This window comes from Martes martes (genome assembly GCF_963455335.1).
Source record: "Martes martes genome assembly, chromosome: 12".
Classification (NCBI taxonomy): Eukaryota; Metazoa; Chordata; class Mammalia; order Carnivora; family Mustelidae; genus Martes; species Martes martes.
The window spans coordinates 92,813,347-92,950,392 of NC_137900.1; the positions used below are offsets into that span (position 1 = coordinate 92,813,347).

Consider the following 137,046-nt stretch of genomic DNA (forward strand, 5'->3'; position numbering starts at 1 on the left):
CTCCCCCCAGCTCACCTCCTGAGCTCAGGGTCAGAGACCCCATTTTCAATGAGGCTCTGAGCAGCCACCAGCTTCCCTGGCACAGGGCTGGGACCTGGCCCCGCTGTGGGTTTGAACCCAGCTCGATCTGACCCAAAGGCTGTGCTTGCACAGGGGCATGGGGAGGTGGCCTCTGAGCCCAGGCTTGGAGGTGAGGCTGGCATGGATGGGGGCCATGTGAGAGCCAGTGGCTGCAGGGGGCTCTGAGGGGCAAAGGCTTGGTGGGCTCCCTGGGGGAGGAAGGTCCTACAGAGGCTGGAGTGGGGCAAGGGGTGACCACTGGAGAGGGCATCTGGACCAGATCATGCAGGACTCTGGATGTTGGGCAAGGAGTCTGGGGTCACTGCAGGAAGGGGACACGGGATACAAGCAGGGCAGTCCTATCAGAGGCATTGAGTTCTAGTTTGGGAAGGAGCTTGGTGGGCATGTCCCTACTCAAGCATGGAACCCCAAAACCAAGTAGGAATGAGCAGGCTGTCTGTTTACTCCTGTGTAATGGGGGCTATGGCGGTCATCTGCCTCCTTCCGGGGTGGGGCAGGCTGCTTGGGGGGCCCAGACCTAGCTGCGTCCTGAAGTAGCCGCCCAGGTGGAGCTCCAGCCATAATCTTGCCTAGTCCTTACCCCAGGGCCTCAGATGAACTGTCCGACAGCCCGCAGGTGCTAGGACACACTCTTAATCCCGTGTTCTCTCAGCTGTCACCCCGTACAGTCATTCAATATTTACAGAGTACCCCCGGGTTTCAGGTACCAGGGAAAACCAGGCCCGCCACGGTCTGTCCCGTCTTGGAGTTTACCAACTGGGCAAGGGGTGGAGGTGGGCAGACCTTGTCAATGGCACAGGGGTGAGGAGGGTTCGTGGGAAAGCTGAAAGGCACTCTGGAGTGGTGCACAAATCAAGGCAGGCTTCCTGGAGGGGACGTCAGGCGTGAGTCCCCAGAAGTCAGCGGGGTAACGGGACGAGCAGACCTGACTGGTGGGCAGTGTGAGTAGAGGACCAGGCCCTGCGGCTGAGCGATGGTGTGGGACTGTCACATGTGGGGAGGAGGCAGTTGGCCATAAGGGACAGGGAGCTTAAGTGTCAGGGGCTTGCGCTGCACACATTTTGTATTTGTGATTTTGTGTCTTCCTTAAAGAAGTACCTTTGCAATTTAGAAAACTTTGAAGCCCCCAAAACAGATGGGTCCTGTCAACAGTGGTGCCTGGGGCTCAGATCTGATCCCGTCAGACTGCTGGGACTGTCTCTGCCCCCCCCCCCCATTTGCAGGCTAAGGCCCCGTCCCCCTGCACCCCTCCCAACCCCCACCCCTCTCCTTACCTCTTCCCACCCATGCAGCAGCTCTGGCTCCAAGCTCTCAGCTCTGTTTTGGAAAGTAGTTTGGACCCTGGTTTGGTTCCAAGAGTTGGGTCCTGTCACTCCCTCAACTCAGGTCTGAGGGCTGTGCCCTGTGGCGGGGACCAGGGTCAACCTTATCCTTGGGGGTTTGGGCCAAGACTGAGGAGGGAAATCAGCGGGGCCCGGGAGAGGCTGGGCTGGGAGTGAGGCAGGGGCTCCCTTCCCTGCAAGCCTGCTGCTGCCCCCTGGGCCTCAGGGCCACCTCCCCACCCCCAACCCAGAGGCCTTCTGCGGTCTCCACGCCAAGGGGCCTCTTCCTGGCCCAGGGTGGAAGTTCCTTGAGGGCAAGTCCTGCTTTTTCAACAACAACTCACCTCACAGGGCAGGTCCTGATGCTCTGGGACGGGGCTCACCCCTGGGACACACAGGCTGTGGGTCTGCCCTTGCCCTGCTTCCCCGGGAAGTGCCCCCAGAGCCTCTCCCTGACTCGTCCTCGCCAGCCCAAGCAGTCTCCTCTGCTCTCTCGGTCTGCTTGGTCTGCTCACACTCCGGCAGTCTGTCCTTGCTCGCTCTGGCGGTCTGTCCTTGCTCACCGGCCAGACCACAGGCTACAGCAGGAGGCTTTGGGCAGAACCCTAGCTTTGCCGGGGTGGCTAAGTGGGGGGGGGGTGCCTCTTCTTCCCAGTGTGGCCAGAGCGTATCCCCCGCACCCTCCGTGACAAAGGAGCAGGTGCCCCCAGAGGAGTGAACACTGGGCCACCACAGCCTGACCCCACGCCCACCCCACATCTGTCCTGCCAGGCAGACACAACCAAGGGGGGTTGGGCTCGGAAGTCCCTCTGGGGCCGCTGCCCTGGTGAGGCCGCCCACCCAGGCCCTCTAATCCTGGGCCTGCACCACAGCTTCGGAGCCCCATCGGCGGCCTCACGGGGCCAAGGCTGACCCTGGCTTCGGCAGCGCCCGAAGACACCTGCGTTCCGGGCTCGGGGCCCAAGAGGCCACCCGGAGGCCAGCTGATGGGCTCACAGGAACAGAATCCCGTCTGTGGCAGCGGTCAGCTTTAGTCCAGGTTTTTTGCACAACTGGACCCTCTCTCCACCCCCACAAGCTGACTGTGTTTGAAACCCAGGCCACCCGGATTCCTGGTGGCTGGCCACACCGATCCGCAGATGTGCAGGTGAAAACACCCTGGGTAGAGCTCAGCACACTCCAGCTTTTTTTTTTTTTTTTTTAAGATTTATTCATTTTAGGGAGGGAGCGTTCGTGTGTGTGCGTGTGCACATGACTGGGGGGAGGGGCAGAGGGAGAGAAAGAGTCTCACGCAGACTCCCTGCTGAGTGCAGAGCCCCAGGTAGTGGGGGCGGGGCTCCATCCCAGGACCTGAGATCATGACCTGAGCCAAAACCGGGAGTCCGCCACCCAACCGACTGAGCCACCCAGGTGCCCCCATGCCACCTTTGTTAAAAGCTGCCCAAGCCCTCTTACAAAAGATGTGGCTGGTGCCAGGGAGTGTGGCCCACCGTGTGGTACGGGCTAGGATTGACACCAGAGAGCCAGGCCTGTCCCACTGCCAAGGCGCCCTTCACGGCCCAGCGCAGGCTTGGGTCCATGTGGGTGGAGGACAGCACAGGACCCAGGAACCCCAGCAGCCAGAGAAGAGGGTTCTGGGCTGCCTTTCACACCAGGGGCTCAGAAGTGCAAATTTTTTTTCTTTTAAGATTTTATTTATTTATTTGACAGAGAGATAGAGAGAGCACAAGTAGGCAGAGCAGCAGGCAGAGGGAGAGGGAGAAGCAGGCTCTCCGCTGAGCGGGAAGCCTGATGTGGGCTCGATCCCAGGACTCTGGGATCATGACCTGAGCCGAAGGCAGTCGTTTAACCGACTAAGCCCCCCAGGCACGCCTAGAAGTGCAACTTTAAGGGCAATAGGCAGTGGAAGGCGGGCAGAGGTGGGCGCGGAGTTTTTACTCTCAGGCACGGAGGAGGGCTGACTCCAGAGCCTGCCCCAAAAGGCACGTCCGCTGGGTAGGGCCACCGGGCCCCGTCCGCTTCATCTCTGCCTCCCTTCTTCCTGGCTGTGTGAGCTTTGTGTTCTCATGTGGGCGCAGCCCTTTACAGTTTACAAAGGTCTTTCTGTCTCCATTTTCTGCTGAGACGGAGGTAGGCAGGGCTGGACCGGTCTCACCTGGAGCCCGAGAAGGGAGGCACTGGGGCGCGCCGGCTGCGGGGTGTGGGGACCCCATCGATGGCAGCCCCGGCTCTGCCGTCAGCTCCTCAGCCAGCGGGTGGCCTTGTCCAGCGTGGAAAAGCGGATCAGCTTCAGGCTGGGCGGCTGCGGCTTCCTGTCGTCCCAGAGGTACTCAGGGGACAGCACTTTGGAGGGCTTGTGTGACAGGAAACGGCGGTTCAGGTGGCTCTCCTCCTGCCAGGCGGCCATGATGCCATTGGCCTTGTCCGCCAGGATGGCCATGTGGCAGCCCCTGGTAAACTCGTACACGCTGGCCACCCGCCCACCGAAGACCGCCCCACCGTAATAGAAGTCCCCTTCGCCGTCTGCCACGAAGGCGGTGGAAATATGCCTGCGCTCGTAGGGGAACTGCTGGCGGGGCACAGCGTAGTAGCCGGGGTGAATGGCGGCCACCAGGTCCCCCAGGGTCTCGGGGCCCCACGGGTTCCGGAACACCATGTCCACATCGAGGCAGAAGATGTAATCCACCTCCCGGTGCGCCCTCTCGGCTATGTGCCGGCTGATTCGCTCCATCCGGCGCGTGGAGATCTCCTCCCAGCGGGCATGCCTCTGGATGGGGATGGTGCTGAGGAGGCGGCCGGGGCCCAGCGGGACCGGAGGGATGGCTGCGGGGTCGTCGGTGAAGATGTAGTACCGTACCCGATAGCCCTGCATGAAGAAGCGCTCGGCCGACTCCAGGAAGTGCTGCACGAAGCCGGTGTACCTGGTGGGAATGACGTCATTGGCCCCCGCTGGCCCCACCCCGCCCTGTGCTGGCCCTGTACTGCGTGGGGCAGGGCAGTGGGGGCTGGGCTCACCCCAGGCTGGGGTCCACCTCCCAGCTCCTCCCCTGGAGATGCCACTCAGGTCTGAAACCTCGGGGTCCTCTATCCCACCACCACAGTCACAGCAGGGACCTCTTCCTTCGTAGGAAGGATGCTTAACCGGGACTCTCCGATTCGCACACCCAGCTGACTTCCCGTGAGCACTTAACTAGGTGTCGGGCCGTGTTTGAAGGGATGCTTAGCTCCTTGGAGCCTCACAAACTCCCTTAAGGCAGGCACCACGATCCCCATTTCGAAGTTTATTGTTGTTTTTTTTTAAAGTAATCTCTACACTCAATGTGGGGCTTGAACTCACGACCCCAAGATCGACAATTGTTCGTTCTACTGACTGAGCCAGCCCGGGGCCCCCCAATAATCTGCATTTTAGAGGCAGAGACACCGAGGCTCAGAGAGAGAAAAGTGACCACTTGGCGGGTTAAGTGGCTGCGTCAGGGTGGGGTGAGTGGTGCTGGGGGCTTGGGGCCTCGCCCCCCCCAGGTCGAAGCTGATGGGACCTGACCCCAGGCGGGCCACCTGTCAGCTGGCCAGCACTTGAGGTATTGGGGCCCCGTCGTGGTTTCTCCCTCAGGAAACCGAAAATGAGACGCAGGGGTAGGTTGCCTGGTGGTGGCTAAAGGCAAGGCCAGGCGGGGTGAGGGGGAGGAGAGGAAACCAGGAGGTATCCAGAGAGTACCGGGGCCCAGAGTAGGCAGAGGGGAGAGGGACCTGAGGGCGGGGCTTGACCTGCCTGCGGCCTGATCATGGACCCCCAGTTATGTGAGGTGGTCTTAGGTGTTTCCAGTCCTTCATGCCTGCCTCGACTGTTCTGGGGAAGCGGAGAGGGGTGAGGAGGCCCATGGGGTGTCCTCACAAAGGCTCCCTGCTGCCCCCTCACCTGGGCCGCCTGCCTGCTTCCGTGCCAGGGCCAGACCCCCTCCTCCGGGAAGCCCTCCCCTCATCACCCTCTACTCTCTACCTTCCCACGTGCACAGTGCCTGGCTCAGGGCTTCCCTGGTGTCCAGGCGGGGACCCGTGTCCGGGTCCTGTTCCTTCCCAGGCCGTAAGCTCCTAGGGCCCAGTGACAACCCCTGACCCAGCCCACTACTCACTTCCCTACGGCAAACACCGTGACCCCGATGGTCAGGTTCAGAGGCTGGTAGATGTGGTGCAGCAGCTCGGGGTTGAAGGTTCCCTCGGACACGATGGGTGCCAACCAGGGTGTAAGCGTCAGCAGCTCCGCAGGCCTGGCAGCAGGGGAGGCGGTGGGGGCTGGGGCCCTTCCCTTGGGAGAGCCGCAGCCTCATCCTGGTCCTGCCTCCGATGCTTCATCCCTGTCTCTGGGCCCCAGATCCTCCTATGGGAAGTGGGGATAATGGCTCCTCCCCGGCGTGCTCGAGAGGACCAGGAGTGAACGCACATCCGGTGTGTAAGGGACCCTGGCACTTCAGGTACCTGCTAAGTGCCCAATCCACACGGGGTAGCAAGGAACCCCAGACTGAGCACCTACTACGCAGTGCTGCCTTTGTTTTGTTTTTTTTTTTAAGTAGGCTCATGCCCAGCGTGGAGCCCCACGTGGGGCTTGAACTCACCACCCTGAGATCAAGAGTTGGACACTCAAATGAACTGAGCCGCTCGGGCGCCCGGAGCTATGCCTTTTGCAAACACCATCTCATCTAGTTCTCCGTCCAATTGGCTATGAAGCGGGTATTCTTACCCACTTGTACAGAAAAGGCTCCGGGCAGTCTACCCAAGGTCAACAGCTAGTGATAGAACAGGACCAGAACCCAGGTCCCAGACTACCTGGACCCCAAGGCCACCTGACACCCCCACCACCCCAGCTTATAAGTCGGAGCTCTATACCTGCACCCCCCACCCCCGCCAGGCCCCCCTTCCTCCCCCAATCTCTCCATTCTGCACCCAGGCCCCACCCAACACCCACCTCTGCTCCAGCAGCTTGGGCTGAGGGTACAGTGACCTGTAACCGAGAAGGGCCAGTGGTGAGGGGAGGTGGCCCCCAGCCCCCCGGGGCCACAAAAGGGGAAATGGCAGTCTGCTTACCGGGTCACGGGCTGGAACGGCTTCTCCCCCTTATACTGCAGTTGCATGTTGCTGGGGGCAGAGGTGAGAACTGTTAGTGCCAGGGCTGGGGACAGAGCTACTCAGACAGGGAAGGACAGACTGGAGAAGCAGCAACCCCCCCACTCCCCCCTTCACGGGGCAGGCTCCGTTCTAGCTCCCAGGCAGACTTCCTGGAACCTTCCCCACTGCTCTGCCCCCACGCTGGGACTGGGCTCCTACAGAAGCAGTCCCTCCGGGGTCGCTGAGTGGCAGGGTGGTGCTCGGTACCCAGTGTCCTCTGTCTGCAAAGCTGAGGCTCTTTCAAACATATCGCTCTGTAGGGGCCTGGCAGTGGGAAGAGGTTCTGAGAAGCTGCAAAGAGCCAGTGACCTGAGTTTCTGGCGCTTTCTTGCCGGGGACCTGGGCTGAGTCGCCGGAGCCCACGGGATGGTCACTTGCAGGGTCCAGTTACACAGACACCAATCAAGGCGTTGCTTCCACGGTATTTGGTGGGTGTGATTACCGTCTACACCAGCCGGCCTTGGGTAAAGAGGATCCTGCAGGGCCTGGGTGGGCTTGACCCAGGTGGAAAGGCCCGAAGAGCAGAGCTGAGGTTTCCGTGAAGACATTCCGACAGCCTCGGCACCTGCCCGAGCCCCAGCCTGCCCTTCCCGGTGCCTGCTCCCCGGATTCCAGGCTGGCTCAGCTCCATCAGTCGATCTACCTTTCCTTCTCCTTCCTCCATTCTGTGTCTGTCATGGAACCCTGGCTCAGGCCCCCACTCTTCCTCATCTGTAAAATGGGTAACCATCCTTCACCCTCCGAGCTGCCTGAGGACCAAGGGACGCGCCCATGCCCAGCACTGAGCGAGCGCTTGTGAAGGCAGCTTGTCCCCTTCTTGGCAGGCAGGCTGTGTGGCCGGTCTCCACTAGCTCCAGCCGAGGGCAGCCTCAGGGGAGAAGTAAGAAGGAGGGTCCTGCGGGTTGCACAGAGCCCCTGGTCCTGCCCCCAGCCCGCTGGAAGGACCTGGGGCCAGACTTTGGACTCCTCGGGCTTGAAAGTCCTCCCAATAATGTCCTTCCCCAGGGGGTGGAAGTGAGGCCCAGAGAAGGCGGAGGCCTGCCCGAGGCCACCCGGGGAGGGCAGCAGCTGCAGAAGAGGCCTGAGGTCAGCTGTCAGGTCGGACCACCTGAGCACACCGTGCCTGCCCCTCCCTGAGGAATTTTCAGTGTGGCATCTTTAATGGGATAGCTTAAGCCTCCTTAAGTTTTCCTACCAATTTTTAGTCCACAGGAGAGAAAGAGAGGGTAGGGTTAGAGCGAGAGAGAGAGAGTCTCAAGCAGATTCCCTGCTGAACTTGGGGCCCGACGTGAGGCTTGATCTCATGACCCTAAGATCGTGACTTGAGCTGGAACCAAGAGTCAGACGATCTGATCCATTGAGCCATCCAGGTGTCCCCATTTTAACCGGTTTGAAGTACACAGTTGAGGGTGCTGAAGCACACGGACACTGTTGTGCAGCTGTCCTCTCCATTCCTCTCCAGAGCATTCTCATCTTCCCAAACTGAAACTCTGTCCCCAGGAAACACTGGCTCCCCTCGGCCTCTCCTGGTAACCATTATTCTACTTCTGCTTCTACGAATTTGATTCTTCTAGAGATCTCATAGAAGTGGGATCCTGCAATATGTGCTCGTCCTTCCGTGATCAGTTTAAACTCTTGAATCAACAATTTTTAAGAGTCAGTCCGTCCCATTGGTTGTCTGCCCTAGTTTCCACCCCAACAAGCGCTCAGGTCCCCGCTCAGAAAGTGAGGGCAGCGGCGAAGGCAGGAAGTGAGGAGGGAGAGGACAGTGGGCTCCCGCCTCCCCCCGAGCCCAGCTATGCTCCAGCCTCACTGGAGAGCTTGACAGTCATCAGCTGAAGCCACAGATGAGCTGGAGCCAAAAAACAAGAACGAAAACCAAAAAACAAAACCCCAAAGCAAAACAAAACAAAAGCCAACGTCACACGTTCGCACCCGTAGGCAGGAAAACTAAAAGTGAAGAAATCCACATGAAAAGACAGAAAGGGAACCATTTACACTCGCAAAAATTCTCCAACTTCGATCTGTTAAAAAAGAGCTAAGTAGGCCCAAACGATAGACAAACTGGTAAGAAAAAGAATGTAGTGAATACTTTGGGCCCAAGGTAGTGCTAGAGCCCCCTACAAGCCGGGAGAGAAGGCATATGGCAGGGGGCGTCAGGGAAGAGGGAACTCAGTTCGTGGGAAGGGCTGGGGGAAATGAGATCCTCTGCAGAAATCAAGGAAATGAGATCGAAACTCAGGAGATAGCATCCTCCCACCCCGTGTCTCGAATGAGCAAGGTGTTCTGGTTTTTGCGTTTCGGAACACCCACTGCTTCCTCCGGGCCAGGCCAGCTTCTTCAGTGACTATACTCTGTGTTCACAACGGCGACCCATGCCTCGTGGCTCACGAGCAGTCCGTGATCCAGCTCTGAAACCTGCTTTTTGCTATCGTGGAGATCCCCCTTGAACGCATTTTGTCACTCTTAACTGTCAAAAAGTCAGCTTTGGTGTGCGGCGGGAGTCTGGTCCCGCGCTCACTTGTTCTTGGATCCACACCGAGCACAACATTTAGCAAAAAGGTCAAGTCCTAAGAGCACTGTTTTCTGATCACCTGCTATGTGGCGTGTGCTACAGCAGATGGCTTACAGCTGTCATCGTGCTCCGTGCTCCAGGTGGCCCTGGAGGGGACCGCCATCATCCCGTTCTTCAGATGAAGCAAGTGAGGCTCAGAGCACTGTGGCATGCTCAAGGTCAAAGCACAGAGGGGGCGCTGCAGGGACACGGGAGGACTGACCTGCGAATTTTACTCCACAGCCCAGAAATTACCCAGCACGTATCAAACTGATGAGAATCATGAGCTTAGGACCTCATAACCTGCAAAGTGACCCAAAAACTTTCCCAGTGGCCCCGCTCCAGGCAACCCACAGGGCCCCAATTCTCCCCGCCCCGTACTTACAAGATCTCTGGGCAGGGGAGGTAATAGGGGACATAGGAAAAGGGCAGCCAATTCTCCACATACACCCTGGGAAGGAAAAACACCTGTTGACTGTCATGAGGCTGAAAACCCACTTGGTGCACGTTGATGGGAGGGAAGGCCCCCAGCGGGGTGCATCTGGGGATCCCCCACCACTCTTTGGGTCTGGCTGACCTCAGAGGTCAAAGCCTCCTGGTCTCCTGCAATGTGGCCATTATCCACCCGTGCGGTCTTCGTTCCAGGGACGGGAATGTTCTTGATGCCAGGCCCTACGCACGAGGGAGTGAAGGGAGTGATGGTGGCCGTGTTGGGAGGGCTTCACAGAGGGAACACACGGGGTGAATTGTGGTGTGTGCACAGGAGTTCTTAGAAGAATGGTCCGAGCAGAGGAAAGAGCGAGTGCAGAGGCCCTTGAGGCCATTGCTAATCAACATCCAGAAAGCAAAACTAGTTTGGTCTTACTGGGATTGCGGTTGGGGGACTGGAGTTCCAAGAGAGGTTGGGCGGGACCTAGGAATCCATAAAGGGGTCAAGATTTGGGTGTTGAGATGCCAAGAAATGGAGGAGTTTGGGGTGAAGGGAGGGCTCCATGGGATATGCTCACCACAGAAAGCAGAGGGCAGTGCCCAACAGCAGGCAGAATCCCAGGCCCAGGGCCAGTCTGCGGCAGCGCATTGCTGGGTCAAGCTTTTGAACCTGGGCACTAGGAGAGACTGAGGGGGCTTGGAGTCAGTCCACCTCTCCCAGGGCTGTTGGGCTCTGAGCCTGTATCTCCAGGATCCAAGGAACACCTGCAAAGGAACGCTCTGATAATCAGGGGATAGGGGCTCCCTCCTTGCTGCCCTGCCTTCCCCTGGGTGGCCCGAGCTATGACAGCTCCGGTAGGCGGACAGAGGGACAGTGGCTCCGTGCTCAGCTGAATCCTGCAGCTGTGCCTCGGAGAGGCCAAGCGTCCCCCCTGTCTGGGCTCTCAGGTCTTCCCCCCACCCCCGCCCTCCGCGGGGAGCAGAGGGCGGCCTGCCTGCCCTCGGACTCGGGCAGCAGCGCAGGGCGGGGCGCCTGGGCGGGGCTTGGAGGACTCCAGGGGGGTAACGCGGGGACACCGGAAATCGAGCCCTGCGCCGGCCCCGTGGGGACACACCAGGCCCGGGCGGGGGCTGCGCCCAGAGGGGCGGCCGTGCTGCCCTTGCGGTGGAGTAGGGATGGGGTGCGGGGGTGGGGGGCAGCCGCGTCTTCCTCCGGAAGGGCCGTGCCTGGGCTCTCCAGGGGACGGCGGGAACGCGCTTCCACTCTCCCGGGCTCGGTAACCTCGGGCAAGTCACTCTCCTCTCCCTCCACCCCAGCCTCGGTGTCCTCCTCGGCCAAACGTGTCCGCACCCGGCGGCCTGGGGCCGGACGCGCAGCGCACTTCGCCCGCCACTGCCCCGCGACGCGGGACGGGGGGAGCGCGACTGTCCCCGCCGGCTGGAGACTCACCCCTTGCGACCGGACGGGGTTTAGGACGGACGGAGGGGCGCACCCCGGCCCGGAAACCAGGAACTCAGCTCGCCAGGGCCCCGGCGATACCCGGCGGCCGCGCCGCGCCTGCAGCCGCGCCCGGGGCTGACCCTGAGGCAGGGCGGGCGGCTGGGCGCGCCGTCTCCGGCCCGGGAATGGGGGGCGGGGCCCGCGAGAGGAAAGGAGGCGTATTCCCCGCCCACCAGCCTGCGCGCCCCGCCCCCGCCCCGCCCACCCGCGTACGCGGCCGCGCGTCCCAGCCCCTGTCCACCTGCCGCTCGCGCCCCGCCCGCCGGCCACGGTACCCGCCCCCGGGGTCCTAGCGCGCGGCGGGCCGCTGCCTCTCCCAGGAGGCCAAGCCCCGCAGCGAGAAGAGCGGGTCCGGGCACTCAGGGCGAGGGTGGGGACCTGAAAAATCAGAAAAACTTTCTTGTTTTTAGAAGAATGTCGAAACAATCCCAGGAAGGAAAGGCCAGCAGAACGCGCTTTAGCTCAGGGCCTCCCAGATCTCCCTGAGCCGCCCCTCCTCCCAGAAGAGGGGTTGCCACACTTTCCTCCTACGGCTTGTTGGGGTAGCATTGACACCCCAGTTCACACCAGCGATTCCCGATTCCTGGCGCGGGGGGACCCTCTTACATCGAGGCAGAGGCCTTTGCTGGGTGCTGTTGAGGGAGAGGGCATACAGAGGGACAAGGAGGCGCCCAAACGGCTCGGATACAGAGAAACCGCCTGCGAAAGAAATAAGGACAATCAGGCTCCAAGAGGTTACAGGTCGTTCAGGGTCACAGTGACGCAGCTTGAAACTGTAGACCCAGGTCTTCTTGGCTCCTGGGCACAGCCTCTCACATCCTGCGGGGGTGTCACTGTGTCCTTGGGGTTTCCCTTGAGGACCACAGGGTCCTATAAGGCAGGGCTTGTGTCCCCAGAGGATGCGGGGCCCGGCACAGGCCTGGGGGCGCTGGTGAGTGCCAGCTGAAAGGTCCTGCTTCCATTTTCAGCAGCAAACACGGGTTCCCTGGGACCCAGTCTGGGGCTGAATCTATTTTTTTCTTAAGCAAGCTCTACCCTGAATGTGGGGCTTGAACTCAAGACCCTGAGATCAAGAATCACATGCTTTATCCACTCTTGACTGCTTTTTGCTGACTCTGGTTACAATTGTATAACCAGGGCACGTAGCCCGGAGATTTTCCAGCGGCCTCCAGGCTGAGGCTCAGGAATCACCACAGGGACCTGTCGGGACTGGAAGGGTCTACGCCACTGGGAAGCCAGGAGCAAGCTGGCTTGCAAACAATGATTCCTCCCTGGGAATAAAGAGGTGACCCAGACAAGGCTCACCCAGCCCTGTGGCCCTGGCTGACGGGCCAGCCCTCTGCCAGCCGGCCACGGCCCTTTCCTGACCCAACCAGCGCTGTCCGATGGCCCTACCCCACTCCCCCCCATCTCCCAGGAGGAGACCAATCCACCCCAAGACTAGGAACTGGGAGGGGAGAGGAAGATGGACCCAGCACAGGGCATGCATTTGGATGGCTTGCTAGAGTGTAGGTGGCTAAGCTAGGATCCAGGCGGAGACCTGAAGCGCTCAAGGGAGCCCAGAGGAGAACCCAAAAGAACAAGAGCCAAAGGGAGGACAGTGTAGGGGCAGAGCGAGCGGTGGGCGGAACTGGTGCCCTGGTTTGCAGTCAGCTGATTCCTCCCAACTCGCTCTGCCCCTATATATGTAATTAGAGAAAGCTTTTATTAAGTATTCCTTGAATATCTTTTTAGGATGAGGAGGGCCATGGGGGCTGCAGTCGCCCTTCCTGACGGTGGGTGGGACTGTCAGGCGGTGCTGGGTTCACTGTCAGGCACCAGGTGCCTGCAGACGGCGGGGAGCGTACGGGGCCCCGAGTCCACGCACGAATGCATCCACACACGGACAGAGACACAGTGGTTTTTCCTCTGTGACATAGTGACCCCTTACGTGGATTCATTTGTCTATTGAGTCAAGAAAATGTAAGGGTCTGCTAGAGGTCAGGAACTGTTCTGGGGGCTTGGGCTTATAGCAATGACGTGACATCGTTCCTGCTCGCATGGAGCTGACCGGAGCAGGGGTTAAATGGGGAATTCTGGTCCCAGGTGTGCGGTCTTGCTGCTGGGATCTGCCTTCTTGTCCAGCAGCTTAGGACCAATCCAAGGGAGGCGTGTGGTGGAGGGGTTATGTCCGTGCTACCCTCGATAATCACGTGTCTACTTCCACCCCTCACCTGTCCTCTGATTTCTCATCTGTAAAATGAGCTTGTCTCCTTCAAAAAAACAGAGGAAAAAACCAGAGGAAAGACCTAGACACATGTAGCGCTGGGCTGGGGCCCATGGCCTTGTCCTCCTTGTCTGAGAGCCCTGCAAGAGATAGCACGAGGGTGCAGAGGCAGGGAGGGGAGGGGGCCTGGGGTCCCTACAGATCCCACCGCTTAGTGGTCCGTGAGCTCACTTGGAGGAGAGGCTACGGTTTTGAATTAAAATAGAAACATAAGAGAGCACTCTTCACAGGAAGGGTCAGGGGTCTCGTGGGCTGCGTGCGTATGGGTTTGTCTGTGCATGGGTGCGCACGTGCATGGGGCCCGATGGGAAGGGGTTCCAGACCCGGCACCGGCCAGGCTGTGTCTGGTGTGCATCGGGGGAGGGGACCGAGATATGCCAGGGCCTGGCCATCCCTGCTCAGGGTAAGGCGAACCAGCCCAAACGGAGGGCTGCCGGGAAGGAGGAGCCTTGTGCCCACCGGGCCTGCGAGCCCAGGCTGGTCCTTCCTTCCCTGGATGGATGTGGGCAGCTCCGTTTCCCGCTCAGAGCCTGGAGGACCCACGGTCCCCACGTGAGACCTTCTTGTGCCAAGGAATGCCTTGTGCCCTCGGGCTCCCAGCTCCCGGGAGCGCAGCTGGGGACGACCCCACCCTCGTAGCCCCCAACCACCGTGGGTGCTGGGGTCCTGGCACGCTGTCGCGTCCACATCTTCGTCCTTGTTCTCTGCATAGGAGATGCACAGAGGGCAGGAGAGGGGGCCGTGGGTGGAGAGCCCGGCGTGGCAAGTGGCGCACACACTCAAGGTGCCGGGGGTTCCTCCTCCCGAGGAAGCCGGGGCAGGACTCCAGGCTGAGCCCCAGGGGGATCTGGGGCATGGTGGACGCCCGGCCCCTCCCCAGCTGAGCAACGTCGTGGATCCCCCGAGCCCTCTCTGTCCCTTGTTTAGGACCTTAGTGCACACAGGGCAGCCGCTCCGTCAAGGCAGGATCGAAGGTCAAGTCCAAAGACAGCAAGCGGCCAAGACCCAGAGCAGTGGGGTTGTCGGTGGAGACAAGAGGGTGTGGTGGCCAATGCCTTAGAGGGGCTCGGCCTCGGGGCACCTGGTGTGACGCGGCTCTGCCGTCCCACGGAGGCCCGTGTGCCGCCCGGCCTCGTGCACCTGCCGCTGGGGGAGCGCCTGCCCCCTCCTCTCTGCGGAGGGCTCTCTCCTGCAGCAGCCGTGCCTCCTCCCGGCCAGCCGGAGGCTGCCAGCCACGCAGCCTGGGAGCCTGGACATCCTGACGACCCCCTGCCCTGGGGACAGAGCGGTGCGGGTGGGACGTGGTCTCCCAGTGGGCCTGAGGTCAAGGCCCCCACGGCGCTCCCTCCCCTCCTTTGGGCTCATTGTGCCATGTCCACCCTCGGGCTCCCTGGGCCCAGCTCCTCCTCTGCGGGCAGAGCCCCCTCGGCCCAGGCTCCACACGCTGGGACCGGGAGCAGGTCGTCTGGACCTTCTGGCCTCGCGCTTCCCTGCCTGTGCTACGGGCACCCGCTGGCCTCCCAGGCTGGTCCGAGGACACCCAGAGCAGGGAGGTGCGGGGCACTGCACGGGAGATGCCTCGGGACCCCCGAGCGAGCGCACAGGCCTCACACAGCGTGCCGGGCTTGTGGGGGGCCCAGCGCCGGAGGCGGGCATCCTGCCACGGGGCACGGGGAGTCCTGGCGAAGGCGGCCGTGGCGGGGGAGGCCCCTGAAGTGTCCCAGAAGAGGCAGGAGACAAGGAAGACGACAGGACAGAGCTTCCCAAGGAGGACGACGGAAGGCTCAGAGGACCTCCGAGGCCCTTAGGAAAACTCGTAGGCCCTGGGGATGTTGGCTGCGATGCTGTCCCTGGGGCCGAACAGTTGTGTCCCAAACCCCCAGTCAACACTGCCTGAGGCAGTCTTTGTTGCATCGAGGAGTCAGGGCCGGTGGGGCAGGAGGACTCCCAGGGGGTCAAGTCGAGGCTATCCCGACTTTGCCTCCCTTTTCAGGACTTGATGTGTCTCGAGGCCGTGCGAAGCCTCGTTCTCTCCATTCTTGGTGCAGCCGGGCCCGTGTTCCGGAGCAGATCCCCGGTGCCCACCCCGCCGCTCAGCCTGAGGCCTGTCCCCCGTCAGCTCCCACGGTGACCGTGAGTGCCACGGGGACGGGGACCACGTGGTTGGGGGTGCTCCCGGATGAAGCCGCGTGCTCAGTTCCCAGCTGGGGGCCCAGATCCTCTGCTGGGGGAGGGAGGAGGGGAGGGAGTCAGGTTGGGGGAGAGGGAGGAAAGGAGGGAGGGAAAGCAGAGGGCAGGACAGAGGGACGGCGGGACGGAAGGACGGGAGGACGGAGGGAGGGAGGCCGTGGAAGCACAGAAGTGCGGCCCATCGGTCAGGAGTCCTTGGCTGGAGGGAGGTCCGAGGCCGTCCCAGCCCAGACCCTGGATGGTGGCTCCGGCCACGTGCGTCTGTCCTCCCCGTCCTGCCCTTCCTTCTCCTGGGCCGTCTGTCATCCTGGATCCTGTCCACCTCCTCCTCCAACCATTCTGAATGTTCCCAGGAACAGGGGGGCAGGAGGGCGTCTCAGGAGGGGCTTCCCGCATCCCGTGGCCCGGACGACACTGGGACAGTAGCTCCAGGACATGCTGTCCTGGGGACTGGGACCGAGGATGGCGTCCATGCGCTTGGGCATGAGCGCTGTTCCATTCCCAGCTGTCCCCACGGTCTCTCCCTGCTCTCTCCCTTCCGGCGTGAGCTACGGTGCTAGAGTTTCCGGGCTGAGTCCCAGGTCGAGCACTGCTAGGTGCTGGGTGCCCCTGTGGCCTGGGCTGGGTGCTGCCCACGGTTGTCCCAGACAGGGGTGCCCATCCCCCTTCTCTCCGGGGGACCTGCACCGGGCCTCCGTGTCCTCCTGTTCTCCCCAGGGCTGCTGGTCCCCAGGCCAGACACCTGCCGGTCTGAGGGGGACCCACGCTGCCTCCAGAGGGTTTCCTTGGCTAGAGGCCTTCCCCGGGAGCTCCCGCATCGCTGACGCATGCTCCCGCGTGCCTATCCGCCTACCCGACCTGCCTGCTTTCGGTCGATGTCGTTGGGGGACCCGGTGACTTGGAGCCTGGTTGGGACCCGAGGCCGGGGAGAGCTTTCTCTGGCCTTGGGTTGTGAGCGATGCGTTGGCCGCGTGTGGGGCGTCTTCCAGCTCTCTGCCTTGCCCCGGTGGGTGTGCGGGCCCCGGGAGGAAGCAGCCGTGTGGCGTCTGGGGCCAGGCTGTGGTGTCCCCGCGGGAACAGGGGTCTCGGCCCCGACATTGGGCCCCTGTCCACTCAAGGGGCCTCCATGATCCCGTCTCCTCTGGCATCCATCCGGGGTTCGGTATGGCAGGAGGGAAGTTCTATGTCCAAGACACCCAGGACCAAACCCCGTCCCCTTTGCAAAGAGGTGGGCAGACACCAGGACACCTGCTGGGTGATTCCCCTCCCGGAAACGTCCAGAACAGGTGAAGGAAGCAAGAGAGAAAGCAGCTGAGGCGTGGCGAGGGGCCGGGCTGGGGGAGCCATGGGCAGGGAGGGCTTGGGCTCAGGGTCCCCTTTGGGGAAGGAGATGTTCCCCAGCGATGTTCTGGGCTGTGGGGGGAGGGCACGGGGGATGGACTGAGTGCTCAGCACGAGATCCACAGAAAACGATGCATTTTACTTAAAAGAGGTAGGAGAGAGAGCGTAGAGGACATGGAAAGCGACTATGACAGTGACACTGTAGCAGAGGGAAAGAACACAGGGGGAGGAGATGAACCATGGTGGCGGGGCGTCGGGGTCGGGGCATGGACCTGAGGGGAAGCGACCAGGGAGCTCTCCCCGCAGAGCGGGGGCTGTGGATGGGGCTCTGGGAGCCCCGCAGGAGCAGGTGTAGGGGCAGGGGTGGGGCCGGGGGCGGGCCAGGAGCACGGCCCCATGCAGGAGCGGGGACAGGGGCAGGAGCGGGAGCCAGGGGAGGGACAGGGTCGGCAGGAGCAGCCGGTGCAGGATGCAGGGCTGGAGCTGGGTCAGGGACAGGGAGAGGAGTGCAGGCAGGGGCAGGGGAAAGGGCAGGAGCAAGGGGCAGGAGCTGGGTGTAGGGCAGGAACAGGGGCCCAGGGAGGGACAGGCGAAGACCTAGGGGCCCTGGGAGGGGCAAGGGAGGGGCAGTGGTCTTCCTCGCAGAGGCAGGGGAAGGAGCAGGAGCAGGGGGAGGGGCTGGGTCTGGGGCAGGAACAGGGGCCCAGGAAGGGACAGGCGAAGACCTAGGGGCCCTGGGAGGGGCAAGGGAAGGGCCAGTGGTCCTTGGAGGGGCAGGGGAAGGGGCTGGGGAAGAGGCAGGGGCAGGAGGAGGGTCTGGGTCTGGAGCAGGAACAGGGACCCAGGGAGGAGCAGGGGAAGGGGCAGTGGTCCTGGCAGGAGAAGGGGCAGGAGCAGGAATAGGGGCAGAGGCAACGGCACGGGCAAGGGCAGGATCCAGGGTAGGGACTGGACCTGGGGCAGGAACAGGGGCACAAGCAGGGGCAGGGGAAGGGGTACTGGCAGGGGCAGAGGCAGGGGCAGGGCAAGGGGCAGGGGCAGCGGCAGGGTTTGGAGCTGGGTCAGGTGCGGTGGCGCTGGCCAGTGCAGGATCCAGGGCAGGAGCTGAGCCTGTGGCAGGAGGAGGGGCCCAGGCAGGGGCAGGATCCGGAGAGGAGCGGGAGCAGGAGCAGGGCCTGGGGCGGGCGCAGGCACCAGCTCTTCCTGGGCAGCGTCAGGCTCTCCGTGGCCCGGTTCCTGGTCGCCTGCCGGCTGCCGGTCCCCGGCTGAGGTGGCGGCAGGCACCGTCCCCCAATGCCCAGCTCCTGCTGACTTCGGGGCCGGCCCGAGCTCTTTGGATGGAGCAGCTGTGAGAGGAGAGAAGGTCACCCGCGGGCCTGCCTCTGCGTGTGCCTTGGCGCAGATGGGACCCAGCCCGGGGCCTCCCCGAGAAGCCGCAGCCGGGAAGGAAGCCTCAGCAGGACGGCTCCCCGAGTGCGGTGCACCCGTTGGGTGCTCTGAGCCCGGTCCTTGCTCCTGGCCCCACACCAGCCTGTGGGGCTCCTCCCCGTGGGGCCCAGCACCGACCCATCCCCACACACCCCCAGGCCCCAGCCCTGGCCTTCTCAGCTTCAGGCTCGGCTTCCGCAGGTGGCCTGGGAGGTTCGGAAGCCTTTCCTGGGACTGCGGACTCCTGGGTCAGAGAGGAGGTCATGTCCGCCTGCCTCTTCTCTGCATCCGTGGCCTTCTGGGAAGACAGGGACCGGTCACCGGCCCGGAGGCATCACAGCCTCACCCGCCCGACCCCACTGTCCTCTTGCCCAGTCCCCCTGCTGCTCCCACATCAGACAAAGGACCTGTGTGTGCACAGCCCTGCACCGGGGACCGGGACCCACACCTGCAGGGCTCTCGGGATCAACCCTGGCCAGGAGCTCGCATCTCCCACGCCCCATCCCACCCAGCCAGCCTTGACCTTGAACAGGACCTGCCCACAGGGTGACCCCTCACCCACCTGCTCCTGCTCGAGAAGGCCCCACCCCGCGTGAGCCCTCCTTCCATGCACATGCATGCACACACATGCTCCCAAGCACGCGCGCGCGCGCACACACACACACCGGCACACACTCGCACACGCACGCACACAAACACAGGGGATTAGGGGACCCGGAGCTGCACCTGTCGATGAGAGCGTGTGGGGCTGGGTGGCCGGCTCTGGCCTCCCGGTGTCACCTTTCTCTCCTTTAGGCCGAATGGCCAGAGGCATCGGGGAGCCCTGAAACGACCTCCCGAGCGAGGGGAAGTGTTGGCCGGGCGTGTAGTCCTCTGTCTCCAGCGTCCCGTGTTGGGGATGCAACATGCGAACATGTTGTTGGCTGGACGATGTCCAAAGCAATGAGCTGCGCAGGGGGGCGTCCCTGGAATGTGGGGGCCTGGTGACACGGGATCCAATTCTGTTGGGCTCAGTGGTCAGGGAAGTGAGGTCACCACTCCTGGGGACCCCATCCCCGACTTCCTCTTCCCGGCAGAGCCCCCGAGTGCCCCCTCCCCCAGCTGCTCGGTGCTCACCCTTCACCCCATGCCCCATGTCCATACAGTGACACCCACACAGCCCACCCACAGCCCCCGCTAGGCCTGGTGCAACCATTGTCCTCGCTTTGAGGACAGAGTTGGCTTTGGTCCAGGTTCCTGCTTCTGCCCGGGACTGTGACCCCGGACAGACCCTGTGCCTCCCAGGGCCTCCCCAGGCTCTCTCTCTGCGCAGTGGGGTTTTCTGGCTTCTACTTCTCGGGACGCCATCCGGGGAAGGACTCTACACACGTTCCGTCCCTGCTATCACAGGACGCTGGTGCACACACTTGGCAATGCAAGGGGGAGCGGGGGCTGGGCGGGGTATGCAACACAGCTCAGAGGGGCCTGGGTCTGCTCTGGAGTCCAGGCAAAGCCACTCCCGTGCTGCCCGTGTCCCGGACCCAATGGGGAAGGCTGCCATTTACTTTCTGACCTTGTCCCCTGGCGACACAGACTTCCAGGGGCTCCCATTAGCTGTAGGCCCCTGTCCCAGGGACTCACGTGCGCCCATGTGCTGGGCCGTCCCCACAGTAGTTCCCGGGCATTCCCGAGTCCTGCGCACACATCCCTGTGGAGTCCCTCCCCCCAGGCTGGATGGCCCGTGTGACTGCGCTCTCAGGAAGAGAATGGGGCAAAACGATGGGATGTCATTTCCAAAGTGATGGAGGGGAAGTCTGGGACTTCTCCTGGTTCCCTCTCACGGGTTCCTTCTCTGTGTGTCTCTGGGTCTCTGTTCTCTGTCTGTCCTTGTGTCTCTCTTTGATCCAGGGCTTTGGAGACACACGTCCATACGGTTGAGCCGCCCTGGGAGACCCCAGTCCGGAGAACCTACCGAGGGTCCAGGATGACCGGCAGGCAAGTCCTGCCACCCGCATTCTGAACCGCTTCCTGCCAGCACCCCGCAAACAGTGCTGGAGACAGAGCCCGCCCCAGTTGGGCCCGAGTGGGGACTGCAGTCCTGGCCTCTGGGGGGACCAGGAGGCAGGAGCTCCCCGCCGAGCTGAGTCGGGATTCTGGCTCTCGGATGGTGAGCAGGTGCCTGGGAGGCCCGTGGGTCCCACGGCACAGACAGCCGGGAGTCCCTCCCTGCAGGCTGGGGTCTGGCCCCGGCCCCTCCGTCCGGAGCGCTGTCCAGCTCTCTCCCAGCTCCTCTCGGCCAAATCCTCTGTGCCCCGCGGCTGCGCAGCTTGGCCCCGCCCCGCAGCACAGTGCTCGCAGACACGGGCAGGACCGGTCCTCCCGCCCTGCTCCCAGCATCACGCTCACCCTGCAGGCTGTGAGACCCCCGCCAGGGGCTCCCGCCCGCCCCCCTCCACCCTGCCTCACGTCCCCGCAGCCCCCGCCCCTCCCTTTCACCTGGATTTGCTCTGGCGCTTTGGTCCATTCCCCCCCTCTGGGCTGGGACCTCCTGGAGCACAGGGACCCTCCTGGGGACCTTCCAGCCTCGCCCCCAGGCCTCGCACAGCCCCTGCCAGGGTGAGTGTGAGGGGCACGGTAGCTGACTGCGTCCACGAGAGGGTGTCAGAGCCCCTCCTGCCTCTGAGCAGATCACGTGGTGGACGTGGAGGCTCCTAACCCCGAGGAGCCTGTTGGGGGAGATGCAGGGGACACCCAGCATGACCCCTGGGTGTCCCCTCCCTGCTCTGGTGGCTTCCCTGAGCACAGTGGGCACAGCCTGACCCCTGGTGGTCAGCACCAGCATGGCAGCCCCAGCAGGAAAACCAGAAAACAACACACACACACACACACACACTGTCTCCCTCTCTCTCTCTCTCTCTCTCTCTCTCTCTCTCTGCCCAGCTGGGGAGCAGAAGCGGAGTGCATACGGGGAAGGTGACAAGGGGTCAGAAGAAAGAGGTTGGAGGCAGCCGGGCCATGGGCCCGGGGCCCTCAGGACCTGGCGACATGCTCAGCCCCCAGAATATGAGGAGAGGAGTCTTGCCAAGCTGATGGCCGGGGGGTCTGCAAAATGGCCATGGGGCCGATGGGCTGGGGCATCCCGAGCCCAGGTCAGGAGCTGGAGGCACTGGGTTCTGTTTCCACCCGCCTTTGCATCCAAAATTAGGAGGACCCCTAGGGTGCGGGCGGCCAGAGGCCAGGCAGCCTCAGTGTGTCCTTGTCAGTCAGGGAGGGTTGCGTGGGTGACCCCCAGGCGAGTGTCACCAGCACTCACGTGTGTTCAGCTGGGCTCTCGAGGGATGGCCGCGGGCGCGTCGGAGGTGCTGTGCACGGTCCACACAGCCTGCGGCCCCCTCCTTTGCCCTGGGCCCCTGGGGGAGCCAATGGCTCTGCTCGGTCCAGATCACCTGAGCCCCTCTGGGCGAGGGCACGGGCGTCCCCGGCCCCTGCATTCCTTGTCTCGCCCCACTCTCTGGGTGGGACAGGGGGCACCCAAGGACCCAGAGCCACGCTACAGGCACACCCTTGTCGAGTGCGACAGAGGCCCTCCCAGGAGCACACACACGGGCAAGGGCACAGAACACCTTCAGTGCAGACTCACCACCTGCCAAGGGCGCCTTTCCTGTGCTGCTGCAGGGGCTCGGGCCCAGAGAATGCTGAGCAGGGGTCCGGCCTTCCAAGGCGCACAGTGTGTCCTCGGAAGGAGGCCTGAAGGCAAGTAGAGGCCGTGCGCGGCGTGCAGACGAGTCCTGACTCAGCTCCCGGCAGCGGTGCGGCCTGGGAGGGCCGGCTCCCCGTGGCCGGACGTGATTTTATTTTACGTTATTTTTCTTTCTTTCTTTTGAAAAAGCATTTAACTATTTAATTTAGAAGCATTTATTTCTTTAATTTAATGACATGGGGGAAGGGGCAGAGGGAGAAGCCGATTCCCGTCTGTGCAGGGAGCCCGATGTGGGGCAGGATCCCGGGACTCTGAGATCAAGACCTGACTTGATCAAGACGCTTCACTGACTGACCCACCCTGGCACCGCACCAGACTTGATTTTATTTTTTCTTTCTTTCTTTATTTAATATTTTCTTTCTCTATTTGACAGAGAGCGAGGAATCACAAGTAGACAGTGAGGCAGGCAGAGAGAAAGGGGGAAGCAGGCTCACCCCTGAGCAGACAGCCCGATGCGGGGCTCGATTCCAGGACCCTGAGTTCATCACCTGAGCCGAAGGCAGAGGCTTAACCCACTGAGCCACCCAGGCACGCCCAGACTTGATTTTAAAGAGAAACCCAAATTCCAGAGTTTTAGGTGCAATCCTCAGTTTTGGATAAGAAATTCACAGGAGTCAAAATGTTACATGAGATTGTGCCCACGTGGTTATAGTCTCTGTCGTCCGGCGTCCTGGGGCTGGCACCCCAACCTCCCGTGAGGATGTCAAGCGTGAAGCCTTGTGACCCGCTCGGGCTGACCCCAGGGAAGAGGGTCGGTGAGCTCTGCCTGCAGTCAGCCGAGATCTAGAACCGCGTCCCGCCCTAGGACTTGCCCCGGCGCGGGACTCGAGCCGGCCGGGGAAGCAGCTCTAGAGGCCGAGCCGGGTCCCCACAGACGAGAGCCGCTCCGGCTCCATCCTGCGGACGGCCCAGGGGGAAAGCGAGCGCCGCCATCCCTTGCCCAGGACAGCCTGCGGCACACCCGTTCCCGCCGCCAGCGCCGAACCCGGGTCAGAGCCCCAGAGCGGGAGGCCGGTCTCCAGCGGGCTCGACGCGGCTCCGGAAGGCCGGGGGCGGTTCCCTTCGCAGAGGCACAGGGACGGGCAGTCGGGCTGGTGACCTTCTCTCCTCCTGCTGCCTTGGCACCGTCTCGGGGTGCAGAACTGGCCGCTGGCCCAGGGCTGGCAAACACTCCCGGGCAGATGCGGCGGCAGAAGCAGCGAGACCCCCAAGTCCACTGCAGAGCCCGAGACATGTCCGCCTTCTTCCCAGAAGGGGCTGCGTGCGCAGTGACCCCCAAAGGCCGGAGGAGCCCAGGGACTGAAGAAAAGGACACGAGTCCCGTGGACAAGAAGTGGTTTATTCCAGGGACCTGAGGACAGAAGGACGTCTTGGGCACCAGCAGACACAGTCCATCTCCACAAGCCCGTGTCCGGTGACGCCTGTTCTCAGAGCCCCGGGAGGAGGATGTGGGCGGGCAGGTGTGTGTCACCACCTATCACCAGGGCAGACGGAGGACCTTGCGGCCAGAGGCTGTCCTTAAGGGTGTGGCTCCCGGGGGGGCGGCTGTGTTCAGGCGGCGGCAGTGGATCGCGTCCATCCCCTCGGGCATTAGCGCTGTTCCGTTCCCCGCTGTCCCCACCACCGCTGGGCTGAGCACTCCTGACCATACATGTGTGAAGAAACGCGCCGGTTTCCGGGCTGAGTCCCAGGATGAGCACTGCTAGGTGCTGGGTGCCCCTGCGGCCTGGGATGGGCGCTGCCCACTGTTTTCCCAGACAGGGGTGCCCATCACCCTTCTCTCCGGGGGACCCGCACTGAACCTCCGTGTCGCCCTGTTCTCCCCAGGGCTGCTGGTGCCCTAGGCCAGACACCTGCCGGTCTGAGGGGGACCCGTGCTGCCTCCATACCAGCCTCTGGGGCTCCTCCCTGTGGGGTCCAGCACCGACTCATCCCCACACACCCCAGGCACCCAGCCCCGGCCTTCTCACCCTCGGGCTCGGCTTCCGTGGGCTCCGGGCCTGGACCGCTGTCCAACACATGACCACTGGGGACAGTGGCCTCGGAGGTGTAGGAGGCCTTCCCAGGCAGTCCCCCGGTCCTGCTCGGAGGAGCCCTGAGTGCTGAGTCCCTCTGTCAGGGAAGAAGTCATGTCCGCCAGCCTCCTCTTGTCCTCTGTGGCTATCTGCAAAGATAGGGACCGGTCGCCGGCCCAGAGGCATCACAGCCAGGCCTGGCTGTCCCCACTGTCCTCCTGCCCAGTCCCCCTGCTGCTCCCACATCAGACACAGACCGTTGGAGCCCAGCCCTACACCAAGGACAGTGACCCACAGCTGCAGGGCTCTCAGGATAAACCCCAGGCAGAAGTGCGTAGCCCCCACACTTCGTCCCACCCAGCCAGCCTTGACCTTGAACGTGACCCTCCCAACAGGCATCTGAGCACTCATCCACCTGCTCCTGCTCCGGAAGGCCCCACCCCACGTGAGCCCTCCTTCCATACACGTGCATGCACACGCACACTCACACGCACACACAGACTCACACTCACGGGGGTGGGGTAGCCGGGGCTACTCAGGACGGTCAAAGCGTGTGGGGTTGGGTGACCGGCTCTGGCCTCCTGGGGTCACCGTTCGGTCCTTCCTGCCAATGCCCAGAGGCGTCGGGCAGTCCTGAAACGACCTCCGAGCGGTGGGAAGTGTCTGCCGGGTGCGCTGTCCTCTGCCTCCAGCGTTCCGAGTTGGGGATGCAACAAGCAAGCATCTTGTTTGTTGGACGATGTCCAAAGCAATGAGCTCGGAGGGGGCTGTTCCTGGTATGTGAGTGCCTGGTGACGCGGGTTCCAATTCTGCTGGGCTCTGTGGTCAGGGAAGTGAGGTCATCACTCCTGGGGACCCCTTCCCCAACTTCCTCCTCCCAGCAGAGCCCCCGAGGACCCCCTCCCCCAGCTGCTCGGTGCTCACCCTCCACCCCATGCCCCGTCCATACAGTGGCACCCACAAAGCCCTCCCACAGCCCCCAAAGACCTGGGTAAAGCCACTGGCCCTGCTGTGAGAACAGAGCTGGGTTCAGTCCGGGTTCCTGCTTCTGTCCGGGACTGTGACCCCGGACAGACCCTGTGCCTCCCAGGGCCTCCCCAGGCTCTCTCTCTCTGCGCAGTGGGGTTTTCTGGCTTCTACTTCTCGGGACGCCATCCGGGGAAGGACTCTACACACGTTCCGTCCCTGCTATCACAGGACGCTGGTGCACACACTTGGCAATGCAGGGGGGAGCGGGGGCTGGGCGGGGTATGCAACACAGCTCAGAGGGGCCTGGGTCTGCTCTGGGGTCCAGGCAAAGCCACTCCCGTGCTGCCCGTGTCCCAGACCCAATGGGGAAGGCTGCCATTTACTTTCTGACCTTGTCCCCTGGCGACACAGACTTCCAGGGGCTCCCATTAGCTATAGGCTCCAGTCCCAGGGCCTCGTGTGTGCCCATGTGCTGGGCCGTCCCCACAGTGGTTCCGGGGCATTCCCGAGTCCTGCGCACACATCCCTGTGGAGTCCCTCCCCCCAGGCTGGATGGCCCATGTGACTGCGCTCTCAGGAAGAGAATGGGGCAAAACGATGGGATGTCATTTCCAAAGTGATGGAAGGAAGTCTGGGACTTCTCCTGGTTCCCTCTCACGGGTTCCTTCTCTCTCTGTGTCTATGTGTCTCTGTTCTCTGTCTGTCCTGGCAACATGCTCAGCCCCCAGAATATGAGGAGGGGAGTCTTGCCAAGCTGATGGCCAGGGGGTCTGCAAAATGGCCATGGGGCTGATGGGCTGGGGCATCCCGAGCCCAGGTCAGGAGCTGGAGGGGCTGGGTTCTGTTTCCACCCGCCTTTGCGTCAAAAATTAGGAGGACCCCTAGGGTGCGGGCGGCCAGAGGCCAGGCAGCTTCAGTGTGTCCCTGTCAGTCGGGGAGTGTTGCGTGGGCGACCCCAAGGCGAGTGTCGCCAGGACTCAAGTGTGTTTAGCTGGTTTCTCGAGGGACGGCCGCGGGCACGTTGGAGGTGCTGTGCGCGGTCCACACAGCCTGCAGCCCCCTCCTTTGCCCCGGGCCCCTGGGGGAGCCGATGACACTGCGTGATGCCTCCAGACTGGCTACCGGTCTCTGCCTTTGCAGAAGTCCTTGGATACGATTGGGAGGAGGCTGGCGGACACCGGATCCTTCTCCCGGATGCAGGGAGCGTGCACACAGGGCTCTCCAGGAGCAGGTGCTAGGCACTGCCTGGAAAGACCCGTGTCACTGCTCAGGCCACTGTCCCTACTGGTAGTAGGTTGGACAGCAGTCCCGAACCTGGAACCTGTGGACGCCGAGCCCGAGGGTGGGAAGGCCGGGGCTGCGGGCCCGTGGGTTTGTGGGGATGGGTCGGTGCTGGGACCCCCAGGAGGAGCTTGCACAGCTGGGGTGGGACCCGGAGCAAGGACTGGGTTAGAGCACCCAGCAGGTGGACTGCGGTCAGGGAGATGTCCCGGTGAGGGTTCCTTCCTGGCTGTGGCTTCTCTGGGAGGCCCCAGGCTGGGTCCTGTCCGAGCAAAGGCACACGCAGAGGCAGGCCCGCGGGTGACATTTCTCCTCTCGCCGCTGCTCCCTCTGAGGAGCCGAGGCCAGCTCCACGTCCAACAGCAGCTCTGGACGGAGGGAGATGCCTCCGAAGGCCACTAGGAGCAGGTTCAGGAGCAGAAAACAGTGCAGCTTCCGTGGGGCTCTGAAAGGGACCGGTCGCCGGCCCGGAGGTATCGCAGCCCTGCCCCGCCGTCCCCGCTGTCCCCGCTGTCCTTCACCCAGTCCCCGCACTGCTCCCAGATCAGGACCCTGCACCTGGGATGCAGGGATGTACACCTACAGGGCTCGGGATAAATCCTGGGGAGAAGGAGGAGAACCCTGCACCCCGTCCCACACAGTTAGCCTTGACCTGGGCTCTGAACATGACCCACCCAGCAGGCATCTGACCACTCAGCATCCTGCTCCTGCTCCTGCTTGGGATGAGCCCCCTGCTGGCCCCCCCCCTCCTGACCCCTCTTAAACACACACACACACGCCCACACACGGGCAGGGGAACTGCGGATCACAGCAGCGTCTGGCGGGACAGGCTGGCTCTGGGCCTCCCTGTCTTACCTTTGGGTCCCTCCAGGCAAACGGCCAGAGTAGCCAGGTGAGACCTGACCCACAGTCTGAAGTGTAGGAAATGGCTCTCACCGCTGGCTTCCCTGAGACCACATCCTACGGACATCAGGATAAAGCAGGACAACAGACTTTTCATCGGAGCATCTCAAGCCCAGTGAACTGGGTAGGGGCTGTCTCTAGAATGTGGGTGCGCGTGGCAGCCCCTTGGGTATCTTGGGGACCCCTGGCCATCAGCCTGGCATGTCTCCCACCCCCATACTATGGCCCTGGGTATGTTCCCATGAGACAATGCCCACACCCGACAGCCCAGCTGCCTCCAACCTCGTCCCTCTTTCCCCCTTGTCACCTCCGGGGTCCACTCTCCTTTGACCCCACCCGTGGAGTTAGTCTGTGTGTGTGGACACGGGCCCGCGCGTGCACGCAGAGCCTTGTGTGCACCTGTGCCCACACGGAGATGCCCAGAGGAACGGGCCCCACATGGGAACGGCGGGCAGGGTCCCCCGGGATCTCAGGGGCGCGCTTTCCAAGGAAACCCCTCGGGAAGGGGCAGCCCGGGCCTGGCGAGCCGGAACCCTCCCTGTTCCTCCAGCCTCTGCTCACCTGTCGGGTGCGGGCCAGTCCCCGCCGCTCCTGCCCTCAGCCTGCCGCTGTCCCAGGAGGGGCTGGACGGGGAACTTCACGAGCGGGCTCCGCGGGACTGGAGGCTCCCACCTCCGGGGCGGGCGCGGCGCAGGACCGTTTGGGGTGGGCAGGGCGCCCGCGCCAACGGCCGTCGGTGGCAGGTGGATCCTCGCAGGCGCGCGCACGGACCCGCAGACGGCGCATGCGCGGGACCCCAGCTCGCCCAGGGCGTGCGCGGCAGAGGGGCTCCTGCGGGCCTGGGTCCGTGTGTCCCCGTCTCCACTGCCTGCTCGGGGACCGTCCCCTCCTCTTAGGCGGGGGGCTAAGAGAAGGGGACGGTGACTGAGTGGACGTGGAGACCGGAGCACCAGAGAGAAATGAGACATACCCCCACCCTGCTGTCCTGACCCCATGTTCCTCTGCAGTGTTCCTCTCAGTGCAGGGCGGGGTCGGGGAGGGGGGGGAGCTGGAGGGGACCCGTCTGCGCAGGGAGGAGGCCAGGCCGCCTTTTCCTCATCTTCATCCCCTCCCCCTGTCTTCCTGGCAGCAGCCCCCTCTCCCGAAGGTCCAGCACTCCAAACACCATCTCCCCGCCTTAATCCCCAACACGCCCTCCTGAGGTGGGAGTCCCTGACCCCATTTTCAAAGCAGAAACCTGGGGTCTCAAACGTTACCACGGGAGCTTGCCGGGCACGGGGCTGTGGCAGGGCCCTGCTGTGGGTTTGAACCCAGATCAATCTGACCCAAAGCCTGAGTTTACAGAGGAGCCGGAGGAAGTAGCCTCTGAGCCCAGCCTTGGAGGTGAGGCCATGTGGGAGGGGGGCCGTGGGGAGGGGCGGCGGGGGCTCTGAGCGGCACATTCCTGACGGGCTCCCTGGGGGGAATGCCCTGCGGAGGCTGGCGTGGGGTGAGGGGTGCCCACTGGGGAGGGCATCTGGACCCGATCACGCAGGGCTCTCTGGATGTTGGGCAAGGAGTCGGGGTCACTGCGGGTGTGGGGTTCAAGGGACATAATCCGGGCAGTCTTATCAGAGCCACTCATCCGAGATTTGGAGGGAGGTTGGTGGGCTGTTATTGCCCTCACTCAAGCGTGGATCAGCAAGCACCAGCCAGGGGTGGGGAGGCTGCCTCAGTTTCCTCCTGTGTAGAGCGGGGGCCATGGTGGTCGTCGGCCTCCTCCCGGGCCTGGGCGTGCTGCCCGGAAGGTCCAGAGATGGCTCCCATTCAGTCGCTGTTCCAGAGTGGCCAGTGCCAAAAGAGGTCTGAGTGAGAGGACCAAAGGGATGCCCCTTCTGCCCAGCTGAGCAGGGCACTCTTGTACGTGGTGCCGGTCTGCACGTCCAGGCTTACGGGGAACAGTAAGTTCCCACTGGCTGGGTGGAGAGTGGCAGCGAGGAGCTGTGGTCGCAGACCCTGAGCCCCAGAGCTCGCGTGAGCCAGAGGCTGCCACCGATTTGCCAGTTGCGGGAGGCTGAGGAGGGGCAGGTGCTGCTGCCTGAGGCTGCGATGGGGCCTGAGGTCTCCGGGGACGACTGGGAGGTCAACTCCAGAATGAGAGGAATTGCAAGACTGTCAGAAACACTGGATCGCGCGGGGCGCTCCATGCCAGCATCTAGCTCAGAGGCTTCTGGACACCGAGGCTTCTGGGCTCCTTGTGGGTGTGCAGTGGGGACCCGGGCTCCAGGAAGGGATCCTTCAGGGAGAAAGGGTGGGACAGTCACCTTCTTTTCCTGGCCGTCAGGGACTCTGGGATAGAGCCCACGTGGATCTCCTCCACGTCCTCGTCGGGCTGGAGGAGCTGGCTGAGTGCACGCAAGTAGGGAGGCAGTGTCCCGGCTGGGTGGGGAGGGGCTGCGTCCGAGCTGCTCACAGGACTTGGAGTGGGGGCTCCTTTCGGTCTTGGTTGCTGTGCCGGGGGTCTGGTGGTGGAGTCGAAGGGCTGACATTGCATTGAGCAGACACCCTGGGAGAATGGGTGCTCTTGGGTGTCCATGGGCACAGGTGGCTGTGGCCCACACACGGGAAGGTGTGAGGGAAGTGCACAGAAGACAGTGCCCTGGGCTGTGCAGGGCTTCCTGCCCGTGGGCAGAGCTCCTTGGAAAAATTCAGCCAGTCTTCTCGTTCGAGAGCATAGAAGGTGCCTAAGGTGGTGCGTGCGTGGTTCATGGGAAGCAGGGCAGTCTGTCGCTGGGCATCACGCCTGGCAGTAGGAGTGGTTCAGGCTGACGTGACGGTCTGGGGGTGGCCTGGAATGCCAGTTGAGGTAGAAATTGCCCAGGTAGCCTGATCTGCTGCGGCCTGTAACTGCTTCTCCACCCAACAACCCAGACCTGGACAGTGGCCCTGTGGCTGGCTTGTATTTGTAACGGTTATTAGGTTCCTCTGGGTCAGTAGAAGAAGAAGATCAAAGGAAACCTAATGTTAGTAGAGCAAAAAAATTATGAAGGTTAGAGCAGAGATAATTGGAAGAGAAGAGCACTCAAGAAAATCAGCGAAAAATCAGTTCTCTTTTAGAGACTTACCAAATTCACAAAAGAGACCCAAATGGAACCATTTTAGACCAACGTATTGGCTCACTAAGATTAAGCAGGTAATTCTGAGAAGTACACAAACTACCAAAGTGACTCTAGAGGAAATGGAAACTCCAAGTAGACCCCTAGTAAATAAATTGCCTGTAGCAGTAACGAGAACTTCACAGCAATAAAAGTCCAGAACTTGAGGCTTTTACGGGTCATTTGTCCATGCATTTAAAGAAGAGATCATACCAATCCTTCTGAAACTGAAAAAAGTACAAGAGGAGGGAACACTTCCCGTGTGACCCTAGAATGACAACATCGTCCTTTTTCCAAAGACTGGAAAGATGTTCCGGGAAGAGACAACTGCTAGTCAAAATCCATTATGAAGAGGGATAAAAAATCCTCAATAGAATTCCAGCAGACAGAATCTAGCAACACATCGGAAGGACGATACATCATGACCAAGTGTGATATACACCGGGAGTGCAAAGGCTGTTCAGTGTAGCTAGTTAATGTCGTGACAACATCAGTAAGAAACGTGATCATCTCGACTGATGTAGGATTAGCTTTGACAAAATCCAAACCTTTTCATGAGAAGTGCTCACAGTAAAATAGAAATGGAAGATTACATTGTGATAAAGGAGGGTGCCTGGGTCGCTCCATGGGTTGAGTGACTGATTTTTGGTTTGGGCTCAGGTCGTGATGTCATGGGTCATGCGATCCAGCCCATGGCAGGTTCTGCCCTCAGCAGGGGATCTGCTGGGGGTTCTCGCCCTCTCCCCCTCTCTTCTTTCACGGTCTCTCTCTCTCTCTCTTCCCCACAACCTCTCAAATAAATAGTCTTTAAAAATTATGATAAAGGATATGTATTTAAAAAGCTCACATGTATATTATCCTCAGGGGTGAAAGGCTGAAAGTTTTCTCCTTAAGATCCAAAATTAATCAACGATGCCCTCTTCCACCACCTCATGTCAATATGGTCATTGAAATTTGGTCAGAGAAATTATACAAGGGGAATTATTAAAATGGAAAGGAAGAAAAATGTTTATGTGACATAATCTTACCTGCAAAAACTCCTAAGAATAAAAAAAAAACCACCTCTATGTGAGATTATAACATTTTCCAAAAAGGTGTGAGCAGAGAAGACCAACACATCTGGATCAGTGGAAGGCCACTGAGAATCAAGGACTACACACATCTATGGCCAGTTGTTTCTGAGCATGGATACCAGGGTCATTCAAGGAGGCAAAAACAGTGTTCGCGACCACCAGTGTGAGGAAACCAGATGTCCACGTACAAAAGCGTGCCGTCAGAGCATGACCTCACACCATGTAAAAAAGTTAACTCCAAATGGACCAACGAACAAACTCTAAGAGTGAAAACTCTTGACACTTCAGGAGTAACCTAAGAGCACTGAGGGGCACATCTTCGTTCCTTCGGACCCGGCAGTGGTGTCTCCGATACGGCATGCAAGGCACGAACAGCAGAGAAAACAGGTACATTGGACTTCCTTATTGTTAAAAACGTTTGTGAATGAAAGGATGCTCTCACCAGAATGTGAGGAAGCCCAAAGCCGGGCAGAATGTTTGCAAACCCTGAATCTCATAAGGGCCTTGCGTCTAGAATGCACGGAGAATTCCTACCATTGAAGAGCATGAACAATCCCACTCAAAATAATTTCCGCAGAGAAGACAGCCAGACAGCCCGGCAGGCACACGGGAGGGGGACCCTCACCAGGTGGTGCGGAAACGCAAGCCGACACCACCGTGACACACGTTTCCCCATGCAGGAGGGGTGAGCCGGCCCGAGCAGGAGGAACCGGTGTTGCAGAGGAGTCCGGGAGGCGGGAGCCCTCATCCGTCGCTGGGGAGACGTCGCACGGCGGAGCCACGGGGGCCGAGGGTGGCAGGTCCACAACATGGTAAGCACGGTGTCCTCATTGACCCCATTCCGATCGTCGTCCAAACCAAGGAATTGAACGCGGGCGCTCCACCAAAGCCCGCACAGAAGTATCCCCAGCAGCCCTGCTGACAAGACCCGAAAGAGGAAAACAGCCCCACGCGCGTCCACGGGTGAGTGGATCCACACGACGCGGCGTGTTCCTAGAGCGGGGTGCGCTCAGCCAGAGCAGGAACAAAGTGTTGGTCCTCGCGGTCCCCTGGAAAACATTATGCTCCGTGGAAGACACTAGACGTAAAATACCACATACGGTCTGATCCCGCGTGTATGAAAAATTCATCATAAGTAAATGAGCGGGACCGGCGCCAGACTCGTGGTTGCCAGGGCCGGGGCGGGAGTGGGGATGGCCAGGGCCGGGCCGCTCCGGGGGCGCAGGGATTTACTCCAGGGCATTGAATGTTCTGGGACTAGATGTGGAGATGGTGCACAGGCTGGGCAAGGTAGTTAGTATCAGTGAGTTGCACACTTCAAAATGTTTAAAAAGATGCAGTTTATTTTATATTAAGTTTGAAACATAACATACCTGAATCATGAAAAGAGAAAAAAAACAAAACCTGAAAGAAAAGGAGTGCGTTCCCCGGAGAGGACAGGAAGACGCTGGTCCTGGCCATGGCCCTGGGGGTGGTTCCGCAGCGGGAGCGGAGACGGGGCTGCGTCTGGTCTCGCCGTGCCCAGCGCCCCAGCCCCAGCCCCGCGGTGGGCGCCCGCGCCGGCTCCGCGTCGGCGGTGGGGCTGGAGCCGGATGTGCAGCTGCGCTCGCTCTGAGCCGTGCGCTGGTTCTACCCTAGGAGCCGGCGACAGAGCATCTCTCCGTGTGGAGCGCTGCCGCTGGTCGCTCGCGTGTAGGAACTAGAGCCCCGGTTGCATCCGGTGTTGACTCTGAAGCCGCCCAGGCTCCGGCTTGGAACTGGGCTGCCAAGGCGAGTTCTGGACCTGTCTCTGACTGGACCTCGCTCTCGCTCGGCGTCTGGTGGCAGAAGCGTCGCCGGAGCTGTGCCCGGAGGTGGTGGTGGAGCGGCCTCTGTTTCTGGCATTTGTGTTTGAGCTGAGACTAGTGTTTTCCGCCTCCAGTTTTGGCAGGAGAGCGGCCGCCGGAGGCTTTTTCCACCTGGGGAGCTTGTCCCAGAGATACCCGGCCTCCGGCGCTGGCGCAGGCTCCTGCTGGCATAGGCTGTAACGTCGGAGCTCCTGCTAGAGCCAGGGCTGCAGCGGGCTCGTCTTCTGCACCTGGCGTTGTCGCTGACGCTGCCGTCAGCGCTGCCGCTGCTTCTAGCGCCAGACGAGTCCCGCTGCGCTTTCCTCCTGCGTAGAGCGTGGGGCTGTGGTGTCCCTCTTCCCAGGGATGGCCATGCTGCCCAGAAGTCCTGATTGGGCTCGTTCACCAGGAGCCTTTCAAAACAGGTCTGTACTCAGAGAGGGGGGCCCATGGGGACTCCCCACCCACAGGGCTCCCCGGGATGCGCCTGTACACGTTGTCCAAACCCAGGGTGATGCGGAGGGTGCTGTGTGGCCCCTGTGCTGGTGTAGACCTGCAACGAGGGGCTGTGGCTGCAGACCCCTGAGACAGTGTGTTGGCGGACGCGTGTGGCAGTCAGGGACGAGGTGGTTGCTGGCAAGGAGGACGAGCCGTATTGGCTAAATGGTGCCAACGACTGTCAGGGATGAGGAGGAGGGGGGCCCTCAGAGCTGGGAAGACGGTCCGATCAGTAGACTCTCGGGATCCTGCAGGGCGCTCCAGGCTGAGGTCCAGGTGTGGGACTTCTAGAAGCTCTGTTTACGAGCCGAGATTTCCCACCCCTTTTGTGCACTTGGAGTGGGGATCGCTGGGCCTGGGAAGGGCTGTCAGGGAGAAGGGATGGGGCAGCCCCGTTGTTTTCCGGCCATCAGGGAACTCTGGGTCACAGCTCACCTCATCTCCCAACACTTCGGGGTTCGGGGAGCTGATGGAGCCAGCAAGGCCCAGGGCCGGAAGGAGAAGAGGCGGAGGCTGAAGGGCAACCTGGCGCCGCTGACGGGCAGGGACTACCGGCAGCTGCGGGAGCACCTGCAGGCGAGGCAGGCGAGGCTGGAGGAGCTGCGGGGCCGGGACGAGGGGCAGGCGCGGGAGCTGGAGAGCAAGATGCGGTGGACCGACCTCCTGTACAAGGCGGAGGGCGTGCGCATCCGCGACGAGGAGCACCGGCTGCAGGAGGCCCTGAGGCGCAAGGAGAAGCGGCGCGCGCAGCGGCAGCGCAGGTGGGAGAAGCGCACGGCCCACGTGGTGGAGAAGATGCGGCGGCGGCAGGACACGCGGCGGCGGAACCTGCGCAGGAAGAGGGCGGCCCGGGCCGAGCGGCGCCTGGACAAGGCCCGCAGGAAGGGCCGCATCCTGCCCCAGGACCTGGACCGGGCCGGCCTGGCGTGAGCCTGCGGCCCGGGGGCTGCCCTCCCACCTCGTGGGCCGGCGGCGGGAGCTCGGTCTGCGCTCCTCGGCCCGGGGGCTCCGTGCGCTCCCCCCACAAGCTGGTTGGGAGGGCTCAGCGCCCCCGGGAAGGAAAGGGAGAGTGACCGAGAACGGAGGCCCAGGTCCTTCAGAGCCTGGAAGGGGCTGACCGGGTCCGGGTTCCCGCCTTCCCTTGGGAGGCCGCCGAGCTGCCCGCAAGTCTGTGGGACGAGGGGGCGCGGGGGGCGCGAGGGTCGAGGGGCTCTTCCCTGGCTCCTTCCCCTCCCGTGTTGACACGAGCCGGGAAAGTGTGGCCTTTGGGACCGTCCGTGTCCGTCCAAACCCCCCCTGGAAGGGAGGCAGCTCAGAACCGCTCCGGCCCAAGTCCAGGGTGGCACCGGCCTCGCCACGGGCAGAGGGCGGAACCGACGGGGCTGTGACTGGGAGGGCGTCATCCTGAGTGTCTTTGTAAGAGCAGCGAAAGTTAGATAAGGCGAACACCCACACGGGAAGTGTTAAGACTGTGGTGCCCGCTGGGGGCCGCCTGGGTGGCTCCGTGGCTCAGGTGCGCCTGACTCTCGGTCTTGGCTCAGGTCCGGACCTCAGGGCTCTCGGATCGAGGCCCCATCAGGCTCCCCCGGCAGCGTGCAGTCTGCTTGCAATCCCTCGTGCTCTCCCTCCGCTCTTCCTGCTCGTGCTGTTTCTCTAAAAGAAATAAACGTTCAGTGGGGCGAGAGCGATGGCGGCCGGTGGACAAGCGCGGGGTACGCTGTGCCGGGAGGAAGGGGGAGCCGGGGTGGGTGGAGGGTGTCCGAGCAGGAGAAGGCAGAAGGCGAGGAAGGCTGGGAGCTGGGACTCGGGGGGGCGATGCGCGCGGCCCAAGGAGGCGGAGGAGTTCCACACCCCCATCCTCCCACCGCCCCCCCCTCCCCGGCAGGGGAGCAGAACCACTGCAGACACACAAGACCCGGGGATTCCTGGCTCCTGAGTCATACCTCAGTAAAGCCCGTCTAACTGTTTGGCTGAGCTCCCGTGACATCGACTGTCTCGGAAAGGCTGGCGGGGCCATCCTGGCCAGAGCGGACTTGAGGATCCACAGCACCGCAGAGGCTAAGGTAGGTCACGGCAGGACGGAGGGGCTCTGACGCCTCCATCACGGGAGCCGACGCCCCCAGTGACGGAGCTGCGAGTCCCCCGGGGGAAATGTGCCCACAAACAAAGGCAGAGGCTATCTGGTGCCTCTCTCAGGCCGAGAAACACCAGGCAGAAGTGCAGTGGACCCGGAAGATCTAGATGCGAGCTGGGAGCTTGATCTAAGGACCCAGAGCGCTGTGTCTGGAAACAAGCGGCCGGATCGCCACCCACATCTGGGGCAGCAGAGAACGGACCGCCTGGTCCACGAAGCAAGCTTTCTGTCTCAAGGAATCGGCGTCCTCCCAGGCCTGTTGTCTGGCCGCAGCAGGGTTTAGCTGTTAGAGTCAAGAGGTGATTGCCGAAGTTCCACATTTAGAAGTTTGAAAACGTCCTTCTGAGTTACCTGCGGGTCATGGAACCTAACCCCAAGCGTCAACCCTGAAAATGCCCTGACTCACCTTCTCGGCCTCCCCAGGCCTGGCCAGTCACGTCCCTCCCTGGCCCAGAGCTTCGGGGCTGCTGGTGTGTGGGGCAGGGCAGCCCGTGATGTGTCCTGGGCCACGTGGCAAGAGGAGCAGCTCATTCAGGGGCATTAGTGGACGATGGCACTTGGACAATAGAGAAGAAAAGGTCAGAAAATCACAGGGGGTTCTCGGAGGCCTGAGAGACAATGCCGGGTGTTGTGTGCCTCAGGGGTGACACACCTGAGTGTAGCATCGTGGGAGACATCGTCCAAGGACCAAATGTCAGAAACATTTCCAGAACCAAATGGTGGTAGTCCCCAGTTTCAAAGGTACCCCAGTCTCCTGGGGCAGAGGGAAGTGGATGAAGATCGCCCTATTCCGAACCCCTCCTGCACGGGAACTGGGGTTCCAAGGGTCCCAAACGTCGAGGTAGGATGACAAGTAGTAAGGGGAGAGCTCACTGGAATGGAGTCAGGAGGTGAGGAAGAGGAGCTCTTGGGCACTGTGCCGGCCAGAGTCTGTTCCAGGGAGAACCGTCATCACAAACCCCAGGGGATGTATCCTCAAGAGGGAATCATGACCGCAGACCCAACAGGGAGGGAGGGACATTGCATCTCCGACGAGAAATCCACAGGCCCAGCGGCTCAGCCAGTGAGGACCCGCCCTCGCCCTGAGGTCCTGCTCCTGCCCAGGGACTTCGGGTCAGGACAGCCCCTTCTAGCGTCCTCATAAAATAACTCTCCTTTCTTTGTCGGACTTCACGGTGGTTTTGTTATGGCTTGCACGTCCCCAATTGTAGTTCTCTGCTATTCCCGAATAAAGCCATTTTGGGGGCAAAGTACTGGTGGTTTTTAGGTCACCGGGGATCTCCCTTTGGCTCTGGTTCTTCGGGTGAGACTGGGAAGAAGGGAGGCGGCCTTCCCTCCTGTTTGGGGCCCCAGGACGTGAACTAATGCATGTTTAGAAATTCGGAGAGGGCCTGTGACCAATCAGGTAGCCCAAGTGAGGCTTCTGTTTGCCAGACCTGGGGATGGGGGCCAGAGGATCTCCAGCCCCCGGTGGGTCGTCTCATCCGGCTCACCGCACTAGTCTGGCAGGAAGTCGTGGGAACGTTGCCTACATGGCCTGTGGAAATAGAAGTTCGCGCATGTTCTCTGCTGTTGGGTCGTGACGCCTGCGTTGGCCCTGGGAGCTCAGTTACGGTCTCATAGCAGCGTCCCAGCTTCAGAGAGGAGCCACCATGCTGCTTTTCCAAGGCGTCTGAGCCCTGCATGTGGCAAAGGTGTGTCTTCCTGATCCTCCCGTGACCGTCTGTTGGGTGGGTGAGCGGGTGACATGGCCAGGCTCCTCCGCATCTCCCTCTCCATGGGGATTTCTTACCTTTCTGTTATCCCAGGGGGTGTCTGGGAGCTTCACTTACCTAGTGCAGACCTCAGCGGACTCCAGGTTTTGTGTGGGCAGCAGAGGCGAGCACGGAATCCATCCTGCGTCCCCAGCTAGCCCGTCGGACCTTGATCGCACACGCGAGCCAGTCTGGGATCGCGTCCCTCCTTCTGGCCAAGCACTTCCAGGATCAGTTCCCACATACTTCCCTGATTTTTTTTTTTCCCAATATAAAGCAGCAAATGTTTCTGTTCACCTAGTGAGTTGGACCTTCCTATTTTGACCTTTTAATTGGGTACTCGGGGCCTGCTGGGGTCCGACTCCGCTTGTAGGTCTAGAGATAGGAAGGCGAGACGGATGTAGCGATGAGGAAGCTGGCTCCTCGCGGTTTTGCAGAGAACCTGAAACTGCTCTGTTAAACCGGTGAAGTTCAACAGTTAAGAAAACAGGCAGACTCCACGTGGGATCTGAAAGCTTTTGTCTGCAGGCACCACATGTTCTCACATTTCACTGGCCCAAACCAGTCCCACGGCTGCACCCAACTTCCAGTGGGCACAGAAATGCAACCTACTCAGGGCCCGGAGGGAGGGCCAGGATGTTTTGAGGAGGCTGATACCTCCTGAGCAGAGGCTGGCTGCCAGCGCTCTTGGCACACATTTCTACATGAGTCTCGGCTCTCAACGGCAAGTTGTGGATGACAAGTCTGTTGATCTGAGCAGTAAGGGGATTAAGAGATGAGGGCACGTCCACCCTGAAGAAGTCAGCACGAAGCTGGTGTTTCTTCTTTCCGAAGGCACCAAAGCCAGCCAGGAAAATAAAAACAGAAAACAAGACTATCTTGTTGTAAGTCGGAGGCATTGGAGTCCCGACCCACACAGCAGCTGACGGTGCAGAAGCCAGCAGGAATCGAATGGGGGCAAAATGCAGTGAGGAGGGGATGTCCTTGGTCGTAGCTCTCTGGGAGGATCCGTAAGTCCCCGCTCCGAGATGCAAATGCAAAGCCTGTGTCAGCTCCGGGACTGTGAGGGGCAGAATGGCAGCTGGCGCCCGTGTGGGAGTTTGGTCCCGGGAAGCGGAGTGTGGCATGGAGACAGAGACTCGACCACCTGGCCGGAGCACCTCTGGGGGGGGTGCTGGGGTGACAGCGACATTGCTCTGAGACTGTTCCTACAGCTTCCTGTTCTCCCCGACTCGGGGCTGTAAAGGCTGAAGCTACACACCCAGCCCTCGGTTATAAGGAAAGTCCTGTTGCTCTGAAAGAGAATCACGTTTCATCCTGTTTCCGTGACCCGTGCCGATACCCGTGCCGGGAAGAACCTTACTCTGTCATGAGTTTCTAAATGGGGATTTGCATGAGATCCGTGTAGAAATGCCACCCGATGCAAAGAAGGAGAGAGCCAGGGACAGGTGCACTTGAACCCATGCCAAAACGCTTTTGGCCAGTGAATTCTCTCAAATATTTCTTCAGGAATAAAGAAAACAGAAACAAAAGCCAATCACCTCTCTAAAGGAAGCCCAAAGTAGAAAAATGACCTTGCAGAGGCAATAGTGAGTCAACAGAAGGACTGAAAAATATCAGGCAAGGGGCGCCCGGCTGGCTCAGTCCGTGCAGCATGTGACTCCTGATCTCAGGGTAGTGAGTTCGAGACCTACACTGGGTGTGGAAGTCACTTAAAAATAAAATAATTCAGGGCGTCTGATTGGCTCAGTGGGTTAAGCTTCTGCCTTTGGTTCAGGTCATGATCTCAGGGTCCTGGGATCAAGCCCCACATCGGGCTCTCTGCTCAGCGGGGAGCCTGCTTCCCCTTCTCTCTCTGCCTGCCTCTCTGCCTGCTTGTGATCTCTGTCAAATGAATAAATAAAATATTAAAAAATATTAAAAAATTCTAAAATATGCTGGACAAGCTCAGAATGGGAGAAAAATAGGTCATCACAGAAGTAAAACTGAAGCAGCCTAAGAAAGACTACACACTCCTAAAATTTCACCCACGAAGACACGGAGAGGCAGGGACAAAACACACGAGGAAATAAAAGAAGGTGAAACATTCAGTAGGTGCAAAGAGAAACTCCGAAGTATTGGGACAGAAGGAAAGAACCCAACAAAGAGCACCAACAAAAGAGAACGGTCCTCCCAGGCTATAAAAAGCAAAGCAAACAGGAAGAACGTCATGGGCGGAGAGTAAACATAGCAGTCATAACTGATAATCCGTTCTGTTCCCTTATCAGAGGGAAGGAGTTTCCACTTGGACCACAGAGCAAACTTGAACTCCGTAACATGTAGAAGGAACATAGTTTATAATGATGTGATGCAGGCGGGCTCGCAACCAAAAGAAAACTTCCCCGAGAAAACTGGGTAAATGTAAAGATGGGCATGGGTTTCTCAGGCCAGCAGAGTGGGGAGAAGGTTTTGAGGGAAGAAACCGTAATGGGACTGAGCTGTTAAGCGGTTGTAACCGTAGGGAAGGGCTCCTTGCCAGCTGTGCATGGGCCACATCACCATGGTCTACCTTAGTTCCTGTTGGATCTGCCTCTGCCCCACCTGCGTGCACTGCACTGGGGACTTTGGCCCAGTCTGTGTTGTTAACATTTAGGTGCTCTTTTGTTTCTCCTGGTCTGGACCACTGCTCCTTCAGCCTCATGGTACCACATGGTGGTTCTGAGACCCCAACCTCAGGCTGGAACTCTGGGGGCCCTTGCCGGGCTGCCCAGGCCCGTGTCAGTGTCCAGCCCCCACTGGTACTCATGCAGCCTCTCCGTCGTATGTCCAGCCCTCTCAGACTCAGTGTGGGAGTGGGGACCCGCCTTCTCCCTCAGCCCCTGATGCATCAAAGGCCAGCACTCCCCCAGGGCTGGGGGAGCCCAACCAGGAACGGGGGGACCCAGGGACTGGGCTGGCAGGGAAAAGACAATGTCATTTTGGTTCATCGTGAGCCAATGGTAGAAAATACAACACAGCTGATTTTTAAAAAAAGATTTATTCAAATGAATAAATATCTGTCAGAGAGAGAGAGAGAGAGAGCAAGCACACAAGCAGTGGGAGCGGCAGGCAGAGCAGACAGAGGGAGAAGCAGGTTCCCCGCCAAGCATGGAGTCCAATGCGGAGCTCACTCCCAGGACCATGAAATCATGACCCGAGCCAAAGGCAGTGGCTAAACTGACAGAGCCACCCAGGCATCCCAACACAGCTGATTTTTAAAATATTATTAGGATGGGGTTCCTGGGTAGCTGGGTGGATTGGTTGGTTAAGTGTCTGCCTGTGGCTTGGATTATGGTCTCAGGATCCTGGGATTAGTCTCTGCATGGGGTTCCACGCTCTGCTCAGCAGGGAGCCTGCTTCTCCCTCTGCCTCTGCCCCTCCCCCACCTGTGCTCTCTCTAATATACAATCTTTAAAAAACTAATAAAAATTGTTAGGATGAAATTCATATAACATAAAACTGAACATTTTAAAGCACCTGACCCAGTGGCTTCTAGTACATTCACACACTGTTGTGGCTGCCATCGTTCTCTTGCTGCAGGACATTCTTGTCACCCCCAGAAAGACCCCGAGCCCATTAAGCAGTCCTTCCCCCTTCCCTCCTCCCTCCCACCCCAGCACCCACCAACCTGCGTTCCTCCCCACTGAGTTTCCGCCTCCGGACATTTCACAGAAGTGCAATTACAGAATATGGACCTTCGGTCTCATTTCTCTCACTGAGCCCAGTTTTTTGAGATTCCTTCCCTGTAGCGTCTGTCAGGACTTCATTCCTTTTTATGGCTGAATCATATTCCATCGTGTGGACAGACAGCATCTCGTTTGTTTGTTGATGGACTTTTGGGCTGTTCCCACCCGTCGGCCCCTGAGAACCTGCTGCTGTGAACGTGTGTGCACGTGGACTTGTTTCAGGATCTGTTCCCAGTCCCTTTGGGTCTGTGCCCAGGAGTGGAAATGCTGGGTCCGGCAGTAATTCTGTGTTCCTGTTTTGGGGGGACTGCCCAACGATTTTCCACAGTCGCTGCACCATTTTCCCTTCCCCTCAGCAGAGTAGGAGGCTCCGATATCTCCAGTCCTCACCAACGTTTCTGATTTCCCTGCTTTTGCTTGCTGCCCTTCCAGGGGTTGTGAAGGGTTAGCTCACGGTGGCGCTGACTTGTGCTTCCTTGAGGACTGGCGGTGCTGAGCAGCTCTTTGAGCGCATATTGACTATTTGTGGTCTACGCGCGAGAGATTTCTGTTCGAGGCTTTTTCCATTTTTCAAACAGATGTCTTTTGTTGAAGTGTAAGAGTTCTTTACACATTCTGGATATTAGACCTTATCAGATATGTTTTGCAAGTGTTTTAAAAATATGTCTTAGAGTTTATAAATATTAAAACAATTTTTTAATCTTTAAGTCCATATTTAGGCCACTGATCCATTTTTAGTTACGTTTTGTATATGGAGTGAAGTAGGTGTGACAGCGGATTTGTCATTCAGCTTCTCCCGGAGCCATGTCACCCTGACAAGGGACCTCTGCGGGCACAGTCCTAGTCCCCTGCCCTCAGCTGGATGCAGGCCAGCGTGTGCCTTTGGGATGACGTGTGGAAGGTCCCTCTCTTCCATCCCCAGTAGCTGGCACTGACCGGTGGGGCCAGGCTGGTTGAGAGTGATGGTGTGTTGTCTCAGCCCTGTCCCAACTGGTTCCTTCATCCCTCCCTGTGGGCCAGGTGAGAGCCCCCACAGAAAGTCTTAGTGGGAGGATAGGGCCAGAGAGAGGGCTGCCCTCTGCCTCTCCCAGGCTCTGCAGTGTGCCATGTTTAATCCCTGAGTGGGCCCCCACATCCTGGTGTCCTGTACCCAAGGGACACCCTCTCCTAGGCCTTCCCTGAAGCCCATCTTTATCCCAGTGTGTCAGAAATCTCTGGGACCTCCCTCTAGAGATAATGTTGAGACCCAGAAAGCGTCCGAGACCACTGTGCTCTATGGAGGTAGGGTAGGTGAGGAAACAGCTCCCCATGCTGGAGACACAGTGAGGAAAGGTGGAGAGGTCAGGGAGGGGAGTGGGAGTGGGGTGGCCACGAGCCTAAGCTGGAGAAATGAGAAGGGGCCAGAAGTCCTAGGGCATAGAGTCCATAATACAGGCAGCTTGGCCCTGAGAGCGCAGGGAAACCCCCAGCTGGGCCCTTCGGTAATCTGGGATGGGGGCTATTTCTGCCTCTGTACCAGCTGGGCAGCTAGCCATGGGCATCTAGCTGAAAAGTCTGGTTTTTGTCATGGGACTGACCTAGCTGCCTCTCTCTGCCAGGTCTGGGCAAACCGGAAACCTGCTGAGGTCCCTCCCACCCAGAAGGGAGCCGGGACTTTGTTCCTCGGGTTGGTCTGGATCTGAGCCTGAGGTCTGAGCTGCGTGCGCTTAGCTTCTGCCCGGGAGCCCTCCACCTCCGATCCCAGCCTCCGCCTCCAGGGCACCTGGCCTGTGGGTCCTCAGAGGAGCCATGGACCCCAAAGGTGAGGGGGGAGGAGCCAGGCCTCCAGCATGGGGTGATGGCTATCTCCATGGGCCTCTGACCATCTTCCCAGCTGCAAGGATCTGGAGTCCAGACCTGGCCTTGGTGGGGACAGCTGGGGGCAGTGGGAGCAGGGAGGGTCTGGGAGCTACATTTGCTTCTGTGTGTGGGAGTAGCTGTGCCCTTGGGCAGGGATGACGGTGGTGCCCAGGGGAGTACCACAGACAGAATGTGGCAAGAGCGGTGTTGGGGTTGGGGGCAGACCCTTGGGGGAAATGTCTTGATTCGACATGCAAAGTTCCCTGCCCAGGAGTCCCACCCAGCCATCCCCTGGGCTCTCTTTTCTGTATTTGTCAGAGTCCTGGGGGTGAAGCAGGTAGCCGGGAGGCCACCTCCTCCTGCTGTGAAGCCTGCCTATGAGAGGGGGGCTCAGAGTCCCTCCCAAGAGTTCAGATCCCAGACACAGCCAGGGCTTGGAGTGGGGACTCAGGGCACCTGCTGGGGGTGGGGTTGGGTGGGGTGGGGGGGAAGGAGGCCGGGAGAGAGAGGGAGGGAATGAGGAAGTAGGCTGAGGGAACAGGAGTGTCCTTTGGGTGCGGGCAGGCTCCTGATGTCATACACGGCCAGGAACTAGCCCAAGGTCACCCTGTAAGTCTGTCATCTAAGGACAGAGGGGAGGGAAAGAGGGAGCATGAAGGGGAGGGGACTGGAGAGCCAGGAGGAAGGCCCCTTCTGGCCCCGACCCCTCCCCTTCCAAACTGGCCAGGATGGTGAGGTCTGCTGCCCTTGCCCCAGAGGTCTCTGCCTCTCTGGCTGAGATAGGGAGGCTTCTGTCTGGGCCTCGGCCCTCTGTCCCTGCCATCTCTGCTGTTCCCCGGACACAAGTCAGATCAAGAACTCAGGTTCCTTTCAGCAGGACCAGCAGGCCCCGGGCCCAGCCCCTGTGGCCGTAGAAGGGGCAGCCCTGGCGGAGGGCTGGGCATCTGAAGCCCCCCACCCGACGGGAACAGTAGTGAGCCCCCTCAGGGACACGCACGGCAGCACGGAGAGCGCCAGGTCCACCTACTCGGAGCTCTGCCCGGGGCCGCCCTGTTCCCAGCTGCCTCTCCTCAGTGACCAGAAGGGCAAGGGTCTGACCTTTGTGGGCGTCTGTGGGTGCCCAGGACCTGGCTCTGTATTCAACCTCTCATCCGTGGCCCTTTGCAGGGGCCTGGCTCACAGTGTGGTCTCAGTGAACCTTCCAGAACAGCCCTCCAAAGCCCAGCATATCGGAAGTGACTGGGCCTTGTGGATCCAGATCTCCCAGGTGCCCCCCACAGCTGGGGTCGAACCCCAGGCCCTGCAGCCACCCCTTCTTTGGCCCGGGGAGAGAGAGGTCATCCTGGCGGCCTCTAGGAAGGCTCCCCGTGCTCTGCTCAGCCCTCCCCCCTGAGAGCAGGAGGAAGAGGCTTTGGAGAGACGTCCAGGGGGACAAGGACAGAGCCCTGGGGTCCTCCCTCTGTTCTCTCCAGCCTCCGGGGACAGGCTGGCTGGGTGGGGGCCCCCCAGAGCCTGGGAGGAGGCGCAGAGCGGGAAGGGGCTCCTTTGGCCCCTGCGGGAGTCACGGCGCAGCCGGGGCAGGACTGCACATGTCATCCCAGAAGAGAAAACCAGAGACAAAAGCCACTGCATTTCCTGATATGTAGTCATCAGAATTCTTTTGTGGATAGGAGGCAGCCAGACACGGCCAGGTGGGGGCTGGGCCTGGAGCCAGCCTCCCTGAAGATACCCTCTCCCGGATGGGCTGGGGGGACGGGCCGGGCCGTCACTGTTTACTTTTGTCCTCGTTCTAGAGTGTGTCTGCTCTTCATGACCAACGCAGAGACCTGGTGTGGGCGGTCAGTGGTGGGAAGGCACGTCCTAGAGCCAGCCGAATCCCATGGCCCGGAAGGCACGAGCCCCTGGGCAGAGTCCAAGGGCTTCCTGGTTCCCTGGAAGGTGGGGACCACAGCTCTGGGGACGGTCACGCCCTGGTGGGGTCCACTAGGGGTAGGCTTTGGCTCTGATGCCGAGCACCTCAAAGGAGACAAGGCTGGCAGCCCCCGACCTGCCGTCCCTCCCCCAGGGGTACCTCTCCTTAGAGCCCCACAGGCAGGGGACTCCGGTCTGAAAGTCAGGACCTGGTCGGGCGCCCAGTTCATCCCCGATTGCTCAGACCTGCCGGGGTCGAAGCGCTGCAGGCCACCCCCTGGGGCCCGGGGTTCCGGCTTCCAGTCCCTCTGGGGATGGCCTCTGTTCCACCCCAACCCCCAGGTCCTTGGACACAAGGTACTTTCTGCTGCTGCGGTTTTGTCGGTCCCTTCCCTTGATTTTGCCCCCACCCCTGCGCCCCTCCTGCTTCCCCTCCTTGTGTTCTCCCCGTGTGGCTCGCTAGCCGCAGCAGGTCAGCGCCTCAGCGCTCCCTCCTCTCTTGTTGGAGCGTGCAGGACATGTGTGCCTTGCATCCGGGATCACAGGAGAGCCCCCTGCATGCGGCCAACCCAGCCAGGGAGCTGACGGGACCTTCAGGCTCACCTGGGCCAGCCCGCTCTGTGTCGGAAGGGCACGCAGAAAGTCAGCCGGAAAGGGCCAGGATGCCCCGGACCCCGCCCTGAGCCGTGGGCCGCTGGGCCGTCCCAGGTGTGGGCTGGAGGCGTCCCATCCACAGCCGTCTGTCGAGCTCCGCCTGTGGGTTGGCGCTGTCTAGAGAGGGGACAAGAGAAGCGTGAGAGCCCACGGCACCGGTGCCCGGGGCAGGGCGGAGACCACGCAGGACCCCGGGGGAAGCTAGCAGAGAGCCGGCAGTGGGACTGCTGGGTGGTGAGGTAATTCCGTGCTCGATCGTGGAGGGTTTGCCGCACTTTCTCCACCAGCGGCTGCGCCCCAGCAGCTGCCCCCGCGCTCTGAAGGTGTGGCTGACGCGGTGTGCTGCTGGGCTGAGTTCGGGGTGGAAGGAGAGGAAGGCGGAAAGATGGCCCTGAGCTTCCAGTGGGTTCTGGTGCCCTGAGACGGGAGGAGCTCCCCACGGGGGGCAGGGGTCATGGGGACCCACAGGGCCGTTTGGCCGTGAAAGGGCTGAGGTCCCTTCCGTGGGGAGGGCCCGTGAGTGCTTAGGTCTCCAAGTCCGAGGTCCGCAGACAGGTGGAGGCCGGGGAATGGCAGGAGGGGGACAGCAGCCCGGATGGGACAGATACTGCTCTGTTGCACGGTGGGGACAGAAGAAAGGCTGGGACCAAGCCTGGAGCCTCCAACAACTGTGCTCCCATGGAGGAGGGGCAGAGGTGGCCGGACAGGTGTGGCCAGTGGGCAGACCAAGGGAGCAGAGTTCAATGGCGTTGATGAGGCAAGTTGGCTGAGGGCAGAGGGGAGAGCGTGGGGTTAGGACTGCAGGTTGCCTGGAACCAGCCAGAGACAGAGAAGTCCCAGTGGGTGGTTGGCGTGACAGGCCGGTTAGGGAGGGCGACGAGAGACTGGGAGGAGGGACGGAGGGCCTGGGGATGACGTTTCAAGCTGTTCTCTGCGGGGAGGGGGAGAACCGGGAGGGCCCCGGGGAGGGCAGATCAGGAGAGAAGCGTGAATGCTGCTCGGCCATGCGGCTGGGCCGCACCCCTCTCGTTCCGGCCCTGCTCTGATCACGGGTCGGTCTCCCGGCTCCCCTGCTTGGCACACACGTTACCTGGGCCGGCCGGCCGGTGCCCCGTGCACGCCTGACGGGGGACACCTGGCCTCTCAGGACAGTCTCTGTTGTGTCGCTCTCACTGTGGCGAGCTGGAATGCCTTTAATGTGAGTTGTCGCCTCATGTCATTTGCCCTCGAAAACAGCTCATGGGGCCTCCGGGTGCCTCAGTGGGTGGGACATGGGGCTCTTGATCCAAGGTTGTAGGTTCAAGCCCTACCTTGGGTGTAGACATGACTTAGAGAGAAAAATCTTAAAAATAAAACCCAATTCTCCCGCTGCTGTTATTGATTAAATCATAGAAGCTGCTGTTATGAAGGGTTTGGTGCTTTTGGGGGTAGGAGTGCGAAACTTTTTTTTTTAAATTTGTTCCCACGATTTTTTTTTTTTTCAAACTTGCTTCCAATTTTTATTTTCATTGGGTCATATTTATTTGTCTTCGTTTGGGGCTGTCAAGAAAATCCGGGGCCAAACTCAGAAAGGGTCTCCCCCCTGTAGCTAACTGCTTCTAGCTACACCGGTGCAGGCTCTGGGATGTCTAGGTGAGCACGAATACCACACAAGAGGCCGCGCACCGTTCCTGGGGTTCTGGACTTTGCATTCTCCCCGCCGCGCCTGTGCCAGGGCCACCCGCCCCTCCTCAGAGCCACACGGCCTCGCCTCCGTGGCCGCCTGCTGGCGAGGTCAGTCCGCCCCTTCCAGGCTTCCGCTCTCGCAAACAGCCGGTGCGAGCAGCAGTCGCTTCTCACGTGGGCAGGGGTCTCGGGAGTGTCGCGCCCCACGAGTGGGTCTGCTGGGTCAGGTGTGGAGTGAGTCTGACTCTGGGCAAACACGGCCAGATGTCCCTCCCTGGGGAGACCGGCCTCCTTCCACGCCCTACCGCGGCATCTCCAGGCCTCACCCCTCCTGACTGACGGCACTGTAAGGAGGAAGACAAAATTGAATTGAAATCGCCCCTGAGGAGAGAGAGGCACCTGCCTGGTTCAGTGGGAGGAACTTGGGACCCTCGAGCTTGGGGTCATGTTGGGTGCAGAGCCTACTTAAAAAAAAAAAAAGTCCCTAAAAGGAGAAATACTGAGGAGTAAGATTCTGCTGGGTTAAGGTAAGCCTCGGGAGGCAGAAGCCATTCATGTCTAAAGGGTTTTTGTATCCCCAAGAACCGATTTTCACCTTCTCAGGGGTGGCATCCTGACCTTGCTCCCTATTCCCGGTCCCTGCCCGGAGAAGGCTAGAGCTACCCCCGGGGCAGGCAGGCCGGGATCCCGGGAGCACCCAGAGGGCCTGGGACCGCACTTTCGCGTTGTCGCCATTCGGTGGTGAGAGATGCTACCTCACTGTGGCTTTTTTTTTTTTTTTTAACCAGCTCCGGGAATAATTGACTTATAACAGACTACATATAGTTAAAGTGTGCTGTGAGATGAATTTTAACATTTGCGTACACACGTGAAGCCATTACCAAAATCAAGATATAACCAGACCCCCAGACATTCCCTCCTGCCCTTTCGCAATCCGTCCGACTCTGCCTCACCCCTGCCGTACCAAGCAACCATCGGCTTTCCATCCCTGCACACTAGTCTCTTATTTTCTAGAATCTGACGTAAAAGGAATTGGACAGCGACTACTCATTTCACCCCCCATCTCTTGGCGTCCCTGTATTGCGATCCCCACGCTCGGGGGGGGGGCGTATCCCCAGTCCCTTCCTTTGGCTCTCCTGTGGCCGCATCACAAGGGGGTGACCCACTGGGTGACCCACTCCTCAGGTGATGGACATCTGGGTGGTTTGTCGTTTGGGGCTTTGACCCATAAAGCTGCTGGTGGACACGTGCGTGCACGTCTCTGCGTGGACACGGTTTTGTTTCTCCTGCAATGACTGGGTCGTACCGTGGGCGATGACGAGCCGTTCTTCAAAGCGGCCGCACGCTGTGTGTCTCCACACAAGCATCTGAGAACTCGCTGGGCCACATCTTCGTCGACGTTCTGTGTGGTCACCCTGTCTGATTCCAGGAGTTACGTCATGGTAAGTCACTGTGATCCGCACGTGCCTCATGCCTGCCGGCGCGGGACGCTTCCCGTGAAAACTGCTCTGTGCGTCCGCATATCCTCTTCAGTGGAGCATGTGGTCGGAACTTACATACGCATGAGATGTGTACCGCAGAGGGGTGGAGTTTGTTTTCATGGAATTGAGTTTTGAGATAAACCTCATTTCCCCTATATGAGATTTGGAAATAATTTTTTTCCTGGCCCAGCTTGGCTTTTTATTTTCTTAACTGTGTCACTCAAAGAACAGAGCTTGTTAATTTTCATCAAGCCCCACGTATGCGTTTTTCTCTTATGGGTATTGTTTTGGGTATCATATTTTTCTTTTTTTGAAAGCTCATTTATTTATTTATTTAAGTCATCTCCACACTCTTCGTGGGGCTCGAACCCAAGACCCCAAGATCTAGAGTCACACGCTGCACTGACAGAGCCACTCGGGTGCCCCTTGGTGTCACATTTTTAAAACCCGTGGCTCATCCAAGAGGAGACACACATACCTGTCTTGGACCGAGTGAAATTCTTTGGTGACAGTTTCCGGGCTGCCCCCAGCTGTCCGTGGTCACGGTATTTTATTTTTCAGCGCATGACCTGGGACCCCTGACATGTTATGGCTCAAGGAGACTCTGGCTGCTGGGACCGGGGACTTGGGTGCCATGAGACCAACAGTGGGGGGCCGAGGAGGAGGAGGCTCATCCGTCGTGGGTCTTGCCACACCCACTGCCCTCAGCTAAGATTTAACCAACGCGTGCACAGTGGCTTACCTCCGACGTGCGTCTTTCCGGCAGGGGTCTCGCTGCAGGGGGCTCTCTGGCCGGGGTGTACTGCGCAGGACTCTGGCGAGAGCTCCCACCACGTTAGGGCTGGGAGGAGCCCGTTGGGTCTGGAAGGCCCTCGGTGCCGCTGGGTTGGTGCACCCTTGTCTGTCTGACCCTCATGTGTCTTGTCATCGGTCGCGTTAACACTGCGTTCCCCCTCACCCGCATTGTTTGGAGCATAAAGAGTGGCCCCGGGGCCCCTGGCTGGCTGTCAGTTGAGCCTCTGCCTTCAGCAAAGGTCATGGTCCTGGGGTTCTGGGATCGAGCTGCACGGGGCTCCCTGCTCAGCGGGGAACCTGCTTCTCCCTCTGCCCCTCCTCCCTGCCCCTGTGCTCTTGCTCGTTCGCTCTCCCTCTTTAAAATAAAGCAGTAAGTGGACCCATTCCCTGGGGGCTTGTCAGCAAGGAGGGGCACCGGGTCAGGGGCCTGGGGGCTGTAGGGCAAGGCTCAGTGTCTCCAGGAGAGATAACCCCCCTTCCCTGGGAATCCCAAAGAGGAGGGCTTCCAGCTGGAGCCGTCCTGAGCCCATCCCTGGCCAGGGCCCAGTTTTGGCCTCAAGCAGGTGACTGCGGTGACCCAGCCCCCGAGTAACTGAGGCTTCCCCTCCACAGGCTCCTGGGGAAAGAGCGCCAACCGCTGGCTGTGCGGGATCCTGCTCTCCGCCGCTCTCCTGGGCTTCTACAGGTAACGGGGCGGGGGCGGGGGCTGAGCCCCCGATGGCAGGTGGGGATTTATGATGGCGTATTTGACTGTAGGTCACGCAACCAGCTAGGGTTGGCCCAGAGCAATGACCCTGGAGAAGGTGTGACCAGTACCGTCGCTCTCCTTTTGCAGAGCAGGAAGCTGAGGGGGCGTGGTGGGGTCCCAGCCTCGGGTCCCTGCACTCGGCGGGGCGCCGGCTCGCAGCCGGCACCCTGCTCGGCTCCCCAATGACTTACGGGGCTCGTGTAGGAGCCAGGGGTGTGGAGGGCTCCGACGGCCGAGCTGAAGAGCCTGTTAGAAACACCAGTTACCAGCGCACGGAACTCCCATGACGCTGGAAGTACATCTGTGGAAGACAGAGAAGACTTTTTTTTTTTAAAAACCCATTTCATTAGCTTAAAAGAAACAGTAAATTTTTATGTTTTAAAACAAACTTAGTAACTTGCATCCCCTTAAAAAAACAGGATCTGGTGGATCCTTCTTCTGTTCCCCGTCCTTACCCACAAGGTGACACTGCCCCGGCCTCCCCTTTGCGGCAGACGCTGGACGTTGGCATGTGGAGTTCAGACCACAAGCAGGCGCGTGCGTTTCGGGGTTCAGCTTTAGAGCGCTACACGTCGTCACTGATGACTTCCATAAAGAAATTGGTTACTGGGGTGCCTGAGCGGCTCCAACAGTTATGGGTCCGACTCTTGGTTTTGGCTCAGGTTGTGACCTCGGGATCGTGAGATTGAGCCTCACGTCGGCATCCGCGCTCAGTAGGGGAGTCTGCTTGAGAGTCTCTCCCTCTCCCTCTGCCCCTCCCCACAACGCTCCCGCTCTCTCCAAAAAAAAGAAAAGAAAAGGAATCTGTTAGAGGGCGCTCCCATTTACCGGAACTTCATTCTGTGCGAGGCACTGAGGAAAATGAGGAAAATGCTGATGGACGCTCTCGTGCCTTCTCTGGTAACCTAGAAGATGACATGCATCATTGTCCCCATTTTACTCCCGAGAAACCGAAGCCCCAGAGGTTCCGGTGACACCCAGGTTCCAAGGTGGGAAGTGGCCAGGCCAAGATGCGGACCCCTCCACACCCACTTCCCGGGCCCCGCAGGGACAGCCGGTCTGGGCTCGCATCTCATCTCAGGGCTGACGGCCCAGCCAGGGCGTGATGTGGGACCGGTGCTCCCGAGCTGCGGGACAATGAACACATTCATGTGGGCAGGTGTTTACTGAGCCTGGTGCTCCGGGGGGTGGGGGCGACATGTCACCGTCACTGGGACAGCTCCCTGTGCTGAACAGTGTCAGGTCTGGCAGGGCGAGTGGACAGAGATAGGCTGTCACGCGAGTGATCTCCTTGGCGGGGAGACACCCCTTGACTTGCCAGAGCTGGAGACTTGCCAGGGCTTCCTAGAGCGAGTCTGGCCTGAGCCACAAGGGCAGCCACTACATGTGGAACAGAGACGGGGCTCATGACATTCCAGGGGGTCTCTGCCCACGACGTGGGGGCTGCCGAGCTGCAGGGGGACCTCCTGAGCTGCCGTGCTGTCCTCCCGGGGGGCCTGGCCCCCACTCGGGGCTTGCCTGTGCGGTGCTGGGGTCACGGGGCTGAGCTGGCTCCGCGGCCTGTCCCGCAGGTGAGCCGGGCCCCCCCGGAGCTTCATGCAGCAGGAGAGGCGCGCCCTCGGAAGGCAGCCTGTCCCGCAGTCGGATTCGGAGCGCGTCCTCTCACTGCGCGAACCTGTTCTTCCTATAACATGAGGACCCCAGGGAACGCCGAGAGTCTGTGGCGCCTCCCAGGTCGTGCCTTCAAGAATTTGGAGCCCCGCGTCCCCGTGCCCTGCAGCTCCCTGCTGTGACCCAGCTCTGAACCCCTCACCCCGTCTGGCGTCACTGCTGTTCACAATGGATGTGACAGCCAGGGCCCAGAGCGGTGGCCCGACGGCTCTGGGTCGGGACCCTGGGTCAGGGGTCTGGCCTCTATTCTTGACCTAGATGAGGGGTTCACTTGACTTAGTCATCCAGCTCCCTCTTCCTCTGCATTGTTCCGTGTTTACATCTCATTTTATCTTCTTTCCCCCTCATTTTGACATACCCTGCCTTGCCTTGTTAATTTTTTTAGACTGGTAAAGGTTTAGAAACCAAAAGATTCATCTGATTATTTTCTTCTTGATATAAGTTTTCCTTTAGAGCAGATTTTTTTCCCCTTGGACTTTGCCTCTTCATGTGCTCCTTTCATAAATTTTCTGTGGGTGTAGAATTTTTACATTTTGTTTGAGTGTAACTTAAAAATTCCATCCTGATGTGAATAAGCCCATACTTTTGGGCACTTTTCAAGAGCTCACAATAAGAACTCTTTCTTCAAATGAAGACTTACGTTTTAAAAGATGACCTCACTATGCAAAGAGTGATTTAAAAATCTTCCGATGTCTTTTTTTTTTTTTTTAATTCACGCAAACCAGGATAAATCCTAGGACAGAATTCTTCGATGGGAAAATTACCTTCTAATTTGGCGACAGGAAGAAAGTCCCACACAGAAGGAGCCTCAGAGGTAGCCAGGTCTCGTTTCTGACTCCCCAGGGGTCTGCCGCCAGGCTCCTGGGGCTGTCGTGACCTCTTCCGTCTGGTCTGTGCCCATCGGAGCCCCACCTTCCTCTGCAGTGCACGCTGGAGAGCGCGGTCACCAGGAGACGTAGTTCCTGCAGGGGGTCCGGTCAGGGAGGGGGCGTGAAGGGAATTCTCTTTTGCCTGCTTTGAGTTGGAGGAGACTGCGGACCTCCAGCGAGCGGTCTGCGGTCTGCGTGGACAGAGGCGGTTCATGCCCTGTCCCTGCCCCCCAGGTGGCCATGTGGAGGGGCTGAGGTTAGGCCCTCGCACCCTAACCCAAATCCCACCCACAGTACAGGGGGAGGCCACTTCACAGGACACACAGAAGCTTCTTGAAGGAGGGACCAGCTGTGCTTGGATGGGGGAAGCCAGGGCAGGGGAGGGGAGGGCAGGAGAGCGAGTCACGCCAAGACTGGGCTTCGAGCGCTACATGGCACATCCCCGCTGTGTCCCCAGGTTTCCTCCCTGCTCTGTCGCTGAGCTGGCGAGCCGCGGAGCTGGGGACCTGCCCTCCGGCTTCTGCTCTCTATGTGACAGTTGTTAGAAAACGGAGGAGGCGGGGCTCTCGAGTTCAGAGCACCTGCAGACCCCCCAGGGGGCTTGTTCGCAAGAGAGGTTTCTACCCACGCCCCTCCTCACTGCTCAGGGCTGTGCCGGGGTCTGGAGTCGCACCTAGGTGAATCTGATGCCAGGGTCCCCGTCCATGCTCTTGGTTACTCTGGTGATGAGACGGGGTTACAATGGCCCGGTCGCCTGGCAGAGGTGGGGTGGGGGTCAGCGGGGCTCTGCTTGGGCCCCACATCCATTCCCTCAAGAGCCAGAGGCCAAAAGGCACAGAGTGCATGTGTTCAAGTCTCAGCCCGTCTGTGCCCTGGCCCAGCGAAGACTCAGCTTCTCGCCCTTGTTTGTCCCCCAGCAATGTTTTCAGCCTGATTCCCGGATGGGGGCAGAGAAGAGCGTCTCAAAGGTAATGGCGGAGTCTTTGGAGTCAGGGTGGTTCCTTCTAGAAAGATCTAGAACCGAAGTAGAAATACACGTATGTATCAAACTCAAGGTAATTATAGCCAAAGAGGTCCTCGGTTCCCAGGGTGACTCCGAGATCCTCCCTCTACTGTGTTTTCTCAAACCTTGACAAAGGACACGGCAGAGCTCTGACCTCCGTTGGAGCAGACGCGGTCACAGACTTAACACGCGGCCCAGCGGGCTGCACGGGGATCCGGGAGGGACGGCACGCGCGCTGGTTCCGGCCTCCCTTCAGCTGCTTCCGTGGGGCCAACCGGGGATGGGGCGCCCTCTGACCCCACAAGGGCCCAGGCAGGGGAGGCCCCGCTGTCCTCTCAGAGCTAATTTCTCCTGGCTGGCCGCCAGCGGGGGAGGCGAGCGCTCCCAGCCAGCAGCGCACTTGAGCCGGCGGGGCTGGGCCCGAGAGCCAAGTCCCGCGACCCCAGCTCTGCCCCCTCTGTCCGGCTGGTTGGATGGACAGGGGGCTCTTGGGGCTGAGCTGCCATGACCGCTCTCTGCAGCAGCGGCGAGGTCCCCCCGCCTGCAGGGCCGAGGGAGAGCCGCCACTGAGGGGACCATAGCTCTCCGTCCCTCCTCTCCACTCGCCGAGACGGGCCTCCCTTGGCCTTCCGGACGGAGCGCGGCCTCCCCGCGCCTTCTCCGGGCGCCCGCCTCCCCACTCCCTTCACAGGGCTGGCTGGGGTCCGCAGGCATGGGGGCAGGGGTGTACTCCTCCCCTTCACCCGGGGCGCCCCCCCCTTGAGGAACGGTGTTAGCGGTCGCTACTGTTCATGAAGTAAGTGACTCAGAGGACACCTTTCCTCTCTGCAGCCAGGATGACCACCCTGCGGTCCCACAGCCAAAGTTCGAGGCAAAGCCGTCCAGGTGAGGGGCGGGGACCTGGGCTCCCAGGCTTGGGAGGGCCTGGGGGGTGTTGCCGGGCTCCTGGGGATTCCAGGGCCCCCCCCCCGGGGCACCCCAGCTTCTGCCCTCTGGTCTCCGCACCTCCTCCCTGCAGGGAGGGGCTCTCCCCGGGCTGCTGTCCCCTCCGGTGGGAAGGCCCCTTGGGCGGAGCTGTGGCCCAGCTCCCAGACATGGCCAGCATGTCTAGGGTCCCTCTGTCCTGTGGCGGACTCCGGCTCTCCTTGCCTGGCCATACGGCCTAAGCTTTGCCTCACACGGGAGCTTTCCTCTGCAGGGGCCACCCGTGGGGGCCCTGCAGGAGTCCTGCCTGTCTGGCTCGGCAGCATTTCTCCCAGGACCTGGCCCTGGGCTCTAAGCACTGTTTCCTTCCCTCAGCGAAGGCGACTGCCACCGGGACACCTGCAGAGTCCCTGAGGTACCCAGGTAGGGGGACACTTCTTTCGGCGGTTCCTGTGCCTCTTTCCAAGCAAGGGAACAGGTGCCTCTCTCCTCCCCTCCCTCATGCCTCTGCCCCTCCCACGGCTGGTTCACAGGGAAGGAAGGACAAGGGACCCTGGGAGAGGAGGAGAATGAGGGTCAAAGATAAGCAGGGGGAGACGTTCGAAGGTGGGAGTCACGGGAGTCTCTTCTTGACCTCAGGCCTTGTGGCCACCCCAGCTCAGGTGTGGCACCTGTGGGGGACTCAGCTCAGGGGAAAACTGGACGGTGTGGTCATCGGGGTCTGGGGGACAAAGGAGGCTGCTGGTGGGTGGGTGTTGGGTAAGGCGGTGAGGTAGATGCCAGCACAGGGTAGGGGTGGGTGGGGTGGGGTGGGCCAGTCCTCATCCTCCCAGCCCGCAGACTAGAGCAGGACCCGGGACTTCAGTCGCAATGAGGTGGACCCACGTGAGAACTTAGCACAGGGAGGGAAGGGGGGGTCTAGAACCTCGGCAGTCCTCCCAGACCGTGAGGGGCGGCCCCTCCCTTTGCTGGGGCTTTAGCCTCATCAGTGTATCCCTGGGAAGCCTGCAGCGTCCTTATGGCCGGGTGGGCAGGCCCCGTGGAGGTCTGGGAGTGAACAAGGGCAGATGGAGGAGGGGAGGAAGGGGGGAGGGAGGGAGGGAGGCAGCAGAAAGCGGGGAGGGAAGGAGGGAGGCAGGCCTGCAGGAGGGGGTGGGGGCCTGTGGCTGGACGCCGGCTCCCGCAGAGGTGGCCCGCTGGACGGGGAGGACGGCACCTTGCAGCTGTGGGCACAGACTGACGGGCTCCGCGCAGTGTCTCGGTGTCCCTTGTCCCTGACGCACGTCTCCTCCGCAGGCTGGCTTACCCCAAGGCCCAGGTCCTCAATCCCACGTAAGTGAGCGAGTCCCTGCCGTGGCCCGGCCCTCGGTTCCCTGTCACGGACGCCTCGGGCTCGCCGTCCCCTGGCTCCTCTCCGGGCCGCAGCCTCTCCTTGCCTTTCCTCGCACCGTCTCACGGGGGCCGGGTTCATTGACCCTGGGTCCGGGGCCAGGGAAGGCACCTCTCATCCTTGGTCGCAGTCGCCATGCGTGTCCTCTTATTTCTTCATGGGGACGGGGGACAGGGGTCTGGGCGGGCTGGGCCCTGAGGTCTTTCCGAGGCTGCCGGTGTCACAGGGACCACAGTTCCGGGCCGGTCCCCACAGCCAGGCCTCCGGAGCCGGCGCCCACGCCCCCTGCTTGTTCTGCCCAAGACAGCGCAGCAGCCCGTCGCGGGGGCCTCAGACAGGAAGGTCACCCAGAGGCCTCCCTGGTCAGCCCTCGCCATACAAGCAGGGAAACTGAGGCTCAGAGAGGTGAAGGTATGTGTCCGAGGCCCCGCAGCCGGGGAGGGGCAGGTCGGGATCCAGCCCAGCCGCGGTTCCTCCCGCCGGGCGAGCTGGAGACGCACGCTGTCCTTCTGGAAGCGGCACCCGCCGCTCCCGGACTCTCCGGAGCCACCAGCCCCGTGAGGCCACGAGCACGTGACACGTGACCGCTCTGGAGAGAGATGGGCTGTGGGGGAAACACGCTGGGTTTGAAGCACTCAGCACCCCCGGATTTAAAACCTCCTCCAGGATGTAAACTCTGCCGTCTGCTGGGAAAGGGGCTTAGTTCTCGCCTCGCTGAGATGCAGCTCCTCCCCAGAAACGGGGCCGGCGGCCTCCCAGCAGGAGTGTCCCGTGGGACCCGGCCCCCGGCCGGTGCACAGGACACACTCCAAGCGAGGGCAGTGAGGGCACGGGAGTGTCACGGCTCAGGGCTGCAGGTTGGGGTCCTGTCTGCTTCTCGCTCTGCTGCTCCCACACGGTGAAGCTCTGGACAGACCCTTCCGCCGCGCACGTGTCCACGTCCGGCTCTAACCCGTGCGGCTCTCTTCCCCCAGGAGGGCGGACGTGCTGGTCATGACCCCCTGGTTTGCTCCCATCGTCTGGGACGGGGTCTTCGACTCTACCGTGCTGGATGCGCAGTTCAGAAACACCACCATCGGGCTGACCGTGTTTGCCGTCAAAAAGTAAGGAAGGTCTGGGCAGCTGTGCCGAAGAGGGGCGCGTGCCCTGGGGAACCCAGGAAGCCCTCCTGCGGGGCCAGGGGGCGCGTGTCACCAGGTGTCACTCTTTTCCAGGACGAGGTGCTCTGGGGGGATGGGGAGGCAGGGGTGGCTTGGGGTGCAGGTGAATTCGGTGGGACTTGCAGGGGTCACCAGGCACACCCCTGCTCGAATTAGCGGCCGTACACCTGAGAGTCACCTGCCCCAGGGCTCAGGGCGTGGGTCTTTGAGGGCTGGGCCGCCTCCACTGACCACTGCGGGGGCCACCCGCCGGGCCGGGAGCCGAGCCCCCCAGCCTCTCAGCAGCTGCTCTGTCGCCCCGACCCCATCCCAGACACACCGCCCGAGGCTTTGTCTCCTAGTTGGCTGCGGCGGGTTTACCGGGGGCCGAGCTGGATCCGAACCCTCCAGGCTGCAGGCAGGGGTTCGGGGCGGCTGGTTTGCTCCGCAAACTGGCTCGTTTCTCACGAAGCACATCTTCACCTTCACGCGCCGCCGCCGCTCGGGCGCCCTTGCCCGCTGACGCCGGCGGACCGTCCTCGTTCCTTCGGCGGGCAGCCCGCTCTCCTGCCCGGGTGCCCTGCCTGGCTCGGGCTGCTCCGCAGAGGCCCACGCGGCGCTGTGACAAACAATACCGCGGCCCGAGACTTCTAACCGTGCGGCCGAGTTGCAGTAGGTGTCCCGGGAGCGTGTGCTGCCGGCCCCCGACACCCCCCGACGTTCTTTCCTCTCTTCCCCTCGTTCTCCCTAGTGTCATTGGCCTATAACGGACACGTCACTTCGTGCACGTGTATGGTGAACGACACGGTGATTTGACGGGCGTGGGCACAGCACGTTAGCTGCCGTCGCCACTGCGTGTCTCGTTCCTAGAACTTACCCGTCTTCCGTCTGGAAGATTCTACAGTGCAGCCCCTTCACCACTTCCCAGTCCTGCCGTCCTGCCTCTGGTTAGCCGCTCGCCTGTTCTCTGTTGCCGTGGGTCAGGTTTTCTTAGGTTCCACGTGCGGGTGAGATCATACCGTGTTCGTCCGTCTCTGACCCACGTCGTAGAGCCTAGTGGCCTCAGGTTTCAAGTGTGTTGCTGCACATGGCAGGGCTGTTTTCTTTTTTGTGGCGGAGTGACGCACGTCCCACGCCTCGTGTGTCCGGTCAGCTGCTGATGGACACTTCGGTCGTTTCCGTGTCTTGGCTCTTGTAAATAACGCCGCAGCACACGTGGGAGAGAAATCATCGCTTGGAGATTCGGCTTTAATCGTCTGTCCCTATCCCTGTCTCTGTCACCTATCTCTATGCCTCCAGAAGTGGGATTGCTGGATCCTCCGGTAGTTCTTTTTTTTCTTTTTTTTAAGATTTTATTTGGGGCGCCTGGGTGGCTCAGTTGGGTTAAGCCTCTGCCTTCAGCTCAGGTCATAATCCCAGGGTCCTGGGATCGACCCCTGCATCAGGCTCTCTGCTCAGCGGGGAGTCTGCTTCCCCCCACCCCGCTGCCTGCCTCTCTGCCTACTTGTGATCTCTGTTTGTCAAATAAATAAATAAATAAAATCTTTTTTTAAAAAAGATTTTATTTATTTGAGAGACACAAAGATTGTGAGCAGAGGAGAGTCAGAGCTGGAGAGAAACCCAAGCAGGATCCCGGCTCAGCGCAGGGCCCGACGGAAACCCCGATGCGGGCTCAGTCTCACCACCCTGAGAGCAGGACCTGAGCCCAAACCAAGAGTCCAACTCAGAACCAGCTGAGCCCCCAGATGCCCCAGGAACCTTCTCTTTGTAACTCTGGAGGAGCTTCCCTACCGCCTTCCACGGCGGCCACACGGGTTTGCCTTCCCTCCCAACAGAGCTCGCGAGCTCCCTTTTCCCCACGAGCTCACCAACACGTGTTATCTCCTGTCTTGCGGACACTCGCCTTTCAACAGGTGTGAGGTGACATCTTGTCGTGGTTTTGACTGGATTTCTCTGGGGATGAGTGACGTTGAGCATTTTCATGGCCCTCCCTGGCCATTTGAATATTTTCTTTGGTCTGATTTCAACTTCTTGAGTTTGCTAACATCTGTTTTGTGGCCCAACGTATGATCTACCCAGAAAGTGTCCCACGTGCCCTTGAGAAGAACGTGTGTGTTCTGCTGCTGTTGGATGGAACGTTCTGTGTGTGTGCGTGAGGTCCGTTGGGTCTGCAGCATTGTTCAAAGACACGGTTTCCTCACCGCGCCTCTGTCTGGATGATCTGTCCATGTTTGGGAGTGGGGTTACTAAAGTCCCCAATCAGTACGACGTTGCTGCTTATTTGTCTTCTAGTTTTGTGAGTATTTGCCTTATGGGTTTGGGTGCGCCGATGTTGGGTGCGTAAGTGTTTACAGTTGTCATTTCTTCTTCAGGGATTGAGCGCTTTATCATCATACAATAACATTCTTTGTCTTGTTTGATCATTTTTAGTTCAAAGCCCGCTTTGATGTCAGTAGAGCTACCCCCCGTTTTGGAGCCACTGTTTGCTTGAAACACCTTTTTTGGTTTCTTTGCTCTTGTTCTGTGTCTCTAAAGCTAGAGTGAGTCTCTTCCAGGCAGCATATCGTTGGATCTTTGGGGAAAAAAAAATGTATCCATTTACCACTCAGTGTCTCTCGATTTTAGAATCCTTTTACGTTTAAAAACATCTAAAGTAATTATCGAGAGGGAAGGACTTACTTTCGCCGGTTTGCTCATGGTTTTCTACCTGTGGACGTTTGTTGCTCGCTTCTCTTTAGCTTTGAGGCCTTTATCATAATCTTTTGTGTGTCTGTGACTGGCTTTCCTGCTGTGGTTGTCGGGTTACATAAAATATCTTCTGCCAATAACTAGCTGATAACAACCTGACTTCAATAACCTCCATAAGCTCTGTTTTTCATCCTCTCTCCCTCGCATGTTCCGTGATGGATGCTGCAATTTGTGCATTTTTAAATATTGTGTTTCCATGAAAAAATTATTGTGGTTATGATTTGTTTTTATGTTTGTTTTTTAACTTTTGAGCTAGAGTTGCAAGTGACGTACGCACTGCCGTGACACTAGCACGTCTGACTTTGACTGACGCTTACTGTTACCAGTGAGTTGTCTACATGCATCAGTGCGCTCATAGGAGGTCACTGGAACCCGTTTCTTTCTGCTGGAAGAGTGGGATGCCCTGGGACATTTCTTGTAAGGCATGTCTGGGGCTGACGGACCCCCTCAGCTTTTTTTGGGGAAAGGCTTTATCTCTCTGTTTCTGAAAAGCAGCTTTGCTGGGGTAGGGTTCTTTCAATATTTTTACTTTTGTTTTTGTTTTTTGGAGAGGGAGAGAGCATGAGAGTGGGAAGCGGGGGCAGAGGGAGAGAATCTTAAGCAGGCTCCTGACGAGGGGCTTGATCCCACAACCCTGAGATCACAACCCGAGTTGAAATCAAGAGTCGGACACCCAACTGACTGAGCCAGCCAGGCGCCCCAGTATTCTGAATACACCCTCTCACTCTTTCCTTTCCTGCAAAGTTTCGTTGAGAAAGTTTCCCGTAGTCTTAAGAGAGGGGTTACCTTATATGTGATGACTTGTTTTTCTCTTGCTACTTTGAAGTTTTTCTCCTTGTCTTTGACTTTTTAAAGTTTGTTCATTTTTTTAGTAATGGCTATACCCGATGTGGGGCTCGAACTCACGACCCCAAGATCAAGAGTCTCACACTCTTCCGACTGAGCCAGCCAGGCGCCCTCCTTGTCTTTGACTTTTGGCAATTTAATTCTAATGTATCTCTCTCTAATTCTTTTCAGGTTCAGATTTTTGGGGTCCTTTGAGCCTCATGAATCTGGATGTCCCCAGCTCATTTGGGAAGTTTTCAGCCATTATTGCTTTAAATGTATTTTCTGTCCCTTTCTCATTCGTTTATCCTTTTGGGATTCCCATATTGCATACATTATTTCTTTTCATGGTTTCCCATAAATCTGTAAGCTTTGCGATTAACATTTTATTATGCTGGCATGATCGCTAATCTGCCCACCTGTCACCCTTCTGTCCATCTGTCAGTTTTTACTGCTTTTGATATACACGGAAGGTAAACCTGGGACATCAGCAGTGATCATCAACTAGAATTCAAGATGCGTTTATGGCTTTCCTTCTTTCCAGGTAAATTGTATATACAAACATTTGCTGAGTTTTGGCAAATGAGTATAGTTGTGTGACCAGAATCCTTTCTACTCATACGACATTCCCACCACCCCTCATAAAGTTCCCTCGTGCCCCTTCCCAGCCAATACCTCCCCCTCCTTCCTCCCCTGCATCAGTGTTTTGACTTTTTTTTTCCACTCTTTAAGATGGAATTGTAAAGTACATACTGTTTTGTGTTGTCTTTCCTCACTCAGAATCATCCCTTGGGGATTTACCGCAGTTTTGCATGAATCAGCAGCTCTGTTTTGTTGCGCAGCATTCCATCCATCACGTAGGCGTACTGTAGTTTGGTAACCCATTTTCCTTTTGCCAGACACCCTGTTTCTAGGTTTTGGATATTATGAATAAATATGGATAGTTGGACAGATCTTTTATGGACGTACATTATATTTTTCCTTGATTGAACATCCAGGAGTGGAATTGCTCAGTCCTAGGTCAAAATCACGTATAGTTTTGTAAAATAGTCCCGATACTTTCGCATATTGGTCGTAGCATTTTACACCCCCATCCGCCATCTAGGGAGGTTCTGACCGCTCCGCATGTGCCACAGAATTTTGTGATGTGAGTCGCCTGTAAACCTTTATACTTGGGTCTTTGTTCTGACAAATGAGCGGATCTGTGGAGTGGAGTCCTGGAAGTGGATTTGGGGGAGAATGGACACATTTAAAGTTTTGTATATTGGTGGCTCTCAGTCAGTAGGGCATCCACCTCTCAATTTCAGCTCGGGTCATGATCTAGGGTTGTGGGATCGAGCCCCATGTCGGGCTCTGTGCTCAGTGGGGAGTCTGCTCCCCCCCACTCCCACGAACTCTTTCTCAGTAAATAAATAAATAAATCTTTAAAGTGTTGATGTATTTTCTCGTATGCCCTCTGAAAGGATTATAAAAATTGGTATTTTCATTAGTGGCATACAAGAGTGCCTGCCTTCCCTTGCCCTCAACCACACACCGAAGTAGTCGCTTTCTCATCTGTTAAAAAGGTCTTTCCTGAACAACTTACTGTGTGTGGACTATAGGGATAAGGCAGTTGCCCAACAGGGGAAGGCCCTGTTTTCACGGAGCTGTAGTCCAGTGGGAAAAGACAGAAGAACAAGTAAGACACGAATATAAAATATGTTCCATGGTCATTTGAACTCTAAAGTAGGTAAGGCTGGGTCAGGGGATGGAGAGGGATTTGTTTTCACATTTCTTTGTGGGTTTATTTGCTCCTTTTTATTGAGTTCTGATTTCCACCTAGAAAAATGTACAGGTCACGTGCACAGCCCGCTGCGTTTCTCCTCGGCCTGCACCTGTGCCGCTGCCAGCAGGAGGAGCTACGGGGCGCGGATGGTTCTGGGCACCAGTCAGAGGGTGGAAGGTGCTGTAGCGGTGAGCACTGCAGGACAGCCCGAGGGAACAGGAAGTGCCAGGGCTCTTGTGGCCTGTGTGGGGAGCATCAGAGAGACGCCTGCCCCGACAGCAAGAGGAGGAGAGGGGGAAGGAGCGGAGGTCAGAGGCAGATCTTGTACCGCCTGGTAGACCGCTGTAGGGTCTCGACTCACATTTCCTTTTTTAAGAAGAAGAAGCCATGGGTGGCTTGAGTCGGGAGAGACTGGCCATTAGATGTTACCCAACCTTTGAATTTTTGCCAAACTCATGGATTAAGAAGATACCTTGTGGTTGGGGCTACGTGCTCAATGGGAAGGGACCTGAATGCCTCCTCTTGCTCTACAGCCGATACACGATTCGCGTGGTTGTGCCGCCGTGGGGCCGCCCACCTTCACAAGCATCTTCCTCTTGGAAGACTGAAGCTCTGTGCCCGTGACACACTCGCTCCCCGTGTCCCCACTCCCAGCCTCTGGCACCCGCCCTCTGCTGCCTGTTTCTATGAATCTGCCCTTTCTAGATGCCCGTGCAAGTGCAATCAGGCAGCGCCTGACTGGCGCCCTCAGCTGATTTCACTGAGCAGGGTGTCGTCGGGGTGCGGCTGTGGTGTCATAAGCTGCCCCCGCTCGTCTGTTCTTCGGCGGCTGCTCCATCTGGGTTAACACCCGCCGTCTCTGTCTGCGCTGCTCTTGTTGCTCTTAGGTACGTGGTCTTCCTGGAGCTGTTCCTGCAGACGGCGGAGAGGCACTTCATGGTGGGACACCGGGTCACCTACTACGTCTTCACCGACCGGCCAGCCGATGTGCCCAGCGTGCCCCTCGCCGAAGGGAGGCGGCTGGTGGTCCTCGAGGTCCGAAACTACGCGCGCTGGCAGGAGGTGTCCATGCACCGCATGGAGATGATCAGCAACTTCTCTCAGCAGCGCTTCCTCCGCGAGGTGGACTACCTGGTGTGCGTGGACGTGGACATGAAGTTCAGTGACCACGTGGGCGTGGAGATCCTGTCCCCCCTCTTCGGCACCCTGCACCCCGGCTTCTTCAGGGCGGCCCGCGAGTCCTTCACCTACGAGCGCCGGCCGAAGTCCCAGGCCTACATTCCCAGAGACGAGGGTGACTTCTACTATGCAGGAGGCTTTTTTGGGGGGTCGGTGGCCGAGGTTCTCCGGCTGACCTCGGCCTGTCACCAGGCGATGGTGATCGATCAGGCCAATGGGATCGAGGCCGTGTGGCACGACGAGAGCCATCTGAACAGGTACCTTCTCTACCATAAGCCCACCAAGGTGCTGTCCCCGGAGTACCTGTGGGACGAACAGATGCTGCAGAGGCCGCCTTTCCTCAAGAGACTGCGCTACGTGGCGGTACCCAAGAATCACGCCGAGATCCGGCACTGAGGAGCCCGGGGCCCGGGACGTCTCCCGACGAGGCTGCAGCCTTAGCAGGGCTTCCTCTGGGAAGGGACGGCCCAGCGATGTGGTGCTGTCCTGAGTGCCTGGGTCTCGGAGTCCTTTTCCCCGGGAGGCTCCCCACCCCATCCTCAGTATAAACTGGGCTGTCCTTCAAGGTGCCTGCACGGTCGCCCTCCCCGGGAAGGCTTCTTTGATCGACTTTTCCTCCTACCATTGAGCTGCACGGCTCCACACTCTGCGTCTCTGTGAAGCCCAGAGCGGCTTCTCCTGACCGAGCCCTGCCCTTCTGCCCCCATTTCCCACTGGTCTTGGTCCTCACAGTGTGGGCTCCCGGGGGCGGAAGCAAAGATCTCTTCTTTGTACACGTCAGTCCCCACGCAGTGCCTGATGCCCAGAGACTCTCAAAATACGACCCCTCAAAGCCAGGTGGACCCTGTTCCCAGACAACAGGCGAGGCCTGGCCTGAAAGCGCTCTTCTGGGTTTGGTTTGTGTGTATCAGTAGGTGGTGGTTTGGGGTTGTTTGTCTGTTTCTTACGGATTTGTGGGCGTTTGTTATTGCTTAAGGTGTTAGTACTTTTCTCAGACACGAGCTAAGAATTTCTTCTGTTTTTTATGTTGCTACTTCAACTCTTTTTTTTTTTTAAGATTTTATTTGTTTATTTGACAGACAGCGATCACAAGTAGGCAGAGAGGCAGGCAGAGAGAGAGGAGGAAGCAGGCTCCCTACAGAGAAAAGAGCCCGATGCGGGGCTCGATCCCAAGACTCTGGGATCGTGACCTGAGCCGAAGGCAGAGGCTTCAACCCACTGAGCCCCCCAGGCGTCCAGCTACTTCAACTCTTTTAACGTAGGTGAATTTAAGAACTCGTCTCCTGCTTCAAAATCATGAAGGTGTGTCTTACGTTAGAAGATAGTGTCCAGGGGCACCTGGGTGGCTCAGTGGGTTGAGGCCTCTGCCTTCGGCTCGGGTCATGATCCCAGGGTCCTGGGATCGAGCCCCGCATCGGCCTCTCTGCTTAGCGGGGAGCCTGCTTCCTCCTCTCTCTCTGCCTGTCTCTCTGCCTACTTGTGATCTCTGTCTGTCAAATAAATAAATTAAAAAAAAAAAAATTTAGAGAAGATAGTGTCCAAAAGTTTTATGTTTTTGCCTCACACTTAGGTCTTTAATCTACTGATACTGACTTGTGTGTGCTCTTAATGTCGGGATTTGATTTAATTCTCCTGTCTCTGGGTAACCATTATCTGAGCACCCCCGATGGAAAACCCATTTGGAAACTTATGGGAAAGTTCTTTTCCCTGACTTGCAATATCATCGGCCTCCTAGTGTCGCCCGTCCCCATGTGCCTGGGTCTGTCTATTGGTCTGTGCTTGCGGCCATAACCCCCTCGTAGTTACTGGAGGCCGGTACTCGGGTCTCTAGCCCGTCCGCACGCCCTCCCGCCTGTTTCCTCACGAGTACTTCGATTGCTCTCGGCTGTTGCACTTCCACGTCACTTTTAAATCTTTTGTCACATTGCAGAAAGGAGCCTGCGGGAGTTTTTATTTATTTATTTATGTTTTTGAGAGAGAAAGAGAGAGAGACAGCATGCAAGTGAGAGGTGGGGGTGGGTCAGTGGGAGAGCATCTTAAACAGGTCCAGGCCCCGTGGGGAGACCGGCTGGGAGCCTCATCTCACGACCCTGAGATCATGACCTGAGCCGAAATAGAGAGTCAGACGCTTAACCGACTCCCTGGCTGGAGTTTTCAAAAGAATTGTGCCCGGCGGAGCAGCTCTACCACCGGCTGCTGGAGGTGGCCTCAGGGGCGCAGTCCAGGTGGAGCTCACAAGCCAAGCCTGGGGCCTCCTGAGGCTGGAGGGAGACTGCCGCCTCCTCTCCCCCAGCGCCTGGCCTATGCTGGCAGCCACAGGTGCTTCCCCTGTGCTGGTGCACCCGCCCCGCATCCGCCCCCACCTCTGCAGCCCATCCTCCCTGTGTGCCCAACCACCCTCCTGAGCAGCTGAGAGTTCACAGAACACAAGACACAAGATCCTTCTGTCGCAGGGATTCTCGGCCTTTAGTGCCCGCAGCTCTCGGTCCCGCAGCTTCTGAGAATGACGAGGTGGACCCGATGAAGAGTGGCGGACACCAAAGCAAAGCTGATTGAGCAAGAGTGTAATCCTCCCACACAATGGGGCTTTGAGGGGGCTGCCCCTGGAGTTTCTAACTTTAGGGGGTTTTATGAGCTCTTTTGCAAAACTGTCTTAAGTCATCGGGACTTGCTGAGTCCTGTCATTCAGGCTTTGGTCACGTGTCTGTCTACCTGTTAGGTTAATGTTTTGCTGACATCTGGGGGCTTACGTCTTAACTGCCCCCTGCCTGTGATAGGGACAAATGCCTTGTGGTTAATTGCCTTAGCTTAGGATGTTTTGCCGAGGTCATTTCTGCAAAGGTATAAAGCAGAATGTTAGTTAGGTCCTGTCTAAGCCGTAAAATAGGATGTTAGCGCTGCGTGATCTTAGCCATCCTGACTCCCTATTTTCTTGTTGGGGACTCTGGCCTGACGACCTACCTGTCCATCTCCCTCCTAACACTTCCTTCAAAAATCGCTTGATGAAGAAAGTAGCTCTTGAGATTGAAGAAAAACAATTGGCGCTTCCCCATTTCTTTCATCTTTGGTTCAGTTTCTCTCTCCCTCTTGTCCACTGTTCTCGTGGCTCGGAGCACGCTGCCCTGCGCACCCCCTGGTCTCTGGTCCACAAAGTTTGCGCTCTTTGGTCTTCTGTGAAATGACGATTCAGGACTAGCCCCCTAGGCTGTGTCCAGCCAGAGTCACCTGCAGACAGTGCCGCGCGGGGCTCCGTGGCTGGCCCGGGGCGTCCTGCTGCCTTTCTTACTTGAAGTGGAATGTCCCTGGGGACTCAGCACAGGAAACTCTGCCTGTGGTTGTTGCCTGGCACCCTCTCTTGTTACGCTGAGAATCTTTCCCTCTAGTCTTGCTTAATGAAGACTGTGGTTTTTTCCCCTAAATCAGGAGTGGATTTTGAGTTGGGTCAAGTCTTTTTGTAGTCTACTGTGAGAATCACATAATTTCTCTCTTTATTATTAATGTACGTGACTTGTAAATGTAAAATCCTTATTTCTGGGCTTCATTTCCCTCACAGATCTGGAATTGGCCCTACTTGGCGGTGGTGCATCACTCTGCCATGTTGGTTTCTTCTTCCTTCTCTCCGTAGTCACCAGGAGGACCCATCTATGGTGGTCGTTTGGGGTCTTCTCAGGAGAATTTGCTATCGTGGTCCGGATGGTCTGGGAGACTGAATTCAGAACGTTATTTTCTATGCTCTGGGATATCTGAATCATCTCGAGGTTTGTTTTTGCTCAGAAAGCCCGTGGAGCCTACCGTCACCGGTGGTACTGACACCTGGTGGGCTCTTCCTGTTCCTTCTACGGCGCATGAGTTCCTTCTAGAGTCCCATTCAGGTTTTCTACTTCTTGAGTCAAGTGTGACCATTTACATTCTCTTGGAGAATTGTCTACCTCACGTTGATGTTCAAATTTGTTGGCAAAAAGAACAGGATTTAAGCTTTACAGTAACTTTCGATCTCTGTAATCTAAAATCATACTGTCTTATCTCTAATGCTGTTTCTTTGGGCCTTCTTTCTCCGCCTTTCTGATCTTTTTACGTGAGTTTCAAGGATTATCTGCTTTATTTGTTGAAAGAAGCCTCTACCCTGTTGTTGGTTTGTTTGTCCACATTGTCATTCCTTTCCAAAGAGTCTGCTTTATTTCCTCCTTAACTCAGAATTATTAAAAAGAAATCTGAAAACTTCCAAGAGTCGGTTGTGATTTCTGTTGCAGTCTTTCAGTTGTGTGTTTCTGGATGTTTAGTTTCACAGCAAGAATACAGCAGGTGCATGATTGTAACTCTGGGGAGTGTGTTGAGCTGCTTTTGTGGCTTACCGATGGATCGCTCAAAACATTGTTATGGGCAGTTGCAAAGAATGTAGGCAAAATGGTACGAGCGCTCAGGAGAATGTCTGGCAATTTCTTGGAAAGTCCACATACACCTACCCTGGAAACCTTCGGTTCCGCTCCCCGGTATTTGCCCAAGAGACCTGAAAACACATGTCCGCACAAAGACTTGTACGGGAATGTTTCTATCAGCCTTCTTGATAAAGCCCCAGACCGGAGACAATTCGGATGTCCCCCAAGAGAAGGGCAGGGAAGCAAACTGGAACGTTCACCGAGCGGAGAACTCCTCAGCTCAGAGAAGCAATGGGCCGTAGACGCACGAGGAACGCGGATGAGACTCCAGGACACCACGCTGAGCCGGAGACCAGACCCGGGAGCTCACAGGCGGTCGGATTCCGCGGACCGTAGCCAAGCGGGGGCGATACCCCTCTGTGGTGACTGATCCCAGACAGGGTCTGCCACGGAGGGAGGTGGCGGTACTCGTCTGGACACGGGGCACCAGGGGACTTTGTGGAGGGGACGGACGTTTCTCGTGCAGTGATAGGTGGTGGAGGGTGTACTGCCATTGCCGGGCATATTTTGTGTGTCACTGATGTGGATGAGATGACAGTTAAGAGGACCAGGACTCTCCGCGTGTGTCAGTAGCAGCACACTCGGTGGTGGGACTGCATTAGTGTCTGAGGACTGTCGTAGACAAGCACCAGAGCCGGGTGCCTGAAAAGAAGGGAGATTTGTTCTCTCCAGTCCTGGAGGCTGGAAGTCTGGGATGCCGATGTCGGCAGGGCCTCGGTCCTTCTGAGATTTGGGGTAGAAGAAGCCTCCCTGCGCCTCCCAGCATCCGGCGGTGGCTGCGCCGCCCCCCCCCCCCCCCCCCCCGCCTTCCTGGGCTCGCAGCTTCCCTGCTCCGTCTGTCTGCGGCTGCCGTCCTCTGCGCTTCTCTCCTCGGCTGGTGAGCCCATCAGTCATCCTGGGTTATGAGCGACTCTACTCCGCTATGACCTCACGTTCATTTGGGTCTTGACTGCACCCGCAAAGCTCCTAGTCCACATCGAGTCGTGTTCACGGGTGTCAGGGGTTAGGACATCAACCTATATTTTGTGGGGGGCATTATTCGACCCGTAACATGGGTTCAATCAGCCCTTCTGTTCCAATCCTCTGTGTCTATTGCCTCTTTGCTTTAATGGGTTTTATGTCTTCAGAGCAGTCTGAGGCGCACGGAAGGACTGAGCACACCGGACATTTCGCCAGCTGCACCCCTCCCTCCAGCACAACTCCCACCAGTGCTGACCTCCTGTCTTCGTGTGGGGCACTTGTCATATTCGACATGTGAGACACTCTCGGTACACTCACGTTAAATGAAGTCCGTGGTTTCCATGAGGCGTCCCTCTTTGTGTTGTACATCCCACGGGTTTGGGACCATAGAGAATGACGTGCACCTGCCAGACGGCATCGGGCCGAGGAGTTTCACTGCCCCCCAGAATCCCCGGTGCTCTGCCTGTTCCTCCCTCCTCCCCAGCCGGGGAGGTGATGAGCACTGAGCTCCTCAGGTCTCCGGAGCTATGCCTTTTCCAGAAAGCCACAGAGTTGAGATCATACGGGAGGCAGCCTTTTTTTTTTTTTTTTTAAAGGATTTTATTTATGAATCGGAGAGGGGAGGGCCAGAGGGAGAGAGAATCTCAAGCAGACGCCCCGCGGAGTACAGAGCCCGTGTGGAGATCCATCTCAGGACCCCGAGATCATGACCTGAGCGGAAACCCAGAGTCGGCTGCTGAACCGGCTGAGCCACCCAGGCACCCCGCACACCCGCTTTTCTTGATGGACCTTCTCCTATAATATTTTGGCTCCTTGCTAATGTTTTTCAAGCTGTCATGGAGTTAGTTTTCTTTAAAAAGCATGTCACACGATCTACGCCTCTTTATCTCTTACCAGGACAATTGAAGCTCTTCACACTTGGGATCATCCATACATGTGGGGCTTACACTTGCCATCCTAGATCCTGATTTCTGTTCGCATCAACTGTCGAGCTTTCTGGTTCCGTCAAACTAATCATTCTGCTGTGACCCTCTGCACGCTCCCCTGCACTCACCGTGACTCTGCCCCCTGCCTGGCTATTGGCGGCACCAGCCGCCGTCTCTTCTGTCCCTGCTTTTTCTCGTTGTGTGTTCCTCGTGCGATGACATTTGTCTTTGTTTCCAGGTCTGGGGTCACCCTTTGGTGGCATTTGGGTATTTTAGCGTCTCGTCTGCTTGCCGCAGCAGCCTCCGGATGACCAGCGACCCTGTCCCCGAGTCGCGCCGGGGTCCCGGTGTCCCCCGCGAGCTGCAGCTGGCCGGCTGCTCCTCTGTATTTTCCCTTCTTGCCTTACAGCCGGGGCAGGGGGGGCCGCTGGGGACACCGCGCAGACCAGCTGAGGCTGCGTGCAGGTGTCCCTACAGTACTGGAGAGCTCTGAGGAGGTGTCGTCTGCTAAAGCCAGGGGGAATGTCATCATCTGCCTGGAGACGGAGGGGGCGGGGGCAGGGGTAGGAACCTGCGAGGGAGAAAGAGGAGCGTCAGGCCCAGGACCCTGGGCTTCGGGAAGACGCTGCTCCCTGACAGAGCACAGGGGAGGTGACAGTCTGGTAGGAAAGAACCTGGCTGAGCTGAGGAGAGCGGGGAGTAAGGAATCGGAGTTCCGGGACTGAGCAGGGCAGGAGGGCAGGTGAGTCCTCCCTCCCTCGGGTGTGCCTCCCCTCCCCGAGCCTCAGCTTCCTCACCTGCGGCAGGAGAATCCCGAGAGCTCCCACCACATTGCTCTGCAGACTGGGAGGAAGCCTCTGGAACAGTGCTCTGGAGAGGAGTGGGCGATGGTGGTTATCCTGCCCGCCCTCAGAATGTCCCTTCCTGCAAACCCCCCAAAACAGGGACGCCATGTCACGGCCCAGCCTTCTTGGGGCGCCGCCGCTTAAGCACCTAGGGGCACTCAGCCAGCATCCGTAGGCCACGAAGGGGCCCTAGGACCTGGGAGATGGGGAACCCACGTTGGGCGGGATCGCGGGGGGCTGCCAGGGGAAATGGGGGGGTAGTGTTCTGTGGGTGGAGGGCGGCATGGTCCCGCCCAGGCCCGGTTCCGCCCTGAGGGTGGGTGAGCGGAGCCGGGGACTGGGCTCCGTGTTCCACCAGGGACCTGGCTTGGTGCTCACAGACAGGGCCGGGGGCGGGGCCGAGCTCAGGGGCGGGGCGGGGCGGGGGCGGGGTCGAGCCCGGGGGCGGGGCCGGGCGCGCTGGGACCGGCCGGGAGGGTGCGGGTCTGGGAAAGCCCGGTGGGTCGTCCGGGACCAGAGGTTTCCTCTCCAGGCCCCGGTTCTTGCTCGCCTCGCTCCGGCGGGCGCTGGGGAGTCGGGCTCCCCGCAGCCGCCCCCAGCCGCCCCCGCCCGCCCCCGGGAAGCCGAGGGGAAGGTCGCGGAGAGGCAGGAGCCCTGCCGGCGCCAAGAGGATGCGAGGAGGTCGCCAGGGACGCGGGGCCGAGGCCGAGCCGCCGCGGACACCGGCCGGTCACTGGCGTCCGCCGGGACCCGAGGGGCCGTGGTCTGGACGTGGAGCAGCGCGCCAGAGGCCGGGCAGGGGCGCCCCCAGCCTCGGGCCGCGACGGGCGGTCGGGAGCTTCCGGGGACCAGGCGGGCTGGGCGCCACCGAGGTCCTGGGTCCAGGTCCGGGTCTCTCGGAGATCGGGGGGCCCCCCCGCGCACGGCCCTCTGCACCCGCCGCTGCCTCTCCCTGCACTAGGGTGCTCAGGCCGCGCCAGCGTCCCTGCGGCCAGGGCGTGGTGGGCCACCGGCCAGCGGGCGTGGTGGGGGCCGCCCCCACAATGCTCTGATGTCCAGGACTGCGTGTGTCTCCGCCCTGGGCCGACAGGTGTTTGGGGAGGAGGGGGTGCACCGCAGAGAACAGGGGGGGCCCAAGCATGGGGGGTGAGGGCACCGCCCTGGAGCGTGTCTGGGAATAGCTGTCGTGGGTTGTGGTGCTCAGGCTCGCTGTCCCCCCAAATACTCCCGATTTGTTGGTGTTTACTGTGAGCCAGGGCTCTGTTCCGGCCCCTGACCCTCAGGAAAGCCGGGTGGTGAGTGGGCCTCTCATTTACCGGTGGAAAACTGGTTGCGGGAGCTCTGGGTGACGCTCTGGGTCACGCGGCAGGAAGGACACCCCAGGGGAGTCTGGGGTCCAGGTCCTTTCAGTGGCAGCTCCTCCCTCCTGCTTGTGCCCTCGGCCTCCTTTATGGCCCTTTGTCCCTTTTCTCCTCGAAAAATGCATTCACAGCATTGATAGAGCAAACCACACGGGAAGTGTGCAGCCTAGTAAGCCGTGACCCACGTACACTCCTGGGGTGGAGGCTCCAGTCGGGGCGAGAACTCACGCATCTCCCCACGAGGTCCCTCGCGCCCCAGGAACTTGCTGTGGAAAACAAAGCAAAAGAAATAGAGAAAAAAAATATCAAACTTCCTTACAACTTACACCCATTGACAAGTCCTTGGGACAGGCAGAGTGACCTTCCTCTGGGACCTGAGCTGCTCGTGTTCATATTCGCTAGCGGCGGAAGGCAGCCTTAGTTTGACACTAGCCCGACCCCCAGGATCCTGTAAAAGTCCCCTTCGAAACTCCCTCTAACTCCGTCCCCCCGGAGATACGGGTTGTCGGTCATCCCCCAAGCACATGACCCACTGATGTACATCTGAAGGGTCTCACGACTGGGGTTTTACCGGACGGGAGGCGGTGAGCTCCTCCTCGCCGCAGCTCGTCCCTCCAGGTCCTGGGACCCTTGCTTCCAAAGTCCTTAGAGACTCACCCTCGTCCTGAGGCTCCCCAACTTTAAACTATAGAATCAGTCTCTCTCGTGACCCCACTGCAGCTCTTTCTGCCCTCGGGTCCTGTCCCTTCTTGAGCCTACGACATCTCAAGAACTCTTTCCAGACCGTTCACCCCAGAACCCCATTTCGCAGTGTCCTGGGCTGTCCGGGTTGACCTCAGGCTGCCGGAACCAGCGTGCTACCTGCTCTGGGACTCTTGATGACCAAGGGCTCTGCCGCTGGTCCCCACAGCCCTGTGGTTCCCGCCACTTCTGGCCCATGACTGACCCCATGCAGACCTGAAGACTGAGTTCAGGTCTTTTGAGAACCCTGGGGAACAATCCCCCTTCTCAGATTCCCTACATCCCTTTATCCCTTCATTCCACCAGGATTTTTAAAGACTTGGGAAGTACCAGAAGGCCTGGGACCGGGAAGGACAGCTGCCACAGGGAGCCAGGTGAGAAGGTGACCTTGGAGACATGAATGGAGAGTCCCCCAGGGTGTGAAAACGAGGGGGACAGGCGTGCCCAGAGAGGACCCGGTTTGGGGGAAGGCACCCCCGTGATCAGCGGGGCATGTGAGGGGAGAGCGGGAGCGCAGAGGGCTGAGCAAAGGAGCCGGTCTGAGAGAGAGAGGCAGGAGGGGGACCTGGGGCCTTGGAGAGGGCAGTCACGGTGGCAGGTGGTCAGCCGGGTGTGGGGCGACCAGGCTGCTTTGTGGGTGGCTCCCGCGAGGTCCTCGGCTCCTTCACCCTCAGACCCTGCACCCTGGAGCACAGACAGAGCCGTGTCCCGGAGTTCTGGAAAATGGCAGGGCTCCGGCTCCGGCTCTCCTCTCCTGCGGCGGTCTCACGGGAGCAGTCGGGTCGCTCAGAATTACAAGCCTGACCTCCACTCCGTGTGGACCGGGCCTGCGTCTGAACAACCCAGTGTTTCTCTTCCCGGAGCTCAGAGGCCAGCGTTCTGTTGATGGCACTTACTGTTTCTTTTTAAGAATTGTTTCTTTGAGGGGGGAAGGGCAGAAAGGGAGGGAGCGAGAATCCTCAGCAGACTCCCGCTGAGCCCATGACCTGAGCCGAGACCGAGTTGGACGCGGAGCCCACTGAGTCAACCAGAAGCCCCAGGATGACGCTTACTGTCCTAGCTTTATCAGGGTGTCATTTGCATGCCATAACTTGCGCCTCTTTTAACTGCGCTGCTCGATCATTTTTAGGCAGTTCACGGAGCTGTGTCCTAGATCTTGGGACGTTCCCCAGAATTCCCCGGTGCCCACCTGCTCCAACCCTCCCTGTTCCAACCCACCCCAGGCAACCACTTTCTGTCCCCGGAGCTTCCCCTTTTCTGGACTTTCCGTATCAACGGAGTCTTGGAACATGGGACCTCTCGTGCCTGCCTCCTCCCTCTGTGAGTGCGTGTTTTCAAGGTTCGGCCGTGCCGGAGCCGGTGACGCATGCTTGTTCCTCTTGCTGACTCCTTCCCCTGAATGGACGTACCGTAGATGCACCAAGATGAGGATTCGTCTTCCTTGTTGAGTTTTAAGAACTCCTTAATTTGGGATACCTGGTCCTCCTTAGAGGGATGGTTTGCAAATGTTTTTTTTCCCTCATTTGTTGCCTGTCTTTGAATTTTCATCGTGAGGTTTTTGACTGCAAAAGTTTTGATTTTGATGAACTCTTCGTATTCTCTGTGCTTTCAGTGTCGTGTGTAAGGAATCTCTGGTTGCCAGAAATGGAGTCCATTGTTTTCGTCTAAAAGTTTTCCGGGGGCACTTGGTTGGCTCATTAGGTTAAGTGTCTGCCGTCGGCTCAGGTCATGATCTCGGGGTCCTGGGATGGAGCCCCAGGTCGGGCTCCCTGCTCAGTGGGGAGTCTGCTTCTCCCTCTCTCTCTGCCCCTCCTCCCACTTGTGCTCTCTCCACCCTCCCCCAAATGAAGAAATAAAAAAGTAGAGAAATAAAAACTGTCATGCCATCGGGTGGTCTCATTGGTCTGCGCTCTTGTCCTAGCCTTCTGTGCCAGCTGCTTGTCTCGTGATCCCGTCCATCACTGACCACGTCCATCACTAACTGCGTCCATCACTGACCATGTCCCTCACTGACAGCGAAGTAGGATTTTGGAAACTCCAAGTGCAGCCGTTGAGTGGACGCTTGCCCCTTCAGCCGTGTCCCTGTTTGCCCGTGTGCTCTGGGGCCAGGCCACTGGGCACGTGCATGTTTGCGACGGTCGTGTCTTCGGTGCCGTCCTCTAGCGCTCATTTCAGCGCGGTCATTCAGACTGCAAGGGAAGGGCGTGCTCGGGGGAAAGAGGCCCTAGGGAGGCCTGCCGAACTCCGGGATCCGTGGGGAACCCCGGGCCATGTGCTGGCAGTGAGGAGCCGCCTGCCCTCTCCCTGTGAGCGAGAGGGAAGCCAGTCGTGGATCAGGTCGTCCAGATGCGGGCAGAAGGCTCCAGCCCCCTGCCGGCGGGAGGCAGCCTCGATGGGAGCCGACGTGCCTCCACAGGAGGGAAGTGGGCAGGCTGCCAGGAGCAGAGTGGAGGGACCCGGGTCCCTCTGCTGCCTTGCGGGAAAAACAAAATGCCGCTCCCTTCGCACCACGGCCTTCCTCCTGATAACACTAGTCTTGGTCCTCTTTGGGCAAGAAACGTGTGCCGCCGTCTGGACCTTCCAAGCAGCAGCAGCAGAGCTGTCCCCCACCCCAGCGGCCCCACAGTCGTGACAGGCATGGTGAGCTGTCCCTCCGCACCGACCCTCCCACTGAGGCCCCCCTTGTGAGTGAGCTGTCTTTCCCACTTACAGATGGGGAGCCATGTGCTGGGGAGTGGGGAAGGCCAGCGGGGGAGCCGTGCTCTTAGCTTCCACATAGAGAAGGTTCTAGAACTGTGGAGTAAAGGCCCATGGCTGGAGGATGGGGACATGGCCAGGATTTGCTCCCTGGAGCAGCCTCGGCTGCACTGTCCACACACAGGGTCCCACTCTGGCCGCGGCAGGAGGTCACACGGCAGCGCCGTCCACAATGACAGCCCTCCGGCCGCCCCGTGGGTGTGATCTGTCACCCCTGCTCCGGCAGTGGCCTGTGGTGGCTCTTTCCACAGCCCTGGCTTCCCGAGCCTCAGAAGCGTGATTCCAGGGATCAGACGAGCCGGGGCCAGGTGAGTGGGGTGAGGGCACTGGCCGTGTGCTGGGGGACGGGGGGTGCCACGCAGGCTCACGCTGCACCTGGGCAATGCGTCGCGGACCCGGGCCTCATCCTCTTCGCCTCTGGTCTGCCCAGAGCACCCAGACTGCTTCTGTGGACTTGACGGGGTCACCCGGGTGGGTCTGACCCCCACCTCGACCTCTCTTCTGATGTCCCACCTTCTGGCTCTGGGCTCACCCGTGTGTCACACAGTGACCCCCAGCTCCTGGCCAGCTGCTGCTCTCAAGACCCCAATTTAGTGAAAGGCCTCACCTCCCCCTACCCCAGCAGGACGTCTGGCAATCTTCCCTGCGTCCTCCCCCTCCCCCCAACACTGCTGGGAACAAGTGTGCCTCTCCTGCCTGTCGGTACCTCTCTGTTCCCAGAGTGGCTCTGTGCGCCCCCTGCCCTGCTCTCGGTGAGGCTCCCTCACCTTTCAGGCAGTTTCCATGCTGTCTCCCTGGCCCCCGCTGCACAGAGCCCATCCTCCTCCTGGAGCCACAGCGATTTCCCGGAACATAACCTGTGAGCCCCTCTGTACTCTGCTCCCGCCCGCCCGTCCTCTCCAGCCCACCTCTCCCACCGCGGGCCCCCACCCCTGTGTCCCACCCAGGGGGCTGCGGGCGTCCTGTACGCCCTGTACCGGCCCGACTCGGAGGTTTTGCATGCGCTGTGCCCTCTGCCAGGACCACTGCCCTCCCCCCTGCTTCCTGTCTGTCTTGTCCCCTTGTGTCAGCCAGTGGCTGTGGGTCACAGCCAGCCAGTTCGTGCAGTGACACACACGGCCACTGCCCTCAGGGGCCGCACACGAGAACACAGACATGACACAGTTAGTTCAGAAAAGCCACTAAGTCAAGAGTAGCAACTACAAGGAGCAGCAGTGATGAAGCCTGGCGTGGAGAGGTCTGATTTCACGATGCTTCCAGGATAATGGTCACCGTCGCACCCTGCACTTGTCACTGGAATCAAATTCTGTGCCTGCGGGTCACAAAGCTCCTGCGTGTTCCGCCTGCCTCTCTGTGGCTCCCCCAGCCATGCGCTGTCCTGTGCTGCTTCCCAGCAGAGGTGGGTTTTAACCAAGGCCAGGAAGACGGGGTGGGTTTTCCTGAGTCCCCCACCCAGCTCCGCTCTAGGGCTCCAGGAGAGGAGACAGTTTTCCTCCACCCTCTTAAGTCCCTTCTCTGGGTCTGGAAATGGACAAAAACAGGTGAACAGGTGAAAAGCAGGCAAAGTGTCTTGATTAATTTGTGGGAGCCTCACTCCCAAGACCATGGAGACCAGGAGAGGTGTCTACCTTTTGGACAAAGAGGCAATGGACGTGTGACGAGTGGACAGACATTGGGCTTTGGTTGAGGGCTGGTAAATGGCACAGAAGTAACTAGGAGATGAGGGCGAGTTTCAGCAGGTTTGTGCATACAGCCTTGGGGGCCCTATATTCCTTGGCTCTGGTGACAGCACTGTCCTCCCCGTGGTCAAGGGAGGAAAGATCCTCCTGGGACATTCTGACCTGCTTCGGGGTAGAAGGGCTGTTGGCTGGGATCACGGGGAACTTTCTGCTTCTGCTCTCTGCAAAAGTTCGTTCAACTTCTGTATTTCATGTATTAAGGTGCCATGTTTGGAGTTGTGTGTCCTGCCCCTCACTGGGCTGCTGCTGTACTCGGTCTCTTTCTAGTATCCAGGACATTGAATGTGCTGCTGCAGAGACCTCCCAGCACTGGGCCAGGCCCTTGTGCAGGGAGGCACCTGCCTCGAGAGAAGGGTTGCCTACGACTTCCCACGCAGGTGCCCCATGCTAAGGGTGGCGGCCCTTCTCCGGAGAGCGGGTGGAGGGTGCAGGTCGTATTTCAAGAAATTGACTTCATTTCCCGAAAATGACTACCCAGGACCGCGATCATATAGGAGATCCACCTTAGTGTTGTCGGGAAGGCCCATGCTTTTCCCAGAGCGGTCTCACCAACCAAAGTCACTTCCGGACGGTTTACACATAAACAAGAGATTTCTCAAGACGCTCTGCAGCAGAGAACATGAGGTGAACATTTTCAAGACCCCAGAGAGGCAGAGAGTAGCCACCGGAGGCAGCCAGGCCCTCACCGACGCCTGAAACGAGCGACGGATGTTCCTTCCTCCACTTCTGGCTGGTGCACAGATCTGCCGCTCCGTCCCCCATTAGGCAGTTGGAAGCTGGACCTCCCAGGAAAACTGTCCCTGAGATGGTGCCACGGCTTGGCCTTCCCTGCTCACGAGAAGGAGAACCAGCCAAAACGGGCAGCACCAGGAAGGAAGAGCCTTGTGCCCACCGGGCCGGCGAGCCGGGCTGCTCCTTCCATCCCGGGACGGATCTGGCAGCTCCGTTTCCCACTCAGAGCCTGGAGGACCCATGGCCCCCACGTGAGACCTTCTTGCGCCGAGGAAGGCCTTGTGCCCTCGGGCTCCCGGCTCACGGGAGCACAGCTGGGGACGACCCCACCCTCGTAGCCCCCAACCACCGTGGGTGCTGGGGTCCTGGCACGCTGTCCCGTCCACATCTACGTCCTTGTTCTCTGCATAGGAGATGCACGGAGGGCAGGAGAGGGGGCCGTGGGTGGAGAGCCCGGCGTGGCAAGTGAGGCGCACACTAAGATGCCCCTTGAGTGGACAGGGGCCCAATGTCGGGGCCGAGACCCCTGTTCCCGCTGGGACACCACAGCCTGGCCCCAGACGCCACACAACTGCTTCCTCCCGGGGCCCGCACACACACCAGGGCAAGGCAGAGAGCTGGAAGACGCCCCACACGCGGCCAACGCATCGCTCACAACCCAAGGCCAGAGAAAGCTCTCCCCGGCCTCGGGTCCCAACCAGGCTCCAAGTCACCGGGTCTCCCAACGACATCGACCGAAAGCAGGCAGGTCGGGGGGGCGGATAGGCACGCGGGAGCATGCGTCAGCGATGCGGGAGCTCCCGGGGAGGGCCTCTGGCCAAGGAAACCCTCTGGAGGCAGCACAGGTCCCCCTCAGACCGGCAGGTGTCTGGCCTGGGGACCAGCAGCGCTGGGGAGAACGGGGTGACACGGAGGACCGGTGCAGGTCCCCCGGAGAGAAGGGGGATGGGCACCCCTGTCTGGAACAACCGTGGGCAGCCCCCATCCCAGGCCGCAGAGGCACCCAGCACCTAGCAGTGCTCGACCTGGGACTCAGCCTGGAAACTCCAGTGCGGTTGCTCACGCCAGAAGGGAGAGAGCAGGGAGAGACCGTGGGGACAGCTGGGAATGGAACAGCGCTCATGCCCAAGCGCATGGACGCCATCCTCGGTCCCAGTCCCCAGGACAGCATGTCCTGGAGCTACTGTCCCAGTGTCGTCCGGGCCACGGGATGCGGGAAGCCCCTCCTGAGACGCCCTCCTGTTCCTGGGAACATTCAGAATGGTTGGAGGAGGAGGTGGACAGGATCCAGGATGACAGACGGCCCAGGAGAAGGAAGGGCAGGACGGGGAGGACAGACGCACGTGGCCGGAGCCACCATCCAGGGTCTGGGCTGGGACGGCCTCGGACCTCCCTCCAGCCAAGGACTCCTGACGGATGGGCCGCACTTCTGTGCTTCCACGGCCTCCCTCCCTCCGTCCTCCCGTCCCTCCGTCCCGCCGTCCCTCTGTCCTGCCCTCTGCTTTCCCTCCCTCCTTTCCTCCCTCTCCCCCAACCTGACTCCCTCCCCTCCTCCCTCCCCCAGCAGAGGATCTGGGCCCCCAGCTGGGAACTGAGCACGGCGGCTTCATCCGGGAGCACCCCCAACCACGTGGTCCCCGTCCCCGTGGCACTCACGGTCACCGTGGGAGCTGACAGGGGACAGGCCTCGGGCTGAGCGGCGGGGTGGGCGCCGGGGATCTGCTCCGGAACACGGGCCCGGCTGCACCAAGAATGGAGAGAACGAGGCTTCGCACGGCCTCGAGACACGAGTCCTGAAAAGGGAGGCAAAGTCGGGATAGCCTCGACTCGACGCCCCGGGAGTCCTCCTGCCCCACCGGCCCTGACTCCTCGATGCAACAAAGACTGCCTCAGGCAGTGTTGACTGGGGGTTTGGGACACAACTGTTTGGCCCCAGGGACAGCATCGCAGCCAACATCCCCAGGGCCTCCGAGTTTTCCTAAGGGCCTCGGAGGTCCTCTGAGCCTTCCGTCGTCCTCCTTGGGAAGCTCTGTCCTGTCATCTTCCTTGTCTCCTGCCTCTTCTAGGACACTTCAGGGCCTCCCCCGCCACGGCCGCCCTCGCCAGGACTCCCCGAACCCCGTGGCGGGATGCCCGCCTCCAGCGCTGGGCCCCCCACAAGCCCGGCACGCTGTGTGAGGCCTGTGCGCTCGCTCGGGGGTCCCGAGGCATCTCCCGTGCAGTGCCCCGCACCTCCCTGCGCTGGGTGTCCTCGGACCAGCCTGGGAGGCCAGCGGGTGCCCATAGCACAGGCAGGGAAGCGCGAGGCCAGAAGGTCCAGACGACCTGCTCCCGGTCCCAGCGTGTGGAGCCTGCGCCGAGGGGGCTCTGCCCGCAGAGGAGGAGCTGGGCCCAGGGAGCCCGAGGGTGGACATGGCACAATGAGCCCAAAGGAGGGGAGGGAGCGCCGTGGGGGCCTTGACCTCAGGCCCACTGGGAGACCACGTCGCACCCGCACCGCTCTGTCCCCAGGGCAGGGGGTCGTCAGGATGTCCAGGCTCCCAGGCTGCGTGGCTGGCAGCCACCGGCTGGCACGGGAGGAGGCACAGCTGCTGCAGGAGAGAGCCCTCCGCAGAGAGGAGGGGGCAGGCGCTCCCCCAGCGGCAGGTGCTCGAGGCCGGGTGGCGCGCGGGAAGGTGGGCACCACCTTGAACCTGGGGATAGGGACACCCCACCCCACAGGCTCGAGTCAGGTCACCAGGGCAAGTCCACCGGGCAATGTGAGTGTGGGTTTGTGGCCAGACTCTGTGAGTCTGGTTCCCTCCAAGGATCCTGCAGGCAAGGGCTCCTTCGTGCAAGCCCGGCTCCTGCCCACGGCCCCGGGCCACGTTTAGAGCCCGGGGGCGGGGGGTGGACATGTGAGGACAGCCCGTGTTTGTGCAGTGGGCAGTGCTGCGACAGAGCCACTCGTGCTGACCACGAGCCCTGGGCAGTAGGCTCTGGCTGGTGATTTCAGCCCCCTGTCTCCAGGAACTGGAAGAGGATTCTGGGCCGAACCTATGCCCGTCTCAGTCCCTGCCCATGGGGCCCAATGCCTCTCTCAAGATGGCCTGGGGAAAGGGTCACCCAGGCCTCAGGACGATCCTGAGGGCCTTCGGGGAGCTCCCTGGAGGAAGGAAGCTCCGCCTGCCGCAGGCCCTGCACCCCCTGGGCTCTCACGCCCCCCCCCCACCCCTTGGCAATCCTGAAAGCTGATGCTGTCACCAGCCCCGCCTTCCAGGGGCTCCGAGGAGCCAGGCCACTTGACTGTAGCCGTGCCTGGCATGCTCACGGGTCACCTGGGGTCCCATGGCCTCACTGCTCAGCTCCTGCTCAGGGACCTGGGGTCTGGCACGGATTGCTGGGTCTGACCTTGCCGTCCCCCTCATGAGCCGCATCCTCTAAGGGACACACAGGAGGATCCAGCCCGACTGGCATTGCCTCGCTACCAATCCACAGCGCGTACGAGTCTCCCCTTCCACTTCTCTGGTTGGAGGAGGGCTCCCCGGTAGCCTGCATGTTGGGGTGCGCTGCCCCTTGATTCCACGGGAGAGCGGCCTGGTGTCAGGGCTGTGTCTGTGCCGAGGGGGGTGGCAGCAGGCAGGAGCTGTCCTCCACAGTGACATGCAGCCTCCTGAGAGGCAGCCAGGTGTGTCCCCTCAGTGGGCCCAGGAGAGCCCCGTAAGGCTGCTGAATGCATGCAGTTTCACATTAATCCCGAGGACGGGGGTCCCTGGCACACTCTGTGCTGCACACGCACATGCACCCGCACACACACCATGATGTCTTTGGTCTCTCCTGCCTCCCGGTCCCCACCCTCTGTCATCTCATCTACTTACTTTTTGACAGCAAACACCGTTAGTCCGATGGTGGCGTCCTGTGGCCGGAACTGCTCATTCGGGATGTCAGTATCGGAGCTCCCTTTGCAGAGGACGGGGGCCAGCCACGGGGTCAGGACGAGGACATCGTTCCTCCTGCACCACAAGACAGCCGCGAGGCAGTGTGGGAGCGGGCTGGAGCGTGAACACGCCAAGGGCCCTGGTGCTCGCCACCCCCACCCGGGACAGCCCCCTTCCCCGGCCTCTACCCCTACAGGAAACCACAGGGCACGCCCTCCTTCCAGAAGGACTTCACACCTGCAAGAGACTAATGAGATGCAAACCCATACTCAACCCTGTGCAGCCCTCCCCGCTCTAAGCAAGCCCGGACCCTGCGGGACCTGAGTGGGAGCGGGGACTCCCCAGCCAGGAGAGGGGGCCCTCCCCTGAGAGGGAGGGAGCTCCCCTCCCTCCGTCTCTGCTGGGCAAGGGACAGAAATCGGGAAACGCCAGCCGGGGAGGGAGCAAAGCACAGAGAATGATCTTGGGGCCCCGAATCCAGATCTCGGCAGCAGGGACAGGAACACGATGACAAAGCCTGCGCCAGGCGAGTTTTCAATGAACCCGCCCTCAGCGTCTGCCTTGAATTTCCTAAGTTTCTGGAAGGAAGTGAAGGGAGGGAAGGGAGGGAGCACATTTCAGTAAATTTACTCACAGTGGGGTCCGCACGTTGGGCCGGGGGTGAAGCATCCTGAAAAACACACAGCGTGATGTGACTTTGCAGGAAGGAGGTGGCGCCCAGTGGGGCTGGAGAGCTGATGCAGGGGTCCAAGCTTCTGGGTCCTTCCAGGAGGAGCTGACCCCACAGGCTGCACCCCGCTGTGTCCCGCACACTCGTCCGAGCTGAGGCTGACCGGCGGCTGCTCTCACCCCATGTCTCATCCTGAGGCCCCTCCCATCACGGGGGTCCATCCCCAGGCGCTGCACGCAACCGGCCTTGATCTTGTGGGGCTAACGAATCTCGTCCACGTGCACACACGTTCGCAGCAGCAGGTTCTCAGGGGCCGACGGGCGGAAGCAGCCCAAACGTCCATCAACAAACAAGCGAGACGCCGTCTGTCCACACAACGGAATACGATTCAGCCCTAAAAAGGAATGAAGTCCAGGGGCGCCTGGGTGGCTCCGTGGGTTAAGCCTCTGCCTTCGGCTCAGGTCATGGTCTCAGGGTCCTGGGATTGAGCCCCGCATCGGGCTCCCTGCTCAGTGGGGAGCCTGCTTCCCCCTTTCTCTCCGCCTTCTCTCTGCCTACTTGTAATCTCTCTGTCAAATAAACAAATAAAATCTTAAAAAAAAAAAAAAAAAAAAGGAATGAAGTCCTGACAGACGCTACAGGGAAGGAATCTCAAAAAACTGGGCTCAGTGAGAGAAATGAGACCGAAGCTCCATATTCTGTAATTGCACTTCTGTGAAATGTCCGGAGGCGGTAACTCAGTGGGGAGGAACGCAGGTTGGTGGGTGCTGGGGTGGGAGGGAGGAGGGAAGGGGGAGGGACTGCTTAATGGGCTCGGGGTCTTTCTGGGGGTGACAAGAATGTCCTGCAGCAAGAGAACGATGGCAGCCACACAGGCGTGTGACTGCACTAGAAGACACTGAGTCAGGTGCTTTAAACGTTTGGTTTTCTGTTATATGAATTTCATCCTAACAATAGATATTTATTTTTTTAAGGACTGTATTTTTTGAAAGAGAGAAAGAACAAACAAGAGAGAGCACCGGCAGGGGGAGGGGCAGAGGGAGAGGGAGAAGCGCGCCCACTGCTCCCCTGGGGGCTCTTCCCTAGCACCGCCGGCCCATGTCAGGGGCCGGGCCTCAGTTCTCCTGCAGTGCACTGGCAGCGCCCCACCAGCCCTCCCCACACCACCGAATGGTGCTTCGTGTGCCCTCCAGAATATGGGGACCATAGGCAAAGGTAAGACATCTTGGCGTTGTGCCCCCAGCAGGACCTGGTGCGTAAACATTCACGTACTCAGTGGCTGTTGGCGATGGCCTGTTACGGGGCAGGCCCTGTCCCAGGAACGGGGGAGACTCGGAGGCGCCTCCTTGCCAGCAGGCTCTGCTGGACCTCACGTGCTGCTCCTCCGTCCTCTCCTCTGTGCTGCTGCATTTCACTACGCTCGTTAATACAAGTAATCTAGAAGCAAAACTTCTTCTGTTTTCTGGGAAGTGGACATGAATCAAAATGATCTGTTCTCTAAACTTTTGGGTAGGATTCTGTAAAATTTTGGGCCTCGTTTTATTGCGTCATTATTCTTTATTTTGCGACAGGGTTAACTCTGGACATTTTCTCCAGTTCCTTTACGAAAGCAGTCTGCCTTTAACCTTCTCTCTCCCCAAATCACCTTTGCTAAATTGTATTTCCTAGGAGATGATCTAGCTTGTTCAGATTTTCAAATCTATTTGCATAGAATCAGGCCAAGTAACCTTCTTTTCTTTCTTTGTTAATAGTTTGTAGATTTGATGTTGTGTGATTCATATCTCCTCTTACCCACACCAAGTCCTTTTCTCTGCTTCCCTGTCGTTTGCTATTCTTTTTTAATGGGGATGTCTAATCGACTGTTTAGTTCTTGTCTTTTAACCTAAGTAATTAAATCAGTTGACTCCTGGGGCGCCTGGGCGGCTCCGTTAGATAAGCGTCTGCCTTCGGCTCAGGTCATGAGCTCGGTTCATGAAGTGCTTGGCCAGAAGGAGGGACGCGATCCCAGACTGGCTCGTGTGTGCGATCAAGGTCCGACGGGCTAGCTGGGGACGCAGGATGGATTCCGCGCTCGCCTCTGCTGCCCACACAAAACCTGGAGTCCGCTGAGGTCTGCACTAGGTAAGTGAAGCTCCCAGACACCCCCTGGGATAACAGAAAGGTAAGAAATCCCCATGGAGAGGGAGATGCGGAGGAGCCTGGCCATGTCACCCGCTCACCCACCCAACAGACGGTCACGGGAGGATCAGGAAGACACACCTTTGCCACATGCAGGGCTCAGACGCCTTGGAAAAGCAGCATGGTGGCTCCTCTCTGAAGCTGGGACGCTGCTATGAGACCGTAACTGAGCTCCCAGGGCCAACGCAGGCGTCACGACCCAACAGCAGAGAACATGCGCGAACTTCTATTTCCACAGGCCACGTAGGCAACGTTCCCACGACTTCCTGCCAGACTAGTGCGGTGAGCCGGATGAGACGACCCACCGGGGGCTGGAGATCCTCTGGCCCCCATCCCCAGGTCTGGCAAACAGAAGCCTCACTTGGGCTACCTGATTGGTCACAGGCCCTCTCCGAATTTCTAAACATGCATTAGTTCACGTCCTGGGGCCCCAAACAGGAGGGAAGGCCGCCTCCCTTCTTCCCAGTCTCACCCGAAGAACCAGTGCCAAGGGGAGACCCCCCAGTGACCTAAAAACCACCAGTACTTTGCCCCCAAAATGGCTTTATTCGGGAATAGCAGAGAACTACAATTGGGGACGTGCAAGCCATAACAAAACCACCGTGAAGTCCGACAAAGAAAGGAGAGTTATTTTATGAGGACCCTAGAAGGGGCTGTCCTGACCCGAAGTCCCCTGGGCAGGAGCAGGACTTCAGGGCGAGGGCGGGTCCTCACTGGCTGAGCCGCTGGGCCTGTGGATTTCTCGTCGCAGATGCAATGTCCCTCCCTCCCTGTTGGGTCTGTGGTCATGATTCCCTCTTGAGGATACATCCCCTGGGGTTTGTGATGACGGTTCTCCCTGGAACAGACTCTGGCCGGCACAGTGCCCAAGAGCTCCTCTTCCTCACCTCCTGACTCCATTCCAGTGAGCTCTCCCCTTACTACTTGTCATCCTACCTCGACGTTTGGGACCCTTGGAACCCCAGTTCCCGTGCAGGAGGGGTTCGGAATAGGGCGATCTTCATCCACTTCCCTCTGCCCCAGGAGACTGGGGTACCTTTGAAACTGGGGACTACCACCATTTGGTTCTGGAAATGTTTCTGACATTTGGTCCTTGGACGATGTCTCCCACGATGCTACACTCAGGTGTGTCACCCCTGAGGCACACAACACCCGGCATTGTCTCTCAGGCCTCCGAGAACCCCCTGTGATTTTCTGACCTTTTCTTCTCTATTGTCCAAGTGCCATCGTCCACTAATGCCCCTGAATGAGCTGCTCCTCTTGCCACGTGGCCCAGGACACATCACGGGCTGCCCTGCCCCACACACCAGCAGCCCCGAAGCTCTGGGCCAGGGAGGGACGTGACTGGCCAGGCCTGGGGAGGCCGAGAAGGTGAGTCAGGGCATTTTCAGGGTTGACGCTTGGGGTTAGGTTCCATGACCCGCAGGTAACTCAGAAGGACGTTTTCAAACTTCTAAATGTGGAACTTCGGCAATCACCTCTTGACTCTAACAGCTAAACCCTGCTGCGGCCAGACAACAGGCCTGGGAGGACGCCGATTCCTTGAGACAGAAAGCTTGCTTCGTGGACCAGGCGGTCCGTTCTCTGCTGCCCCAGATGCGGGTGGCGATCCGGCCGCTTGTTTCCAGACACAGCGCTCTGGGTCCTTAGATCAAGCTCCCAGCTCGCATCTAGATCTTCCGGGTCCACTGCACTTCTGCCTGGTGTTTCTCGGCCAGAGAGAGGCACCAGATAGCCTCTGCCTTTGTTTGTGGGCACATTTCCCCCGGGGGACTCGCAGCTCCGTCACCATGGGCGTCGGCTCCCGTGATGGAGGCGTCAGAGCCCCTCCGTCCTGCCGTGACCTACCTTAGCCTCTGCGGTGCTGTGGATCCCCAAGTCCGCTCTGGCCAGGATGGCCCCGCCAGCCTTTCCGAGACAGTCGATGTCACTGGAGCTCAGCCAAACAGTTAGAAGGGCTTTACTGAGGTATGACTCAGGAGCCAGGAACCCCCGGGTCTTGTGTGTCTGCAGTGGTTCTGCTCCCCTGGGGGGGGTGTGGAACTCCACCGCCTCCTTGGGCCCCGCGCATCGCCCCGCCGAGTCCCAGCTCCCAGCTCCCGGCCTTCCTCGCCTTCTGCCTTCTCCTGCTCCGACACCCTCCACCCGCCCCGGCTCCCCCTTCCTCCCGGCACAGCGCACGCCGCGCTTGTCCACTGGCCGCCATCGTTCTCTCCCCACTGAACGTTTATTTCTTTTAGAGAAACAGCACGAGCAGGAAGAACGGAGGGAGAGCACGAGGGATTGCAAGCAGACTGCACGCTACCGGGGGAACCTGACGGGGCCTCGATCCGAGAGCCCTGAGGTCCCAACCTGAGCCAAGACCGAGAGTCAGGCGCACCTGAGCCACGGAGCCACCCAGGCGGCCCCCAGCGGGCACCACAGTCTTAACACTTCCCATGTGGGTGTTCGCCTTATCTAACTTTCGCTGCTCTTACAAAGACACTCAGGATGACGCCCTCCCAGTCACAGCCTCGTCGCTTCCGCCCTCTGCCCGTGGCGAGGCCGGTGCTACCCTGGACTTGGGCCATAGCGGTTCTGAGCTGCCTCCCTTCCAGGGGGGTTTTGGACGGACACGGACGGTCCCAAAGGCCACACTTTCCCGGCTCGTGTCAACACGGGAGGGGAAGGAGCCAGGGAAGAGCCCCTCGACCCTCGCGCCCTCCGCGCCCCCTCGTCCCACAGACTTGCGGGCAGCTCGGCGGCCTCCCAAGGGAAGGCGGGAACCCGGACCCGGTCAGCCCCTTCCAGGCTCTGAAGGACCTGGGCCTCCGTTCACCGTCACTCTCCCTTTCCTTCCCGGGGGGCTGAGCCCTCCCAACCAGCTTGTGGGGGGAGCGCACGGAGCCCCCGGGCCGAGGAGCGCAGACCGAGCTCCCGCCGCCGGCCCACGAGGTGGGAGGGCAGCCCCCGGGCCGCAGGCTCACGCCAGGCCCGCCCGGTCCAGGTCCTGCCCGTCAGTGGCGCCGGGTTCCCCTTCAGCTTCCGCCTCTTCTTCTTCCGGCGCTGGGCCTTGTTGGCTCCATCAGCTCCCCGAACCCCAAAGTGTTGGGAGATGAGGTGAGCTGTGACCCAGAGTTCCCTGATGGCCGGAAAAGGAGGGGGCTGCCCCATCCCTTCTCCCTGACAGCCCTTCCCAGGCCCAGTGATCCCCACTCCAAGTGCACAAGAGGGGTGGGAAATCTCGGCTAGTAAACAGAGCTTCTAGGCGGAGTCAAGATGGCAGAGAAGCAGCAGGCTGAGACGACATCGGGTAGCAGGAGATCAGCTAGACAGCTTATCTAACCATTGTGAACACCTACAAATCCAATGGGAAATCGAAGAGAAGAGCAACAATTCTAGAAACAGAAAATCGACCACTTTCTGAAAGGTAGGACCTGCGGAGAAGTGAATCCAAAGCGACGGGAATACAGACCGGGGGGGGGGGGGGGAGGGGCCGGCTCCCGGCAAGCGGCGGAGCAACGGAGCACAAAATCGGGACTTTTAAAAGTCTGCTCCACGGAGGGACATTGGTCCAGAGGCTAATCCAGGGAGAAGCCCAGGCGGGGTCAGCGTAACCCCAGGTCCCGCAGGGTCACAGAAGTATAGGGGGTGTCATACCTGCCGCAGAGCTTGCAGGTATTAGAGCGGGGAAGCCGGCTACAGCGACAAAGCCGAGGACTGAGCTCTCAGCCCGGGGTTACCTTGTGCCGGTCGCAGGCTGGGTGGGTTCAGAGCGCGGCCGGAGGTCACGGAGACGGAAGCAACCGGGCACATTTTTCCAAATGCCAGCAATTGACTGCTTTCCTACCGGCGCGACCGCAGGCCGGGGAGGCAGGGCGGTTGGGCGCTTTTCTCTGAGGGCGCACTGAGGAGGGGGACCCTGAGCTCTCGGCTCCTCCGGGCCGGAGACTGGGCGGCCGCCATCTTCATTCCCGTCCTCCGGACTCTACGGAAAGCGCTCAGGGAACAAAAGCTCCCGAAAGCAAACCCAAGCGGATTACTTAGCCCGGCCCCTGGCAAGGGCGGTGCAATTCCGCCTGCGGCAAAGACACTTGAGAATCACTACAACAGGCCCCTCCCCCAGAAGATCAACAAGAAACCCAGCCAAGACCAACTTCACTCACCAAGAACAGCGAAATTCTAGAGGAGGAGAAAGCAAATCTTATCTGGACAAAATGACAAGGTGGAAAAACTCACCACAAAAAAAAAGAACAATAGGCAGTACCAAAGGCTGGGGACCTATCAATACGGACATTGGTAATATGACAGATCTAGAGTTCAGAACGACGATTCTCAAGGTTCTAGCCGGGCTCGAAAAAGGCATAGAAGATATTAGAGAAACCCTCACTGGAGAGATAAAAGCCCTTTCTGGAGAAATAAAAGAACTAAAATCTAACCAAGTTGAAATAAAAGCTATTAATGAGGTGTAATAAAAATAGAAGCTCTTACTGCTAGGATAAATGAGGCAGAAGAAAGAATTAGTGACATAGAAGACCAAATGACAGAGAATAAAGAAGCTGAGCAAAAGGGAGACAAACAAATACTGGACCATGAGGAGAGAATTCGAGAGATAAGCGACACCATAAGACAACACAACATTAGAATAATTGGGATTTCAGAAAAAGAAGAGAGAGAGAGAGGGGAGCAGAAGGTATATTGGAGAGAATTACTGGAGAGAATTTCCCTAATATGGCAAAGGGAACAAACATCAAAATCCAGGAGATGCTGAGAACGCCCCTCAAAATCAATAAAAATAGGTCCACACCTCGTCACCTGATAGTAAAATTTACAAGTCTTAGCGACAAAGAGAAAATCCTGAAAGCAGCCCAGGAAAAGAAGTCTGTTACATACAAGGGTAAAAACATTAGATTGGCAGCGGACCTATCCATAGAGACCTGGCAGGCCAGAAAGAACTGGCATGATATATTCAGAGCACTAAACGAGAAAAACATGCAGCCAAGAATACTATATCCAGCTAGGCTATCATTGAAAATAGAAGGAGAGATAAAGAGCTTCCAGGACAAACAAAAGCTGAAATAATTTGCAAATACCAAACCAGCTCTACAGGAAATATTGAAAGGGGTCCTCTAAGCAAAGAGAGACCCTAAAAGTAGTAGATCAGAAAGAAAGAGAGACAATATACAGTAACAGTCACCTTACAGGCAATACAATGGCACTAAATTCACATCTCTCAATAGTTACCCTGAATGTTAATGGGCTAAATGCCCCAATCAAAAGACACAGGGTATCAGAATGGATAAAAAATCAAAACCCATCAATATGCTGCCTACAAGAAACTCATTTTAGACCCAAAGACACCTCCAGATTTAAAGTGAGGGGATGGAAAACAATTTACCATGCTAATGGACATCAGAAGAAAGCTGGGGTGGCAATCCTTATATCAGATCAATTAGATTTTAAGCCAAAGACTATAATAAGAGATGAGGAAGGACACTATATCATACTCAAAGGGTCTATCCAACAAGAAGACCTAACAATCTTAAATATCTATGCCGCTAACATGGGAGCAGCCAACTATATAAACCAATTAATAACAAAATCAAAGAATTACATCAACAGTAATACAATAATAGCAGGGGACTTTAACACTCTCCTCACTAAAATGGACAGATCATCTAACCAAAAGATCAACAAGGAAATAAAGGCCTTAAATGACACACTGGACCAGATGGACATCACAGATATATTCAGAACATTCCATCCCAAAGCAACAGAATATACATTCTTCTCTAGTGCACATGGAACATTCTCCAGAATAGACCACATCCTGGGTCATAAATCAGGTCTCAACCGGTATCAAAAGATTGGGATCATTCCCTGCATATTTACAGACCACAATTCTCTGAAGCTAGAACTCAATCACAAGGGGAAATTTGGAAAGAATGCAAATACATGGAGACTAAACAGCATCCTTCTAAAAAATGAATGGGTCAACCAGGAAATTAAAGAAGAATTGAAAAAATTCATGGAAACAAATGATAACGAAAACACAACGGTTCAAAATCTGTGGGACACAACGAAGGCAGTCCTGAGAGGAAAATATATAGCGGTACAAGCCTTTCTCAAGAAACAAGAAAGGTCTCAAATACACAACCTAACCCTACACCTAAAGGAGCTGGAGAAAGAACAACAAAGAAAGCCTAAACCCAGTAGGAGAAGAGAAATCATAAAGATCAGAGCAGAAATCAATGAAATAGAAACTAAAAAAACAATAGAACAAATCAACGAAACTAGGAGCTGGTTCTTTGAAAGAATTAATAAGATTGACAAACCCCTGGCCAGACTTATCAAAAAGAAAAGAGAAAGGACCCAAATAAATAAAATCATGAATGAAAGAGGAGAGATCACAACCAACACCAAAGAAATACAAACAATTATAAGAACATACTATGAGCAACTCTACGCCAACAAATTTGACAATCTGGAAGAAATGGATACATTTCTAGAGACATATAAACTACCACAACTGAACCAGGAAGAAATAGAAAACCTGAACAGACCCATAACCAGTAAGGAGATTGAAACAGTCATCAAAAATCTCCAAACAAACAAAAGTCCAGGACCAGACGGCTTCCCGGGGGAATTCTACCAAACATTTAAAGAAGAATTAATTCCTATTCTCCTGAAACTGTTCCAAAAAATAGAAATGGAAGGAAAACTTCCAAACTCATTTTATGAGACCAGCATCACCTTGATCCCAAAACCAGACAAGGATCCCATCAAAAAAGAGAATTACAGACCAATATCCTTGATGAACACAGATGGGAAAATTCTCACCAAAATACTGGCCAATAGGATCCAACAGTACATTGAAAGGATTATTCACCACGACCAAGTGGGATTTATTCCAGGGCTGCAAGGTTGGTTCAACATCCGCAAATCCATCAGTGTGATACAATACATTAATAAAAGAAAGAGTAAGAACCATATGATACTCTCAATAGATGCTAAAAAAGCATTTGACAAAGTGCAGCATCCCTTCCTGATTAAAACTCTTCAAAGTGTAGGGATAGAGGGCACATACCTCAATATTATCAAAGCCATCTATGAAAACCCCACTGCAAATATCATTCTCAATGGAGAAAAACTGAAAGCTTTTCCTCTAAGGTCAGGAACACGTCAAGGATGTCCATTATCACCACTGCTGTTCAACGTAGTACTAGAAGTCCTAGCCTCAGCAATCAGACAACAAAAAGAAATTAAAGGCATCCAAATTGGCAAAGAAGAAGTCAAACTATCACTCTTTGCAGATGATATGATACTATATGTGGAAAACCCAAAAGACTGCACTCCAAAAGTGCTAGAACTTATACAGGAATTCAGTAAAGTGTCAGGATATAAAGTCAATGCACAGAAATCAGTCGCATTTCTTTACACTAACAACAAGACAGAAGAAAGAGAAACTGAGGAGTCAGTCCCATTTACAATCGCACCCAAAACCATAAGATACCTAGGAATAAATCTAACCAAAGAGGCAAAGAATCTATACTCAGAAAACTATAAAGTACTCATGAAAGAAATTGAGGAAGACACAAAGAAATGGAAAAATGTTCCATGCTCATGGATTGGAAGAACAAATATTGTGAAAATGTCTATTCTATCTAAAGCAATCTACACATTTTATGCAATCCCTATCAAATCCCATCCATTTTTTTAAAGAAATAGAACAAATAATCCTAAAATTTATATGGAACCAGAAAAGACCTCGAATAGCCAAAGGAATATTGAAAAAGAAAGCCAAAGTCGGTGGCATCACAATTCCAGACTTCAAGCTCTATTACAAAGCTGTCATCATCAAGACAGTATGGTACTGGCACAAAAACAGACATATAGACCAATGGAACAGAATAGAGAGCCCAGAAATAGACCCTCAACTCTATGGTCAACTAATCTTTGACAAAGCAGGAAAGAATATCCAATGGAAAAAAGACAGCCTCTTCAACAAATGGTGCTGGGAAAATTGGACAGCCACATGCAGAAAAATGAAATTGGACTATTTCCTTACACCACACACGAAAATAGACTCAAAATGGATGAAGGACCTCAATGTGAGAAAGGAATCTATCAAAATCCTTGAGGAGAATGCAGGCAGCAACCTCTTTGACCTCAACCGCAGCAACTTCTTCCTAGGAACATCGCCAAAGGCAACAGAAGCAAGGGCAAAAATGAACTATTGGGATTTCATCAAGATCAAAAGCTTTTGCACAGCAAAGGAAACAGTTAACAAAACCAAAAGACAACTGACAGAATGGGAGAAGATATTTGCAAACGACATATCAGATAAAGGGCTAGTATCCAAAATCTATAAAGAGCTTATCAAACTCAACACCCAAGAACAAATAATCCAATCAAGAAATGGGCAGAGGACATGAACAGACATTTCTGCGAAGAAGACATCCAGATGGCCAACAGACACATGAAAAAATGCTCCACCTCACTCGGATTCAGGGAAATACAAATCAAAACCACAATGAGATACCACCTCACACCAGTCAGAATGGCTAAAATTAACAAGTCAAGAAATGACAGATGCTGGCGAGGATGCGGAGAGAGGGGAACCCTCCTACACTGCTGGTGGGAATGCAAGCTGGTGCAACCACTCTGGAAAACAGTGTGGAGGTTCCTCAAAAAACTGAAAATAGAGCTACCCTATGACCCAGCGATTGCACTACTGGGTATATATCCTAAAGATACAAACGTGGTGCTCCGAAGGGGCACGTGCACCCGAATGTTTATAGCAGCAATGTCCACAATAGCCAAACTGTGGAAAGAACCTAGATGTCCATCAACAGATGAATGGATAAAGAAGAGGTGGTCTATATACACAATGGAATACTATGCAGCCATCAAAAGAAATGAAATCTTGCCATTTGCGATGATGTGGATGGAACTAGAGGGTATATGCTTAGCAAAATAAGTCAATCGGAGAAAGACAACTATCATATGATCTGTTTGATATGAGGAAGTGGAGATGCAATGTGGGGGGGGGTTGGGGGCAGGTAGGAAAAGAAAAAATGAAAGAAGATGGGATCGGGAGAGAGATAAACCATAAAAGACTCAATCTCAAAAAACAAACTGAGGGTTGCTGGGGGAGGGGGGACGGGAGAGGGTGGTGGGGATATGGACATTGGGGAGGGTATGAGCTATGATGAGTGCTGTGAAATGTGTAAACCTGGTGATTCACAGACCTGTACCTCTGGGGATAAAAATACATTATATGTTTATTAAAATAAATAAATAAATTGAAAAAAAAAAAAAAACAGAGCTTCTAGAAGTCCCACACCTGGACCTCAGCCTGGAGCGCCCTGCAGGATCCCGAGAGTCTACTGATCGGACCGTCTTCCCAGCTCTGAGGCCCCCCTCCTCCTCATCCCTGACGGTCGTTGGCACCATTTAGCCAATACGGCTCCTCCTCCTTGCCAGCAACCACCTCGTCCCTGACTGCCACACGCGTCCGCCAACACACTGTCTCGGGGGTCTGCAGCCACAGCCCCTCGTTGCAGGTCTACACCAGCACAGGGGCTACACAGCACCCTCTGCATCACCCTGGGTTTGGACAACGTGTACAGGCGCATCCCGGGGAGCCCTGTGGGTGGGGAGTCCCCATGGGCCCCCCTCTCTGAGTACAGACCTGTTTTGAAAGGCTCCTGGTGAACGAGCCCAATCAGGACTTCTGGGCAGCATGGCCATCCCTGGGAAGAGGGACACCACAGCCCCACGCTCTACGCAGGAGGAAAGCGCAGCGGGACTCGTCTGGTGCTAGAAGCAGCGGCAGCGCTGACGGCAGAGTCAGCGACAACGCCAGGTGCAGAAGACGAGCCCGCTGCAGCCCTGGCTCTAGCACGAGCTCCGACGTTACAGCCTATGCCAGCAGGAGCCTGCGCCAGCGCCGGAGGCCGGGTATCTCTGGGACAAGCTCCCCAGGTGGAAAAAGCCTCCGGCGGCCGCTCTCCTGCCAAAACTGGAGGCGGAAAACACTAGTCTCAGCTCAAACACAAATGCCAGAAACAGAGGCCGCTCCACCACCACCTCCGGGCACAGCTCCGGCGATGCTTCTGCCACCAGACGCCGAGCGAGAGCGAGGTCCAGTCGGAGACAGGTCCAGAACTCGCCTTGGCAGCCCAGTTCCAAGCCGGAGCCTGGGCGGCTTCAGAGTCAACACCGGATGCAACCGGGGCTCTAGTTCCTACACGCGAGCGACCAGCGGCAGCGCTCCACACGGAGAGATGCTCTGTCGCCGGCTCCTAGGGTAGAACCAGCGCACGGCTCAGAGCGAGCGCAGCTGCACATCCGGCTCCAGCCCCACCGCCGACGCGGAGCCGGCGCGGGCGCCCACCGCGGGGCTGGGGCTGGGGCGCTGGGCACGGCGAGACCAGACGCAGCCCGGCTCCAGGGACGGAGCCCGGGCCAGCCCCGTCTCTGCTCCCGCTGCGGAACCACCCCCAGGGCCATGGCCAGGACCAGCGTCTTCCTGTCCTCTCCGGGGAACGCACTCCTTTTCTTTCAGGTTTTGTTTTTTTTCTCTTTTCATGATTCAGGTATGTTATGTTTCAAACTTAATATAAAATAAACTGCATCTTTTTAAACATTTTGAAGTGTGCAACTCACTGATACTAACTACCTTGCCCAGGCTGCGCACCATCTCCACATCTAGTCCCAGAACGTTCAATGCCCTGGAGTAAATCCCTGCGCCCACCCAGCGGCCGGTCCTGGCCATCCCCCCTCCCGCCCCGGCCCTGGCAACCACGAGTCTGGCGCCGGTCCCGCTCATTTACTTATGATGAATTTTTCATACACGCGGGATCAGACCGTATGTGGTATTTTACGTCTAGTGTCTTCCACGGAGCGTAATGTTTTCCAGGGGACCGCGAGGACCAACACTTTGTTCCTGCTCTGGCTGAGCGCACCCCGCTCTAGGAACACGCCGCGTCGTGTGGATCCACTCACCCGTGGACGCGCGTGGGACTGGTTTCCTCTTTCGGGTCTTGTCAGCAGGGCTGCTGGGGATACTTCTGTGCGGGCTTTGGTAGGGCGCCTGCGTTCAATTCCTTGGTTTGGACCACGAGCGGAATGGGGTCAATGAGGACACGGTGCTTACCATGTTGTGGACCTGCCACGCCTCGGCCCCGGGGCTCCGCCGTGCGACGTCTCCCCAGCGACGGATGAGGGCTCCCGCCTCCCGGACTCCTCTGCAACACCGGTTCCTCCTGCTCGGGCCGGCTCGCCCCTCCTGGGTGGGGAAACGTGTGTCACGGTGGTCTCGGCTTGCGTTTCCACACCACCTGGTGAGGGTCCCCCTCCCGTGTGCCTGCCGGGCTGTCTGGCTGTCTTCTCTGCGGAAATTATTTTGAGTGGGATTGTTCATGCTCTTCAATGGTAGGAATTCTCCGTACGTTCTAGACGCAAGGCCCTTATGAGATTTAGGGTTTGCAAACTTTCTGCCCCGCTTTGGGCTTCCTCACATTCTGGTGAGAGCATCCTTTCATTCACAAACGTTTTTAACAATAAGGAAGTCCAATGTACCTGTTTTCTCTGCTGTTCGTGCCTTGCATGCCGTATTGGAGACACCACTGCCGGGTCCGAAGGAACGAAGATGTGCCCCTCAGTGCTCTTAGTTTACTTCTGAAGTGTCAAGAGTTTTCACTCTTAGAGTTTGTTCGTTGGTCCATTTGGAGTTAACTTTTTTACATGGTGTGAGGTCATGCTCTGACGGCACGCTTTTGTACGTGGACATCTGGTTTCCTCACACTGGTGGTCGCGAACACTGTTTTTGCCTCCTTGAATGGCCCTGGTATCCATGCTTGGAAACAACTGGCCATAGATGTGTGTAGTCCTTGATTCTCAGTGGCCTTCCACTGATCCAGATGTGTTGGTCTTCTCCGCTCACACCTTTTTGGAAAATGTTATAATCTCACATAGAGGTGGGTTTTTTTATTCTTAGGAGTTTTTGCAGGTAAGATTATGTCACATAAACATTTTTCTTCCTTTCCATTTTAATAATTCCCCTTGTATAATTTCTCTGACCAAATTTCAATGACCATATTGACATGAGGTGGTGGAAGAGGGCATCGTTGATTAATTTTGGATCTTAAGGAGAAAACTTTCAGCCTTTCACCCCTGAGGATAATATACATGTGAGCTTTTTAAATACATATCCTTTATCATAATTTTTAAAGACTATTTATTTGAGAGGTTATGGGGAAGAGAGAGAGAGAGACCGTGAAAGAAGAGAGGGGGAGAGGGAGAGAACCCCCAGCAGATCCCCTGCTGAGGGCAGAACCTGCCATGGGCTGGATCGCATGACCCATGACATCACGACCTGAGCCCAAACCAAAAGTCAGTGACTCAACCCATGGAGCGACCCAGGCACCCTCCTTTATCACAATGTAATCTTCTATTTCTATTTTACTGTGAGCACTTCTCATGAAAAGGTTTGGATTTTGTCAAAGCTAATCCTACATCAGTCGAGATGATCACGTTTCTTACTGATGTCACGACATTAACTAGCTACACTGAACAGCCTTTGCACTCCCGGTGTATATCACACTTGGTCATGATGTATCGTCCTTCTGATGTGTTGCTAGATTCTGTCTGCTGGAATTCTATTGAGGATTTTTTATCCCTCTTCATAATGGATTTTGACTAGCAGTTGTCTCTTCCCGGAACATCTTTGCCAGTCTTTGGAAAAAGGAGGATGTTGTCATTCTAGGGTCACACGGGAAGTGTTCCCTCCTCTTGTACTTTTTTCAGCTTCAGAAGGATTGGTATGATCTCTTCTTTAAATGCATGGACAAATGACCCGTAAAAGCCTCAAGTTCTGGACTTTTATTGCTATGAAGTTCTCGTTACTACTGCAGGCAATTTATTTACTAGAGGTCTACTTGGAGTTTCCATTTCCTCTAGAGTCACTTTGGTAGTTTGTGTACTTCTCAGAATTACCTGCTTCATCTCAGTGAGCCAATACGTTGGTCTAAAATGGTTCCATTTGAGTCTCTTTTGTGAATTTGGTAAGTCTCTAAAAGAGAACTGATTTTTCGCTGATTTTCTTGAGTGCTCTTCTCTTCCAATTATCTCTGCTCTAACCTTCATAATTTTTTTGCTCTACTAACATTAGGTTTCCTTTGATCTTCTTCTTCTACTGACCCAGAGGAACCTAATAACCGTTACAAATACAAGCCAGCCACAGGGCCACTGTCCAGGTCTGGGTTGTTGGGTGGAGAAGCAGTTACAGGCCGCAGCAGATCAGGCTACCTGGGCAATTTCTACCTCAACTGGCATTCCAGGCCACCCCCAGACCGTCACGTCAGCCTGAACCACTCCTACTGCCAGGCGTGATGCCCAGCGACAGACTGCCCTGCTTCCCATGAACCACGCACGCACCACCTTAGGCACCTTCTATGCTCTCGAACGAGAAGACTGGCTGAATTTTTCCAAGGAGCTCTGCCCACGGGCAGGAAGCCCTGCACAGCCCAGGGCACTGTCTTCTGTGCACTTCCCTCACACCTTCCCATGTGTGGGCCACGGCCACCTGTGCCCATGGACACCCAAGAGCACCCATTCTCCCAGGGTGTCTGCTCAATGCAATGTCAGCCCTTCGACTCCACCACCAGACCCCCGGCACAGCACCCAAGACCGAAAGGAGCCCCCACTCCAAGTCCTGTGAGCAGCTCGGACGCAGCCCCTCCCCACCCAGCCGGGACACCGCCTCCCTACTTGCGTGCACTCAGCCAGCTCCTCCAGCCTGACGAGGATGTGGAGGAGATCCACGTGGGCTCTATCCCAGAGTCCCTGACGGCCAGGAAAAGAAGGTGACTATCCCACCCTTTCTCCCTGACAGATCCCTTCCTGGAGCCCGGGTCCCCACTGCACACCCACAAGGAGCCCAGAAGCCTCGGTGTCCAGAAGCCTCTGAGCTAGATGCTGGCATGGAGCACCCCGCGCGATCCAGTGTTTCTGACAGTCTTGCAATTCCTCTCAATCCGGAGTTGACCTCCCAGTCGTCCCCGGAGACCTCAGGCCCCATCGCAGCCTCAGGCAGCAGCACCTGCCCCTCCTCAGCCTCCCGCAACTCGCAAATCGGTGGCAGCCTCGGGCTCACACGAGCTCTGGGGCTCAGGGTCTGCGACCACAGCTCCTCGCTGCCACTCTCCACCCAGCCAGTGGGAACTTACTGTTCCCCGTAAGCCTGGACGTGCAGACCGGCACCACGTACAAGAGTGCCCTGCTCAGCTGGGCAGAAGGGGCGTCCCTTTGGTCCTCTCACTCAGACCTCTTTTGGCACTGGCCACTCTGGAACAGCGACTGAATGGGAGCCATCTCTGGACCTTCCGGGCAGCACGCCCAGGCCCGGGAGGAGGCCGACGACCACCATGGCCCCCGCTCTACACAGGAGGAAACTGAGGCAGCCTCCCCACCCCTGGCTGGTGCTTGCTGATCCACGCTTGAGTGAGGGCAATAACAGCCCACCAACCTCCCTCCAAATCTCGGATGAGTGGCTCTGATAAGACTGCCCGGATTGTGTCCCTTCAACCCCACACCCGCAGTGACCCCGACTCCTTGCCCAACATCCAGAGAGCCCTGCGTGATCGGGTCCAGATGCCCTCCCCAGTGGGCACCCCTCACCCCACGCCAGCCTCCGCAGGGCATTCCCCCCAGGGAGCCCGTCAGGAATGTGCCGCTCAGAGCCCCCGCCGCCCCTCCCCACGGCCCCCCTCCCACATGGCCTCACCTCCAAGGCTGGGCTCAGAGGCTACTTCCTCGGGCTCCTCTGGAAACTCAGGCTTTGGGTCAGATTGATCTGGGATCAAACCCACAGCAGGGCCCTGCCACAGCCCCGTGCCCGGCAAGCTCCCGTGGTAACGTTTGAGACCCCAGGTTTCTGCTTTGAAAATGGGGTCAGGGACTCCCACCTCAGGAGGGCGTGTTGGGGTTAAGGCGGGGAGATGGTGTTTGGAGTGCTGGACCTTGGGGAGAGGGGGGTGCTGCCAGGAAGACAGGGGGAGGGGATGAAGATGAGGAAAAGGCGGCCTGGCCTCCTCCCTGCGCAGACGGGTCCCCCGCAGCGCCCCCTCCCCGACCCCGCCCTGCACTGAGAGGAACACTGCAGAGGAACATGGGGTCAGGACAGCAGGGTGGGGGTATGTCTCATTTCTCTCTGGTGCTCCGGTCTCCACGTCCACTCAGTCATCGCCCCCCGCCTAAGAGGAGGGGACGGTCCCCGAGCAGGCAGTGGAGACGGGGACACACGGACCCAGGAGCCCCTCTGCCGCGCACGCCCTGGGCGAGCTGGGGTCCCGCGCATGCGCCGTCTGCGGGTCCGTGCGCGCGCCTGCGAGGATCCACCTGCCACCGACGGCCGTTGGCGCGGGCGCCCTGCCCACCCCAAACGGTCCTGCGCCGCGCCCGCCCCGGAGGTGGAGCCTCCAGTCCCGCGGAGCCCGCTCGTGAAGTTCCCCGTCCAGCCCCTCCTGGGACAGTGGCAGGCTGAGGGCAGGAGCGGCGGGGACTGGCCCGCACCCGACAGGTGAGCAGAGGCTGGAGGAACAGGGAGGGTTCCGGCTCGCCAGGCCCGGGCTGCCCCTTCCCGAGGGGTTTCCTTGGAAAGCGCGCCCCTGAGATCCCGGGGGACCCTGCCCGCCGTTCCCATGTGGGGCCCGTTCCTCTGGGCATCTCCGTGTGGGCACAGGTGCACACAAGGCTCTGCGTGCACGCGCGGGCCCGTGTCCACACACACAGACTAACTCCACAGGTGGGGTCAAGGGAGAGTGGACCCCGGAGGTGACGAGGGGGAAAGAGGGACGAGGTTGGAGGCAGCTGGGCCGTCGGGTGTGGGCATTGTCTCATGGGAACATACCCAGGGCCATAGTATGGGGGTGGGGGACATGCCAGGCTGATGGCCAGGGGTCCCCAAGATACCCAAGGGGCTGCCACGCGCACCCACATTCTAGAGACAGCCCCTATCCAGTTCACTGGGCTTGAGATGCTCCGATGAAAAGTCTGTTGTCCTGCTTTATCCTGATGTCCGTAGGATGTGGTCTCAGGGAAGCCAGCGGTGAGAGCCATTTCCTACACTGCAGACCGTGGGTCAGTTCTCACCTGGCTACTCTGGCCGTTTGCCTGGAGGGACCCGAAGGTAAGACAGGGAGGCCCAGAGCCAGCCTGTCCCGCCAGACGCTGCTGTGATCCGACTGGGCAGCCGCAGTTCCCCTGCCCGTGTGTGTGCGTGTGTGTGTGTTTAAGAGGGGTGGGGGGGGGGCAGCAGGGGGCTCAGCCCAAGCAGGAGCAGGAGCAGGATGCTGAGTGGTCAGATGCCTGCTGGGTGGGTCATGTTCAGAGCCCAGGTCGAGGCTGACTGCGTGGGACGGGGTGCAGGGTTCTCCTCCTTCTCCCCAGGATTTATCCCGAGCCCTGTAGGTGTACATCCTTGCATCCCAGGTGCAGGGCTGTGATCTGGGAGTGGCAGGGGGACTGGGTGAAGGACAGTGGGGACAGCGGGGCAGGTCTGTGATGTCTCTGCGCTGGGCGCTGCTGTCTTTGCAGCGCCCCGTGGAAGCAGTTGGGGAAAGCTGCTCAACGAGAACGGGACTGTACAACCCCAAGGGCAGGGCACATGCTCTGTGCAGCTGTAAGGGCCAGGGCACGTTCAGGGGGTGTATGGGTACGAGGGGTCTCCAGGACTGGGCGTGGGGGGGGGCTGGAGGGGCTCCTGCCCCCAAGCCATCCAGGAGCCTCACCACCCGGGGTTTCACAAGGGCTTTGCCCCTTAAGTAGCCATAGTCTCAACCCTAGAAGTCTGGGCTGCTCCCCTCACCCCCTGCCCCCGCTCCAGCCCCGGCCTCGGCAGGTGCACGATCATCCTTCACATCTGTGTAAGACGACACGGCCATCGTTCGTACTCTGTTGCCCCTCAGGGTAAGGATGGGAATATTCGTGCAATTTCTGTTGTGGGACCGTCCCGCCTTTGTCCAAAGCTTAGCCCCGTTGTGAAAATGAGTGTGCCCTGACTGTGGACGGGAGCCGGAGATGCGGACAGCCCGCGCCGACACCCCGAGGAATCTGGTGGAGCCAGGGTGGCGCCCTCTCCTGTGTCCCCTCTCCCAGTGCACCTGCACCTCCCACCAGAGCGACCCCCGCCACCGGTCCCGCACCTGCTGCTCCCAAAAGGTGAGCAGGACCCCCCGCCCCGCACAGCGGCTCCCCTTCACCTGCAGGCTGTGTGTCTCGGGCCGGGCGCTTCCCCTCTCTGAGCCTCAGGTGTCCCGTGTGGACCCCGTGTGCCCCGAGGCCCAACCCCACACATGGGGTTGCTGTCGGGCCTGTTGCGACAGGTTCCCGACCCCCTGGCCAGCCCGTGGAGAGGGCTCCTCTCCACCACCAACAAGCTCTCTGCCCCAAGCCTCGGTATCCTGTGTCTCGGCGAAAGCCGCTTTCCCCGCTGTGAGGGGGTTTCACATTCCATCTGGGGGTCCCATCCTGGCTGTAGCCAGAGCAGGGGTCCCTGGGGGCTGGCAGTGGGGCCCCGGACCCACTCAGAGACCTGTAGATGCTGTGGGGCTTCGTTCGCTCCGCACGTGGACAGGAAGCCCCAGCTGGACAGTCTGCCTAAGTCAGGGAACAGGGCAGACAGGTCTCCCTGCCCCGCGGGCCTCGGTTCCACGTGGGGGTCCACCGGGAACCCTAGACTAAAAAGCAGCGGTGGGGACAGGACACTCCGTGGGACGCACAGCTGGCCTTCTCTACATATGGATCTCTGTGCTCTCGTTGTCCGAAGGATGAGGGACCCTAGGACGGAGGAGAGCCCCTGCCTCCCAGGTTGGGGACATCTGGGGCTTTGGCGGGGGCCGGGGTACTGGGCAGAGCCCTGGCCCACCACGTCTGTGATTGCCGCTGGAGGGCGGAGCTGTGGGGGCCTCTCCTGCAGGAGGACGAGTCAGACCGCTGTGGCTGGGCTCTGGGGCCTGGGGGGCAGAGGGGAGGCTGGGGCCGGGGTTGGGCCCTGAGGGCCGTGTGTCCCCTCCTCCACTGCCCACTTCAGCCCTGCCTGCCCTGACCCTATCTGGGGGCCACCGGCTCACATGTGGGCCTCATGCCTCAGTGCCCCAGGCCGACTGTGCAGGAGGCCTAGAGGTTCCCGGGCATAGTGTCTCGGGCATCAGTTCCCGAGAGTAGTGTCGGTGAGAAGAGGAGACCCCACGTGCCTGGAAGGGGGTCAGGCAGCCGTTGGAGTGGGGGCCGGGGGTTGCAGGGCCCCGAGAGCCCAGGCGGGCTGGGCAGGGGGACATTGCCTGTTCCCTCCTCCCTCACAGACGGCTGCAGCGCCTACTGTGTGCCCCAGGGCTGGGACAGAGCAGATGCTGCGCCCCCTCCCCACCTTCCTGGGTTCTACGGTGCAACAGGAGGGACCCCAGACAGACAGAGGAGTGGGTCAGGCTCCCCGGGGAAGGCAGGGGTGCTCACACCAGAGATGGAGGGCTCCCTCCCGTGGAGATGCCAATTCGCACCTGCTGGCCAGACCTGCCCCTGCCTGGATGGCCGGTGGGGGTGGGCTGGGTGGGCCTGGCCTCCGGATGGAGCATCCCCGGGGGTGCCCCAGGGGGCCGTGTGGAAGGAAGGGCCAGGCCACTGACGCTGCCGCCTGCCCGCCTACCTCCAGGGCCATCTCCTCCATTCTGGGCACCTGGCTGGACCAGTACTCGGAGGACTTCTGTCAGCCCCCAGACTTTCCCTGCCTCAAGCAGCTGGTGGCCTACGTGCAGCTCAACATGCCCGGCTCTGACCTGGAGCGCCGTGCCCACCTTCTGCTGGCCCAGCTGGAGCGCACAGAGCCCGCGCAGGCCGAGCCCGAGGGTGAGAAGGCCGGGGCTGGGTTCCTTGGGGGGTGTGGGGATGGGTCGGTGCTGGGCCCCACGGGGACGAGCCCCACAGCCTGGTGTGGGGCCAGGAGCAAGGACTGGGCTCAGAGCACCCAGCGGCTACACTGCACTCGGGGAGCCGCCCCGCTGTGTCCTGCTGAGGCTTCCTTCCCGGCTGCGGCTTCTCGGGGAGGCCCCGGGCTGGGTCCCGTCTGCACCAAGGCACACGCAGAGGCAGGCCCGCAGGTGAGCTTCTCTCCTCCTCTCACAGCTGCTCCGCCATCCAAGGATCCCGGGCCGGCCCCACAGCACCCCTAGCACACGCGAGGAGCCACGTGCGGGAGCAGAAGCCGGTCCAGCCTCCCCGAAGCTCTGCAAAGGCAGCAGCTGGCGCGTAGCTCGGAGGCCTCACAGCCCTGCCCAGTCCCTTTGTCGCTCCCTGATCAGACCCAGACCTGTGCGTGCCCATCCTTGCACCCAGGACAGTGACCCACACCTGTAGGGCCCTTGGGACAAACCCTGAGCAGAGGGGCTCAGACCCTGCGCCCTGTCCCACTCAGCCAGCTTTGACCTGGGCTGTGAACGTGACCTGCCCAGCAGGCATCTGACCCCTTGTCACCCTGTTCCTGCTCGGGGTGGGCCCACACTGTGTGAGTCCTCTTTACACACACACAAGCGCGCACGCGCACACACACACACAGAGGGGAGCTGGGGCTGCACAGTCGGGTCACAGCGGTGTCTGGTGGGACCAGCTAGCTCTGGGCCTCTCTGTCTTAACTTTGGGTTCCTCCAGGCAAATGGCCAGAGGCGTCAGGGATGAGACCTGACCCAGAGTCTGCAGTGTAGGAAATGTCTCTCACCGTCGGGCCTCCTGGGACCACGTCCTCGGGACATCGGGATACAGCAGGAGAACAGTTTGCTCACTGGAGCATCTCCAGCCTGGTGAACTGGGCAGGGCACTGTCTCTAGAACGTGGGTGCCTATGGGGGCTGTTTGGGCACCTTGGGGACCCCTGGCCATCAGCCACCCCATGCCATGGCCCTGGACATGTTCCCCGATTTACCAGAGGAGCCCAAAGAAGCCTTGGGCCTTGAATGGTACAGCTGAAGGGGACAAAAGGTTAACTTTTATTGAATCTGCATATTAACCGTTAAAGGTAAAAATCATAAAACACGTAACAGAAGAGATTGCTCTGTCACAGGCAAGGCCTAGGGCGGCTCTGGGTGGAGCGGCTCTAGCGCAGGACAGAAGGAGTGGCCGCAGCCGTGGCGCATGCCGGGGACGCCGGTGGCTCCTGCCATGGACCCAGCCAAGGGCCGGAGCCTGAGCCCGAGCGGGAGCTGGCTCTGTCCCTGGCGCTCGCTCTCGAGCTGGTTCTGAAACCGATCGAGGTCTCTGCGGATGCTCCCTCGGGCATTGTCGCCACATGTGGGGCGGGGACCGAGGGTCGAGATGACTTGCTCTGGAGCTGGTCCAGGTGGGCAAGGAGGGGCCTCGAGGTCTGTGACCCGCCCACCTCGAGCTCTGGAGCCGCCGCCTGGGTGGCCTCGAGTGCAGCGGCCAGTTCTGCACCCCGAGACGGTGCCGAGGCAGCAGGAGGAGAGAAGGTCACCAGCCCGACCGCCCGGCCCTGTGCCTCCGCGAAGGGAACCGCCCCCGGCCTTCCGGAGCGGCGTCGAGCCCGCTGGAGACCGGCCTCCCGCTCTCGGGCTCCGACCCGGGCGCCGGAGCCGCGCTGGCGGCGGGAACGGCTGTGCCGCGGGCCGTCCTCGGGAAGGGATGGCGGCGCTCGCTTTCCCCCTGGGCCGTCCGTGGGACGGAGCCCGAGCGGCTCTCGTCTGTGGGGACCCGGCTCGGCCTCTAGAGCTGCTTCCCCGGCCGGCTCGAGTCCCGCGCCGGGGCAAGTCCTAGGGCGGGACGCGGTTCTAGATCTCGGCTGCCCGCAGAGCCGCCTCCGCTCCACGGCCGGGCGCGGGCTGGTGCTGGAGGTGCTCGAGCCCCGTGTCCCCCGCTTGCTGACCGCCGGCGAGAGGCTGCCGCACGGGGTAGGCTGGGAGCTCCGAGGGCGGGGTGGGGGGGGTGTCTGGGGTTCCCTCTGCGCCCCAGCGAACGGACCCGCTGCCGATGCCGCACAAGTGGCTGAAAGCGTGAACACGACACTCTGTGGCCCCCACGTCGCGGGGCTGCTGGGGGAGCCCACGGGTCGTGAACACGTGACGTGTTTTGGGGGGTGGGACGGAGCGGTGAGGAGACACGGCCCCGCTCGCCTGGGGCTGGCTGGAGCAGAGTCCAGCGGGGACTTCAGGTCCCGGGCACGGGTCTCCGCTCAGCTGGGAGCAGCGGCCGGGAGCAGCGGGGCAGGCAGACGCCCCTGCCTAGTGGCTCCAGACCGACCCGCGTGGGGCCCGTGGTGAAGGGGAGGCAGGATCCTTGGTCCGTGTCGCGCCGTAGCCAGTCTCCCCACGTGGGTGTTCCCGTCACCGTGAGCACGGCAGGAATTCTGTTCTAGATCCCCCATGAAGTCTTCTGGATCCTCCAAGACCTGCAAGGAAGAAGTCCCCATGGTCCGTCTGCCCAGTGGTCACCCTGAAGGGCGGGTGTTGCGGTCACTGGGGGAAGCGGGTGGTGGTCTCCCCTGGAACTGGCGGAGGCTTCCCCTCTCATCAGTGACTGAGTCGGGCTCGGAGCCCTGTGGCCCCAGCCCCCGTGGCCGCAAACAGCAGGGCATTGACAACGCACTGTCAAACTGCTTCCCAAGGTGCTTGAAAGAGCCGGCTCCCATGTATGGGACGGTCTCCTGAGGGCCAGTCCTGCTGACCAGTAGGATCAGAGACGGACCTTTGCAGATCAACACTTCCAAGGTCTCCCTCCCTCCCGTTCCTTCCCGTCTCTGCCGCACTCCGCTGTGTTCCATCGTGGGGAGGGCCACGGGTGTACCCGCTCTGCTCCGGGGGCTCGCGGGGCTGCGTCCAGCCTGTGCTCCTAGGAAGGAGGTTGCGATGAGGACATGTGCACAGGTCAGGTGTGGAGACGTTTCTACTGAGGCAACGTGACGTGTGGTTCGCATCGATCTGGCCAGAGCCCCTGCCCGGGAAGGCGGGTTATGTTCTTCCCAACCATGAATAAAAGTGCCTGTTTCTACTGGTCTCAGAGTAAATTTTCCAACTTTTCTGACAATTTTGGCTCATGACTAAGAAGCATATTTTAATGTGTTGAAGGCCATAGTTATTTTTGTGAAGGGTCTGAAAATGTCTTCTGCCCTTTTTCCACTGTGCGGCCGCTCTTATTTTTAGGAATTCTTTATAAATAGGGTGTCGGCCCCCCTTCTTGAGTAATGAGTGCCACGTTCCATTTTCTCCTCTTTCCTATGGCCTTAAAAGTTTTCCTCTAAGTGTTGGTGTCAAGCCCACCCCCGTGTCTCACGAAGATGTCCGTTACCCCCAACTTGAGCGAAGATTCAATACAATTGCTATGAAATACCTCGGCAGGTAATTTTGTGTGGAAACTAGTGAGATTATTCCAAAATGTACAAGAAAAAACAGGGCCCACAGTGCTGAAAAAATAGTGAAGACAAACGGAGGAGGACACGCACCAGCAGATGCTCAAGCTGTGGCTACAGCCCGAGTGAGTAGGGCAGTGAGGTCGGGGAGGAAGGAGAGGCGGAGCCGCGTGCAGCGCAAGGCAGACTCACGCGTGTGGGCACCGAGGAGCCCTAGGAGCAGGACAGAGGGAGCCAGACACGCAGGCTACATTCTGAGGACGGTGCGGTGCACCAGCATACGCGCAAGCCTCATTACCAGCAGGAAGGAGAGTCCCCCCGATCATCTCACCTGATACAGAGACCTGAGCGTGTTCCACAGCCCACCTGACACAAACACGAAACCAAACAGGAATCGAAGCAATAGCCCAGCACAGGAGAAAAGCCGCACCAAGCCGCACCTCGGTGGTTGGAGACTGAGCGCTTTCCCCACGTCGGAAGCAGGTGGGGACGCCCGCCCCCGCCGCGTCTCTTTCAGATAGTCCCCGCCTGAGCCATTAGACAAGACCAGAAAAAAGTGGATCCAGGTTGGGAGGGAAGAAGTAAATTCCCTCTGCCTGCAGATGCGGAAAACTGTAAAACACCCACCAACCTTTTAGAACCAGCAAAGGAATTCAGCAAAGGATACAAAATCAACCCAGAGAAAAATCAGTTGTGTTGCTCTACACAATGCGGAAAGAAAAGAAAATTGCATTTATCATAGCAGAGTGAAGTACTTAGGAACAAGCCTCCCCAAGGAGATGGACGGTCGCGCGCTGAGAACCCCAGGACCCGCGGGAGGAAGGGAGAGGAGACGCGAGGAAGGGAGAGGGGACGCGAGGGCGCGGTGTCTCGTGCTCTCAGACTAGCAGGCTATGTGCCGCCAAGATTCCATGTAACCACAGCGATCTCGGGGTTCAGTCTCTGTCAATCCCAAGGCCACTTCTTGCAGAAATGGAAAATTCCATCCTAAATGTGCATGGACTCTCGAGACACCTCAAATAGCCAAAACAATTTTGAAAAAGAATGAAGCTGGATGACTCACACGTCCTGGTTTCAAAATATATTGCAAAGCAACGTTAGTTCGAAATGTGGGGTTGACTGAGGACCAGTAGTGTCGGAACAGAACAGAGAGCGCAGAGGTAAACGCTCGTGTCCGTGCTCGAGCGGGCTTCGGCAAGACCAGTGGATGGTGCCGGGGAGGCGGACAGCCCATGCCAACGAGCAAAGGCGGGCCGCTCCCTCTCACCGTGCACAGAAGCGAACTCAGATACGGGTCAAAGCCCTCCACGCACATCCTAAAACTGTCCGTCTCCCATAAGCAATCACAGAGGAGAAGCTTCCTGACACAGGATAGAACAGTGATTTCTTAGAATCGAAGAACACAGGCGGCAACCGCGACGAGACAGTCGAGTAGGACCACATCCCAGGACAGAGCTGCCGCGAGTCGCAGGACGCAACAGGCGAGAAGGCATCCGACAGGACGGGAGAAAGCACCTGCGAATCACAGATCTGAGGATGACTCACGACCCGGGGTGAAGAACGAACTACGACACAGTAATAGAACAGTCCAATGACCCGGTTTCACAATGGCCAAAGGCCTAGAACCGACATTCTGCAAAGACAGACGCACTGACCAGCACGCGGCTGAAAGTAGGCTCAGTACGACCAATGGTCAGAGAAGATGGACCCAAAACCACGGAGACAGCACCTCATACCCATTCTGATGGCTACCGGAGAGGAGAAAAAGACAACCGGAGACAGAAACACCAAATGTTGGCAAAAACGTGGAGAACGTGGAACTTTTGTGCATTGCCGGTGCAGCTGTAAAGTGGCGTGCCGCTGTGCACAAGAGTCCTGATGCAGCTCGGAAAGTAGGAATGCAAGTACAGTATGATCCAGCTGCCGCGCCTCGGACTGTGTGTGCCAAAGAACTGAAAGCAGGTCTGGAAGAGAGGTCCGCACACGCGTGTCGCAGCAGCACGCGTCACAACACACAAGTGGCCAGATGCCAAAAGCCACTCAAGTGTCCGGCCAAGGGTGAATGGATAAACCCATCCTCGAGACATCATTCAGTCTTGCAGAGGAAGGAGATCCTGACGCCTGCTGCGAGGGGCGTGGACCTTGAGGACACGGTGCTCCGTGAGATGAGCCCGCACAGAGAGACAGACTGTGTATGAGCTCCCCAAAGCAGCCGTCTTCGCGGAAGAGAAACCAGAATGGTAGCGACCAGGAGATGTGGGGGAGGGGAGAGGGGAAGTCGTGGTTGACCGGGGCACAGACATTCGTAGGTCTGCCAGAGAGACAAATGCCCTGCGGTCGCCCTCATAGGTGCAACTGAAGAGAGAAGACAGACGCACGCGTGGGGAAGGAAAAAACGAGAAGGAAACAAGCCATAGGAGACTCTTTTTTTTTTTTATACATTTTTGGTAAAGATTTTATTTATTTATTTGAGAGAGAATGAATGAGAGAGAGCATGAGAGAGGAGAAGGTCAGAGGGAGAAGCAGACTCCCCAAGGAGCTGGGAGCCCGATGGGGGACTCGATCCTGGAAGTCCGGGATCATGACCTGAGCCGAAGGCAGTCGCTCAACCAACTGAGCCACCCAGGCGCCCACCATAGGAAACTCTTAATGACAGAGCAAACTGACTGCGGCAGGAAGGCAGGGTGGGGGGAGGTGGGGGGTGGGGGGGTGGGGGGGGGTGGCTAGATGGCGCCCAGGTGAGAGAGGGCCCTTGTGCTGAGTGAGCACTGGGTGCTGCGTGTCAGCGATGAATCACCGGATCCAGCACTGCCCCGTCTGTTAAATAGCAGAAATTTGAATTAAAACCTAAATCAATAAAGCAGTTTCTACATAAAAACATAGTAGCAAAGGGTATAGAATTTCAGATTCGCAAAATGAAATGTCCGCAGACATGGTTCACAGCAGTGTAAATATACGTAACACTATTGAACTTTATACCTCAAATGTTTAAAATGGCAAAATCAATGTTATGGTTTTTTAACAATTTTTAAAAAGAACTCATTCTGTAAGAGTCCAATCTTTATACTGACTCCATTTGTTTGTGAGAGCGAGCGTGAGCGCAGCAGGAGAGGGAGGGAGGCGCGGGGGAGGGGTCAAAGAACTTGAGCCGAGCCTGCACTGAGCACGGAGCCCGGTGTGGGCCATGACCCTGAGGTCCTGTCCGGAGCCCAAATCAGGAGTTGGTCGCTTGGCCCACTGAGCCACCGGGCGGCCCCTGTAAGATTCCTTTTAGATAAGAGCCGATGCACACTCACTCATAGCTAGAAGGTTCTGCAGAGCAGCGGCAGACGGTACGTCCACCGACATGGTCCAGGGTGAACTGCTTCCATCCGGGAAAAAACCCTCTTCACGCTTACCTCGGCCGTGAACGAGTCAACGCCAGGAGGATCTTGATCATAACCGCGGAAGTTTCAGACGATAATCTTTCTAAAAGGTGCCCTGGGGAATAATTTCAAGATCTTGGGCCCAACGGAGATTTATTATCGTGTGGAGTGTGCCAAACAAAAAGAAACATGGATTCATTGGGAATTACTTAAACGGATGACTTTTTATCAGAAGACACCTTTCAGAGAGTAAGACAGGCGGAGCGGGGATGAGCACGCGCCGTCTGTTTATTGGACAAGGGACTCGTATCTAGGACACGTGCCTACCATAAATTGATCAAAATACGGACGATCCACCAGAAAATATGGGCATGAGATCTGATGAGGCAACCTCCAGGAAAGAGCGGAATGGGAAGAAGTGCATGAAAAGGTCAGTCCTTCCCAGGAACAGCCAACGGCATCCCCCGGAGACCCCTCCACGCACAGACCACGCTGCTGAAACGCACACCCTGAGCGTACCCGTGGCGGAGAGGGCGTGGATCCACGGGATCTCACACCCAGCTGTGAGTGTGAACCTGGGAGTCTCCTCGGTAGGATCTCCGGAGATGGACACACGCTGATTCCATGACCCCTCCCCCCACCCCATTGCACACGCGGGTGCACGCCCATCACCGACGTGCACCTGCATGCGGGAAGGGCTCAGCGCGGAGTCCTGCCGCCGTCTGCACCCTGGAAACAAGCCGGCCTCGGCTCAGCCGGGGCGGGGGTAAACGGAGGGGCGACGGGTCGGAGAGGGGATACTGTGCGCGCAGCCGGGCCGTCCGGGAGGAGAGCGAGGACTCCGCGGAGCGCAAGGACGGGGGCCGGCACCGCAGCGGACACTGTCTGATTCCACGTCATGAAGGTCAGAGACAAGATGACGCACCGGGAAGCTACAGGACGGGGTCCCCAGGGGAGGGAGGTCGGGGACGTGGGTGCGCGCGCGGGGGGCTGTCCGGCGAGTTAGCAAGGAGGGGTGGTGGGTTCTGTTCCCCGCGCCCCCGTGGGACCGCTCCTGCAGCCCTGCGAGTCCGAGTCGCAGACGGTCCGCGGGGGACCCCTGTTCCAACCCGCAGCCCGGTCGCTGCATGATAACGGGCTTTCCCGGGGAGGCCCGAGGCCGGACTACCCGGGGTTGGTCCAGACTCCGGCTTTCTCCCTCGGCCCCTCCCTCCCAGAAGCCAAATGCGCTGGACTTGGAGGCGGGGGTGGGGGGGCGCCCAGGGCTGCCGGAGTCCCTGCTGGAGAACCCTGAGGTGCTCCCGGGGTGCTGAGGCCGCCCCAAGCCCCAGCCCGACGCTTCCGCGCGAGTCCCCCGGCGCCGCGTCGAGCCCCGCGCGCTCACAACTCGGGAGGGTCCTGCCGCGGCCCCCGGGCACGTGGCCCCGACGGAGCGCTGCTGCGACCCGCTGAGCTGCCCTGGATGTGCTCCTGGCCGGAGGGAAGGGGCTGCCACCCGGAGAGCAGACAGCAGGCGGGACCCTCCACCCCTGTGGCCTCCGTCTGGCCTGGCCCCGCAGGACGCTCAGCTCAGCCGAGCCATGGAGCAGGAGGGGCGGGGCCAGAAAGGGGGCGGGTAGGGGGCGAGCAGGGGGCGAGCCGGGGGGCGAGCGGGGAGGGGTTAGCCTGGGGTCAGGCTGTGGTGTCCCCGCGGGAACAGGGGTCTCGGCCCCGACATTGGGCCCCTGTCCACTCAAGGGGCCTCCATGATCCCGTCTCCTCTGGCATCCATCCGGGGTTCGGTATGGCAGGAGGGAAGTTCTATGTCCAAGACACCCAGGACCAAACCCCGTCCCCTTTGCAAAGAGGTGGGCAGACACCAGGGCACCTGCTGGGTGATTCCCCTCCCGGAAACTTCCAGAACAGGTGAAGAAAGTGAGAGGGAAAGCAGCTGAGGCGTGGCGAGGGGCCGGGCTGGGGGAGCCATGGGCAGGGAGGGCTTGGGCTCAGGGTCCCCTTTGGGGAAGGAGATGTTCCCCAGCAATGTTCTGGGCTGTGGTGGGAGGGCGCCGGGGATGGACTGAGTGCTCAGTCCACAGAGATCCACAGAAAACGATGCATTTTATTTAAAAGAGGTAGGAGAGAGCGTAGAGGACATGGAAAGCAACTAATAAGACAGTGACACTGTAGCAGAGGGAAAGAACACAGGCGGAGGGGATGAACCATGGTGGCGGGGCGTCGGGGTCGGGGCATGGAACTGAGTGGAACCGTCCGGGGAGCTCTCCCCGCAGAGCGGGGGGCTGTGGATGGGGCTCTGGGAGCCCCGCGCGGGAGCAGGTGTAGGGGCAGGGGTGGGGCCAGGGGCCGGCCAAGAGCATGGCCCGATGCAAGAGCGGGGACAGGGGCAGGAGCGGGAGCCAGGGTCGGCAGGAGCGGCCGGTAGGATGCAGGGCTGGAGCTGGGTCAGGGACAGGGAGAGGAGTGCAGGCAGGGGCAGGGGAAAGGGCAGGAGCAAGGGGCAGGAGTTGGGTGTGGGGCAGGAACAGGGGCCCAGGGAGGGCCAAGGGAAGGGGGGTGGGGAAGCGGCAGGGGCAGGGGCAGGGGCAGGAGCAAGGGGAGGGTCTGGGTGTGGGGCAGGAACAGGGGCCCAGGCAGAGGCAGGGGAAGAGCCAGGGGCCCTTCGAGGGGCCAAGGGAGGGGCAGCGGTCCTCCTCGCAGAGGCAGGGGAAGGGGCTGGGGCTGGGTCTGGACCAGGAACAGGGGCCCAGGGAGGGACAGGCGAAGACATAGTGGCCCTGGGATGGGCAAGGGAAGGGCCATTGGTCCTTGGAGGGGCAGGGGCAGGAGCAGGGGGAGGACATGGGTGTGGGGCAGGAACAAGGGCCCAGGCAGGGGCAGGGGCAGGGGCAGGATCCGGAGAAGAGCGGGAGCAGGAGCAGGGCCTGGGGCGGGCGCAGGCACCAGCTCTTCCTGGGCAGCATCAGGCTCTCCGTGGCCCGGTTCCTGGTCGCCTGCCGGCTGCCGGTCCCCGGCTGAGGTGGCGGCAGGCACCGTCCCCCAATGCCCAGCTCCTGCTGACTTCGGGGCCGGCCCGAGCTCCTTGGATGGAGCAGCTGTGAGAGGAGAGAAGGTCACCCGCGGGCCTGCCTCTGCGTGTGCCTTGGCGCAGACGGGACCCAGCCCGGGGCCTCCCGGAGAAGCCGCAGCCGGGAAGGAAGCCTCAGCGGGACACCCCCCGCTGGGTGCTCTGAGCCCGGTCCTTGCTCCTGGCCCCACACCAGCCTGTGGGGCTCGTCCCCACACACCCCCAGGCCCCCAGCCCCGGCCTTCTCACCCTTGGGCTCGGCTTCCGCAGGTGGCCTGGGAGGTTCGGAAGCCTTTCCTGGGACTGCGGACTCCTGGGTCAGAGAGGAGGTCATGTCCGCCTGCCTCTCCTCCGCATCCGTGGCCTTCTGCAAAGACAGGGACCGGTCGCGGCCCGGACGCATCACGGCCCTGCCCGGCCGACCCTGCTGTGCTCTTGCCCAGTCCCCTTGCTGCCCCCACATCAGACACAGACCTGTGTGTGCACAGCCCTGCACCCGGGACCCACACCTGCAGGGCTCTCGGGATCAACCCTGGCCAGGAGCTCGCATCCCCCATGCCCCGTCCCACCCAGCCAGCCTTGACCTTGAACGGGACCTGCCCACCGGGCACCTGACCCCTCATCCACCTGCTCCTGCTCGGGAAGGCCCCACCCCACGTGAGCCCTCCTTCCACACACAAGCATGCACACGAACGTTCCCCCCACCACACACACACTGGCACACGCTCGCACACGCACACAAACACAGGGGGTTAGGGGACCCGGGGCTGCGCCCGTCGATGAGAGTGTGCGGGGCTGGGTGGCCGGCTCTGGCCTCCCGGTGTCACCTTTCTCTCCTTTCGGCCGAATGGCCAGAGGCATCGGGCAGCCCTGAAACGACCTCCCGAGCGAGGGGAAGTGTTGGCCGGACGCGCAGTCCTCTGTCTCCAGCGTCCCGCGTTGGGGATGCAACATGCGAACATGTTGTTGGTTGGACGATGTCCAAAGCAATGAGCTGCGCAGGGGGGCGTCCCTGGATGTGGGTGCCTGGTGACGCGGGTTCCAATTCTGTTGGGCTCAGTGGTCAGGGAAGTGAGGTCACCACTTCCTGGGGACCCCTTCCCCGACTTCCTCTTCCCGGCAGAGCCCCCGAGGGCCCCCTCCCCCAGCTGCTCGGTGCTCACCCTCCACCCCATCCCCCATGTCCATACAGTGACACCCACACAGCCCACCCACATACCCCGGGAGGTCTGGGGGTCTGGGTGCAACCATTGTCCTCGCTTTGAGGACAGAGAGGTGGGTTCAGGGAGGGCTCCTGCTCGTGCCCAGGACTGTGACCCCGGACACACCCTGTGCCTCCCAGGGCCCCCCTAGGCTCCCCGTCTGCGCAGCGGAGTCTTCTGGCTGCTACTTCTAGGAGCGCCCTCAGGGGTGCTGTTAGTACCTGAGCGTTGGGCTTTTTTTCTTTCACTTTCTTTCACACGGGCTCTCCATGACTCCTCCCGAATGCAGAGCCCTCGGAGGCCCAGATGCCCTGGATCTGGGGCAGGAGGGCTGCCCTCTCCCTGGCTCCCGAAGGAGACCCATCGTCCCAAGGGCAGGATGGTTTCGGGTCATGAGCCTGGGCCAGGCTGGGAGGCGGCCCCTCACGGCTCCAGACCCTGGGGCTGAGGGGGCCTTTCTCAGGTGCAGCAATGCCCACTGAGCGCGGGGCTTCAGAAAGAACACGTGCCTGGATTAGGTCCTGCCCCAGGGGGGTGGCTGCCTTCTCCAGATCTGGAGGAAGAGGGACATCCTCTGCTTCTCTGAGTGTGGGGTCCTCTGACCCACGAGCAGCCCCTGGGAGGTTTCTGGTCTGACTCTGAAGTGCACCAGCACTGAGTGGGCCAATCACTGTCCACACGTGGACACGGCAACGTGCTAAGGAAGCGCCGCAGGTGTTCCGCAGGCGGCTTCAGTGCCCTCCAGTGGGCCCCCTTTCCCTGGATGGGAATCCCCCTGCAGTCTCTGTCTTCAGCGCTCTCTTCCTGCTGGTTTCAGGACCAAGGGAGACACTGTGGTGTGGCTTAGAAGGCTCCACCCTGGCCTCCCGCCTTCTGCACACATCACTGCTCCCCAAGAAGCAAGGATGGTTTAAGGCACTCATTCCCTCCAAGGCCCAGCTGCTCTGCTCCGTTACATACACCTTGGCCACGGCTGCCCGGCTGGGCCAGGAGTCCCAGGAGAGCTCTCCTTTCCTCGGATCAGGGTTCATATTTCTGGCCAGAGATAGAAGTCCCATCTGTCCTCTGCTAGAGAAGGTGAATTCCTGGGCTGGGTGGCCCTCAGGTGCCTGAGGACATGGGGGTTCCCTTGGAGAGAAGTGTGATGGGCACCCCGTCTGGGAGAACAGGGAGCCGCACCCTTCCCCGGCCACAGGGGCACCCATCATCTAGCAGTACTCGGCCTGGGACTCACCCCGGAAACTCCGGCACAGGCTTCTTATAGTTGTAGTGTCAGGAGTACTCAGCACAGCGACGGTGGGAGAGTAGGGCACCAGTACTAATGCCCATGGAAGATGGCGTCCAGGGTCCCGGTGCACAGGGTGGAGAGAATGGTCTGGAGCAGGGAGGTGGGTGCGGGTCTCTCTGTGCTGAGAGGCAGATCCTGGGGTCATCTGCTGTAATGCTCGGGACCCACCGTCTGCATCCAGGGGCTGGCACTGCCCATTCTGAAAGCAGATCCCACAGCGGTCAGGCCTGTTTGCCTGTGGCTGCAGGAAGCCGAGTGAGGACAAGCCTCACGGCCTGGGGCTCCCTCCCAGCCTGCGGCGGACCTGTGGACCCCCGGAGGCCATGCGTGGCTCGGCTTGGCACGCACGGCAGGGAGCCTCCCCCCGGCCTCTGCTGCGCAGCCCTGCCATCCCTGTCCCAAACCCCAGCTCTGCCATTACAAACGGGGGGACCTGGGTGAGGGTCTTCTCCCGGGGGGCCTAGATTACCGTGGGGACTGTGGAGAGAGGACAGGCCCCAGGCTTCTGCACTGCGGGTGGGCGCATTCCAGGAAGCCGGACAGATATGCAGCTGGGTGGGGCCTGGCTCCAAGGTTGGCCTCCCCCATCTGCCCAGGAGGGCCTGCTGCCACCTCATTAGGCCGCTGATGGGCACCCGACTCCCTGGGAGACCAATTCAGAGCTCCTGGTGTGTGGCCACGGGACATGCGCAGGGCATGGAGAGGGCGCTGGGGAGGGTGGGGGGAGGATGCCCCCTCTGGGTGGGGTGTGAGCTGCCTTCTTGGGCGGACTGAGACGCTCCTTCCGCTACCTCCATTGTGGGGCCCTGGCCTCCCGTGCTGAGCGCTCTCCGTGGGCAAGAGCGCAACCCGGGGTCCTCATCGGCTCAGGCCCCATTCTCAGGTCCTGAGCTCAGCTCTGACTGGGGACCCTGCCTGCGACTAGGGGATCTGGGATCCTGGGCCGGGGTGTGGCTGAGCTGAGGGACGCGCCCCCTGACCCCCAGAAGCTGTTCACGAAGGTGGTGCCCTACCACTGCCGGGCTCCAGCTGGTCCAGCCGGACAGGAAGGGCTGGGAGCACCTGGCTCCCTCCGTCCCGCCATCGTCACCGGCTCAGCAGCGAGACCAGCTGCTTCGAGGACCCGGTGTGGCCGTCAGGCACGCGGCCAGGGTGACACCAGCCCAGCCCGGCCCCTGGAAGCCGGGGCCCTGCTGCTCCTTCCGTCCGCCCTGCACGTGCAAGGGGACAGCACCGCACCTGCCCGGCTGCCCTCCCCCGCCGGTGGGAGACGCGTCCGAGCGGGTGACGCACCGGTCGCTGCAGGGGTCCCGCAGGGGCTCGCGGGGGCTCGCAGGGGCTCGCGGGAGGGGTGCGGGCAAGACCGGGAGGGGCCGCTAGAGGGCGCGGCGGCGGGCGGCGGGCGGCGAGCGGCGGCGCGGTGTGACCCTCGCAGGCCGCCGTACGGCCTATAAAAGGCGCGGCGGGCGCTGCGCCGTCCTTTCCCCGCGGCGGATGCCGGCCGAGTGTGGCGGCCGCGGGCGGCGCGGCTTGGGCGGCGGGGCTCGGGCGGCGGGCAGGTAACGGGGTTGGCTGGGCGGAGCGGGGGCCGAGGGGAGGTGTGGGGAGCGCGGGTGCCCGACCGCCTGGCCCCGGGCTGGCTGCGGGCGGACCGCGGCGCCGTGACCCCGGCGGGCCGGGCTGGGGCTCGGGGACGCGCGGGCCCGGGGCAGGGTCTCCGGGGGGCGGAGGGCGGCGGCGGGGCCGGGGACGCGCCCGCTGCCCCCAGAGGCGTTGCAGGTGTGGCTGTCGCCGTGTCCCACCTGTGTCATCGGTGGCAGAGAGGAGCGGGGCCCGTCTACGCGGCGTCCCAGCGGGGGCGTCGCCGAGGTTCGCGGCCCGACAGCCGAGCGCGCGCCGGGCGCCTGGCTCGGGGGGGCGGCCGCGGGGGTCCGAGCCCCCCTCGCTGCGGCCCCAGCACCCACCAGAGGTCCCGTTCTGCGGCCTGACGTGGGCGGTGGCCCTGCCCCCTGCAACGGGGCGGGGCGCGGGCCGCCCGTCAGGGACCCCCGCGCTCCAGCCGGGAGACTTGGGGAGCTCCGGGGCGGTGCGTCCGGGGCCGCCTGGCCTCGTGTGGATGACGGGTTCCGAGCGCTCTGGGAGAGGCTGCGGAAGGCCCCTGGGCACGCGGCGGTCTCTCGGCCTCGCTGACTCGGGGCTGCAGGCCCAGGCTGCTGTCCTGCCCGGACCTGCACCGCGGGCTGCCCGTGGGGGCCCTGACAGGCGACAGCAGGAACAGTGACCGGTTCCCTTGTCCCTGGCAGCCCTCTCTGCTCTGAAACCCTAGCGGTGGACAGAAGGACGGACGCCGCACGGCGGTTCGTTCCCGCTGCGGCCCTGGCCCGCTGGACAGCGACAGCCGACTTGTTACACTTTTGTCCCTTAGTACAGGAAGGAAGGCGTTGCCGGGCCCACGGCCTGGAGCCAGAGGAACTGCCCGCGGGCACCCCGAACCAGGTAGGCGACGGGGCCAGTCTCCAGGTGGGTGGCTGGTGCGCGAGGACGGCTGCCCCACGGGTGCTGGACCTGCCGGCACCCCGGGTCCGGCTGCTCTGCTGCACCTGGGACGTTGGGGCAAAGAGCAAGCGGCTATTTCTACGCTCAGTGCTCAGAACAGTGAGCGCTAAGAATGGTTTGTAGCCGAACAAGCCCAGAGCCGCCGTGGGGCTGGCGGGTTCCTCGGGCGCGTGGCGGGCGCCCCTGGCGTCGGGCTTCTTGCTCGAAACGCCAAACGTATGGGCTTTCTGATGCGTCCCTCAGCGAGGCTCACGGGGATCGAGTGAGCCGTGCCCGTGTATGAGCGGGCGGCCAGCTGTGGACAGTGGGATGGGCCAGGAGAGGGTCTCCTTCCTTGAGATGGTCCTTCTGGAGCGCTTTCCGGAAGTCGCGTCCCTAGCTGAGAGCTGCTCCGAGTGGCCTGGGGTCTGCCCTTGCTCCCTGCGTGGGCTCTGGGCCCTGTGCCCACGGACACCCCTGCTTTAAGGGACAGGAGGTGCAGGAGGCAGGTCTGGTCAGGTTGGGGCGGGGGAGGGACACAACTGAGCCCTGTAAACCAGGGCAGTGGCGGGGGTGGCCTTGGGAACCCCAGTGGGGGGACAGGTGTGACTCGGGCGTTCTGCCCTCTTGCAGGGGAGAGCTCAGCACCGGTACAAGCATGCAAGACCCGGGCAGGCTGCTCGGGGAGAGGCTCACGGATTTCAAGGTAAAAAAAAAAAAGATATTACGCATTTATTTTCTAAAACGTTTGCAGAACGTCGGGGTGTTGGGAAGCGGTCACGTTTGCGCAGCACGTGGAGCTGCACAGGCTGTCACAGGAGGTGTCGGCGGACACTGTTCCGGATTCGGGAAAATGCAGGCAGGTGAAAGCAGAGAAGCGGGGCCCAGGGGTGGCTTGCAGGGGCACCCCCAGTTGCCGCAGTGGCCTGGGCAAGGACAGGGCGCACCCCAGCTTGGAGGCCCCAGGCCTGTCCGCGGCCCTGCGTGTGCCTTGTGTAGCAGGCAAAGGGTGAGCGGACTACCCCCGCACCCTCGTGTCCTGCTTCTTAACCCCCCAGCCATTGTGTTCTAGGGGGACGTAAAGTTTTTGCAGAGTTTTCTATCTGCCAGAGCCCGTGATTCTAGTGGTTTTTTTCCCTTTAAGACTGACTTCTTTTAGAGCACGAGCCTGGGGGCGGGGACTGGGAGGAAGGACAGGGAGAGTCTGAAGCAGAGTCCGCACTGGGCCTGGAGCCTGACCTCGCGGCCAGAGCTGAAATCTAGTCAGACCCTCGACCGACGGAGTCACCCCCGGCGCCCCAGTTGGAAACTGGTTTTTGTGCCGTATTTGGATTATCCGCTGCCCACCCCACAGGGGAGAAAAATCTAGATGGGGAAGAAAGTTATTTTTTAACATAAGTAGGGTGAGTTTTAGGAATTAATATTAACAATATGGGTATTACAGTTGAAATTTTGGAATATCTTTTTCGGTAGAAGTGTTTCTCTTTTGGCAAAACTTGAGAATAAATTGGTCTTAAATAAACCGTCTTAACCCTTCGCTTTTCTCACAGTGTGATTAGCTGAGGCCCGAGCAGGAGGATTGGGGGGGGGGGAGCCGCACGGTGTCCGCCTGGGTCCCCGCATCACCTTTCCAGGCATTGTAACCACTCGAGCTAAGCCTGCAAAGGTCAGCGGCCCCCAAGGACCTGAGGAGTAGGCTCTCTGGCCCACCACGACCCGGGAGCGGGGCGCAGCCCTTCCTCCAGCTCCCTGAGCCTCCCCAGGTCTGCCGTCTGTAAGTCATAAACTCCGTGACCGCTTGAGCCTGGGGTTTCCACTTCCCAGAACGGAGGCAGACGGAGCCACCTGCACCTGCACTGGAGATGGTGGTGGGTTTCCCATGTAGTGGTTCCCGGACATCTGTTGAAGTCCTGCGCGGCCGGCACTGCCGGAGAGCGTCTGGAACGGGAGCACCCCGTTCCTGGTAACAGCTCTTTAGCAGGACACCTGGTCTCCCACGGCACCTTCTTGGGAAACGAGCCACAGTCCAGCACAGAACACGTCCGCATCTGGTGCGCCCATCACCCACCCCCTCTCGCCGCCCCCACCCCCCCAACGTGGCTCTAGGAGAGGCTGTACCTGTGCTTGCCCGCTGAGGCCTGTCTGGCAGACTGGAACGCAGAGGACCACACTGCGTGCCGACCGGCCTGGGCAAGGGCAGCCCCCGCCTTGGAGCCCACCCGGCCGATGGTGGGTATGGGAGGCGGGTCCAGCTTGGTGGGAGGGAACCCAGGGACACTCACAGAAAAGCGGTTTATTTACATCACACGTTCTTCGGAGTAACCGAGATCCCGGCGGGTCCCCCCGCCAGCCCTTGTGGTTGGGCCCCAGGCTTCCTTCCTGCCCCCACCCCCGTTCCAGCCTGTCCTGCCCAGCTGCGCGGCTGCGGGCCCCCGGGGGCAGCCGTCACGAGTACCTGGTGTTGGAGATCTCCTTCCAGAGCAGGGTCTTGAGGTGGCTCAGCACCAGCGAGTGGTGCGCCTCCACCTGGCTGGCCAGCCCGCTCAGCGTGGTGCAGGTGCGCAGCTGGCGGCCCAGCTCCTCCCGCAGGTCGGCGGGGGCGCCGGGCAGCAGGTAGTCCCGCAGCAGCTCGCACACCTTGGCCAGGTTGGGCTGGATGAGGTCGCCCTTGCACTGGCGCACGAGCTTGTCGCAGGGCGCCCTGCAGTCCCGGCCGTAGGTGCAGTCGGCGCTGTGCCTGCAGGGTCGGCCCTGCAGGAAGCGGCGCACGGTGGCCTCCGGCGCGACCTGCTGCAGGTCCGCCATCTTGAAGTCGTACTGGGCCGTGTAGCCCACGTTGGCCAGCGTGGTCTCGCACATGTAGAAGGTCCCGTAGGCGCCGTGGAAGAGCTCCTCCACGAACTCCAGCAGCCCGATGGCGATCTTGGCCCTCCAGGGCCACGCGGGCCCCAGCCACTGCTGCAGCGCCGTGTGCAGGGCGGGGGGCAGCAGCGGGCGCAGCAGGGGCGGGAGAGCCGCCCCGTGCCAGGAACTGTGGGGGACCCCCTCGGTGACATAGAGGTCCCCGCACGAGCCCAGCAGCCGGGACGCATGCTCCTCCTGGAGGGACAGCAGCAGCAGGAACTCGTTCCGTTGGAGCAGGGCCCACACCGACTTGGCCTCGGCCAGCGACACCCTGCTGTCCTTGTTGAAGTCGGCCATGAGCAGGACCTGCCCGACCAGTGCGGGCAGGGAGGGCAGGTCTCCCAGATTCGCCTGATATTTGGGACCCAAAGAAAGGGAGACGGAGTCATTTCAGGGCCAGCAGGCTTGGCCTGGTGGTGGGTTTCTGCGTTGGCAGAGGCCGCCTTGACCTAGTTGGCTCGGACCCCTGGGAGTCCGCCGGGCGGGCTGCACACGGGACCCCAGCGCGGTCTGCCAGCTTGGGAGAGCCCGGCACGCGCGTGGAGGGAACCACCCAGGGCTGTGGGAAGCCCCCTCGCTGACCACAGGAGCATCGTCTTTCTGCAGGAGCTGCTCCTGGGGCTCCGTGTCCCCTGTCTCCGCTGGTGCTCAGGGAGCTGGGGGGTGGGCACTTGGGTCTGCTCCCACTCCGCTTCCCATGTGGGGAGTTCTCACCCCTCCCAGATGCCCTGGGTAGGCTGGCCTGGGGCAGGGGAGACTAGAAGGGGTCCTTTGCACCCAGTCATTGCTTGCAGACCCTGAGCCGGGGTCTGCCTGGAGCTGAGGTCCAGCCAGATGCCTGGATACTGCTGTGGCTCCCACCGGCCTGTCTCCTGTCCTGGACTCCACGTCCCTCAGGAGCCAACTCCAACTGACCTTGAGAAAGCTGAGGGTCATCTCTCGGAACTCCTTGATTGACGTGCCCCGGGTGGGCTTGTCGAACAGCAGCAGCTCCTGCCGGGGGGCCAGCTCTGACCTGGCCTTGGGGTCCAGGGCCTCCTCAATGCCACACTTAATGGTCACCTCCTTGCCCTGCCACAGCCCACTGTACACCTGCATGGGGCCACAGGGGTCCTCGAGCTGACATCCCCTCCCGCTGCCCCCAGGGTGACCCCAGCCAGACCCCGCAGGGCTCACCTGCTGGCCCGGGACGGAGGACAGGCACGCTCTCCACTCCACCTCGTGCAGGCTGCACAGGTCCTGGCAGATGGAGCCGGAGATGATGCCCTTGCGGTACTGGTCACACTGGGCACAGGAAGGAGAAGCAGGAAGTGGCCTGAGGCCGTGGGGCCCCTCCCCCACCATCACAGGTTGCAGACTGCTGCAGCTGGGAACCAGCAGCCTCTGGCCATACCTGACCACACGGAGGGTCCGGGCCCCTGCCCCGCTGGCAAGAGCCTCTGCTCCCTGCAGCCTGAAAGCTGCCAGCCCCTCGCAGAGTCCACGGCCACCCCTGCCACACGTCCCCACCTCCTCCCCAACGTGTGCTCTCCCCTGAGCAGGAAGTAGGAGCAGCAGAGCCTGGGACACCGTGGGGCCCTGCCCCTGCCCCGAGGGTGGTGGGAGGGGGCCGGGCCCCGCCACCTCCTTAGCCAGATGTCCTGGGAGCTGCTGGCGGCCAGAATCAGGCTGGGCTCTGGGCTCTGAGCAGCGGCTGCTACCCTGCAGTCCCCTGATCCCTGGGTCTGGGCTGACCCAACCAGGAAGGTGGAGAAGCCGGAGGTGATGGAATCAGGTCTCGTCCCGCTCCCCGCCCCCCGCCCCCGCAGGGAGGGGCGGCCATCTGGAGCTCTGGCTGGAGGCGAGGGGGGGTCCCTTCCTGGAAGAGCATCAGCGTTGCCATGGAGCCCGGGCCATAGCGGCAGCCGGGCTGGGAGGAAGGAGAGGGAAGGGAGTGTGGGCAGTGTGCAGAGCAGGGTGCCACCAGTGTGGGGAGGACGGAGGGCAGGCCAGGGCCAGGGCCAGAGCCAGAGGCCCCACGAAGAAGGCATTTGCATGTGGCATCAGAAAGCCAAGGCCGTGTATCAGGACGGCAAAGCAGACGTGAGGAAACCCGTTCCGCCCCCTTGTAGGGGGTCCCACAGGGGGTTGACTCTGAGCCCCAGAACCACCCCCCCCCAACTGCAGGGCCTTTGAAGGGACCGGCTAAGGACAGGCCACCCCTCCTCACCCGTGGCAGGGAAGGAGCCTGGCTGCCTCAGGGGCGGAGGGGGGCAGTGTGCCCCGTGGTCCCGGCCCATCAGGCTTGGGGCAAGTCGCCTGACCTCCCAGCCCGTTTCCCACCTGCAGGGCAGTGAGTACCTGCCAAACACCTAGAGCCTGTAGGAACCCGTGACCCCTGGTCCACCCTTGGACACACTATGAACCCCCATAAAGCAGGCAGGTTTCCTCTGGAAAGGAGGGGGCATCCCCACAGCCTAGGGACACCCCAGGGAGACGCCCCTGGGCACACAGTTTCCTCGGGCTCAGAAACACCTGCTGACCCTCTAGGCTGCTGCTCCCTGCACCCCTAGGTCAGATTCCCCCCTGTCCCCCCCCCCCACCGCCTTCCTTCCAGCTGTGTCCCTCCCACCCCCAGAGCTCCCTCCAGCTCTCACCTGCTGCTCAGGGCCGGTGGCCATATCACCAGCTCCTAGGCACCCCCCCAGCCCCTTCCTCACCCTGAGCAGTCCAATGGCAAGGCCTCACCCCCCCCCACCCGCCAGAGGCTCCATGTCTGCCCTTGCCTGTCTCCCAAGCCCCTGGACTGTGAGGGCAAAGCCATCTGCCCAGTGCCCAGCTCGGGTCTGGCCCCTGGAGGCCACCGGTGAGCTGTTCTGAAGCGAGCCAAGAACAGGAGAAGACCTTTCCCCCGAGCATGGGCACTGCATCCTCGGTGCCCTGTGCTGGCCCAGCTCTCTGGGAAGGTACTCCGTCATCAGTCGGGGGGACTCGAGCCCCCCTGGCCTCCTGCAAATCCTGTCGCAGGGGTTCTCCCACCTCTGGGCTTCCCCAAATTGGACCCTGTGGGACCTTGGCTAGAGCAGGCCTGCCTGTGCCCTTCCATGGCCAATGTCAGTCGCACAGAGTCCCCTAGGAGAGGGGACCCTCTTTATCTTACAGTGGGAGGAGCAGCTCCAGGCCCAGCCCGGGGCATCAGAACCCCTGCCATCAGCTCGCTGGGGGCTTCAAACCGCCTGGGAAGGCCTGCCAGGGTGCGGGGCAGACTCAGAAGAGTCTGGGCCTTGCCAGGGCCGCTAGGGCTGGTGTGGCTGGTCCCTCCAGCCCAAGTCACGGGGTGTGCACTAGGGGTGTACCCGTGAGTCCATGTGCCTTCCTGTGTACAGGCACACACAGGCTCATGACGCCTTCTCCCTCACGTGCACACCCATGGATGCACACATCACTCTGAGGCCACGGGCTGCCATTGAGCACATCCCCCCACCCCTCGTTCCCCGCAAGGACCCTACCCATGGCCTCCTTTGGTGAACCTCTGGCCCCAGGAGGTGCACTCAAGGTCCCCAGCATCTGTCCATCCCAGGCTCCCTGCTAAAAGTCCTCCATGCACACATCTCTGACCATCCCGGCCCCACTCTCCTGCACACCTGCAGCGGCCCTCCCCCCACCACACCTACCGCCCTCGGCTGCATCTCAAAGTCCCCCGCTGGCCCCTCTGAGCATCTAGGGGCAGCTCTAAGTGGCCCCTGCGCACGGGCCAGTACCGGGCAGGGAGGAGTCCGGCCGTAAGGCTGGCCCAAGGTGACACTTACGATAACCACCTGGCAGACATGCCCGCGGCAGAGCTCCGCGTAGGACGAGTAGTGCACGTACACCATCCAGCTGCCCACAAAGACGCCCAGCCAGACCAAGAAGACGTACTTGACCCTGAGGCCCGGGAGCCGGCCCTGCTGGGAGAGAGGCCAGTGAGGGAGCGCCACATTTGGGGTGCGGGTGCCCCCACCGGCTGACCCCTCGGCGCCGGCACCCCGCCCAGCTCCAGCTTCCGAAGCGGCTGAGCAGAGGGGTGTTCCCGGGTCTTCCTCCCCAGCCCCCTGCATCCTCAGTGCGCCCGTCTGGGGTGAGGGCCTGGGCCTGGTGCTCCCAGATTTTATATCTCACGAGCACGCAAGAATAGATCTCAGACTGCAGGGGAACACACAGGAGGCGACTCTGTTTTGATGAATAAAGATATTTTTTACAAATTTTCCTCCTAGCTCATTTCATAATGCATAATGACCTTTAACCTCTGCACGAGGTCAGGCTGGACGAGGTCAGGCTGGACAAGGTCAGGCTGGAAAATCCCTTGCGCCCCGCACCCCCCCCCCAGCACACCGTCCTCTGACCAGTGGGCAGTTGTGGCTGAAGCAGGCCCCGCCCGGGATGGGGGTGAGGGTCGGTGGGGACAGCAGGTGGAGGCTGCAGGTGCACAGGGCAGGCCTCAGTGGCCCAGCTGCCCTGTGAGCCTTGAAGAGAAAGCACCTTGGACATCATGAGTAGGCGGCATTGTCCCCAGAGCCAAAGAGGGACGCAGCCCAAGCGTCCACCGATGGCTGAATAGCTACACAAAACAGGGTCCGTCCAACACCGTGCAAAATCATTCACTCTAAGAGGAAGGGATCCTGACACCAGCTACACCACGTATGAACGAGGAGGACGTGGTCCCCAGCGAGGTCCGCCTGGCACAGAGGGACCAATCCGGAAGGATCGACTCCCAGGAGGCCCTGGAGGCGTCGGACCCACAGACACCTGGCAGGGGTGGGGGTCAATGTCTAACAGGACAGAGTACAGCGTGGGCAGACAGCCATGTTCTGGGGATGGACAGAGGGACAGTGCACAATAGTGTGAACGCGCTGACGCCCCCAGACTGTGCACTTTAAAGCGGGTAATCATCACTTTTATGTCGTGTGTATGTCCCCACAATGGAGACTAAGTAAGACGGCCCCTGGCCTACAGTGTGTGGGGTGGGGTGGAAACAGCGTCTCAGGGGCTCAGCCCCTCTGCCAGGCTTCCCCAGCAGAATTACAGGTGCGAGGGACCCAGACGCACCTGCGGCAGGTGGGCAAGGGCGGGGACTCCCATCCAGCGCCCCGCCCCACCCCCCGCCCTGGCCAATCACAAGCCGCCTGCACTGCCGTCCAGGAGGGCCCGCTGAGGGGCCGCGGTTACCAATATTCCCGTGAGGGGGCGGTGGGCAGGCCCCAGAGCAAGGGGGCTGGGACCCAGGGGCCAGGGAGCCCAGAGCTTCAGGCCCCCACCTCCAAAGGAGGTGCTATGTGTCCTCCCCGACTCCAACCACCCCGTGCCCCACCGGGCGGCGACTCCAGTCCTGTTCGCCCTGGGGCCTGCTTAGCCAAGGGCCGGGGCTGGCTTTCCAGTGAGGACAGGGCAGGAGCGGGCAGCTGCGGTCCCCTTCGCGGCTCCTGCAGGAGAGGGGGGGCCTCACCTCCTGCGTTCCCGGGCACCCATTCACAGAGCTGGCCCTCCTGGGAGGGGCTGCAGCAGGAGGGCCCCTGAGAGCACCAGGGATGGGCTCGGGGCCTCAGTGGCCACTGAGAGCAGCATGGACTGGGGTGCGCTGGGCGGAACGAGAAGGCTGGGCCTCAGGCCCCCACGTCCTGCACCACATCTGCTTCCGTCAGATTTGTTCAAGAGGGAAAACAGGAAAGCAAAGAAACGGCGGGTGGGGGACTGGGGGGTGTTGTTTTGCCAGGACAAGGTCCCAAGACTTCCGGCTGGCAAAGAACAATGCTGTCGGTGGGGGTGAGTGTGGCCTTGGGGGGGCCTGGCAGCCTGGGGGGGGGGCCTGGCAGCCCGGAGGAGGGCAGGCTGGAGCAGTGCGGGACCTGGGGCTGACCCCGGGGTGGACCCAGGCTCACAGAGGGACACCAGCCACACCCCAGCCAGACACCCACCCGCCCCGCCAGGCTCTCCCAGGACACTGTCCCCACCTGGCCAGCTCCGATTGTGCCTACAGCCTGCTCTTAGATGGGTACTTCCTCTAGGAGCAGCCCCTGGCCCCCATGAGTCCCCCGTGAGTGAGCCCCCAGGACAGGGCAGGTCCTGCGTTTCAGTGCGTCCCATGCAACTGCTCGCCAATGCCGCGGGCCACAGGCTCCTAGTGAAGCCACTGACTCGGGGTCAGTAACAGCCACGTTACCCAGGGGCCAGCGCCCCACATGCACGATGGCTCCAACCCTACCTGCAGTCCAGGAGGGAAACTGAGACCCTGAATGTGACCTGACAATAGCAGGTGGGCAGGGCTGGCTCAGATCCCCGGGAAGCAGCCTGCCCTGGGTCCTAGGGCAAGCTCTGGGCCGCCCAGGCAGCAACCTGGTCAAGTCCCCTCCCTCAGGGGACGGGGAGGGGGGCAGTGCACTTCCTGGCCTAGGGGTGGGTCCGCAGACCCCCTCAGCTCCCACCTCGCCTACTGCTGGCCCAAGACCAGGATGCACCCAGGTGGGCCAGGAGGGTGTCCCACACAAACACAAAACCCGAATGTCTCCTGGCTCTGAGGCTTTTTCCCCTGGGGTGGGAGCTGAGGCCAGCCAGGCCCCAGGGCCAAGGGCACGACCCTGGCATGGACCCTGCTGCCCTGGCCCCAGGACAGCCTGGGGAGGCTAGGGAGGTGTGGGCTGCTTGAACAGGACTGCACCCAAGGCCATCTCAGGGTGGGCTTGGCTCCGACCACCCAGAGCAGAAGCGACAGGCTTCTCAGCGGGGTCCCCAAGGGTTAGCGGCCCCGGTAGGGCCGGCGACTTGTCCAAGGTCATGGTGGGGTCAGGCACACCCCCACGCTCAGGCGGGCTGGGAGATGACCCCGGGGAGATTCTGTCTTTCTGAGAGCGTTTCTGTGTGTCCCAAGTCTTCCATTACAGAAAAACAAACCTCACCTCTTTGAAGTGGGGAGACAGGCAAGGACCAGGCGTGGTTTCTGGGCCTCCGAGGTGGGGGCCGCGCGGGGGAGGGGGTCCAGCCGTGGGGGAGGGGCTTCTTCAGCCCCGGGGACAGGGTCTGCCAGCCCGCAGCATCCGCCGCCCCTCGCCCGCCCCATCAACGCCCCCTCCGCGCCCCCTCCGCAACCCCTCCCGGCCCCGCAGCCGCCCCCAGGCCACGCAGCGCGTGGAACCCCGCGGCCCGCAGCCGGCCCCCAGGCTGGCCGCCGCGGCCTGCACCGAAGCCGGGCGGGCGGGCGCCTACCTGCAGGCCCTTGGAGAAGGGGCAGAAGAGCACCAGGTGCGCCAGGCGCCGCAGCCGCCGCATGGTGGGCCCCCGGCGTGCGCGGGCCCGGCTCGGCTCGGCCTCAGCCCCGCGGGCCGGCCCGCAACGGCCGCCCTCCGCCGCCGCCTCCCCGCGCGCCCGCGCCCGCGCCCGCGCCCGCGTCCACGCGAGGGCGCACTCCGCCGGCCGGCTCGGGCGGGGGCGCGGGCGCGGGGCGGGGAGGGGGAGGGGAGGGGCGCGGGAGAGGGGCGGGGGCGGTGGGAGCGCGGCGGGGGCGCGCGGGGGAGGGGCGCCCGCGGCCCCGCCCCGCCCCGCGCACCCCCGCCCCGCCCCGCGCGCCCCCTCGCGCAGCCGGGATCTGGGCGGCTGGGCTGGCACCGCGGGCGGTCGCGGAGGCCCAGGCGGAGGGGGAGGGGAGGGCGGCGCGTGGCGGCGCGCGGGGCAAGGCCCGGAGTCGGGGTCCCGCGCCCGCCCCCCGCCGGGCTTGGCGGGGCGGTGGACGCGGTTCCGGCCGGCGGCGCCTCCGGGCCGTCTCTGTCCGAGCCCCCGCATCCCGGCCCTGCTCGTTGCCCCGCGTCCAGAAACCGGGCGCGGCGGGGACAGCCTCGGGGTCGGGCCTGTCTCCGGCACCAGCAGCCCCGTGCCCTGGGCCCGGGCTGGGTCAGCGTTCGCCGCGGACGTGGGGTGGCCAGGGCGCAGCCGCCGTGACCTTCCGCGCGGGGTTCCGCGTGCAGGTGGGTTTTCCCGCCCCGCCGACAAGCGCGGGAGGCCTGCGGGCAGGTGCGCTGCGGGCAGGTGCGCTGCGGGCTCCCGCCGGCCCGACCCCTGCTGCTGCCCGTGGGGGCGCGCGCAGCCGGGCCTCCGCGCTCGCATTTCCCCGTGGACAGACGGTGCTGAACCACCGACAGATCTTCTCTCCCGAAACCTACATTTAATTCTTTCCCGTCGAATCTGACTGTAGGGTTTGTTTCCTTGTTCCTGGGTCCGGGAGTCCCCCGACCCCCAGATACCACTGCGCACCAAGATGCTCCGCCTGACCCGGGGCTTGTCTTTCAATGCGCACGAGCTCCTCACCTTGAAGTCCAAGTGACCCATTTTTCCCGTTTACAGTCTGTGCGTCTCTTGCCTGCCGTGTCTGAGAAATCCGACTAACCCAGCAGCGCAAACATCTGCTGTGTTTTTTTCTAGGGTTTTCTCTCTCAGTGTCTCCCCTTGCCCTTGGTCTCCGTTCCTGGGCGGCCGGTCAGGTCGCAGGCGACCCTCCTTCAGACGGATGCCTGGTCCCGCAGTGGCCTCCCGCTGCACCACGCACCTGCACCCCTCACCTCCCTCCTCCCGCCAGTGGGCCTCGTCCTCGCATGGCGTCCAAGAAAGGTGAGCCCAGGGCAACGTGGCATCTGGAGAGCGAGACCACAGCCACGTGACTCTATCGCTGTGCGCCGTGGCCGGGTACTGTGGCCCTGTTTTACTATCAGCTGCGTCGTCATCCCCTTCCTGTGCCTCGTGTGCAAGCTGGCCTCGACCGCGGCTCCGGCCCTGCGGGAGAGGACGGACTCTGTATGGGGGTCAGCACTCTCCGTGGTTTTCTCCGTGGTTTCAGGTGGCCACTGGGGGGATTTTCTTGTAGATCGATGATTCTGTTTGAAGCTAACTTTTATACATGGTGTGGGTTATAGGTCAAGGTAGGATTTTGTGTTTTGGTTTTGTGTTTTGGGGTGTTGGGCTTTTTTGCACATGGGTGTCTTAGTTCTAGCAAATTTGTTGAAAAATGAGCTCCTGTGTGACTCTGTGGCGAGTGCTGCGTGGGCCACGGCCCTGCCAACAGCGTTCCCCCAGCACCGGGGGGTAGGCTTTCAGCAGGTTCCCCCCGGCCGGATTCCCAGCGATGCTGTGGGCGTCACGGTGACTTCTCTGCCATCCTGGGACCCATGGTCTCTGCCTGGGGCCGGGGGCCTCCAGCTCAGCCCTAGCGGGTCTCTCCATGTCTGCTCTTCCGGCCATCCTGAGGCAGACTCCCTGTGTACATCACGCCACATGGCTTCTGTCACCTGGTGGGACCCTGGCTGGCACAGGTCTGGTGCAGAAAGGTACTCAAGCGTCTTTACCAAACTTACCAACACCCACTGCTCCCCACGCTTTGGACCATGGGGCTCACCCTCCTGCACCCAGTGTCCTCAACCAGATGCTCATTACCCTGGAGCTTCGGGCCATGCCAGTCACATGGGAGAGTCCAGGCGGCTGGACCGGAATGAAGTTTATGTCCGTAGTCCCCCTTTTTGGACCCCCAGGCTGGCCAAAGGATGCCCTGCTCAGGAGGGTCTGGATGGGATCCTGATGGCCCCACCCCCACCCTTTCATCCTGGTCATTACCGAGGAGGTAGTTCAACCACGGGGCCCAGGCCGGGAAGAAGGCGCAGAGGTGGAGCCAGAAATCTTCATCCGTGAACTTGGGAGAAGGCTGTTCCAAGGCTCGGCAACAGCAGGGACCGGGGCGGCAGGACATGTGGACCGGCCCACCGTGGGTGGCCTGTGTGATATACAAGGAGCGCCGTTGTCAGATGACAGGAGAGAACTGACACACGCATCCCGTGCGGTGTCAGGGGCCACGAGGGCGAGACCAGCCGGCGGCTCGGCTTGGAAAAGCAGCCCGTGCTGAGGGAGGAGCCCAGAGACGGGGTTGAAGTCTGGTGGAGTCAGCTTGCCAGGAGCTGGGGCTCACTGCCTGGGGACTGTGAGACAGGGGACCCCGCCCCGGGCAGGAGTCCCGTCTGCTGTGCAGTGACCATCTCTGCATCCAGAGTACGAAGTCTGGTGTGTCGCCGCTCCTCTGGGAAGCAGGGCCACGAGGGACCCGCGGGGGCGACAGTGGCCCACGGGGCGGTGGGGCTGCTTGGTGGGTAGAGAGCAAGCACCTGCCGTCCTGGGCGTCCACAAGTGACCTAGAGTCAGCCAGCGGCTGTCACTTACGCCCATGGCGTGTAGCCCCAAAGTGGGGTGCCTTTTTAAAAAAAATTTATTTATTTATTTGACAGACAGAGATCACAAGTAGGCAGAGAGAGAGAGGAGGAAGCAGGCTCCCCACGGAGCAGAGAGCCCGACGCGGGGCTCGATCCCAGGATCCTGGGATCATGACCTGAGCCGAAGGCAGAGGCTTTAACCCACTGAGCCATCCAGGCGCCCCAAGTGGGGTGTCTTTAATGTGTGATTTTGCAAGTGGCAAACCGTACTGGTTTCCTGGGGCTGCTGTGACAATGTCACGGACTGAACGGCTGACGACAAAGGGGACCGATTCTCCCAGTTCCGGAGAGAAGTCTGCAGGCAAGGTGTCAGCGGGCTCGGCCTCCCTCTGCAGGCGCTGGGGGACAGTCCCTGCCTCTGCCGGCTGCCATGGTTGTGGGCCATCCTTGCCGCTCCGGGACTCTTAGCTGCATCCCTGCGGCCTCCGCTCGCACTCTCGCAGGCTGCCTGTGCCCCTGTGTGTCCCCTCTCTGCCTTTGTGTCCTCACATGGTCTTCCAAGAGCTATTTCCAAAGAGGGCACGTTCTGACTTCCCGGTGGATATAAATCTGGGAGGCCGGGGGCACCCTCCCACTCACTGCACAGAGGAAACAGCCAAGGGTTCATGTAAGTTGGGGGGCCCCAGAACACAAGCGGCCTCATCAGGAGCAGCGCGTGTTTGTCTTCCACTCAGCACGCCGAGAGCTGGGAACCCATGCTGTCCAGGGGCTTAAACTCCTGCCCTTTTCGTGTTGGTGACCTCAAGACATGGTTTCTGTCTCGGAGTCGAAAATGGCTGCTCCAGCCCCAGCCATCACCTCCACGCTCCAGCAGGAGGAAGCGTAAAGCCTTTCCACTTAAGGACCGGGACCTCTGTCCCGCTTCGGTCTCGCTCCCTGCAGGCTTAGCCACGTGACCAGCCTGGCTGCAGAAAAGTGTGGAAGTGTCGTCCTCCTCTGGAGAGCCACATGTCCCCTTGGAGCTGGGACCCCGTAGTCTTGGGCACAAGTCACAGGAAAAACGGAGAAATGGAGACTTGGGCCCCTGGACACATCGCCCTTCAAGTAGCCCATCCCCCTGCCCCAGGCCGCAGTGGCCTTGGATTGAGGTCAGGGGTCACGTCATCCCCTTCAGACAGGCATTCTGGGCAGGGCGGAGAATGGGGGCCAGCACATGGCGGGGAGGCCGTCAGGCCTGGGGAAGGTGATGTCCGCACGGAGACCTAGAGGAGGAGGGCAGGGGTGGGGCCAGGGGGGAGCGGGCTTCCAGGCAGAGGGACAGTGCGCGGAGGCCCGGAGACAGCCGCTTGGACCAGTAATGGAACTGTACGCGTTCCAGCGGGGTGTGGAGGGGGAGGGCTCCGCCGGCAGCAGTGTCCTGAGGAGGCTTGGTGGGGAGTCTGGACGCAGAACTTCAGCCCAGGGAGCCTAGGATTCTGTGGAAACCTGCCCAGACCAAGGGCCAGTGTCCCCGAGGGCTCCCTCTGGCTAGGAAGCGGAGGCTGGAGCAAAGGGTTTTGCCTGAGGGCCGCGGGGAGCCCCTTCCCAGCAGGGCTGTGCGTTCTACGCATGCAGAGAAGGGACACTCTTTCAGTGCGGGGAGGGGGCGTGGGGGGCTGGGGGGCAGGGAGGGGTGCTTCTGGAGAGAAGAGAACGCTTGGCCGATCTCAGGACACTAGGGGCACCCCTCCAGGCCAGGGGGATGTGTGCAGGGGTTGGAGGGGTCGGGAAGGACGGGCTGGATACTGTCGGGAGCGGAGGGCCACCTCCTCAGGCCTGGGGCCCTCTCTGTCTGCCCGGGGACGGCCAGGGGAAGGAGTCACAGGGCCCCCAGACAACAGTCCCAGCCCGCCCTTCACTGTGTCCTCTCCTCTCAGAAGGGCGCCGGCTGGGATGCTGGGCCCACCCAGGCAATCCAGGGTGCCCTCCCCGGAGATCCTTGGTCGTCTCGCAAAGGTCACCAGTAAGGTCACACCCCTAGGGGGACATAACTGCGGTGTGGGAGCGTCGTTCCTCCCACGACAGGGACAACAACGAATCACAAAGCAAAGCTGCGTGTGTAGAGACTGTTCGTTGGCCACGTGCCCGCGTGTCATTGGTAAATGTGCATGTGCACGTGTGTGCGCGTGCACGTGTGTGCGCATGCACACTAGAGCACACGTGCATGTGTCTGTCCTGGCTAAGGATGGGCCACGAGAAGGTGGCCGACAGCCGTGGCTCCTTCAGGGGACGCGGAGGGCTGCCGTCCCGTCTGGAGTAACACACGCCCGGATTCAGTATTTCTAAATGATCAAACCTTGCTTGTGTACTTCAGAGGGGGGCAGGCGGAGGGAGGAAGGGCCACCCCCGGCTCGGCTGAGGGTCTCGCAGCTCAGCGTGTGGCAGGGCTCGGGTCCAGCTCTGTCCACGACAGCCGCGCCTTCCAGACCTCACACTGGCAGAGACGGCGTCCGGTGACCAGTGACGGGGCGGAAAACCATGTGACCGAGACAGACGGGCGAGAATAAGCGTGACCGTGACTATTTCCACGGTGATGACTTTGGTGTCGCCTGGGGATGGTCTGGCAAACGTCCATGTGATTGTGGGATTTTTTTAGGGGCACACATGTGTGTCAGCCCTGCTCCCTGCGTAAACCCTGTCATCGTTGCGGCTGATCGCAGCTGTTCTTACTTTTGGTTACTGGGGCTGGATCCTGTCCCCAAATGGACGTGTTGAAGTTCTGACCGTCCCCGTGGGATGCTGTTAGGAGGGGGTCCTTGGGGCTGGTGGGGTTAGTGCCCTTGTGAGCAGAGACCGGAGTTCTCCTCCGCCCTCTGTCTCTGTCTGTCTGTCTCCCCACCTGTCCCCACCTGCAAGGGCACAGCGAGATGGTGGCCCCCAGCAGGCCAGGAGAGCTCTCCCCGGGAGCCCACCCCGATCCCACGACCCGATTCCAGAACCCTGAGAAGTGCGTGCCGGGGGCCTGAGCCGCGGGGCTGGGTTGTTCTGGGCGGCCCGACCTTGGCCAGTGGTGCGCTGGCCTCTCTCAACAGAATCCGAGTCCTCTGGGCCCTTCCTGGGGGCCTGCTAGTCCGAGCGAAGTTTTATAGTGTGTTTTCACCTTGATGGTGCATAAAAGAACTTGTCCATTCGTGGTTAACAAAAACAAGCTTCCCCCCGGCCCCAGACAGACTAGTTTCCCCAGCATCTTGGGTTTCTCAAGGGGCTTCGTGCTCGGCTGTGGCCCCGGGGTTGGGGGTGGGGAGCCCGGGGCAGACCCGCAGGGCCCCGGAAGACGGGCTTCTCCTACAGAGGGGGCTCGGTCGGTCCGAGCGCCCACTTCATGGGCTGCCCCAGGTTCTGTTGCCCGAATGGACCCTAATTTACGTAGCCCGTTGCCTCTTGATGGGCATGTAGGGTGGTCTGAGCCTTCTCCCTCCTGAGCGAGGCTGGGTGCGCGGCCTCCTGGCCGAATCCACACCGATTCCACAATTATTAACTTGAGGACGGGTGCCTGCGGGTGGCATTCCGGGTCAAAGGCTTTATCTCCCTGGCTTCAGTGATAAACAGTCTGCAGAGCCCCCCAGCCGCCCCACTGGGGCCCTAACTAGCCCTGGGGGCGTCCAGCCAGCTGCTTCCCGCCCCTGCGCCCACCCCCACCCCGTTCGTTCAGTCCCACAATGCTCTGCTCTTGCCTGCTCTGAGCTTTTTATGGATGCTGTTCCCTCCTCGGGACTTCAGGTACCTCCCACCCCCACCCAACAGAGGCCCTTCTGGCCTGACAGGTCGCTGGGCCCCCTGGATGCTGGGACTCCCCGCAGACCTGCCCCACCCCCACCCACGTCGGGGTCTCCACGGGACCTCGAGCTCCCTGTGCCCAGGGCCGTGTCTGCCTCTGTCCCAGACTTCCTTGGACCTTGGGAGCTCTGGACCTCCAAGACTGACATCCTCCATCCAGGAGAAGCTCCTGCAACACTGGGGGTGGGGGGGGGCGGGGTGCGGTTTAGTGAGGGAGGAGGAGGGGGGAGGGGAGATGGAGGGAGGGAGGGGGGAGGGAACCACGAGATCGGAGTAAGAGTATTCGCGGGGCGGGCTGGAGGAGTGGGACCCCTGGCAGCCTTTGGGGGCGCGGGGGTGTGGGGGGCGGCATCAGAGTGGGGCTGAAGGCTGGGATGGCCGCCTGTGGCCCTGAGGGGTTGCTCTTCGCCTCTGAGACCCAGCTTGGCCACCCATAAGGCCAGGAGGAAGAGTCTTAGAGCACCTGCGAGAGCCCGTGGGGGCCGTACGCCAGGTTCTCACGGGCTCTGAGCGCGCAGTCTCTGGGGCGTTACATTCCCACCCAGCCAGCTGCGTGCCCCGGCCTCATGCTCGAGACCGGTGGTGGTCCCCAGAGGCCCCCGCTCTGGGCAAGCCGACACCCACGTCGTAAGGACCCTCGGGCAGCCCCGCGGGGCGGTCCGAGCGGCCGGGGCCCCGCAGCCGGCACCAGCGGCCAGCATGGGAACCCCCAGCCCCAGTGAAGAGGACCACGTGCCTGGCTGACATTTTGACACAAGGTCAGAGTGACTCCGAGTCAAAACCACATCACCACGCTGCTCCTGAATTCTGGACCGTAGAACTGTTCAAGGCTTTCAGCTGCTCTAGCTTGGGGTCACGCAGCGGCGGGTAAGGGTTACAGGATAGTTTTAGAATCGGACGCGCAGAAAAGCATCTTCCATAGGGAGAGCGTCCTGAGAAGCAGGAGAGCAGGCGACAGAGAGTCCGGGAGGCGCTCTATCTCATTTTCTCTGATTTACTTATTTTTAGAGAGGGCCAGGGAAGGGGCGGGGGGAGAGAATGAGAAGTAGACTGCACGGAACGCTGACCCGCCACAGGGCTCTGTCTCACGACCCTGAGATGGTGACCTGAGCTGAAA

At 59.9% G+C, this 137,046-nt stretch overlaps 4 protein-coding genes and 3 long non-coding RNA genes across 14 annotated transcripts; 3 read left to right on the forward strand and 4 right to left on the reverse strand.

Moving 5' to 3' along the window:
* Positions 1 to 3,108: 3,108 nt before the first annotated feature.
* GBGT1 (globoside alpha-1,3-N-acetylgalactosaminyltransferase 1 (FORS blood group)) lies at positions 3,109 to 11,175 on the reverse strand. 7 transcript variants are annotated; one of them, XM_080820740.1, is made up of 7 exons: positions 10,997 to 11,174; positions 10,125 to 10,311; positions 9,503 to 9,568; positions 6,483 to 6,533; positions 6,364 to 6,399; positions 5,534 to 5,668; positions 3,109 to 4,324 (listed from the first exon to the last, which is right to left on the reverse strand). In XM_080820740.1, the coding sequence occupies exons 2-7, from the start codon at positions 10,193 to 10,195 to the stop codon at positions 3,640 to 3,642; spliced, it is 1,044 nt and encodes a 347-aa protein (XP_080676866.1). In that variant the 5' UTR covers positions 10,196 to 10,311; positions 10,997 to 11,174; the 3' UTR covers positions 3,109 to 3,639. The 7 variants fall into 7 exon arrangements, with proteins under 7 accessions (XP_080676866.1, XP_080676871.1, XP_080676867.1 ...); XM_080820745.1 differs by having other exon boundaries at positions 5,534 to 5,706; positions 10,997 to 11,168; XM_080820741.1 differs by lacking the exon at positions 9,503 to 9,568 and having other exon boundaries at positions 10,997 to 11,175.
* Positions 11,176 to 22,371: 11,196 nt separating this feature from the next.
* LOC308353739 lies at positions 22,372 to 27,839 on the reverse strand. The gene is made up of 5 exons (XR_013967805.1): positions 27,741 to 27,839; positions 27,132 to 27,236; positions 24,533 to 24,845; positions 23,982 to 24,175; positions 22,372 to 23,652 (listed from the first exon to the last, which is right to left on the reverse strand). It is a non-coding gene; the product is annotated as an uncharacterized lncRNA (long non-coding RNA).
* A 5,006-nt stretch (positions 27,840 to 32,845) lies between these two features.
* Positions 32,846 to 35,387, forward strand: LOC308353418 (surfeit locus protein 6-like; the record flags this gene model as incomplete). The annotated part of the gene is made up of 3 exons (XM_080820251.1): positions 32,846 to 32,980; positions 33,407 to 33,549; positions 34,124 to 35,387. The coding sequence occupies 3 exons, from the start codon at positions 32,846 to 32,848 to the stop codon at positions 34,638 to 34,640; spliced, it is 795 nt and encodes a 264-aa protein (XP_080676377.1). The 3' UTR covers positions 34,641 to 35,387.
* Positions 35,388 to 42,971: 7,584 nt separating this feature from the next.
* Positions 42,972 to 68,131, forward strand: ABO (ABO, alpha 1-3-N-acetylgalactosaminyltransferase and alpha 1-3-galactosyltransferase). The gene is made up of 9 exons (XM_080820739.1): positions 42,972 to 43,103; positions 50,260 to 50,332; positions 53,853 to 53,903; positions 54,770 to 54,823; positions 55,238 to 55,285; positions 56,159 to 56,194; positions 57,227 to 57,355; positions 63,617 to 65,210; positions 67,462 to 68,131. Exons 1-8 carry the CDS (start codon positions 43,091 to 43,093, stop codon positions 64,302 to 64,304), a joined length of 1,092 nt encoding a protein of 363 aa, XP_080676865.1. The 5' UTR covers positions 42,972 to 43,090; the 3' UTR covers positions 64,305 to 65,210; positions 67,462 to 68,131.
* A 1,765-nt stretch (positions 68,132 to 69,896) lies between these two features.
* On the reverse strand, positions 69,897 to 82,479 carry LOC308353737. The gene is made up of 5 exons (XR_013967803.1): positions 82,263 to 82,479; positions 80,062 to 80,198; positions 72,392 to 72,702; positions 71,028 to 71,154; positions 69,897 to 70,801 (listed from the first exon to the last, which is right to left on the reverse strand). It is a non-coding gene; the product is annotated as an uncharacterized lncRNA (long non-coding RNA).
* Positions 82,480 to 117,960: 35,481 nt separating this feature from the next.
* LOC308353738 lies at positions 117,961 to 120,552 on the forward strand. The gene is made up of 3 exons (XR_013967804.1): positions 117,961 to 118,040; positions 118,785 to 118,977; positions 119,650 to 120,552. It is a non-coding gene; the product is annotated as an uncharacterized lncRNA (long non-coding RNA).
* On the reverse strand, positions 120,446 to 129,280 carry DIPK1B (divergent protein kinase domain 1B). 2 transcript variants are annotated; one of them, XM_080820737.1, is made up of 5 exons: positions 129,136 to 129,280; positions 125,709 to 125,843; positions 123,097 to 123,204; positions 122,836 to 123,012; positions 120,446 to 122,271 (listed from the first exon to the last, which is right to left on the reverse strand). In XM_080820737.1, the coding sequence occupies exons 1-5, from the start codon at positions 129,196 to 129,198 to the stop codon at positions 121,462 to 121,464; spliced, it is 1,293 nt and encodes a 430-aa protein (XP_080676863.1). In that variant the 5' UTR covers positions 129,199 to 129,280; the 3' UTR covers positions 120,446 to 121,461. The 2 variants fall into 2 exon arrangements, with proteins under 2 accessions (XP_080676863.1, XP_080676864.1); XM_080820738.1 differs by having other exon boundaries at positions 125,718 to 125,843; positions 129,136 to 129,271.
* Between the last annotated feature and the right edge of the window lie 7,766 nt (positions 129,281 to 137,046).

Bases quoted from the DNA above. Each gene is read 5' to 3' on its own strand.
- GBGT1 (XM_080820740.1), bottom strand. From the start codon at position 10,195: ATGCGCTGCCGCAGACTGGCCCTGGGCCTGGGATTCTGCCTGCTGTTG. The intron at 6,400-6,482 runs GTAAGCAGACTG...TCTCGGTTACAG, and splicing joins CCGTTCCAGCCCGTGACCCG to GTCACTGTACCCTCAGCCCA. The intron at 4,325-5,533 runs GTGAGTAGTGGG...CATTCCCACCAG, and splicing joins ACGGTGTTTGCCGTAGGGAA to GTACACCGGCTTCGTGCAGC.
- DIPK1B (XM_080820737.1), bottom strand. From the start codon at position 129,198: ATGCGGCGGCTGCGGCGCCTGGCGCACCTGGTGCTCTTCTGCCCCTTC. The intron at 123,205-125,708 runs GTAAGTGTCACC...TCCTGTGCCCAG, and splicing joins ATGTCTGCCAGGTGGTTATC to TGTGACCAGTACCGCAAGGG. The intron at 123,013-123,096 runs GTGAGCCCTGCG...GGCCCCATGCAG, and splicing joins CCTCCGTCCCGGGCCAGCAG to GTGTACAGTGGGCTGTGGCA.
- ABO (XM_080820739.1), top strand. The intron at 50,333-53,852 runs GTAACGGGGCGG...TTTGTCCCCCAG, and splicing joins GCTCTCCTGGGCTTCTACAG to CAATGTTTTCAGCCTGATTC. The intron at 53,904-54,769 runs GTAATGGCGGAG...TCCTCTCTGCAG, and splicing joins CAGAGAAGAGCGTCTCAAAG to CCAGGATGACCACCCTGCGG.